Source organism: Siniperca chuatsi, linkage group LG8 (assembly GCF_020085105.1).
Source record: "Siniperca chuatsi isolate FFG_IHB_CAS linkage group LG8, ASM2008510v1, whole genome shotgun sequence".
NCBI classification, from domain to species: domain Eukaryota; kingdom Metazoa; phylum Chordata; class Actinopteri; order Centrarchiformes; family Sinipercidae; genus Siniperca; species Siniperca chuatsi.
The window spans coordinates 23,218,319-23,342,211 of NC_058049.1; the positions used below are offsets into that span (position 1 = coordinate 23,218,319).

The following is a 123,893-nucleotide window of genomic DNA, read 5'->3' on the forward strand; positions in this document are numbered from 1 at the left end:
TTGCTTTGAGGCTTCTTCTTGCATCGGTGCACTCAGGTTTTACATGAAGATCCGTGAGGTTTTGGAAAAGAAAAATTCAACCAACTTAAAAAAAACCCCTCTAATGCGAGTTATTATCACAACTTGTTTTTTTCTCTGCGAACTGAGCATTTTCACTAGAGTTCACAGTGACTTTGACCCAGACACCCCTCACGGTTTAGCTATTCTGACTTGTCATATTCTGTGAATTTTGTATAAATAAAAACTACTTTCACCTGACTATAGCTCATAGCCATTGCATGAAAGGTTTCACATTTGTTGGTCTAAATACTTCTTTCAAGAAGCAATTTTTTACCTTTCTGGTTTGTTGAGAATGGATAGACCAGGAACTATGAAAAATGCCCCTTATAGAATAACAGACTTCATCAACAGAAAACCCAAAGAAAAACAAATCACATTGCTGGCCGCTGGCAGGAAATCTGCTGCCAACACCGAGAAAAATGACCACTATAATGATATTATCAAACTCGGTGTACTTCAGGAGTTTCTCAAACTCCACAGAACTAAAGTGGTGTCACAGGTTCTCATTTTAGTGTAAGGTGGCTGATGAGATGCAGAGGGGCTGCTGCTCTATCAAACATAATTGATCTTCAGCACTATAAAACCCCACCGAGTACCATAACACCAACAACATTCATTTTTCTCTCAGAACAGAAAATCTATCGCTAACCGAGAAAATGGATTGCTGTTCATTTTAAATGATCCTAAGTCGCCTTCAAAAATTAGAGGAGAAAATTACATAATACAACAACATACGTTATATCATGTGTTTTGTATCATATATCATCATAGCCACATAGTGAGGCTACCATGACACCATTTTGTTGGTTAAAGATAAGCAAAGTGATGTGCAGCATGCTGAACACTGACAGAACAATCTGCATGAGTGATGTAGATTATTATCTGGTTCATAAACTATTTCCATCAGACCTTGTTTGAAGTCCGTGTAAGATTCCTTACTAAGCTGAAGAGAGAGAAAGGCACTTGACAACAGTATGCCGTCAGTTTAGAAAAGGGTCAATTCAGCTTTGAGCTCAGCCACCTCAAAGCTAAGTGTCCTGCTTCTGATGCAAACCAGCTAACCTGCAGTGATCCATATGCAGCGACTGTCTGTCAGTGACCCTGTGTATTCAAATGGAAATCCTCTTGCTTTGTTTGTCTCGACTTTTCAATGATGTTGAGGACATTTAAATCCCATTTTCTGTGGGTATAGTCTGCGTGGAGGTTGTCCCTGTCAAGGTGAGCCACAGCAACCACCACAATGGCAGCAAAACAAAGTGCGAAGCTCGCCTTGCATCAGAAAAAAAATAAAATCTATTCAAAAACACACTGAACAACAGCATCGCTTTTTTTCTTCTTCTTCTTTCTCGGTTTGGCATCTGCTTCTCCGACGCCTGTGGCAGCTCGGGGGATGTCAGTGATCTTAGCCTTGGGCGAGAAGCTGTTTCAAGGCAGACAGCTCATCAAGGTGAGTGACAAGTGTTGGGGCGGGAACTTACGATTTACTTTTCTGCCCCGAGGTGAAAAGTTGCACACTGTAGCTATAACACTAAATCTTTCAACTTGCTTTTTTTTTCGGGACAATTCTCAAAGGGTAATAATGTAAGAACTGCCAGGTTATAATCAGGAAGGAGCTTTGAAGTAGTCACAGCTGTTCAGTGACATCACAGACGGCCATAACTCAACAAAATAACCGCTCTTACTTTGTAATGTACCACTGCAATAAAGCACTGCAGTACTGCATACTGCAGGTGGGGACATTTTTTATGACACAAATTACACGAACAAACGTGAGTTCATGGCATACAGGAGGTTTGATTAGACTTATCAGTCTTACCTGTAATTATTTTCTGATCTGACTGAGAAACTATAAGAATACAGTGTGCTCCATAAGAACTAGCACAGCAACGCGTAGTTTGCTCTTATTGGTTTGGATGATAGCCAGTTTTACTTTGGTGGTATTCTCAGTGATACTAAAGGAACAGATTGAGTAAAAGGTGAAGAAGTTTATAAGTCTGCAGTGCACTGCCAGAAATGATATGACATTTGCATCCAAATTGTAATGTATATACAGGCGGATTCAGCTGGATAAGGGGAGGAAATAAAAAAGGGAATTATGTTCCTGCAGCAGAACGTTAAGGTCATCCAACTAGAATGATTTTTGCATTTTATTCCAAACTATCTCTCCTATTGAGCAATGTGTGAAAAATAAAGAAAACAGTGGGAATGTGTACTTAGTTGGTTCACATCTTCTCAAAGCTGTGTAGTGGATGAATGACTGTTTATAACACTGAGCTCAGTATTTGTATTTTTCACTAACTGCCTTTCATGTTCTGCCTCAGCAGGATTAAGTAGAAAATATAATATGCCATAAAATATATTTAATAGTAATTTAACACTGACCGGATAACTAACTGACTAACTTATTGTGTATTATATGCCAGTTTCATCCAGTGTTTCCCCACATGCAGCCTTATACTGATTCTGTGCCTAACATACAGCTAAATGGAGATAGACTGAAATAAAACAGGTTGAATGTAAAAAAAAAAAGAACAGTGTGTCTGGTGTTCTTGACGGGCTGCAGACCTCTAGTTGACATTACATGCAGTAGAAATGCTTTCCAAAACACTAAAATTGCTGCTGAATTAATAAAATCTTAGAGCTTGAAAAAGTAACCAAACATGATAATACATACTTTATTATGCACCTTGATCTTCCCTTTCTTTTCCTGGCTTACTTCAGTATGACCAGTTTAAGATTCTGGATGTCTGGACTGAATTGCGAACTCGCTGGCTGGTTGAAACTCTGGTTAGATGTCATAGGTTGCTGTAGCCACTCTTTAACACTTTTGTTCCAGCATGCATTTAAACAGACTCCTTGAAATGAAGACTAAGAACAAGAAGGCCCATCGTTCTAACTGCTCATCTGATCTGAAAATATCTAAAAGCCTTTAGTTTGCACTTAAAAGACGCACATAGACCAAAACCTGAATCTATAAACCCACTCGCCTTAATATCAGTAGAAACAGATTGTATGTTCGCATACACACACACAGCGAGATATCCAGTGCAGCTTTGTGTCAACCATGTTCAAAATGTCCTCAGTAAATGGAGGGTTAAATACTTTTAAAGGTGAAAAAAACAAAACAAAACAAAAAGATTACATAATATTTTACCAGCATATTGAAAATGTTCTGAAGAGAAACAAATGCAACGTCTTGAAAACTCCCATATTAAAACCCCTGCACCTCCATCTTACACCCACACAGGTGTTATGTTGCCTGATTAGACCTCTTCTCGGGACTGTGTGGGCAGGTCCAGCCTCTGCTTGACTGAGGTCTGCTGTACCCGTTAGGCCACGACAACCTAAACCTTTACAATTAGTCTAAAGGTCTTTTTCACAGCAGACAGTTTGACCTATCACAGAAGGAGAAGCACAGGTGTTACTAGTAACATTAACGACGGCTCTGTTCTATTCAAGTGTCCCAGTAAGCCGCGTCAGTGTGACAGTGAGCCAGCATGAACAATACGAGGACCCTGAAACTCAAACAGCTAAATGGAATTCAGCCATCATTCATTTTATTATCATCACCTGAGCTTTTCCTATTGTGACACGTCAAAATGTCTGCTGTGAAAAAGGCCTATTGAGTTTGGTGACCTTGTGTAATTCCCAGCATTGCTCGGCCCAACTTCAACCTGAGTTCTAATCAGCCAGAATAACTGAAATCACCTGTGAGGGTGCAGGTCTTTACTAAGCGGTTATCAAAAGAGTTCAGCTCTGCGAGCACCCACACATCCCGTGTTTACACCCCGTTCGACACGGCACATGATGTTCTCCTGTGTAACGTCATTCAATTATACATGTAGCCAAAACATAAAACTCTGCATTGTTGTTTAAGCAGCTCTGTAGCTTGCTGTACACCAGTCCCTGAGGTAATATACAGTATGTATATTTAAAAAAAGTTATTCTCTTTCAAAAAGCTTCTTTACGTCATTTTGCTTTTATTGATCCCCAAACATTTTCAGAATTAAATATTTGAATACACTGCTCAAAAATACATTAGAAGTGCATTCTCAAAGTTTTTCTTGCAAACCAAACATACAGAGTCCAGAGGAAGGCTGCTTTCTGAAGCGTCTATTCACAAATTGTGAACAGATCAGTATACTACAGAGTGAGGGTAAGCATATTGTAGTGTGTGTCTCAGTCTGAAAGTCTTACACACAGTATTAAGAGACTGTGCCCGACCCTTTAACTTAAGGGAGTCCCTTAAGGGAAGATGTGCGCCCTTGGCTCCCTAAGACTTACTGGAACTGTGGCTTTGCTCCATCGTGTTGAAGAAGAGACAGACTCCTGCAGTCAGCAGCAGGTGCATGGACTCATACAGCAATTTGGGTGAAAAGACGCTCCATATGAAGAGATGGTACCGCAAAACAGTTACCAGCACAATGTAGGCTGCAGCTGGCACAGACCTCAGCAGGGCCAAACAGTAGCAGCCATGGCCGACTGCAACCGGGCTCCTGCAGAGTGGAAAGGGATTAATCAGAGAGGAGGAAAGTACTGCATGAGAGGCAAACTTCCTGTAGAGCAACACAGAAAAGTTTACATGTGAACCAAGGTCATCCTAAGCTGCTTTATGTTTTCTAAATGATAATGTCAAATCAGTAAAGCTGCAGATCATAGTGAAGGCTACATTTTCAAATTTTTTGGGGAGTTTTTTACCTTACGCATGTACCCAGGAGTCTGATCCAATTATCTTCTCACAATAATACGGATTGCTGGCAAATTCTGATTAAGAAGTTAATGACTTTAAAACCTGCATGATGGGCAGTGAGGAGATTAGGGGATGATGATGTGAAGCCAAACACACACGGATACACAAAGAGTACACTAGACTTCATCTCTGACGCACTGAAACGCACGCGTAAATTAGTACAGGGATCTTGTTCATTTAAACAGGCAGAGTCCCAGCTGAGGGGGAGGAACTTCAAGCCTTTTCCCAAGACAAGAGAAGTAGGAGACATGGGATGTAGTCCAGTTTGGAGGTGGAAATTCAATCAAAGGGCTAGTTAAAACACACACACACACACACACTCACACAACAATGTTGATTTTTATGAAGATACACATGGGCACAAATGTGTCAAACACTGATCAATAATCAACAATGAGCTTTTTTGAATGCAACAATTCAATACTCTGGCACACAGGAAAAAGAAAAAGTTATGCATTTGTTGCTATGCTGTCCAGTTTTTAATAAACTTGGTTTTTGTAGTGTTGGACATCATTTTAGTCAGTTATGAATGATCACATTTTAGCTGCCAGTTACATTCTGGAGATGTGGGGCAGTTCATTAGGACGAGCAACACTACTGGTCCGATGATCAGACAGATTTAAAGGGACACGCAGTGATTACAGTGATTAATTATATCAATTCCATGACTCATAGGGGCCAGACTGGAAAACAGAACGATCGAAATTGATGCGGCAGAGGCCGAGATATCCTGACTTTTAGTCCCTAGTATGGGTCAGGCTCCAAAAACACTGGATCCTACACTTCCCATAATGCAACTGAATATGATCTTTGGTTAAATCCTCAGTGCCTGGTAAACGGCCAGGTCTTTCAAACGCCAAGGCCTCAGTCTGTATTGCAGGCTTTGTGTTCTGAATTTGTAGCCTGTAGTGTGTTCAAACTGGGCACTCGCTCGTGTTGCCCTCATGGACGTATTTGTAAATCTGTGACTAGCAAAGTTGCCATGTCCTCAGATGAAAAAAAAAAAAAAAAAATGAAGTTGGTGAGTATAATATCATGGTAACTTGGAGGAAAATGGCTCGAGCACATAAAATAACACCCAGTTTGTAAAAAAAAAAACACTGAATCCCACCGCGCTCTGTGAATCAGCACAAAGGTTAAGCTCTTCAACTAATGGTGAGTTCCACAGAGCGGCTGTTTTTAAAACAGCTTAAGTTTATTTCTGTATCCAACCTCAAAGAGCTACTAAAACATTGATGTGCGACCTCTCAGGTGGGTTACCTGGGTAAACAGTCTGTGTAAAATCCTGCCAGCGACTTAACTCTCTCAGTGGAGAAGATGTGCGACCTCTATGGCATCTTCTCTAATTCACAGTTTTATAAATGAATGAGGTGATAAAGCAGCTTAGCTCAACTTCAGCTTGATGTCATTTATGTGTTGTCGGAAAAGTGAAAACCATATATCAAAATGACCAAACTGAAGAAAGAAGGCCTTGAACACAGTGTAAAATGTGCAACATGAATGATAAATGAAGCACTGACTGAGGAAGATCCCACCACTGGAAATCCTACACCAAAACACTGAAATAAGAGTTTGATGGAAGGCCACGTTGTCCTTCAATACATTGTATTTCAGTAAACTATTTCACTTCTGAGCTCACAAAGTAGCAAGCTGCACAAAAGATCAACTGTCTGCCACCATCTCCACTTGTGCTTTTTCACACCTCTCAACAAAAGGTAATTTCAAAGAGCCAATGCAGCAGTACACAGTAAGTAAAGTCGTGTTGATGGGTCTCCTTTGATTGGCCTGTTTGGAAGGTTTACAGTGATTATGTGCGCTAAAACAATGACGACATTCTCTTCAAATTATGAATTTGCTTTAAATAGAGTTTGACTGTGTCAAGGGAGACCGGTTGAAAAGCTATTGATCAAAGTCCATTTCCAGTACTTGCCTTGTGGTCGAGCTGCTGATGGTGCAGAGTGAATTCTAAATGAGCTACTGTATATGAGTTTCAGAGTTTCATTTGTCACAGCGTCTCTGAGTGCATTTCAGAGGTGGGGTTTCTGTGGAAAGCACTACGCTAGGAATAACAACAACAAAGAAAGATGGTCATGTGTCCTGCACTGTCATGCAGTATGTAATGTTTACAAGCTTGATTTAATGTGGTGTTAGCTTGAGGGGCATCACAGAACAAGGCTAAAGTCTCTGCAGTGGCCTCTAGAGGCTGCAGTATTCATTGCAGCACACAACATGAGAGCGATGGGCAGACCAAATAACATATTAACATTTATTTGAGATCCTGTCATGCTTCTCACATGTGATTTGCTAGCTTGCTTAGCTTTGCCTACCTTGCCGTGTGTGTGTGGTGCTACGGGAAAGATGATGGAGATCACTATAATCACCTTGGAAGCATGAATGCTGAGTAAATTTGAATATTTCTGTGTTAAAGTGGAAATTTTGGGGTGATGATGGTGAAAATTTCATGGATATCTGTCTCAGGGACATTTTTACCTCAAGGTAGTGCTAAATGAAAGGTCGGGAGGTCACCAACATCTTAGAGTCATTCTCTGAGGACCTAATGTCCACATCAAATTTCACGGCAAGCCAGTGAGGAGCCGTTCTGGACCGAAGTATCGGATGGACGAATGGATCAACCTTGTCATCCTTACGCTCTGCCGCTAGCAGCACTAACATTTTAAGATGAGTAGAACTTTTTAATCAGAGACTGTCTGGACTACTGAAATGTTAAACACATGATATCCAAATGTGGGATCAAAGATTATTAAGAATATAAATCATGCATGGGTATATAGACCCTCTGCAGTGTCATTTCTATGGGACCTTTAAAATGAAAACATTTCTTTACCTAAAGTAAGGACTTTTTATCACAAGGCTGCAGCCTTAGATATGTCTTTGCATTTCTGTTACTGGCATTTAAACATCACACAGTGGGCAGGTTAAACAAACTCCTTTTATACAAATGCCATCCTCTGTCTACATTAAAAGAGCATTTCAGTTTTGGCTCCATCAACAGGGCAGCTGTTGCCCAGCCACAGACCTCATCACTCAGCACTGTGCAGGGGCCTCATGCTGAGGGGAAGCTGTAGTTATTGGCTGCACCCACACACACACACACACACACACACACACACACACACACACACACACACACACACACACACACACACACACACACACACACACACACACACACACACACACACACACACACACACACACACACACACACACACACACACACACACACACACACACACACACACACACACACACACACACACACACACACACACACACACACACAGCAACCCAGCTACTGGCCTGTCTCCAGTTAAGGTCTTATGCAGGTTAAGCTGTTTACATGCAGCTTTGATACCCCGAAAGCGAGTCTCCTTGTTGCCATGAGCAAACCAATTGGCTGAATATGTCTGCGCAACTGTACTGTCCCACCCACAGAGAGGATTCAGAACGAAAAAGTATAAAAAAAGAAACTCAAAAGTAACTGTAATAGTGATGATGCTGTGTGGCTGTGCTGGCACAGATGGTTAAAACCAAAGTAAAAGAGAGCAGAATGTTTCAATCAAATTAAACCATAGGGCAGTGGTTTCCACGAACCCCTATAGCCCCATCAGAGGAGCTGTCCTGTTCCAAACGTGTTCTTATGAATGGATTATAAACTGGATGTTATTTAAAACTAATAATTATATCAAAATGTTTATTGTTACAATACTGTTTTCATAAAATTGAATTGTCAGTGTTTGGGTTGCCTTGATCAAGTTGGAATTCATACTACTACCACTTGGAGTGACAGAAGCTGGATGTTCCAACCATTTTCATTACCTTTAGCTAAGTATTTGAACTGTTTATCCAGTTTATTCATCTCTTTTAGCTAGGTTATTAGCTAACTATTTCAACCTCTCTGCTCCCACGTACCCCCTGGAAACTGCAGTAAGTAACCCCGGCTTACAAACACCCCTGGTTGGATATCACTGCCTTTTCACTGCCTTTTAAACTGACACTTACCTGTGTCTCTCTGAGCTGAGGTAGCAGACGAGGTGACACGCCCAGAGCAGGGGCCCTGCGTAAGTGCTGAGGGCCGTTAAGAAGATGGCAGGTGCTTCTACGTAACTTTCCAGTCCAACGAAGCCGACTGAAATGTCGACAGTGGCAATGTTGTTGGAATTGCCCTGCAGGAGCACAAAGAAATCTTATTTTAGCATCTAGAAGGGCACAGGAATAACTTACTCTGTGTACAAAACAAAAACGAGTACACAAAGATCTGTGGGTGAAGCTTTGTAAGCATTTCAGAGCTCTAAAGAACTGGTCCTTTGCTTTATCATCATTACTCAAAGCTTCTGGCGACCTCCCAGCGGCCCAGTCGTTTGTGTTTTCCAGTCCCTGACCAGGGCAGCACACACAGCTTTCTGTCTGGAGCTGGACTCTTGTTAAAGCCACTCAGGCCACTGTGTGTGTGTGTGTGTGTGCATATGCGTATGTGCTAGCACACACATTTTGTTTTTTAAAAGCAAGTGTTATTTCTGGCTTATTTAACTTCGCAAGCAATTTCCAGTATCTCTGGAACAAACCAAAATTTGCCTGCAGTAAACTGAAAATATTACACTTTTCTAACCTTGTTTTATTTACTTTTTTCTTGTTCAGAAGTTTCATCATAAGCTTTAGAAGATGTTATCACCCCAATGCAATCAGGATTTATAGCCACAATATAAAGGGTATTTGGTTCTGTAAATGTAAGCTATATTCACATAAGGAAAATGTGCCTTTGTGCAAATGTAATAATACAGTGCAACTCAAAAAAGGTTGAAAAACTATGCTGATATGAAGAAGCATTTCATAGCCTTAAAATATATGTTGAGGATTGATTTTTTTTATGTAGTTGTTTCATCACAAGCTCAACCAGCATGTGAGACAATCATTATAGCTTTTTTTTCTAAATATATAAAGTGCTCTTTCGGATCATGACGTAAGCAGGTTAAAATCTTAAAAGGCTCCGTAACTTCAAATTGGCTCATTTACAGTTTTAATTTGGTAAGTGTTTTACATAAATTCAATTTCCTTAATAACAAGTGATAATTACATTTAAAATTCATTGCGATTGATAGGCTGTGGCACGTATGCTCCACCCTATACAAATGCACGCAAACACACACACACAAGGAAAAGAAAATCTCTGGGAATCAGCAGAGATCAAGGATGGCTTTCTTGTTAAATCTGAATGCAATGATGATCCATAAGAAGCAACACATCAAGTAACGGTTTAGCTCACTTCTGTGCGCACATCTCTGATCACAGAGGAAGAGAACATTAACAGCTGGCTCCATTTTGAACAAACACAGCGAATGAATATCTGTGAGCAGGTTGGAGGCTGCATATGGATATTTTCTGCTTGCTTTCTTGCTGAAAGAGATCTTTCAAATGTAAGGAGTGTCATTCTGCACCATCAACAAACATATTACTTGTGGAAAAACGGAAGCGCAAGAAATGTTTTGGTATGAATTTCAGATAAAAAGCGATTGTCGTAACAACTGTCAGAGAGTGGGGCTGGTCTAATACGGCTGTATACCGTGCAAGGAAAAAGTTATGAATCCCAGAGGACTCAAGACACACCTCTATTTTGGGGAAAGTCTGAATACTGATGTCTGCAATTTGTGTGATGAGGATAACTTAAAAGTGAAGTTGATCAACCTGAACAGAGTTATGTGCACCAAAATGCATCACCAAACAGAAATATTTACTTTAACTTGTTTGTTTACAGTAAGTCGCTTTTGTGAGTCCACCTTTCAGTTCTGAGCTCTAAAGACATCCTTGATGATTCATATTTTTATACAGAAGGTTGCATCTGAAATCACACCCGCGGGGTGACTCGTCCCTACTCATGTGGCAACGTTTGCACAAACTTGCTCATTCCTGGAGAATAAACACCTCCTTGCTGCTTTACTGACCATCTGGTTTTGGGACGGTAAACGATAAATCCACGGAAAATCCACTGCAAAGTCTGACTCGTCCATCACTCCAAATGATCAAGACAGCTAAATGCAGACGGCCAAAACTTCTCCTGTGAGACAGTTAATTCATCATGTGACATGATTTAACTTTTTTGTGACACTAGCAATGTCTGCATTGGAGGTTACCTGGAATATTTCCCATAATCCTCTTGTGTGTTTGTGTGTGTGTGGCTGCCAAAAAACAAGGACACTTTGAAAACAACAGCTTTCTGCCAATATTTATAATAAAGCTTCTGAAAACACAAGAGAAAATGCAACTATGTTTCTAGACCCTACACTAATATCTTACAACCTGATCAATTTGCAACCCAGAGCTAACTGATCAGCTGTAACTGTACTGATTAGATTTTAATTCAACATCATTTTGATTATTCTGCATGACACCAGTTTTTGTTCCAGAGCAGCAAATTTAAATCACATATGTCGCTGCTTTACAGATCCATTATGGTTACAGCTTCGTTGAGAACGTTATTACTCAAAGGTCTGTAATTACATGCCTGGGCGCCTACACTGAAAATTGTCTAGTGGCGGTCTATTCCCGAGCCCATCCAAGTATTAATGACCCAAGGGTGATGACGGTTATTAAATTGTTAGCGATGTGGAAGTTCAGTGTTGACAACAGTACACATCTGCTAACCAAATATCTGTCCTCGGTGGAGGGTAAATTTAAAAGGAAGGTATCATATCTGCCTTTGAGCAACATTCATAGTCCATAACACCATAACACATCCACAGGAAACAACTAGTCCAGTTGGCCTTCATGCTAGTGCTGGATGAAAGTAATATAATTTACACACAAACACTTCCTCTTCCCAAAGCTGCACCTATTACAAGTATCCAACACTGTATCAGTGGTGATAGCTTTCCTAAATGTTGCTACACTCTGTGTCAAAGCGTTAAATTAGATGTCTCTTACAATCAGACAAGAAAAACTTACTGTTTTGTTGTTCCCTGAACTTCAATTTGTAGATATGGGAGGTGGTGATTTTGACTCTGATACGCATCTTCACAACTCAGTCAGCACCAATAGGTATTCCAGTTTGTGAAATGGTTGTAATTTGTAAACTGGTAATGGTTTGATAATTGTTTTTTAACTGCGAGCCTTTTTAATAGATTTACTGCAGGGTGAATTTTACTGGCCTGGACTACAATCCAAGTTAATTTGGAGAGGTCTGTAGGGGGGTTTAAACAAGCTTGTCTAGTAACTCAAAATCAGTTTCAATAGAAAATCACTACTATCCACTGCTGCAATACAACTTTATTTATCAAAGGAAGTTTCACTGAGCAGCAGTGCTCTTTTTCAGGAAGGCCCTCATACACCTGGAGGCTGTCCAGTACAACCAGTCTCAGCTGTTATGCAGTTCCATTAGACTAGTCAGGGGTTTAAGGCTCTTCAAGACGACACAGTTAAGGCTCGGTCACACCAGAAAGTGGTAGAGAAAACTTAATCTGAGCATCTTCATGAAATATGTGTTTCCTCGAAGCTTGGTGACGTGATTTTTCACACAACTAGTTGGTGAACTACCCACTACAGTTTACCTACCGTCCCAACCGATCCTCCACACCACCCTATCTCACCTGGACAAGAAAGGGGAGCTATGTGAGATTGCTGTTCATTGACTACAGTTCAGCGTTTAACACCGTAGTTCCCTCCAGACTCTAAAACTCAAGGACCTGGGATTAAACACCTCAGTGTGCTTGTGGATCTTTGACTTCCTGACGAGCAGACCCCAGGTGGTGAGGGTGGGCGGACACACCACTTCCACCCTAATCCTTAACACTGGAGTACCCCAAGGCTGCGTTATAAGCCCCCTGCTGGACTCCCTGTACACACACGAGTACTATGTAGCCACTTTCGATTCCAACACCATCATCAAGTTTGCTGACGATACAGCTGTGGTGGGCCTGATCACAGATAACAATGAAAAGGCCTACCTGAAGGAAGTAGGACCTGACCCGCTGGCGTCAGGACAACAACATCCTCCTGAACGGCAGCAACACTAAGGGGCCAATAGTGGACTTTGGGAAGAAGCAGGTAAGGAACTACGCCACCAAATAGAATGATTTTGCCGCAAAATTTTGCCATTGTAATACCTAACATTTAGCTCCCCACTGCCCCATTCACTATTATTATTATTATTATTATTATTCTGAAGATATAAAATTGTTGGTAATATACAGTATAATAGTAACATTGTGGGGAAATATTACTTTGAGGTTTTGGTATCTGGCTACTCAAACATCAACAACCTTGACAAGAAAAATATGGGTTGCCAAAATAATGAGCAAGATTTTGATGTTAGTGCAATTCAAATACATACAGAGTCAACATTACTTAATACACCTTCCGCTGTGCAAAATACAGTAATACTTTAAAGGACAAAGTGGTTGTTAGACCTTGCTATCACTGACATCATTATTGTTGCTTACCTGAAAGTAAAAGAAGGCCTGACCAAACCAGTAATGCATGATGGTGGTTTGGGCAGCATCATAATGGAGTTTCTTCCAGATAAACTGAGCCATGAGCGTCTGGATCAACAGGCAGCAGCAGAGGACTGGCAGGTTGTGAGCACGGAACAACATCGAAACTAACAAAACCAAGCCACTGTAAATCTCCCATAATCCCCTGCTCTTCAATTTGGCATCTGCTGTGATGATCTGGGATCGCAACAGGTCTTTGGTGCCCGTGAAGAGGATGCCCAAAACGAAGACGTAAACAAAGCGCGCCTCCACTGTTCCCCTAAAAGAGAAAGATTACAGAGTGTGTAATTTTTGCATTTGCAGTAAGCCAGTATTGGTTTTTCTCTACAAAACTCCTCGTTCAGTATTCTAGTAATTGTGGTAAGTGACTCTGGGATGTGGATTCTGGTTATCTTGCTGTACCTGTCCATGATCCTAGCAATTAAATATCCAGAGATAGGTTTTGGGTCATGAGGAGAATGATTTAATTCAGACTTTATATACTGAATGATAAAAGAAAAATGCTTTTTATCAAATAAAGGTGACAACAATAGCTGTAAAACAATGGACAAAACCAAAATCAAACTACTTAACAGAACCAAAACAACAATCTTAAGAAATGAAATGCAGTAGAACATAAAGCTCCAAAAGAAGACAGAAAGTCTACACTTAAACAGATTCACATCATCTCTGTGATACTGACATTTTCTTGTGGATAGAGAACATTTTGATAAATGGGGTATCTTAAGATAAATGGGCAAATATGACAGCATCACTAACAGCAGATATGGAAAAGGTAGAGTAAAAGCTCAAAACAATAGTTCATATTTAGCTGAGTGACTCATCATCATATGTTTCAGAAAAAGTTTGCGACTACAAACATTTTCTAATACGACAACCAATGATCTACAGTCTAACATACCTGTGGTTCTTGTATTTCAGTCAGACCCTTTGTTATAATAGCTTTTCAAAGTTCACTACTTTAAATAATTTCATATCCCTGTCTCTTGTTAGACAGGATTCCTTGTATTTCTGTAACTCATAACCCTTCTTTCATTCAGTATGCAGTGTGTCAATGTAACATTAATAATTAAAGGTCTGAGACTGGAAGACTGAATGAATCGCCTGAGGAAAACAGACTTTCTCACACCCATCACTCTGTCTGTTGTGCTTTCTGCATCGCTATAATTTGAGAAACACGGTATTAACATATTTTTAGTGCATTTTAGGGTCATGTGACTTTTTTCAACTACCAGTACCACAGGTTATAAATTGTAAGGACAACAACAGTGGCAGTGAAACAACCCAGACTACAGACTACTCTTGAAGGTCATAGAGGAGTTTTATAACAGCTGACTTAGAATGCTAAAAACTTTCACAGGTATAATTTTAGTCTGTTTTGACATACTGCTGCACTTATAACACAGTGATACAACATGCTGACCAAAACATATAGCCTGTATTTTTACTTAATATAACACATCAGTGCTGTACAGTAGATCACACTGGACTATACGTCTGGGGGATGGATAGAATATGTTCCACTGCATTCTGGGTATTTCAGGGGCTAATCTGCCTTTTTTATACATTTTACTTACAATTCTGACCAGAAATGTACCGTATACTGATAAAAAGATCAGGTAACAAGCCAAGACAAACTGAGCATATCATGGGACATTATGGAGACATGTAAATGTTAGGAAGGCAGAAAAATACAAGTGTATGTATTTCAGTACTTACTTTTACTCATAATCCATAAGCCAAATGTAAACAACAGGGAAGCCCAGGGCCAAAAATCAAGTCACAGGATTTGAACCTGTTATCACTCTCAAAACATAAAAACATAAAACCTCTCAGTTTAACACAATACAGTTCAACAGCACCACAAACTACGGCCTACAAAAGGACCGTAGAGTTGAATCAACACCTCTCTAAAACAGTTTGAACAAAAACATTATAACCTTCATGATAGCAGGATTTATTGCAGTGTTGTTGTATTAAACTACATAGCTAGATGCACTTAATAAACTGACCGAGTGTATTTTCACTTTCTTTGGTACAAAAAATGACAGCGGCAAGGAAGAACTCCCTTTTAACAGTCAGAAACCTCGAGCAGAACCAGGCTCTGGGTGATCTGCCTTGACCGGTTGGGTTGTTTTATACTGGATTTTATCTATGTTGTGCTATTGCTAATATTACTGTTTTTGTGTATTGTCCAAACATTTGATCAATTTGTACTTTGATGCTTTAGCAAAATAGTTTTTGAAACTTTGATGCCAATAAAGTCTTTGAATTGAAAAACTGAACTGAATTGAGAGAGAGAGAGAGAGCAGGAGGAAAGAGAACATACCGTAGCACAAAGCAATGTTTCAAAGAGAGATCTGTAACTTTCTGCCTGTACATAAGAAAGCGTACTAGGGTTACTGTTTATTAGAGTTGTGAATGTTTCTGAGTTGTTAAATCAATACAATTTCCGAACTGATGCACGTTTGCCTTCTTTAGTAAAATAATTCAAAAAGGAATGACATAAATCAGACATTAGACTGTATTCAGAAGCATGGCTCACTCTTACTTTTGTTTACTTTAGCACAACAAGTACCAAGCCAATTTTCTCTTCGCTTTTGTCATTTATACTGTTTGTCTTTCTGTTTCGGTTGTCAGGCGACTGTCTCTGGTCATTTAGCTCTGGTTGGTTAGATCCAAAATTGTTTCTAGTGGACTTGACCTTTTCTTCTCCTAACAATTAACATAACAAGTTTAGAAAAAACAGGAGGTTCCACCCTTAATGGTTGGAAGGATGTAAGCTTTGAATTCATGTCAGCAAGATGTAATACAGATTTAAAGATGAGCAAGGCCTGTACCGTATGCTCGGTGGTGTGCGACAGTAAGTCTGGGTCTAAAGTACTAAGCTGAAGCTACTACAAGGTTAAAAAAAGTTTCCATATGGCTCTTCTCCTTCTAAAAGGCTTACTCCACAAAAATCCTTTTCTAACTATCAATAATTTATATGCTCAAAAAGTCCCAAATTGAAGCTTTAAAGGAAAAGTGCTTTCGATTATGAAGGCAATTACATTTAGTCTAATTTCCATTTCAGGTATTCAGCATATGCTCTTATCCTCAGAAACTTAAATGAAAAGATTTTTTTCTCAAATCTGCTCTTTAATTAATTTACATTAGTAATATTTGTCCAAAAAAGAGGAATGAGTAAATTAGCTTTAATAAAACAAAAAAACAGACAACAAAAGAGTGGTAAGATCTATGGCAATGATAAGTTGTTTTATTCTATTTCATAATGGATGGAGGAGAAATAAAGAGCATTAAGAGCTAATGAAGTTTACAGCCTGAGGAAACAGAGGCTTTTAATTGTATTCTCTGCAAACATGTAGAGATTAACCCAGTCATTAAGAATACAATGTTTTAGTGGCGACTCGGTAGCTCACCTGGTAGAGCGCGTACCATTAAGGCAGAGTCTTTAATGGATTCGATTCTCACCCGGGGCCCTTTGCTGCATGTCATCCCCTCTCTCTCTCCCGCCTGTCTCTATCTACAGCTGTCACTGCCCAATAAAGGCAAAATAAGGCAAAACCTATTGACCACCGTACCCCAGATTATATTCAGAATCATGTCTAACATTGATTTAAAGTAGCTTCTGGTAATATTTCCAAACTGCGACGGCTCAAAAGCTATTTACACAGTTAGCATGACATTAGAAACACACTTCCTGTCGGTCGAAGGCTATCACAGAGTGAAGGGACATTTCTCCTACAGCAGGATGCAGTCAAAGCTGTGAAAGCACTACAGGAGAACAGCTGACCCTGAAGGAGTTGAGCAAGTATTGGACATGTATTATTAATCAGTGTGTTTTATGGAAACCTGTTCCAACAGAGGAAAGAAGCAGAGTAATATGCTCCATACAGCACTATTCTTTATTATTCACAACTCCCCTAACAATGTGGCAGGGATTGTATTCATCATTATTTTATGCAAAGGAAGAATGGAAAATCCTGGCCTGGATTTGATTTGATGCGAGGACAGTGATGGGTTTGAGCTGCCGGGCTTACTTGTTAACTAGTGTGCGGGGTGGAAAAATTGAGAGAATTACAAACTAATCTTTCTGTCCTACATGTTTGTGTTTAACAGAAAGTATTGTACCGTGCACTTAATGTGGCTGTTATCTTACAACTATGCTTTACAAAAAGGAAGCATGATGGGAAACACATGAGATTAAAAGATGCCTTCCCTTCTGAAACCTGTATATTTAACTCTGAAAGACAGCAGTACTAATCCAGTCAGTCTGAAACAATAAACATTTTCGGCAACACTGAGGCATGCAAAATTCTGAATGCTGAAAAGGAATCTTGTTTGGCAGAAAGCACAAGCCCTCCTCCTTGTCTGAGCAATAAAGGCTATTTGCTGTTTATGTCATTTCCCCAAAAGTGGCTGCAGTTATTTTAAGTGTCTCCTGATTACAGAATATCACACAGCACAGCTTTGCACCCATCAGATTCCTCAACTTTTCCAGCCCTTACTTAAATTAGACTAGTCATTTAGCTCAGGGGGTATTACACAGATCTATGATTTCCATCCAACTCTACAGACTAGCAGCAGGAACTGCAACAACAAAGACACAAGACTCCTGCAACCCCTCATGTCCCTGCCCTCTCATCCCGTCCACTTGAAGTACAGTCGTTTGTAATAGACAGTAAAGTCATGGTTCTCCAATAGAGAGAAGTAAGCAAGCTAATAGCCAATTTAAGAAGCAGTATATAACCATGGCAGGTGCTGGGTTAATAATGCTGGATTTTTATTTGCTTCTGAAGTGTGTGCGCTTTGTGCTGGTATGCAAAGCATCTTGGAACTCCAGTCTAGATGGAGATTTTGTTCCAATGAGAATACAACCTGTGAATTGTTAAGTCATTAGTATCAAACAACAATCCTATCAACCCTCCTCAGATATATTATTGTCATTTTCTATTTAGGAGTTTGTAAAAGTCCTCCATTTGTCCTTTGGCATGCTGTCGTTCAGACCACCAAGCAAAGACCAAGGTCGCAGCAAGCTCAGACTTATTCCAGAACAATAACAAAGAAGAAGCCAAAGTCGTTGTGATAATGGTGTTCAGCTGTGTCTTCCAGCAGAGCACATTTATCATAAAGAACAATGCTAGGAGTGCATTTTGTTATTTTTGGCACCATTTGTTGAGATTACTTGAAACATAACAGAAATCTAAGTCTTTCCAGAGAGTGCCGCTATTAGATTAATAATACAAGGCAGGTCATTAAACATTCATTAAAGCAGATACAGTAATACTGTATCCCGAATGTATTCATTGATCAGTGGATCAAAGTACTGGATGTATAGTCAGTACTTACATAGAAAATGACTAAAATGTGTCCAAAACAATATTACTCACTGATTCCCTCTGGTATCGCTTTCATAAGGGATGATCAATATTTTTAAAGACCCTGAAAACAAATCTTCTCAATCAGCGTCTTACTATGAGGGATGGGGTCCTACATGAACACATCATTTTCTGCCAAAGTTGGAACAGTTTTGGTTATTTCACATGGGATATTTCTGTTTTGCCTACATGTGATCCTTTCACTGGTCTCGGGGGGCTCAGTTGGAAAAATGTGATGTCACTGGCTGTTTCCGAAACCACTCCCCCATTCACTATTCCCACTATAATAGACACTCAGTAGTTTACTCTATAGTCAGCAGTAAATTGAGATTTCTGCCATTTATGAATTATCGTCATTTTGCAGGACTGTCATTTTTGCATCTTTAAAATGCGACACATTGCATTGTGGGATTGTTAGCAGAAAGTAGTGTACCATGCCATGAACGCAGCCCCGTAATTAAAAAAATTAATAAATCAGCAATGTTTGAATCAAAAGAACTGAAGAGAGTTGTGGGATTTTTTGCTTATGTTGCCCAGCAACTGTCGATCAAATCTGATCAGACCACACCCACACAGTCCTGATGAACCATCTTATTGCTTATAGTTTTTTAAGTATTAAACTCTTCATAAATAATATCATAAGATGTTTTTTCAAACCTTGAACTCTGATTATTGCTATTTAGTCATGAATATTTAATATTTTTGAGGAAAATAAGTTTTCAGGGGCTTCAAAGCCTTAGGGAAAAACTCGACCAGCTGCATCAATCTATTTTCTGTCTAATGTTAATAGTAGTAACAATAGACAGAAAATAGTAGCTTGTCAAGCTGTGGTACAGGGGAGCTGCCTGGATTTCATGTTACCTTGGAAACAAGCGCTGGTGTTCCAGCAAGTAAATAAGAAAAGGTAAGACTACGTCCAATCCCCTCAACGTGTTTGGTATATCCCCTTCATCAATCACCTGCATCAGGCTAACACTTACAGTAAATCAGCCAAAACAAGTAATTCACTGCCAGAGGAAAACTTTGAAGCAGACGCCTGAGAATGAGGAGGGCCTGCCCACTTTGTCTGAGCCCCGGTCTTTCTGTGAGATAAATCTGGGCACATCGATGTCGCAACTATTGAAATGCCACTGGGACAAAGTGGCAGACTTAAAAACAATGGTTACAGACAAAACACCTAATTACACAACAAACCACTAGATCAATACCTGCTCTGCTGACAGCACATGCTGATGTCTTTCCCCCCCCAGTTTCATGTTAAATTAAAAAAGCATGTAGCATGATTTAGAAAGATAAAGTACACACAACGGCACTTTTATGAACTATGCTTTGAAGTCAGTGGAGGACAATGATTTGTTAAATGTGTTGTACCAACACAGAATTGCCTTTGAAACAGGGTTATAAAATGGTTTACCTCCTGGGTAATAAAACTGAAAACTGAATTCTGTCTGTGTGTGTGTGTGTGTGTCTGTCTGTCTAAGTGTGTGTGTGTGTGTGTGTATGTGTGTGGCAGCGGTTCACAGGTGTTTTGAGACGAGTTTGAATACATTTCCATTTTTAAGCGGGATCGGTATGCATGAATATTTTTAAATTGGGAACCTGCACAACAGCCCCTTTCTAGATAAAGCAGTACATTATAAAATGGGTCATGTTTTGTGCAGGTGTGAAGCACAAACACACACAGATGAAAACATATACATTGTAAATGCTTCTTGTGACTTCATGTTTGGCAGGAAATGTGCCATAAATGCTAAGAAGGAGGACAGAGACTGCAACAAAGTTTGGCTATGATGTGTACAGGCATAGACAGGCTTGGCCCTCAGCCGGCTGCTTTGATGTTGAGCTACTTCCTATTGGAACACTTGTTCAGAAAATTTGATTTGCTTCATCTTATCTTCTATCTATCTTATGTTACCCTGATTGTATCTTTCTTTAAAGATTTGTTGTTGTTGTTGTTAGTGCTCGGGTCGTAATCTCTCTCTCAGCATCCAGTTAAATAAAAATAATGCAAAGTACATGTTTGCCCTGTCAGTCGACTGGCTGTCTATTTTTAGGTTCATTTCTGACGATGCCATAAGGAAGGGTGTTGTGGTGCGAGAGAGCGAGAAACAGAAAGAGAGAGACAAACTGTATCCACAGCGACATCAGTCCAAGTAATTCTTTGAACCGTTTAAAGTGAGCAGCGTTGGCTGTTCTCAACCCCATTAGCCATTTTTGAAAGATGCAACAGTGCAATTAGGTGGTTGGCACAAAGGGAAGGCGAGGAGGGAACCGGGCAGTTGTCAGGGGGCTTTTCTCTGATAAAACACACAGAAAGAGTAACCCAGGAAGACCAGACTTTAAAAAGGGTTATTATACAAAGTCATTCCTTTTTACATTCACATTATGGTGTGAAAGAAAAAACACTGCAGTGAAAAATGTAACATTTATGGCTTTTTCATTTCAGAGAATGAGAAACTGCTCTGTTATTATATCTAAAATAACCATAAATTCAACTATATTGTTGTTCAAAAATACCAAACCAAAAAAAAATCTGACCCATGGGAAATTTTCCACATTATTTGATTCCAACAATTCAGCAGCTGGAAGGTATGCTACACTAAAATCAGAGCACTACTCTAGTATAATTACACAAATATTGCTTGTCCTTGCCCAGCAATCAAAATACAGCACCTGAGATGGATGCATGTTATCAGGCCCAAGACTCACGTTTGTCTTAGCGATATAAAGAGCTTTGCCAGATAATCCACAGTCCGTAATTATCAACTTGTTGAGGTCTGAAAAAAAAAATAAGTTGAAGGACTGGGTCAACCTTGTCAATCATACAGTTTGTCAAAAGGAGCCGGGGTCCCTGCATGGCTTTAGTCAGGTGTCTTTGTATGGGTAGGGGTGAGAGGTTGAGCTTTTAATTAGGTGAGCAAGTAGGTGAGACTGCCAAGGAGAACAGGAAAGGTTAGGGAAGGCCAGGTACTGGTGGTAGATGAAGGGAGGTCAGGAAAACTAGACAGGAGAACTGTGTGCAGCCCTGCACACTCATTATTTTCTGACGGGGGTTAGTAGCAGATAACTCTATGCCAAGCCACAGTCTGCACAATGAAAAATTACCACACTTAGGAGCAGCAAGATTGTCGATTTCCTCTCTTTTTGGACAATGCTAACAACAGCTATTACATATAGATTGTGCTAAAGGATTATATGTGTGCAGTGTAAAGAGGCATCAGTCTCCTTTAAGAATACTGATGTATTTTTTTTAAGGCACACATTAAATATAATTTTTTACATTATTCAGGTTGAGTTCAAGGACGAACAGATTGTCTAAAATGCACTGGACACTGAAGGTTTGTGTTTTATCATATACCGTGTAAAATGAACGTGATTATGAACCTAGTATGTTTGAGGGTCTAGAAGAGGAGACTCTTAACCCTCAGGAATATACCACAAGGGGTTCAGTGCATCTGCAGGTTTAAGAAATCCAAACTCTTCTTAAGATTTATCTTTCAGTGATAGCAGGAGGAACTCAAGTAATTAAACAATCGAGATAATCCTCCTTATCAGCAGTACAGTAGCTAGTAAAGTTTCTTAATGGTGAAGCTTTTGCATATTACAAGAACTGCTTGATTTGATATGAATATCCTATGATTATCCTGTTGTTACATAAACAAGACGAAAAGTCTACAGCCGTGCTAGCAGCTCTGTGAGGCTGTACTTAGGCACAGCGGTGCTGTGAGATAAATGCTAATGTCGGCATGCTAATATGACAATGGTAACATGCTGATGTTTAGCAGGTATAATATATATTTACCACAGTTATCGTCTTTGTTTAGCGTGTTAGCATGCTTATTGCTTACATATGTGTAATTAGTACTAAATACAAAGTATAGCTGAGGCTGATGGGAATGTCATTAGTTTTGCAGGTATTCATTCATACACCAAAGCATTGGACAAATTAACATTTTGACCACATGATGGCTCTAAATGAAAAGGGATCTCGTTTAGGGACCATGAATGTCTGTACAACATTTTGCGCCAACCCATCAAGTAGATGATGAGATATTTCAGTCTGGACCAAAATGGTGGACCGACCAACCGACAGACCGACATTGCCATCCCTAAAGCCTGCATGGCTAAAAATACACATAATCTCTGAAAGCCCTCTAACAATTATATCTAAAGGTGCAAAATGGTTGCTGTTCAGTTACAGGTGCTAAGATTTCTGATTTAGATAGATAGTTTAATTTGTCTTCAAGAAGGAAATTCTTTTCCACAGTCAGTGCACACATAGTACAAACAAGTGAGACATACAGAATTTATACAGAATTATACAAAATACGAGATTTACAGGGACACTTAATTACAGCGGACACACAGCAGAGACACAAAACTCCCTATCCGGCCTCACTGTATTTTTGCACAAATCTTGAGACTCCCACAGGAGTTCCTCCATACTTCCAAAACCTCCAATTACTGACATTTTCACTGCTCAACAATGGTGAGCAATGCATGGTTTTGTATTTCAGTCAAGGAAGCTTAAAAAAAAACAACACACTTCCAAGCTAAATGAAAAGCAAATTTACAAAACTATAATTCAATATTCCACATGGTGTTATATTACCTCTTCACTTTCCCTGTTCAATCTGTACTCTAATTAGCTGGCTTACCCCTCTGTGTTGAGAAAATGTGACTTTGTTTTCATCGGTTACAGAGGACAGGAGGAGTGGGTGGGGTTGTGCTTGTGCCAGAGACTCGTGTTGGAAGAGAAAAGAACTGTCGATACTACTGCAATTCTTACTGACTGCCAATTTATATCAACAGCCATAGATTGCGCGACGCCCCTTTAAATGTAATTAATTTAATTTAGGACTTGAGGGTACACGGATTTGGGGAGATTTACTGAAGGTAGACATAAAGAAAACAAAAATAGCAGTTCATCATCACAGTTTAAGAGATGTGTTTGTCCCAAATGACGTGCAACACTGCAAGCTGTACGCTCAGCTGCATCAGAGCAACCCAGCTTTAAATCAACTCACTAACAGGGGATTTGCCAACTGTTATGGTGAATGAAATCATGATCATGGGGTTCACAAAAACTTACTTGGACATAGTTCGACCAGAGTGTTGCCAGGGAAACAAGACATTGCCGACAGCTGCCCTGTAGCTGTAGACACCCAAAAGTCCGAGAGCGAGGGCAACCTTGGAGACCCATGAGCACCGTCTTTGAACCAGGAGGTAGATAAGAACCAAACAGAAAGCAGCCAGCAGAGAGAGTACGGTCCTGTGTTCGGAGCTAGAAAGACACAACAGACAGCCAAACAAACAGTCACAGGGTGCACTCTTAATTGAAGGAGTTCTTTGAATTTTGAAGCTAAAATTAATTTGAAACACATTTACAGTAAATATTGTTGGTATTTCAACATGTACCTTATTTTACCATACAATAGAATGACCAAATGTTAATTCAGTCATTTAAGCTTAAAACTTGAAGTGAAGACTTTTTACTGAGCAACAGAGAACATTTTGATGAGATGAAACACAGTCAGTCATATTCTTCAGCAGTAGTTTCCAATTGTTCACTGGAGACTTAAGACTACACAGTTTGAAATTACACAGATTGGTAATAAGACCTCAAAGGACATATCAAAGTTGAATAGAAGCCGTGTATTTAGCTGTTAGCTGGATCAGACAGCAGCGGAGGTTGGGTACTTTGAGACAAGATGAGGCGTAACGCTACCTAGATCTCATTATCCAAGCAACAGGCAGTGCAGGTACGAAGAAAGGGCAACGCTGGACAGGGAAAAGGTCAGAATTCACATCTCTATTCCACAATGTGATGCATGTTAAAGAACAAACCATAATCCCCTGCCCCGTGCTGTTGACAGAATATTAATGGCTCTGAAACAGTCACAGTTTTACTGAGAAATCACTGTTTCTCTACAGTCTAAGCAATCAAAGAAGGCTATTTCCCCATCTTGAATCTTCGGAGGGTCCTATCAGCTTCTCAGCCAGAAAAACACACTTAAAAACGTCTCTGTGTCAGAAGAAAATACTTGTATAGTGTTAAACACTCTATACCTTCCCTTAAATGTCTGTGATGACCAAATCATTTAGGGACTTATTTTGTTATCAAGTGTAATTTTCCGGTATATTTCACTCAACCAGCCATGTCTATTTCTACACCAGTAGGTGATTTCCCATAATGGCTTTCAATACACCCCAGAGAACAGGAATGAACCACACTGATCTGTTACTCTTATGTGTAGGTGGAGAGAGAAATGGAGAGTGAACATCTTGTCACAGCATTGCATTCTAGTCTACTGAGGCTACTGTCTTTGGACAGATTGGTATCTCTGCCTTTTTAGAATTAATTTATCCCTGTGTGACTGCTGAACGTCGGTACTTAAACTGTGAAAGAAGCCTATTCGCACTAAAACCTCAAGTTTAGAAGATTTTTTCCCCCCTTACACTCTCAGCTGCAGCTTTGTTGAAAATTACCTGTCACCTACATGTTCCCACATATCCACATAAAAAAGAAAAATATACTATACACTATAACACAAGCCTAATAGTCCTCAGCTCTGCTAGCAGCCCCATGTTCATTACAGTCCACAATCCAAAAGTGTTGGACAGAACAAACAACATACTGAAGGGTTTGCTGTTTTTAGAGCCTTAACAGTAGTGGAGTTAAAACTGTAAAGTTTGTCTTGAGTAACAAGAGAAGAAGGCATGGAGTCAGTACACTTAAAGGGATGTATGTATGCATTCAACAGCTTTTGTATCAAATGTACTTTCAGAAAAAACGTCTGAACTTCAATATAATCCCTTTATATGTCCAGCTCTTTTGTGTTGTTTGATAAGGAACTCCAAAGACTTCAGAGAAACTAAAGAGAAAGACAAACCACTCTATCGTTTTGCTATTCATAGACTGGTGCGTCTTTTCCCTGGGGAACCTCTGATGAATCATAATGCTGCCACGGTAATTCTGAATCAAACAGGTAGCTGTGGCTGTTAACACTCTCTCTCTTTGCTTTGCTGCCTTGTAAAAATATCCAGGTTTACAAGCCAGCGTAGCTGGCTAGCTCGGTAGCATCGCTAACCTTGTTGAGTTAAATAAGTACGGCTAATAGAAGCTAGCTGGCTGATCTCTGCACTCTCATCACATCTAAATCCAGTAATTACAATACCAGTTCACAAGACATTTGAACTTTATCCACACCACATGTTTAAACAGAACTTGGGAAAACTGGTTTTAAATACTGTGCTCCTCACAAACGGAATTAGTTACAAAAAGTTTTGAAATGAAAATCTCTCTCTTGCTTTTGAAGATTTTGAAAAAATGATACTCGAACATTTTGAATGTCACTTGTAAGGGTTTTTCTTAATGTGTAACGACTGTTCTGTGCATCTAAACTTTGTGTTAGTCTCTCTCAAAAGAGGCATTAAGTAAGACTGTCATGACAAGTGACATTATGAGTCACTGGCAAAAATACCGGTGTGAAATAAAAAACAGCCTTTTGAAAAATAGCTTTTCAAAATAAAAATTGCCATAATTAAACATATTTAATTCAATTTTATTTATATAGCACCAATTCATAACAGAAGTTATCTCATTGCACTTTTCCTATAGAGCAGGTCTAGACCGTACTCTTTATAATATTGAAATAATAATAATAAACCAACATTTTATAATAAAGAGTTTTAATAATTACAATTAATTGGTTCATTTTAATCTTTTCTGTATTTATTCATGTGATTATTTATTTAACATTGGTCAATTTGGAGTTCCATAGTTTAAGAACTTTTTACTGTATATGTGATTGATTTTGCCTTGTATAGCATTTCATATATTATTTACAATTTTAGAAGATAGTTAAACCCAACCTGTTGAGCCAATGTCCCACGTCAGGCAGATGAGCCCACTGCACCCCGGTCTGGTTGAGGGAGCGCAGCAGTCGGCAGCAGACCAGAGTAAAGGGAGGGGTGGCTAACGCTAGCCACTTCTCTGAGCAAATCTCTGCCTTGGGGTGAGCAGAGGGATGACAATCTTTGGAAGGGAGGGTATATTCTTCTTCATCTCCAGAGCCTTTGTGCTCTCTGAAGTACTTGCGGCAGACATCCTGGAAGACGGCGAGGCAGAGGGTGCTGAGCAGAAAGTACCAGATTTGGTGCTCTTCCTCTACGAAACTGCTAGCCGCCAAGCTGAGAGTGTGTCCGACCGTGCCGGCCAGCAGCAAAACATCCAGCTCTGACAGCGACCACTCACTGCCACTGATTCTCAATGGAGACTATAAAAGAGAACAAAAGTGCATTAAAACAGAACCTTTAGAGCAAGGATTAAAAAAAATTCTAAATAGTTTTGTGTGGTTACAGCTGTGCGCAAACAACATTTATATGTTTACTTCTGACAAAGAGGTCATTTCTTTTGCTCTTGTCTGTTAATCTGTTTCTCATCTTGGTATCCCATAACTCAAAGAACAGATTTCCATGAAATTTTGCCGACAGATAGGTCGTGGTCCTAGAAGCAGATTATACAGTTTTGGTAGGGATCCAGATCTGGGATCTCCACATGAGATGATTATAATGTTTGTAGCCAAAAGTACAAAAGTAAAAGATACGGACCGAATTCAAAATCTTAGGAGTAAGTTCTCTCTGTGAACAAATCTATTTAACTTCAGACTATTTTAACTTAAAAACCATTTACAAATGGTGCAAGAGATGCAACTACCACAACCACACAAGCCTGACTAGACACTCAACCGATTTTCACCTCGCCCACCTCTGTGCTGTGGACCCATTGGCTGTTATAATTGTTCAACTCAGTGGGATAATTATTTGGATGAAACTACTGCTTGGGTGATTCATACCAATCTACTTCAGTATTGAAAAACCTCATCTAGAACCTCATAAAAAGATGACCCATGTACTTCATAATAACAGTTAAATTTGCAACCACTTATACCTGCTCTATTATCTCAGCCAGAGAATTTCAAACAGGCTTCCAAAAGAGAAAATTGTGTCTATTAATAAATATATTGTTCACATCCAAATTTTATCAAAGACACTATCCAGATTACTGTTTGCTAATACATGAGATTCAGTCATCAGTCATCTCATTCCACGGTATGTATAGACACCATTTTCTTTCCCATTATACCAGCAGACAGTGACCGTGAGCTGTCAGTCATAAATTGTGGTCACTTAACATTTTTAAAATTGGTGTTTGTCCAATCGCATACTTGTATGCAAATTATTTTCTTTAGTGGTGACAGCACATTGCCATGCAAAGCAAGTTCAAATGAAGTTCAGCCAACCTCTTAGTTCAGCAGCAATATTTTAGCCCAACAGACAACTACCAAATACGGACATGCATCTTAGCCTGTGTCCATCTTGATGACAAAGAGAGGCTGAGCCTGTACTTACACTACCTGCAGGCTACAGTACCAGTTCACTGTAGGACTGGGCCGTTTCATACTTGTTTTTCACTTACAAAACTACAGGCTATTATTGTGGTCAGCTTTCACACATGTTCCTGTTTACTTGTTAACAACATGCTGTGACTTTAAATATTTAGTTCTGGTAGTTGTGGTCCAGAAGAAAAAAACACTAATCTCTGACAAATTTAGGATCTACTGTACAGCTTCTAGGTTGCACACATTTTCATACATTATCAGTATCGACGTTGATTTTTATTAAACTTTCTTTGAATCATAATTTTTGTTTCCAAGTTTTTATGAATGTCTCCCAGATTAAATACCCTGTATGTTACTAAATTCTCCCAAAATATAGTTCCCTATCCAATACACATTTCAGGGTTGATTCAGGTCTTTGGTTAAACAGGGTCTGCTCATTCATTCTGTACAGAAATCCGAGCTACCCTTGCATTACGGAGAAGACGATTGATGTCGTGTGTGCCAACAACTTCTTTGTTTTTGAGATAAAACCTGTCATGGCCCAAAGGGAGCTGTAATATGTTTTCCCAGCTCCACTGCTCCCCTTCGAATCTCTCTCTCCTCCAGTGGGTGGCAAATTGTGAAATCTCAAAAGCAACAATTCCTCATGTTTTCCTTCACTGAGTAAGTCTTTTGCATACTCATTTGTGTTCATGGCATTGTTTCTAAGTAGATGGAATACAAACATAATGGAAGTATTTATGAAAAAAAGTAGGAGGCATCAGCATTAATATAGAATTAATATTACCCTATTGATATGCTATTGATACAATTTCACTCTATTTTTCAATTTACAATTTGCATGCCTTAGCAATACATCACAAATATCTGATTCAAGTCAGCATTCATCAAATGTAAGGGAATAATGACAGCAGACTTAAGAGGGTCAAGAGACAGCTTAACTATTTTTATGTCATGAAGAAAAAGATGCAAAGAGAAAAGTATTATCACTTCTTTTAAGATCCTAAATTATATTGGAATCAACACTGTTCAGGCAAAATTTCTATTCTGGTATTGTCAGATCTCACTGCTGCTTTTGGCAGAGTTGATCAAACCCTATTGTTGGACAGGTCTGAAAACTGGGTTTGTCTCTCAGGTACTGTTCCGAACTGATCTTTGAACTGGCAATCTTACTTCCAAGCAGGTCAGCATGACCTGTGGAGTACCACAAGGATCAATACTTGTCCCCCTTCTGTTCAATCTATACATGCTGCTGTTAAGGCAGATTTTTCAAAGCATTAACAGTAATTACCATACTTATTCTGATGATGCTCAAATCTACATTTGAATTTCACCACATCACTATAAATAACTAAGTCTTTTTATGTAAAAACTATGAGTGAGGTAAAATCATAGCAGTCATATTAAATCAGTTACAGTGTCAGCCTTTAATTATCTAAAAGTTATTGCTAGACTAAGAGGAGATGTCTAAACAGGATCTCAAAAAATTTGTCCCTGCATTAAATTCAAGCAGGTTAGACTATTTTGAAAGTCTTTTCTCAGGTCTACCAAAGAAAGTTTTTGGGCAACTACAACCAGCCAAAATGCAGCCACAAGAATTCTAACCAAAACTAAAAAACTTATAACATATTACACCAAATTTCGTCTTTGCATTGGGTACCAGTAAGTCAGAGAATAAATTTCAAAACACTGCTGCTGGTCTACAGTAAGTAGGCAATTTGAGGGGGGATGCCATCCCCCTTGTTAGCAAAATTACCAAAATGAATCCCCCTTGCTTGGTGCTGAAGTAGCAGACGGATTTGTAATTGCGCCTTTTTCTCTTAGTCCCGCCCTTCTGTCAGTTTCGTCTTGGATCTATAATATTCTCCAAACTATATGCTATAAATACTCAATTCTATACAATATTGTAGCCTATATATTCTATAGAGTAGTGTTACTGTCATGATCAAAGTGACAGGTAGCAATGTGTAGTCGTGGGGTGCTCCCATTGGGCCATCCCCACTGTTAAAAATTAACAAATCACCGACTGTCTACAGTCACTTACTGGGCTAGGACCAAATTATATTTCTGACTTGCTTTCTCCATATGAACCTTCCACAACATTTAGGTCTTGTGACTCAAGTCTGTGGACTGTTCCAATTAGCAGGGACTCCAGGAATAATCACTCCTAAAATGGCAAATTGTCATTTTTACTCTTGTTTGTATGGATTAAACAAGCTAGATATAATGTATTAATTAGTGAGTCCTGGCAGGGGGAATTAGCTGTTTCCCCCTTGTTTCTAGTCTTTGTGCTAAGCTAAGATAACCGGCTTCTGGTTGTAGCCTTAAATTTAATGGACAGATATGAGTGGTATTGATCTTCTCATCTATCTCTCTGCCAGAAATTGAATGAATGTTGAACAATTCCTTTAATTATCAAAAAAGGCTGTTTTCCGATTGAAACAATGAAAGAGAGGTAGGATATGCTATGATGATATGTTATTTTAAAGACCATAATAGGGAGAAATATTTTCTAAGCAGCCTCAGAGCCAACATATACAATAGAACATCCATCAATCAAAACCAGAACTGAAGCCTAATGTGGTGAGGATGGATAAATGATATTACTCTTTTGCCCTGTCAATGCCCTTCTCTGCATCATGACAAAGCTCAGTGAAATGACAGGATGATGACCTTTTTGTCTAAAATGTAATATTTTGCCTTAAAATTATTGGAGGACCTCTGGTACCATATCTGCATCCATGCCAGTTAATAACTTTCTAAGGTTTCAGGCAAAAGTACTATGAAACTGACAAATTAGTTGCAATACTTCTGGAAATACTTCAACCTTTCTTGGGTCTAATATGTGTATATGATTTCTCACATTCTACTGGCAGGCCTTTGAACCCGACTTTCCATCATGGAGTTGTGAAACACCCTTTCTGACTCAACCCTCTGGACTTTCCAGCTTTCTTACAAGAAATATAGATATTTTCAAAAAAGAAAGCTTATTAAACTCTGAGAGTGAACTGAGAGACTCAATTAATACATTTGTTAGGGGTTTACTTCATTTTAAATATGTTTAAAAATGCTGGTATTTTACACTTGGCATTTCTGTTTTCTCCAATTTCTCTTTTCGAACATTCTCCCACTCACCTCCTTTATAGACACTACTTTTTTAAATGAAGTATACTCACCTTTAAGTTATTCAAATTCATTCAACTGGTATTCTAATCACATTTTAGTTGGAGTGGTGAGTTAGTGAGTGTGCTTAATCTGCCAGTTTTCCAACCTCACTCTCTCTGCCAGAGAAACTAATCAGGATACCTCTAATAAAGGTTTTGGATGCCACCCATAATGCAGTCATTTGTCAAGCCAAACTAGGCACCACTTTGCACTTACTGTAGATCCAAACTGATTTAAGTGATTATATAATATAACAAGACTTTACCTGACATACGATAATTTCTTTCATTTTGGAACTTTGTTGCACAATATTTTCCTACTTTTTTGTCCTTAATGGTAACTCAAGCTGTATTTTTGAAGCATCTAAGTAAGTTGAAAGGTTGCTGAAAACTGTCCAAAAAGATTTAATTCCATCAGAAAAGTTATTACCATTACTAATATAGTGTAACAATAAAACAGCTTCATTATCTAATCTCAATATCAAAATGAGTTTGTCAGTCGTGACTTAGAGAACACAGAGTCTACTAATTGTATTTCCTCACACAGGTTATTACAGAGATAAAGATTTTGGCCATGAAGATGGAACATGATTGTAAATATTTAATTACCATTTTTGGAACAAGATATATGTGCAATATATGGAACAAATCCATATATTGCTTTAAAAGCATTCAATAAGATTTTAAAATTGATTCCAACATCATCTACAAGTCAATGTAAGGAAGCTGAAATGCTACTGTAGTTTTACTGTCTACCCTCTAAGTCCCTCTATGACTAGTTCAAAGTTTTAGTTAAAAACATATCTGCAGCAGGATTCAAAACTAAATGAGCACAAGTAACAGCTTTTATAGTTGAGGACACATTACAGCTGGATTTTATTAAACATAAATATATGCTGTTATGAGCTTTTATAGCCTGTACCATCCAGAACTGAGTTTCTTCTGCATTACTTTCTTGACATAAATCATTCAATATAACACACAGTGTTGAAACACCACTATTTTGATAATCGATTATTCATACAAGTCATTTATCAAGCAAAACGCCCAACATTCTCTAGTTCCAGCATCTAAAATGTGAGGATTTGCTACTTGTCTCTGTTTTATATCAATGTAAATTGAATATCTTTGGGTTTTGGTGTGTGGACTTTTGGATTTTTCACTATTCTCTGACATTTGACTGAACGATTAGTCAATGAATCAAAAGAAAAAAGATTACAGTGTAAACAATAAAGAAATACATTTTTAGTTGCAGCTATAACAAACAGTAAATAATTTGTTCCCTTTCATTTTGTGGTGATTGTGTCATTCACAGAAACAAAATGGGATAGTCTAAATCTTTCTAAATACCTTAAGTTTATTTTTGTATGTTTTACCTTTCTAGCCAAAGTCTGGAGATTTCTCAAGAATCTGCTGCTGGATGAGGAAGCACACTTCTCTTTACAAGTCCAGTCATTACCTGCCAACTGAGCTAATCTATTTGTGTGACATTCAAACTCAAAGAAAATATTCCACAGTCTTTTTAAGGAAGCCCGAGTAACAGAAAAATCTACAGTATATTTTCTCCACATGCTTCAGTGTATAGATTTGGGAGTTTATTTCTTCACCCAACCTAATGGCCTGAGTGGATTTCTTCTGACTTTTTTGCAGCATCAGCACTTTCTCAAACTTCCCAGAAGGGAAATGAGATGTAACCTTTACAGATAAATTATAATGAGCAAAGAGGTGCAGCAGTAAAGAGGGCTCATCTTTTAGGCCAATTTAAACAAACACTAAAGACTGAATGCTTCCACCTTCTGAATAACTAGTCCCACTTCCTCTGATTGATTGCTCACATTTAGAAAAGCAATCTAAACATCGCTGGCAATTACTTTTATTTGTTGAAGTAAATTTCAACAAAGTCATTACGGGGGGAAGACAAAATAATATAACAACAAATTTGATCAAAAACCATCAAAAGCACTGCCACAACAGTGGGTCATTAGCTGTATTTCTAAGTCCCCTGTATGCTGTCCTTCATTTTCGACTGCTGAACCTTTGTCCATCAGCTCTGTAGGTGTAATGGTGTCATGTAGGTTTACTGACTGTTCCCCCTTGACATGTTAAATAATTGTTCTGGTTATTTGACAAGTGCACCAGCAGTTTGGCCACAGATTATGTGGCCTCTTTTCTCTCTGTTATTCCTCACATTAGTTTGACAACTTACATGTAAACATAGTGATTCCTTTACAGCTGACAAATGCTGAAAACTGGCATTCATCATAATATGACCAACCTTTGTTTGTAATTGTGATTAGATTACTACCAAGTTTAAGCCATTTTCTATGAAGTGTTTACATAATTTTGGCTTTCCCATTCAGTTAAAGGATAATGCTCATGTAAGTGCTCGTGTCCTGTTGCTGTCAGTACCTAATGGTGATTTATTTGTTATTCCAGACTGATGATAATACTGAGTGTTGAACTGCAACAATAAATACTGCTGAAACACAATACAGTTCAGAGAAGAAATTACGTCTCCTCATCTTCATTCCTGCGTCCTGACCGATACACCATCCTGATTACTGCCAAAACCTAAACGAGCTAGCCGTACTTAATTACCTCACAGACAGTGGGGTTATAAAGTCGTGTTAAAAAATAATACAATACATATGTTATTTAAAATGATGGATTATGTTCATCAATGCAGCAGTGGGTTTCAGAAACGTGAGCTGATTTGGGAGCGTGTGATTTCTGGGACACAGAGTAAACCTGCAGTGGAACAGACTTTAGCGGCTTCTGTAACAAATTCATGTTCCATTTGTTGTGCTGTTAAAAACTCTGTTTTTCGAAATACTGTCTGAGTTCCTTTTCTATGACTCTCACAGTCACTACATTGACTGATAAAAAGGTTCTCATACTTTGTGTGTCAACATTAAACAATATAGTTTTTTATGTGTCAGTAGATTTAAAGTTATATTACTGCATTAAATTAAATGTCAACATTAAAGCTACTCCCTGCTAATTACCTTAACATTTCTGTGCAATACTGTATGGTAATTAAAAGGGCTTTTTGCAATTATCGATGAAAAACACATGACAAGGTGTGCATACAGCCAAGCACTATTTGATTAATATAAATGGTGCCCGAAGTCTCAAATCGAATAAGAGGCACTGCTGAAACACTTCTTTTAGGCCACATTTCGGTGGAGTGATTTTTCAATTGTCACAGATCCAAGAAAATCTACTAAAACTTTTCTTTTGTTTCAAAGAACAGGAACATTCAAGTGATTTAAAGCTGCATTAGTAAAGACTTTGCTAACTTTGCTAAATCACAAAGTGAATAGACAAGAGCGTACCATCCCCCCTGAGGCTCAGTCGATTTAGTAATTTTTCTCTCAAATAAATTCTGATAGTCTCGTAGGTAATGTTTCTCTACCAGCAGGCAGTGACAAATTAAAACATAAGAGCAGAAATCTATGTTTTAAACAGCAGTCAGTCAGTTTTCCATCCAGAGACAGGACTGGAGTCACTTACATTAGATCTTTTGCTTCACTTGTCACTTTAATATTCTTTGTTCTGAAGCAATCACAGACCAGCCGAACTGGATAACAAGTCAGGCTGCACACTGTGGTTTTACATGCAGCTTACTGTACATAGGTAAAGCACACATGTGCAGACATATGAGGGCAAACATCTGTTACAATCTGGACCTGTAATATTTAGGTGCACAAACTCACCTTCCCGTGAATCTTCAATCCCAGTGGGAGTCGCCGTGTTGCCATGGAGACCAGAATACAAAACATTGCAGAGGAGAAGGCAACAGCAGCAAACACGAGACCCCAGGAGAGGCTGCAGAAGTAACAGGAGCTCTCAGCAGATGTGCACACCAAGACATGCACTGAGGCGAGCAGCAGGCACAAGAGGTAGAAAGGCAGGGAGAGCAGGGCTGAGAGGACTGGGAGGTCCACTGCTGCTTCACCACTGAGGGCTTCAGGCATAGCCAGCAGTAAGACCAACAGAAGCTTAAGGGCCAGGAGAGACAGAGAGAATGGAGAGAAAACGTATTTAAGAACTTTGATGAACTTTTTGTTCAACTGACACAATCACAGAAACCTACAGCAGCACGGCTATGCTCGCAGTTAAAGGCAATTCCATTTGAAATTGGACACACATGTAATGCACAGTGAAGGTCAGTACATGTACAAATTATGCTAGTCCATCTTATCAAAGCTTTTTCTTCTCAGTCTGTATGGCAATTACACTGTTAGAAACATCTCCTCAATCGAAAAAGAAAGCTTTCAAATGTGGACATGGTTCTTTATGAGAGTTTAGTTTTTATTTTGTTCCTACACACCTGTGATTTTCACACACTAACAAAACACTGACCTACCAGCTACACCAATTTAACTTCATCTGTTCTTACCTGAAACACAAACACCATGCCTGCGATCATCGAGTACATGTCGTACTTGCCCAGCTGTTTGCTGAGGGCTGAGCTCATGGCAGCCAGGGCCTCCAGATACTGCTTCAGGACCTTTTTGCCCATGTTGGTCAGCACCTCCGAGGTGTTGCCCTCCAGGTAGAGCTTCATCCAGCTCCCATGAGCCTTTTCTGCCACACGGAACTGCTCGAAACCTGCCTCTGGATCGGAGAGAAGTGGGGAGGGGGACCTCGGTATCAACAATTGGCATGTTTAAATAGTGTGGCTTTAGAGTGACCATTAATCGGGGATCACTTGATATTGATATTTGTTGTCAGGCACTTGGCATTACTGTGATATGGTGTAATTTCTTGTTGGAACTGTAGCAGCTATTGCATTCATATAGATTTGTCAAAATGAGGAGGACATTTTCAGCATCTCATTAATAACCTCTATGGGTTTCCTGATGTGCCGTCACATTAATTTTGCACAGTTTATTTACCACCAAAAGCCATTTGATGCATAAGGACAATTAAACTTATTTATGAAACCAAACAATCTGTGCTTTCCAATTATGCAACTTCAACCTCTGTTTTGTTGTTGTTAATTTTCCTTGTATATATCAACAATCTATCACCATATTGTGACATATTAAGGTACAACCATGTTTGGATGCAAAGCCACGATTGGATGGGGTAGGAATCACTGGCAGAAATGCTTCATGTTTTGCTATCAGCTTATTTAAAAACAAACTGAGCCATGCAAAAAGTGAAGAAAAGTTAAGGAGGTCTGGAGTGCTTTGTCTCACTTCAGAAAAGGCCTCTTCAAGACTGCTGCCTATCCTGCTATATTTCATCATAAAGAAAGTACAGGCATTTTCTAACTATTTGTTTCCTTATGAATGAACGTTCAGTTATCCTATTTATGCCTTAATCAATCATTCTGATGATGAATCATTAGGATGTTTTAAATGGGAAATCTATTAAATTTCAGTATTTTCTGTTTCCTGTGTCGATAATGTTCCTTAAATTGAAAAGATAATATGCCCGTGGTAAAAACCATTTAGTCCTGAAAAAAGCAATGTATAATTTGTCAGGTTCCTAATGATGACAAGGTATGACTCATTCATATGTTTACTCAAAGCAGATAAAATGATGCCTGTTTTCATTTTACTTCAGTTCTTTAGGAGCCTGTTCAAGGTCAAAGCGATGTGGAGGTTTGATTTGTGGTATACGTCAGTGAAACACACACACACAGATGTGCACACGCGCTCCTAAAAACAACATTTTGCAGTATAACACCTATCTCAGCCACATAGGCATAGGGGTGATAAATAGTGACTTTGGCGTAGCCAGACAGAGGGGTTGGTGGAAATATTAGAAGCTTAAGCCACAGGCATGAATCATACAATATCGATGGCTCAGGCCATGTTTCATCTGTCTAAAAGTGCAGGGATTGGTTAATGGCCCTCCAAGATGCCTGAGGTTAGAAGAACAAGAAAATACAACATGAAGATTGAAACAAGGCAGACGGTGATGGATTTAAAAATAAGTTTTAAGAGGAATTTCAAAATGTACTAGAACTTTTGCTGTGTAAAGTTTTTAATTGGGCTTTGGATAACAGACAATATGCAGACACTTAGGACTCTGCAACTGTCACATTAATTCATAAAGGTAAAGAAGAAGACTGTGCATCATATCGTCCAATATCTTTATTAAATGTAGATCATAAATTACTTAATAATAATAATAACTTAATAATAATAATAATAATAATAATAGAGAATTCTGTAAAGTGAATCTGGGCTCTGTCAAAAATATATAACCTTCCAAAATCACATTTTTATAATCATTTACAAATGAGAAGTTACCTGGCAAAAGAAATAGGGCTAAATAAAACCATAAAGGAGACACACCCATTAATAGCCTATATAATAAGAACATCCAATAGGGTGAATACAAAATCTATATTGGGTCAGATGTATCTGATTGTGGAAGACGAATCTAGGAGTCAGAAAGTCAAAACAATTACCTTTTGGGAAAGTGAGCTGAATTTAACTATGTCACCAGAAATTTGGAAGGATATACGTTGTAATACATGGAAAACATCAAATTCTTTAGTTTGGAGAGAGTCCTCTTGGAAAATTCAAATAAGAATGTGTGTAACACCTATTATTCATGTAAAGTACTCTAATGAGGTTACACCAAATTGGCGAAGATGTGGGGAGGAAGCCACCAATCACACACACGTATTTTTTTCCTGCCCACTTTTGCAGGAACACTGGACAGAAGTAAGTAAAATCATGGATACCGTATTTCATTGCACACTCCTCTTCTTTGTTATTATTATTATTATAGTATATCTCTTTAATTTTTCTTTTTTACTTCAGGGGTGCAAGGGTGGGGGTGGATATAGTTATTGCAATCTTATCTTGATTTCATTGTGATTATTGTAAGTGATTATTTTAAGGGATTAAAACCATCAGATAAACAGTATTAAAAAAATAAACAAGGCAGACAGACAGAGATTGTGGCAGAGATATGTGGAGGCAGAACAAGGTTGTTTAAACCTTGTATCACCAGAGTTGAACTTTAAAAATTTTACTTTCATGTTTTTCTGGTTATTCTTACTTTGGGCCAAAAATAAGTGATTGCAAAAACTTAACAGAGATTGCACAATAATGACAAAATCATAAAATATACAACTAGGGCGACACACTCAAGCTGAGAGTGGCTGGCCATTATAAATCTTTGCTAAATGACTTTTTCGATTGAAGTACTTTTTGTCTCTCTGATGAAACATTTTTGAATACTGAAATCAGCAACATTTCTTTTCAGACAGATTTCTTTTAAGCAACTTCTTGCACACCCAGTAAGATTTGACCCCAACAGGTGTCCAACAGGCATGCTACTTAAAATATCATTCCAGGCGAATTTCCCAGCAGTAACAACTATTACATTCTACTGCATAACAGCTTCTTGATTACCCAAGTGGACAGATTCAAAAAAATCAACACATCCAAATGTAGGTCTGCTGAAATAATTTCCATTTCAGCCCATCACTATGGAAACCAGGGACCAAAATAGAGTGGAAAATGTGCTGCCAGAGCCGTAAGTTTTTGAATGTGAAAGGAAGTAGTTTGTTTCAAATCAAGTTCTGAAAATGCAATATTCACTGCTTAACACACTCGTAGTTTTGTGTCAGTTCAACACATCCGTGTTTTGATTTTAAACAGCATAATGCACACTTGTCTTACAATTCAACATAACACACAAGACAGCATGCACTGTGTTATGTTGTACTGAAAATTGGGACAACATACAAATGTGTGTGGGCCCAAAGATGACACAAAAGTGTGTTACCAAAAGACAAAAACTTTTGAGAGAGCAGGTTTTTACAATATTTGAAATATTTGATGCTGAAATATAATTTGGTAAATAAAGACAAAATGAAAACTCGGAAAGTGTAGCTCCATTTTAATAAGAGTCTACGACCATGCTAGCAGCTCCGTGAGGCTGTACTGTGGAACAGTGGTGCTTTGAGCTAAATGCTACTGTCAGCATGTTAACATGCTCACAGTGACAATGCTGACATACTGATGCTAAGCAGGTAAAATGTTTACCATGGTCACCATCTTAGTTTAGTGTGTTAGCATGCTAACGTTTCCTAATTATCACTAAATGTCATTAGTTTTGCAGGTATCTAGTCATTAATCAAAATATTGAAATTTTGACCTGATGATAACGCCAGATGAAAAGGCAGGGGATCACCAAAGTGATTACAATTCATCCTGAGGTTGATATGAATGTCTGTGCCAAATTTCATTTTAATCCATCCAACTGTTGTTGAGACATTTCACTCAAAGCCACAAATGTCAACCTCAGTCAGAGGATCAACAAACTTATTAGGATTCATCATCTGGGAACAATGAATGTCTGTACAACATGTCATGGCAATCCATCCAACATTTGTTTAGATATTTCAGTCTGGACCAAAGCGGTGGACTTACCGACTGACAGGCCATCATTGCCACCCATAATGAGTATACATTCCTGTTGGGAAGAGGCTCCTTCATACTAACTATTATGTGGGCACCCATCTATTCATCTCCCATCCCAGTCATTAATTTACAGGAATCCAATTGAAATACAAATGTACAGTACAAGCTAATACTAGTTATGTAGTTATACTACAAGTTAATGTTCTTACAGATGCAGGGTAATGATTTTAAATCAGTTCTCTAACGCTTGCTATGGACTTCTAACATTAGGGGTGTCATTTCCTCATTTTCTGGACATCAGATTTGTTCTAAGTGTTTTTGTGCCTCTTTGTGTGTTCAGAAATGTCTCATTAGGTAGAGTGGCTGCGGGCTTGTAAGCAAACTTGGCACCACCTATTATCTATTTGGTCATCATGTCAAAAGTATTCCATGTTCACGGTTCAACTGATTCAGTAGAAAAAAGGGGGGGAAAAACAGCCTTTTTAGTGCTTTAAATGCCACATGTCCAATTATTTGCCAAACAAGCCAGTTATCAAAGAGTTTTCTCTCTGCCTCCTTCCCTCTGTCTCATATAAAACAATAAGATAAATTACTCCCAAACAATCAAACATTAGCAATGGTAATTTTTGCCATTGGTGTATCAAATGTTTGTGAAAATGAAGGACAGCCACTGAGAGACAGACGGAGAGGGAGACAGATAAGAGGCGTTGGGGAGAGACTGCAAGATGGATAACTCTGACAAACAATGTGACCCCGAGATAAAAGTAGGGAGCTAAACTCAGTGATGATATGTGCATGCATTTGCACAAAGAGTGGGCAGCATTAATGTTCAAGAACAAACCACAGACTATTAGTGACTCTCCCATGTGGAATTTTCACAGTTGTAAGGTCATTTATTCACAGATTTAAAGAAATTAGTACACAGATTTTCAACATAGGGTTTAACACTTACACCCTGACATGACAGGAACCACCATGTTCAGAACATGTTTCTCACTCAGATACAGGTTTCTGGTAGAGCTAGGTTCAGTCTTTCTTCTTCATAAACCTGCTCTTGTATCATATGGTCAGTATTTATGGCAGGTTTTAGTACCCTACTTATTTGATTCATCTGCGACAACAAAAAACTGCAAACATACCGAAAGACATTTGAAGGATTATGTAACTGCAAGATGAATGTTTTCAATCTGTTAACTACCATTAGAGACCATTAACCAAAATAAAACCATGTGTTTGAATTGATTTGTTTTCATCTAAGACATGTTGAAATCTAATTTTCCAAAATCTGTCTTTTTATAAAGCATTCCAGTGCTGATGAGCTTTGGTATGATGAATCTTTTGAACTTGTAAGATGATTCTACCCTCGTCTTAATCAGACTGCTTCAGGTTAAACACTCTGAGAAGCTGCTTTGATGCAGTCGACAACATGGTGTGAATAATGAGGAGATGGACTTCTACTTGCAGCAAAAAACGTTTCTGAGTCAACTTAAGTCTGTGCCATCTGTGTTTCTTCAGAGAAAACATTCCATGCACAAAACTGTGAGAGGAATGCAAATAAAACAATCAACCACGTAAGACAGTGATCGGACTTAGCATATGTTATCTCAATAACTTGTGTTTTTTGTATTTTTTACTAGCTAGACCTGTCAGAACATGTATACACCGACATTTTATTTCTTTATAACAGCATTAGCTCTTTTTCTCTATGGCCACTTGGCAGAAGCACCACATTGCCATATTATCATCTTACAGAGTCGTTATAGCTAACATGCTCGGAGCAACATAGGCATTCATTTTAAGTTGTCTTTTTGGCCACGTGATGAATGTAAGTCCAATATTCACTCTCCTTTAGCTCTGTTTTTGTTCTCCACCAATTCCTGAGAAAGAATATCTGGCTCTTTAGCTGCTAAATGCTCCACTGTGTTAGCTAATTGCTAACTGTGTGTGTCTGCTGTTTGGTGGTGGACATGTTGTGTACAGTGGGCTTATCAGAGCTGTTTCTTTGGAAACAGTTGCCTGCTGCTGGAAAAAAGGGTTGATGAGAGCAGTGAGAGTGAGCCAAAACGGTAAAGTTGCCGTAAGGGCCATGACACCAAAACAATGAGATGAAAGATGCTAAAACACTCCGTAGAGCTAAAGGGGAATGCAGAGTCAGGTGATCATTCTCTGTGGGTTTGTCACTACGAGCGACCCCACATATTCAGAAAAATATTAATTAGTGCAGCTTTAACTGTGATGAAGTTGAACATGAGTAGCCGGTGACAGAGCTCATGTTGCTCTGCATATTTCTGAATAACCCTCTGTCGCATATAAACCAAATTATTAGGTGTCAGTTACTGGAATTTTGAGGAAGTTGTGAGGAAAATGCATTTGCATTATGATACTGCATGTGCTGGACATTGTATGTTATTTTTTGGAGTTTGAATAAGATGGCCCCATTAACTTCAATAGGTTGGGAGAAGGCTGCGATGGAGTAATGGGGACTGACCTGCTGTGTGTTTGGTAGTTCTACCAAATTCAATAGAGTTTTGACTGACATAGGGGTAAGGAAAAAATGACTGCATTTTCACTGTGGAATGAACTATTCCTTAAATTGCACTATTTTTCTTACTATTGGCAAGTGTCACATTGCTGTGTGCATGGAAAAATGTAGCCACTGATACTATCACCAGCCTGGAAACAATACAGCATAATGATGAGACTCCCTGTCAGACAAGGTCCTGGCTTTCTGGGCTTTTAACGAGTCCAGAGGTTGGACACATTGAAATTGTAACCCACCTTTCTCATAGTCGGGCATGCTGTCTTTGAGCAGACAGCTGAGCTGGTGGCCATTGAGATGCAGGAAGCGCAGCTGGTCTCGGAGTGAGGTTTCTTCCAAGACACCCGGGATGACACGGCCCACGCTGTTTTGAGATATGGGCAGGCCGAGTCCCAGGGCCAGGGTCGGAGTCAGGTCAACCTGCTCCACCACTCCAGGCTTCTCCATTTCCACTGACATCACAGGGCAAAAACACACAAGCAAAACTTTGAGGATCTACTGCATCTGCAATGCATGATGGTGAAATAATGACACATGAAATAAGTGCATTTCTTTGCATTTTTCGTATTTTGGTGTTATCTTTGTTTCGCTGTGTTGTTTTCTAACATTCAATCAGTGTCTACTACTGAGATGTCTTTTCCACTGATAAATTTCAAGGAACCTGTTCAACCTGAATGTACTAACTAACAGATTCTTCTTCTATTTATTCCAAAAATACTTAAAAGTTAAAATGCACCACCTCCTGTGTGCCAGTGGAATGTTCCCTTGAAAACCTGCAGCGTCAGACAAAGAAAATGGAAGAGCTTTCAAAAACTAACCAAATGTTGAATCACAATTGTGTTACACCAATCAGTGATAGCGGGTGGCAAAATGGATATTTATTTATAAGAACAAAAGTCACATTTTATTACTTCAAACCTTAAAGCAATCCACAGACAAAAACTATTTACATGATGGACACAAGGAAATGGCTCAATTTTTATACTGCCTGCTGTGGAAGATTCCTCCGTTCACACAATAAGAGCTTGTCTGAAAGAATTTCACAACACTTATCAAGATAAATTTGAAAAAGGAGGTCCTTCTCCTCAAGTCATAAACCTGACACAAACACTAACAGTGAAAAATCCCACACCTCTCTGTTGTTTGGAAGTCAGTGATTATGTACAATATATTTTACTGGGACATATCGCTCTAATCACAGTAGCTACAGCATCTCATTGCCGGTGCTTTCTCTGTCCCCTCAGGACAGTCAAACTGCGATCATGGGAAAATGGCGAGTGTGGTGGAGTATCTACAACCTTATTAACTTAATTTGAAACATATAAAACCTGAATCTGAACACAAAAGCATCCCAAACAACCCTGATATTTACTCTTGTATTAATGCCTGTGGGTATGACCATGGGGAGGGTTGTTGCAACATGCAAAACAACCCAAACAGAAACAAAAAATGAATGAATGAATAACATCATTATCATATCAATGTGGTTTTCATTTTTCAAAGCTTGTCTCCTGTCAAAAGTGAACAGACATTTTTATGTTGACACTTGGCTTCCTGTAGAGAGCTTTCAAGAAAGAGAGTGGGAGTCATTTCCCAAATTGTCTGCATCTGATTGAAGTTTTCAGGTTGCAATAAATAACCATACTGGTGTATAATTTATCCTAAAATGAACAATACAGCTCACATGTGCGGGGAAGTGAGACAGCTGCGGACTAAAGACTGGGACAAACCCCAGAGCTATGAGCTAATTTGGTAATTGGACACAATGAAATAAGCCGGGGAATTATCCATTTTATATTAAAAGGAGACGGATTTGCAAAAAGACAAGGACTTTGCTGTATTAAGCCCATAGCTATTCAGGATAATGCCATAAATCAACAAGTATATGCGGCTTGTTTAAATCTGTTACTTAGCAATGAATGACTATGTATGAATGTTATGGTTTGAGTTGCAGCACTTAAACTAATGATAGAGCCTTCTATTTAAAGTTAAATATTTTTAAACCCCTCTGGAGATGTTTAATCGAACACTAATCCCATTTTAACTGCATGTAAAATCATACATTATTATTTTATGATGTTGCGATTTATTCTCTGAAAACAAGCCAAGAAGAAGTAACCTGCTTGCCAGACCACTGACCACATGCCTATACATTACCACCATCAGCGATATCCAGTCTGTTTGTACTGTACTGTTTGGCTTACACAGAACAGAGCGACTCACATTCTGGCGGAACAGATGTGTCATAACTCAGTAAAAGGTTACACACACAGAATGCTGATTCACAGATGAGAAAACTGCAGCTGATGATGAAGCCATTTGCATCAAAGTATCTAGCTTGCTAATATTATCTCTAAAACACCACCATTATAGCCATTTTTGAATTCTTAATACGACTGTACCGAACCATGCGTTTGCTCGGCTTGGAGATTACTTTGTACGAATGCTGGCACAATAACAAGGTTTTCTCAACAGATCATAGCACAGTTACCTCAACATGATTTGTTATGATTGGGTTTAAACAGATGCTGGCACACGTATGAAATGCGTATATGGGCACTATACCTCACTCCATTAATATCTCTATCACATCAGTAGGCTGAAATCAATGTATCAAAACATTCTTGCATCAGTTACTGATGTGGTTGCACCATTGTTGCTGCGAGTTTTGAGGCTGGGAAGTTATCACCTCATCCATTCTCTGTTATTGGCTTTTCTTGGTTTTGACTGTAATACAGTGTATCATGGCTAAGATACATAGATACTGAGGTAAACAATGACTGTATGGCTTCTTACACCTACACTGTCTTATTAAAGTGGCATTGCCTCTCAGGATCCTCCCAGCAATGTTGACTAAATGTTCTGTCAAGAGGGCAATTTTCTCAATGATGCATTCAGATTAAAAAATGAAGCTAAGGTACTGAGCCAGTAATGAACTCTGATCCACTGCAGCATGTTCTAATGAAAAACAACAGGCAGTTGAGCTTTCTACTAACGACCCGCCATTCTCACTATGTTAAAAATAACCAGTTATACTGATGAGTGCACTGATTGCACTAACTGATGCATTAAATAGAATACATTTCCATGTCAACATATGTAAACTTAAGGTGGTATTAATAGAAAGTATGTCCCTTATAGCATTGAGGTTACAAAGGACTCAAGGCACAGTAGATTCAAGTCTTAATTTTTCCTTTCTAATTATTAAATTAGGTGCTTCCGAATCAGAATATCTCCTCTATAGGAAGAACATGTGGCATAAGGACGAAGTTTCTGTCATGTATTGTTACATGTCTTGTTGTTCTTACGTTAAGGTGTCTCACACAAGTGTCTGCACACATAGACAGCTGGATATACACCACCACCACAACAAAACTGGACAAAATAACTCCCTGTGTTGCCCTGAAAACTCACTTTCTCATCCAGCTTCTCATTATGAGCCATGGGATCCTACATGAACACACTATTTTCGGCTAAAGTAAGAACAGTTAGTCACATTAGAGATTTCTGTATTTCTTCTCCTCTCATTGGTTTAAAGTGGGCGGCACTCAGTTAGAAAAAAAGGGATGTCATGTACTTACATACACCAATAAGGATTTAGCAACATTTGAATCAGAATCTGATGACAGACAGTGGCTTGTTTGGTCGCTGTCAATCAATATGATCAAATCACAGCACACAGTCCCCCTTTTCAGGAGCTATATTATGTTCGTATTCTATGTCTGTTTCCTTTTTTTTCTTGTGAAACACTTTGTAAAAGAGGTGCTACAAAATAAACTTTATAAAGAAACAGTGTTATCTTTTAACTTCTATGTTAATGAAACAGAGAAAACCACCTCATTAATGACTTATGGAATTAATTCAACTGCCTCTGGATGTATTTCAGTGAAGAGAACACAGAATTTGGCATTTACTTCTGATCCCTTCTGTGATTGGTAAAATTTTTGAATTTGAAAGTATAAAGTCCTACTGGTAGGCAAATCATTCAAGCTGTTGGCACCACAGGAGGCGCAGAGTGCTAGCAAAACCACGGATTATGTAGCAACAACTCATCTGAACTGTAAATGATTAAAGAATGAATGGTCTATAAATAAAAAAAATCTATGCAAGAAAATATCTCAAAAATAGACTTGGCTGAGAAAGAGGCAATTATCACGATCACGCTTTCACACTCAACCACATTTATCACTGCAAAATAAAGTTCTGCTCAGGAGTTTTCTATTTGCACTCTGTGGAGATGACACTGTCCCTCACACTAAAATTAATGGAAGTTATGTGTGAGCATGAACGAAAATATTTTCCCTACAAATCCTATTTAGAAGTTTAGCTTGACTTATTCATCATTTTCAGTGATGAACAAAACACATTCTTTCAAGCAGGATGGACCAGTGGACAGAGACACTGCCTTAACTAGACAGTCCAAAATCATGTCATGTCTACACACTTATCATAAGTCATGGGTCAGTATGTCGACAGGGTGTACCAATGGGATCACCAGCCCCTGCCAAACAGAATCCCTTCAATTCAATGACAAATCTGCTGCCCTCTGCCTCTTTAAGCAACACTAGACAGTTTACCTTTTCTTTTGAAGGTCGGACTTATGAGCACCAAGGGCGTATTGACTTCTGGCTCTGAGGAGCCCCCGTGGCTGCCGGTCTCCGACATGCCGTGGTCGCCACACAGCACCAGCAGGTAGGGCAAGGATCCCTCTGCCTCCTGAGAGAAGCAAACACCAAGGTTAATGGACTCCTACACAATCATGTGCTGATCTGGGAGGGCAAACCTCAAAGCTCGGAGATGTGAATAATTCAAACGTGGCACCAAATCAAAAACATCCAGTTTGGAAAACAGATCAATAGCATGAAATGACAGCTGCTTGGGTGATAGATTGTTTCACCAGATATTTTTGATGTTATTATGTTGCCGACATTTAATAGCAGCAGAAAAGGAAGGTATTAAATTATTACTTTTGAAAAAGGAAGTCATGACAAACACTTCCTGGCACAGTTTCACCGCATCTCCGGACTAAAAATGCAGTAAAGGCAGCAAACAAACACAGGATGAATCGTACCACACATTACAATACTCTCAAAAGCCCCCTTTGTTCCAGTGTTGTATCACACATAAAGGAAAAAAAATCATTTACTTCATTTATTATAAAAAATTGTATCCTATCAACCAGAGATTAATAGACAGTAACACCAATGATTACTGAAGGCTGAGATAAATTCTGCTTTGTGTTTGGAAGCCAAGTCAGATAAAATGTTTCATTTAGGATGACTTTATCCAAACAGACTCACAGAAAAGGCCAATGTCAGCGTAAGTGTTTATTTTTTAGCCGTAGCTATACAAATATATTGATCATACTTTTTTGATACTGTTAGGATGTGACATAAAAACGTGATGAATACATTGAGCGAACACTGCATGTTGGAACTGTGCCATTGTGCTCTCAGCTGACCCATTATATTTGTTACTCACTCAGCAAAAAAGAAGCAAAAGACTACCTTCTGTCCAAGATATGACCTCTTGGATGCTTGTTATAAATGGCACTGAACACAAGGGACCCAAAAAACACGTCAAGACGGGTACTAAACTCCACTGAGCCCCACACGGAGCGAGCCTCTTCTCTGTTTAGGATAAGTCAGTTTAGTCCTGTTCAATAAAAAGGACAATATTCAGGTCTTCTGTCAGGAGAGAATATTATAAGAAAGAAGAATAAAAATAAAATAGAGATACAACATTCTAAACATTTGCAACACTTCATTTATCTCGCTTATGAAATACATGGCTCAGATTATACAGTATGTTGCTCTGCAGGTTTAAGAAGTTTTGCACTTCAAACAGCAAAAGCAGCAGCCCAACCTTAAAATCTGAACTATCCAGAAGAGATGATTGAGGCCATGTGATCTCCATTAACACAAAGGTCTGATGAAGGTCGTAATGACCAGGAGGTCCTGCTTTCCAATCATGTTTTAATGGAGAGTGTTGCGTCTGTCCACTCTGCAGGTAGAGCATGTCGCTGCCCCTAATATGAGCTTGCTGAAATAGGCTACTCCCATCACATTACAACGAAAACTTTGAGGGCTGCCATTTGAATGCTACCCTGCTCCTTCACTGTGCTGCAGCAGGAACCATCATTCCTTTTAGTACCGAAGGATGCAGCAGAAAACAACAGCCAGCTCACATGTGCAGTCAAACAAATGTTGACCCCCAACATGTCAAAAGCATGCACGGAGAAAACGTAGTTGCTTTTGTAGAAGCTTCTAAGGTATTCTGCGGGACCCCACTGGGCTGTGTCTATATTTAGGTCACATTGCTGCTTTAGAAAAGAACAGCCAAAGCTTTCATTAATGTGACTGAAGCGAGACTTTCAAACACATTTCATTCAAAGAGCTCACTGGGAGCGCGAATGAGGCTGCCATTGCCCAAAACGCACAGATGTCGCCATGAGCCTGGAGAGACAGGATTTAACAAGACAGAATTAACAACTTTGGGGATGTGGCGAAATGTTGCATCAACATTTCCAGAAATATCCTTCACTGTATCTTTTCCAATGAGGAAAAGTTTAGGATGTGTGCTCTTGGCTTCTGTTCTCTCTCTGCCACTTCAGAGATGCAAAAGGATGACAAAGAAGAGGGAGATTGTAGGCTCATGTTGACATGACTTGACAATCTAAATACAAGCTACACAGCTGAATGACAGCGAGACAATGCCCATTAACAACACACACACGGCGCAAAGACAATATGCATGCACAGCTGTCAGACCGCACAGAGAAAATAAGTCCACGAGACCTGCACACTGATCAAAGACAAAATTAAAGATAACAGAAAAGCTTAACAGTTTATTAAATCTCTGGGGTTGCTGCAACAGATAACATAATAACTGCTGGAAACACTACAATTACCTGTGTAATTAAATGACCATCCAAAAACTGATAATGCTAAACATTCCCTGACAGCATCACAATGATATATTAACTATTGATCATTACTTCATATTTGCATATTTAATTTACTTATTATATAATGACATTGACTATTATAATAACCCTGAAAACCTTTAAACAATGATACAATTTCTAGTCAAAATTGTAAATGTAAAAGTGTAATGTTGAGTTTAATGAATTTTAATAGAGAGAAAGAGATGTTGACAAGCAACAATTAAATTAAGCAGCAGCCCAGCCAGAGCAGATCAGTCTAATTAACTTGAATTGAAAGTTAGAAGCCAAACCAGTATCTCCAAATACAGTGAGTAAATAATAGATATGTTAAAGTTGTAGCCCTTAAGATTTTCATGAAATTAAACCCCATTTTTGCAAAACCATTCTATGTATTTATATTCTGTAATTACCTCTCTATATAATAGTTTTAGTTATATAGTTAGTTAGTTATAATAGTTGGTGGCGGAGTCCGCCATTCCCGTGGCTGACTCAAATTGCCTATACCTCCACAAGAAGGATTCCATTTAGGACAACTCTGGAAATGTTTTTAGTAAGTTCCTTGTTTTGTTTGTCCACTTGGGCAGAACTCCACAACAAGCTGAACATTACACATACATTTAACATATTATGGCCTTATTAAGTTGATATGTAGTGCTGCATCTAACGATATTTTTTCATTAAAAATTAATTTGCCCATTATTTTCTTGACTAGTGGATTAACTGATTAACGGTCAATTCAATTTCAAAAAATAGTGTAAATGCCCATCACACCAACACTCCACAACACAAAGATATTTAGTTTACTATCCCATAAGACAAAGCAGCAAATGCTCACAACTGAAAAGCTGGACTAATCGATTAATCAACTAATCATTTCAGCTCTACTGATGCATATGGCAAACATGTTAGCAAACAGTTGCCTCTTTACACGTCGAGCAGACACGGCGCAATATAAGCATTAATTTGAAGTTGTGTTTCTGACCACCTGACAACCACCTGGCCAATATTCACTCTTCTTTTAGCTCTGTTTTAGTCTCCTCTTTAGGGGAGTAGTCTGGCTCTTTAGCTGCTAAATGCTCCACTATGTTCACCAGCTAGTCGCTAACTTTGTCTGTCTGCTGTGTTGGGCAGGCAGGGTACAGTGGGTTTATCAGAGCGTTTTTACTGAAAACAGCAGCCATGGTTAATGAGAGCAGTGAGACTGAATCAAAACAGTGAAGTGTCGGGGCATAAAACCAAAACAATGAGGTGAAAGAGGCTAAAACGCTCTGTAGAGCTGAGCGAAACTGCAGAGTCTGATAATAATTCTCTGTGGGTTCATCACTATGAGCGACCCCTTTCACATTACACAAAGACATTTGACTCATTGTTCATATTAAAGTATTGATTAGAGCAGCTTTAAAACTTCTGCAACTCTACAACAACAGAACATGCAGATGCAACGTGATGTAGAAACAGAGATTAGGACAAGAAATTACCTTTGAAATGAGGGCACTGTGAATCTTCTTCAGGATGTCATCCATCTCTAGCAGTTTGGGCTGAATGAGGGAACTGTGGGGTCCACTGATATGACCAATGTGGTCGAGGCCTAGGTAGTGGAGGATCAAAATGTCCCAGTCATCTCTCTTAAGGGTGCTATCCAAGTGACGGGTCACATTGTTGTCAACCTACATGGAGACATGATGCATAACAGATACACATTTACTGATCTACAGGATTTCAACTGATAACCAATTAAGGTTGATATTATTCAAAATCACCCCCTAGAGCAAATAAAAAATGAGCTGAAAGGCGCTTTACCCAAAGCCGTGGCAGACTCTGATGATTGTCTGATTATCATTGGGCAAATATATTCTGGCAGATATTTATCTTCATCCCACATTTCAGGTAAAGGGCTCAAAAATCAGCACCACCAATATTCTAGTATAAACAAGAACAGATTGCACACAGTCCCACAGTACATTTGTAGCTGTGGCATACGGAGCTAATTGATGAGCAGTTTTTTGTGTGATCTCATCTCTGTGCCTCCCTGGTTGATCAGCTGCCTTCTGCCATCTCTTTAATGCAGAGCACTTGTAGATAATACAGTGACTGAATCATTTCCAGACATTCACTACATGTACAGCACATTACACCGAAAAAGATACATAAGCCACTGCTTTATTAACCATTACTACATTATGTACAGCCTTTGCTGTATGTATTGGGTTATGGTAGGGTTTAATGTACTTAAAAGTATAGAACATATTTTAATCCTTTATTGATGTTAGCAAGAAAAATACATCACTCATATCTTTCAAACAGCCAAACCCTGGCTGGTTGACTCATACATACCTCAGTGTAGTCGGATACAAAGAAGGAGGTTGTGCCATCGTACTCCATGAAGTGTTTGGGAAAGAGGCGCACCCAGGTGTCATCTCCGTAGAAGACTATCCTCTTCCCTGCTGTTTTGGCCTGCCAAATGAGGTTGTCTTCCAGCAGTGCAGGAGAATTCAGGTTCATTACCACATCAATGAAGCCTGGGATACTGCCAGTGGTAAGAGCCTTGGGAGAGATATGTTTTTGTCATTGTCCTTTGAACAATAATTGTCTTTTAATGGTGTTATACAACCTTCCTGTACAGTTTCATCATATTAATCCAGTTAATTAAGATTTGTGCTGCAGTACAGTGTTCAGTAAAAAAATATTTTTATATATCAATCATCTTCACAAACAAACAAAATTAAATTGATCAATTTCCCCTTTTATCTGATTGGTTGGTCACTACACTGATCTAGCGTTGGAAAACAAACTAATTCCCACATCCCCAAACCAATCTTGCTGCCACAAATAGAAAGCTGAATCAGGTAGATTGATGATACTCATGAAGAATAGTTTCTACTGATTTCATCATGGAATCTGAAATAAAACAACACTGGCCTCCATTTGACTGACAAGGAAAACACAGCCTATTTTGGAAGTCAGGAGAGAGCTTGGTGCAGCGTCGAGGGGGAACTACAAAGGCCTTGTCTTTATGCACTGAAGTAGACACAAGATTGCAGATTCTGGCAGGAAACACTGTTTTTTAAACTCCCTATGAGTTGCCTGGAGCACAGCCTGAGATCCCCCGGGACGCTCAAAAATCCAGGCTAAAATCAGAGGTGACCGGCCTTTATTGTGTGAGGGGCTGAGTGTTAGAGGAATCTGCTGTGGGAGCTGGGCTGGCCAATTCAAAGTCATCTTTTAAACCCCTTCTTAAAACAGTATTTTATCCATTTTATTGTTGATGTATTTGTCCTTATATATATGTGTGTCCTTTGTTCATCTTATCAGTTTTTATATATTAAGGTATTTTTGTTTGCAAAACACTTTGCAGCTGCATGGTAACTGTGTGAGTACCACTTTAGCTGTTCTATAGCAGCTCTGAGGCTACATCGCAGACACAAGAGACAGATAGCAATAAACTAAAGATGTCACACCCCCACAAACAACCTCAAGTACTGTCACAAGCTTCAAACCTTTCTTTATTTGCAATCACATTTTCAATATACCAAGGACACAAATGTTTTATCAATTTGTGTCTCGATATATGGGAGAAAAGTTCTCCTCTGTCAATTTGAAAGGTTTTTGTCTTCTACTTAACAACGACAAACGAATAAACAGTACTTTGTGCCGGAATAGCATCAGAAGCCCATCAGTTTTGTCAACTGATTCGCAGGTATTGCTCTGACTGGAAACTGAAGCTGAAATTCTGAGCCTCATTTTGTGAGCTTTGTTCCTGAGCTCAATTATTTACCACTTCCTTCCTTGCGATTGTTTTGCTCCTGCCAGTGCAGATGCTTGTTTCAGGAAGAGATGGATGGTTCTGCTTCAAAAGAAGTCTTCTCTTCCTGCCTGTTCAGTTTCACTGAGGTCTATTAATAGAGATAGTCTGACCAATGAAACCAGTAGTTTGGATGAAAACAGGCCTTTTTGCCAAAATGATAGAACACTTTGCTGTTATGCAATAATAAACACAGGGGCATATGGAGATAATTCTACTGTGACATACAAGAGCTCTGTGGAAAAAGTTCAGTTTAAAAAGGCTAAATCTTAAAGTTTCTACAGATGCCAAAAAAACATTGAGATGCTGCCCAAACGAATCAGTGACTCATCAACATACTAATTACTGGCCCACAGTATGTGTCTAGGCTTGCAATGTGCCATTGCTTAAATGTCAAATACAATATCAGTGGGGTATACAGACACTCTCTGGCACAGTGATGAAAACGTGTAAAGGTGCCAAAAAACAGACGGAAGGGGCTGTGACTTCGAGTCTTCGAGGCTGGCAAAAGATTTTTCGGTTTCCTTTTCACTTACTTTTGGTTGACTACTGAAAGGAAGACTTTTCTACCATGAACTTGAACTCATCATCTTCTCATCTTATTACAGATATATCAGATAATATCTATGGAGCTAATACAGTGGACCAATTATGCACTTGGTCTGCTGTGTGTATACTAGTACCCAGGCAGATACTGGCCTTTCAAACACCCACAGTGCATTGCTGCTGCTACTGTTATGATTAACTGAACTTAATGTCCACTGACTGCTGTGCCAGTCTGAGAGTGCGGTTCAACTGGCCACATGTGAATACAGGACTGTGGAAGAAAACCAGCTTCTTCTCTCTTCCTGTCATGGCCATGAAAGACCATGTAAATTGGAACCATTACATTTAGTGGGAAGACTCTGGGGTAGAGTTTCCAGTATAACAACTGTTTGCAGCCTGGCCCTTAATAAAAAAAATAATACATAGACAAGAAACTAGAAAACCTAACTGTGTATCTGAATAATTAAAATCAGCTGTGCTGTATATGCGCATGAAGCTTGTAACTTCATTAGATACAGTGGAGGGAGTGTTAGGTCTAATGTGTGTGTAAATTAATCGCTGTGCCACTGAGAGATTATGATTTAGGTTAGTTGGCTGTGTCATACCAGTTAATTGGGTGCAATGCAGTGATAGTGGGCAGTAAATGGCAGTTGGTTTGTACTGCCACCTATTGGTGTATCACATCTCACATTCACAATCACAATGCTGTGATGGAACAATTTAACCTTAATACTTCTGATGTTCTAAACCACTTCAGTGTTAAACTGAGCTGTGTTTTTAGTACAGAAAAGTAATGTGTTGCCTTAAAGCGCTGATCTTATTATGCTTGTTTTTGTGATGCACCAGCTGTTAAAGTGGATATCATGGGATTTCATTTGTATTCCCTCAAAAATAAATCTCTACTTCAAAAACGAATTACCAATCATCCAGTATTTTATTTTGGAAAGGTTTGTCAATAGATGAGGAAGAATATAAAGCAGTATAGTCATTATATTAGGCTAAAAACGCAAGGTGTTGTGCCTCAAATCTACTGTAACTGCCTGGCCCCCTAAAATGTGATTAACTGGCCCTCCTGCGTGGGCTTATAGATGTACCTGTATGCTCTCACCAAGCTTGCAAATCAAACTTACACGTTTCTGGACAGCTGAGGAAGTGGCATTTTCAATTTCTCCTCTCCTCCTTGTCCATATACTGTACTGTACATCTCTGCTGCAACATAAAACCTTTATGGCTGTGCTTCTAAATCAGAAAGATTTCATTTTGAATTTCCTCGCTTATCGATTTCCCTCTACATACTCTTTTACCATCAACAAATCTTTTGAGAAGCTTCACATCCAGAGCTGTTTTTCCAAGCTGCCTTAAAGCCCCTTCCCTTGGTCATCACTGCATCCTTCTCTAAACCCTTGGATTATGGTGGAACATCTGTCTCCCTGCAAGTCCACCTCAATCACGCTCAGCTTTATCCCGTCATCCCTCCTCCACATCATCGTTGACCTGCTCCGTTTCATGACAACCAACTTCAACTCCTCCTTGAAACAAGCGTTAATTCTGTTCAAGAAAGCGTTCCTCCATCCACTTACAGACAGTTAACTGGTTTATTTTGAAATTCACTGCAGTCACCTACCTCTCAATATGTGTGAAAATAGTTAGGCCAACATAACATTCGTTTAAGGGACACTTACAACCAAAGTGCATTAAAACTCCACAGTTCTTGTCCTTGTTCAGTTTTTTGTAAAAACTTTTTTTTTTTTTTAGAAAGTAACTTAATTGGTGATAAACAGAATATCAATCATATTAGAAATTATTAGGTGAAAGTGCTGTCAATAAATCAATTGCTCAATCGAGAGAAAATTAATAGCAACTATAATGGGTTAATCGTTTTTTGCCATTTTTTAAGTAAAAATCCCACCTATTCACTGGTTACAACTCTCAAAAATGAGGATTTAATGTTCTTCTTGTCATATACGATAATAAACTTGAATATTTTGTGTTTTGGACAGTTGGTCAATTGAATACATCACCTTGGGCTCTGGGATATTATAAACAGGCATAATTATTTTCTTTTCTGATATTTTATGGACTAGAGCTGAAACAATTAGTTGAATAATGGATCAACAGAGAAAATAATCTGCAACTATTTTTCTGCCTCTCCGTCTCATGTGACAGAACACCGGACGTCTTTTTTAAGTGTTTGGAGTGCTTCTCAGTAGTGAGCATTTGCTGCTTTTCTTTGTTTTATGTGATAGTACACTAAATATCTTTATGTATTTGAGTGGTGGACAGACAAAACAAGATATTTGATGGCATAACCTTTGACTTGGTAAGAAAGTTGAAGCCCTAGTTGGAAACTGTCCCAAATTTTTATATTTGGCTAGCTTTTATTCATTTAGTATCAATTAAAGTTTGCAATTTTAATACATTGCTTTGTGTTCTGATAACCTTTACTGGGCATGTGTCATTAGTGTTGCCATTTTATAAGCTAAATGATTAATTCATTCATTTAAAAAAATCTATATTTTTATTGATAATGAAAATAATAGTAGGTTGCTCCCCCACAGCGTACTATGCTCTGTTGGATCGGGCTTCAGAAAGGCTTTTATGAGTGAGACTGTGCTCCAGGTTGTTACCGAGTACTGTTTTTCCTCCAAGGTTTCTTCTCCTTGTATTCACTGCTCATCCTGTCCACTGTCTTTGACACTGTCAACCAACACATGCTCTTTGCAGTCCTCGCTGACCTGAAGATTGCTGAGTCTGCACTCTCTCGGTTCTCATCCTACCTGCCTGACCACATTCATCATCTGTCACCGAGGAGGATTCTGTCCACACTGTGTATCTACAGCAGCAGGTTTCTCCATGGCTGAGTTTTGGTTCCAATCTCATGCTTAAGCATGAATGCTGTCTTTTAGTCTGCCCTCTGACACTCAAGCTGAATATTCTGTTTCACTTGACAACTTCAGTTAGATGCCTTCCCACCACCTCAGCACTGCCCAGCACCCATATGGACAAGACCGAGCTGCTCTTTTTCCTGGAAAATCATTCCCTTTGCAAAATCTCTCCAGCAGCATTGACAACAACACGCTGACTCTTTCCCAGTCTGCCCACAATCTTAGTGTGTTTTAGCACAACCAACTGCCATACAAGGCGCACATGACATGACTATAATCCCCTCCTGGCTCTGCTCCCAAAATACTCTCATCAGCATGACACATCATCCAAATGTGACAACACACCATGTTTTCACCCTTTCCAAATTCCGCCATGTAACCCTATTTGCAGTTGTAGGCTGAAAACTTAGCACCTATCTCAAAATGTTCCTCGCACTTTTCTTTTACATGATTATTCTGGGCTCACAGGAATGCTGTTAGGGCATTTTTGGCTCCAACACTTGCATCTCTTCCGATGGGCTGGATGAAATATTGGTGATTACAAGACTCATTGCAAGTCACGTTTTCCCAGAGCCCAAGGAGACAACTTCAAATGACTTCTTTTGTCCGACCAACCGTACAAAAACCCAAAGATATTCAATTTACAATGATATAAAACAGAGAAAAGCAGCAAATCCTCACATTTGAGAAGATGGAAGCAGAAAACGTGGCGTTTTTGCATAAAACTTTCAAGCGATTAATCGACTAATCGTTTCAGCACTACTTTCACATGTAGATAATTGATTAAAAAAGCATTTAATGAATCTTTTCACGTATTGTTGTAGATCAGACACTACTTCCGTTTAGTGATTAGGTAACATTGTTTAGCGACAACCTTTAAACTCACACATAACAAAGTTAATGTAGTGTTTTATAAAAAATCAGGTTGGGGTGCCCTGGTGGCCGAGTGTCTTAGGGGGCGACCATGAACCGCAACATCCCCTTTTTCTTTCTAGTCGGGGACCTTTGTTGCATGTCATTCTCCATCTCTCTCTCCCTTCATTTCCTGTCATTTCTCTGTCACTACCTAATAAAGGCATAAAATACCCAATAAATAATTTTGATTTTCCAAAATCTAAACTTTGCATTAACTTCAGCTTAAACTTTTGTATCCCTAAGGGGAAAATAGTCTCGCAGCCATGCACTGAATAGCACATAAGTGAATTGTTAATAATTTGGTTTGATCCCTCCAAGTGCCTTTTATTTAAGTACTAAATATCAGCAGTCAGTGTTGTCAGTGATTGACTAGAGGTTTCTCTCTTGGCAGCAGCAAAGTTTGAAATTGTTCATTTAAGGGTGTAATATATACCCTTGCTGATATAATTGGACTGGACAAAATGTTAGAAACACCTCTCAGTATAACACAATGCAGTTCAACAGCATGACAAACTGCAGCCTCCAAAATGATCATTCAGTTGAATCAGCACCTCTCTAAAACAACACCTGAATATTAGTATTTACTGCAGGGCTGTTGTGTTAGACTGCATCACCTTTAGCTAGGTGGATCTGATATACTGGAAACTGAGTATATCAAAGTTTACCTGACCACTAACATGTTTGGCATCTGGCATGCTCATTTTAGGAAATTAATTTTCTTTGTTAAAAGTCAAACTATATATTTGTGACCAGTTTTTAAAAATGTACGTCTTCAGTAGGAACAGACAGGCTAGGGAAGTCAGAAAGTATTCAGAGACGGACAAACACATTGTTGGCTTTGGTCTTTTTATGGGATGTGTTGACACTAAGAAAAATATAACACCAGCCTGATGCTTTAAATAACTTATAGGTTAAAGTCTACAGGCTGTTTTGGAGGTGTATCTAATATTTTGCATGAAAGTCAGATTTAAAGATATGTATTGAAACAGTTCGATAGTGTCTTAAAATATTTTTGTAAAGAACTGGTTAAATATTGATAATTTGGATCTGAACGGTTGACTCCCTACAGCAAATGTATTTGCAGCTTACCGTAACCTGCCAATCCAAAACAAGGAATTCTAACAGACTCATGCCCTGAGTAGGTGGACAGACTTGATGGGTGAGTTCTCATTTGAATCTCCACATCATGATACCTGAGTGACATAGGAAACATCTTACCTTGATCCTGGGCATGGTGACTGTCGGAGGTCTTGCCTTGGCCACAAAGCTGTGCGATGAGCCTCTTTCCACCAGATGTCTGGTGTAGGGCATATACATGCGACCATTGGGTCCAAATACAAAGTCCTCCCGGAGGGCATCCACTAACATTATAACCACCCTTTTAAAAAGGGGTTGAGGGAGGCGAGAGGAATTGGGGGAGCTTCCTGTAATTAAAACAAATATTTTATGAGATTACAGTCAACAGAGCAGGCAGATATTCGCATTTAAACGCAGTTAAATCCGAGAGCCAGACGATGCTGTGAACTCACCTGTCAGCGGCTCCGCTGGCAGATCTGACAGCTTGCTCTTGGATGAGAAAGAAGACTTGACAGGTACAGGGAAAAATCCCCGCAGGAAAAGGGCAATGCCAATCACTTCAAGTATTAAAATAAACGAGGCAAAAACAGATGACCGTACTTTCATTTTGCTGGTTGACGGACACTTTAAGGGACGAGTAAGTTACTAAGATAACTTGCTAGCTAGCAACCGACATGACGCTTTCTACACAGTTCACCCAAATATAACAGTTAGGAGAAGAAAGCTAAAGCATCCCATTTCAGATGGACGCACTGTCAAATAACATATTACAAAGCCACGTAACTTGGTATTTAATACACTGCCTCTATATTATATATTTGTAGCTGTAATTTAGTATAAAAACAATAATACCAGTTAGCGCCGTAGCGGCTTCCGCATTGACAGCATTGAACTACGGGTACTACGTAGAATCAAACAACACCAATACGCTTTTTTTCCACAATGATATGTTTGGCTCAGCTATTGTCAGTAAAACAATGGGTAGATAAATAATGTGGCTCGTTAATAACTGCAACGAACCATAACTGGTATGGAAAAAGACACAAGAATAATTGTTGCTTTTAATTAAAGGTAGGAGTCTGGACAATCGTATGATCACCTCTAGCAGGTGATCCAATGAGAATGGTTAACTCTTTTGTATTAGTGCAACGCGTAGACAGAACAATACAAACATAATAAAACATTGCATTTAAAAATAAAAATATGTTTTTTAAAAATGTGTTTATGGAATAAACTATATAGATTGTGAAAAAACAGCAACAGGATAAAAAAGGCATCAAAATCGTTAATAAATACCTGTAATTTAGATACAAGTGTATGGTGTAAAAGCCTAGTTAAACTTCTACAATCAAATCTAACTCACTGCAGGTACAGGTGTAATTGACCAGTTAAAGAAATCAGGTGATCTCATTTTAAATCTTGCTGCAGTTGATTTCATCTGAGTGGAGCAAATATGTATTTAGCTGGTATTTCATTGGTATCAGTCTTGAAATGTAGTGAACAGGTATGTTTTCCTCATGTAAGATATATAGGCTGTTTTCCCAAAAGGGCTTCATAAATATATAGCAAAGAGTGCAGATCAGGTTCTATGAAAGACAATTTATCATCAACTCGCAGTCCGAGGTCCAAGGATGACACCTGTACAATTTGAGAGCCACCCAAGGCATATGTACCTCCAGAAGTTACCTACTTATCTTTTGTTCTTTTCTTTTTGCGTTTGGTACCAGATCAAGAAGAGCCAGTTGTAGGGCCTGGAAATCTGCTTGTAGACTGAATATTGCCAAGAACTGAGAGGAAGTTACAAGGAGTTTTACAGATGAATAAATATTATTAATATATAGGGAGAATAAAAGTGTTCCTAAAACAGACCCCTGAGGGAACCCCTTTATGGATCCACACGAAACCAAATTGACATTAATACCAATTGTAATGGACCAAATTCATGAAATACTGTATGTGAAGGCGGCGCGTAAAGTAAATATCAAATGCGTCACTTAAATCTTTGGAAAGTGTAGCTAAACCTAGAATACTTTTTTTAACCCAAGGCTACATACTGGCTTGTGAAACCAAGTTGAGTCACATTTGAATGTTCGCGGATACACTGAAATGTCAAAACATCAAAAATAGCTGCAAAGAAGCTGGTAGGAAAATATCAAGTGCCTGCTGATTTTTACAGTTTGAGGACTTTAATTAGTCATTGCAAAAAGTGTTTGACTGTAAAATATTCGGGTTTGGTCAATACAATCTTAGTTTAACAGCACACATGGCTGTCACATGTCATTTGATAGAACCATGAATACAATATAAATACAGGCCATGTTCAGGCTTCATCTTGTCAGTTTGACTTCATCAATGTTATTAATTACACCTTTTCCTGCTATAACATGTCAAAATGTCTGCAATGAAAAAGTTCTAATCCTAAACCTTAACTGGCAGTCTACACAAGTGTTTTTACTTGAATTCACTGCACACTAGTAACGTACAACTTGCACTCTCATCTCTTTTACTGTAGCTAAATACCAATTAATCCCTTAAATCAGATTAATTTGCCAAGTACAAAGGGCAGCACATAGGGTCAGTAAGATATTTTCATCGAGCCACTACAGCTGCTGGGTAGAAGGTATGTGGACTGTCTTGAGTTTTATATGATTTACACCTGACATTTATGGGGCCTGAGGCTGATGAGGTCTGACTGGAAATTAGCTAAGGATGGAATTAGCTTCCGTTCAGCTCTTTTGTGTGTTTGAGCTGCTGCTGCCATCTACTGGGAACGCAGCTTAAAGGACAAGCTTTGAGATTTAGTTTTCCACAAACACAGCACATAATATAATAAGATTTCTATTTTCTATCACTCCCTTTGGAGGTCAGATGTCAGAGTCAGCAACCAATCAAGAGCTGGTAGGGATTAAGTGTTCAAGTGTTGTTCAAGAACACAGTCAAGTGCTTCAGTCTCACAACACCAGCCAAGACAATTTGAAAAGACACTAATGTTACGATGTTTTTCAGTGGAAAGCGGTTAAAATTTGGCTTTGTAATAGTAAAAAATAAATTCAGGATCATCTCACATGGAGACCAGAGATCATAAACAAGTTAAGACAAAGACCAGAACAAATGGGGTCTCATTAAACACTAAGACCAACATTTTCCATAATCAGTGCATGTACTTGCTTGCGCTGTTTATGGCAACGATGAGACGATGATGCAGAAGATTCACGTGACGGTCAAAGATGTATATACAATACATCTGTGTACAGCAGGATCAGGAAATGTTCAATAAGTCAAAGCAAAACACCAAAACAAGACTGTGAGGGGAAAAAACAACGTGAAGACCCGGGTCAGGAACTGCAGCCCAATACCTTTGTCCCTGTTCCCACAAGATGCAATCATGTTCTACTCTCCTTTCATTCACAGTCTACGATGTGCAGAACTTCCATGATGAAATAGGCATATTTAGTATTCAGTGATGTAAACAGGAAATGTTTCTTGAATACGCCAGGTTCTCACTTCACGAACGATAGCTTTTAAATTATCGGTTAATCTATCAATTCGTTTTAACTGCTGTCTGCAGTCTGTCTATAAAATGTTCAGTTATGACTGACACTTGCTTTTTTTGTCTGACCAAGAGCCAAAGAAGGAATGACCTAAATGATTAACCAATTATCACATTTATCAATTCATTTGTTGACTAACTGATTGATGAACTTCTCAGAATGCAATCAAACCAGTGTCCATACTAACTGTGCTGCATACAGTAACATATGGTGTGTATTGATAAAATAGTAACACATTGAATGATGAATGATGTATTATAAATGTAACTATTTTACTTTTCTGAACATTAAATGAGGCTCAACATTCTTCTGTTTAATTACTTGACTTCAGAACTGCATACTTAAAAGCCAGTTGTGTCATCACGATAGATGGAAAGAACCATCACAAACACAAATGTTAATAAAGCATTAGAGTAACTAGGGACAAGTGAAAGCAAGATTTCATCAAAAGACATTGGCGAATGATCTCTTAAATGTCAGAGAGAAAGGAAGCAATGAGGCCTATTGAGGAAATCAGCACAATAACAGCAGTTAGCAGCACCAATGACCCCTTTATTCAGAGAAAATCAAGCAGGGACTTTCAATAACAAAAGCCTGTTGCATATAATAATGATATTATTATTTAGTATTGCAGTCTATTTGTCTTTCCTCTTCAGAACATTAATGAAGGCGTCTTTGGGAACTTCCACGTTGCCGATAAGCCGCATCTTCTTTTTACCCTCTGCCTGTTTCTTCAGTAGCTTCATCTTCCGTGTTATGTCACCTCCGTACTACCAAGACAAACAATATATATGAGATTTATAGATTTATATATATATATATATATATATATATATATATATATATAAAATTCAGAGCGTTTGTCACACATTTGTATTGTAAATTCAACACCTTTTGAGAATTAAGAAAAACCTTTACTTACACATTTAGCGAGAACATTTTTTCTGTACGCCTTAATTCTGAAAGAGACAAATATTGTCATGTCACATTTTTAAGGCAAGTTAATCTATTTAGCATATTTCATACACAAATACAATTCATAGTGCGTTATATACATATGCATTGTTTTACATCTCATACCATTCTAACAAAGCCTTCAGCTTAGTGCTGATGTTGTACTTACGTTTCCCTTGCAATGACCTTACTTCCAATGGCTGCCTGTACAGCGATCTCAAACATTTGCCTTGGTATGGAATCTTGGAGTCGCTCACACATGGCTTTCCCTGTGCTGTACGCACGGTCTCTGTAATGAAAGCACACCTATCAGAACCAAAAACAACTGCAAAACGCTACTGCTCACCAAATCACCTCAGAATATAGTGGCTGACAATGACATGCACATGTGCCATCCCCAATAAATGCAGGGACCCTCTGGGCAGTCACTAACAAGATGCATCATCTCTCCAAGTTTAATCAAAATGGCCTTTCAAAGTTAAAAATTTGAACCTTTAATCACTGACGTAATCATCAAAATAATCAGTGTTGAATTTCAAACCACAGGAGAATGCAGGCACACAAAGATCGGACCAGGGTTCCCCATATTTCATCATGTTAGGGATAAAAATCCCTCAGGTGAAAAGTATGTGGTATAAGTATATATTTCAAGGCCATAAAATTACAACATTCTCCATTGAGGCAGTCCTGTGCAGGTTAAAAGAATAGTTTGACTTGACAAACATGAGAATACCCGGGCCTTCACATGAGAAGACACATTTAATATGAAGCTACAGCCAGGAGGAGGTTACCTTAGCTTGGCATAAAGACTGGAAACGGGGGGAAACAGCTAGCCTGGCTCTGTCCAAAGGTCAAAAATATGTTATAATTAACATATCTTGTTTAATCCAAACACAAACATACATGCAAAAAAAAACAACTATTTGTGGTTTATGGGAAGTTAAGTGCAGTTACTATTTCTTTCTGACCAGAGGCCAGGCCGAAGACATAACTCCCCGTAAAATCACATCTTTTCATTTTTACATTTTTGTTTCAGAATCAGAAATACTTTATTGATCCCCGAGGGGAAACTCTTGTTACAGCTGCTCACTATCACGTCAGTGCACATAGGAATAGAAGAAACCAAGCAAATCAAAATATAATACACTATAATACAGGCAAGATAAATTAAGTACAAAGTGGATATAAGTATAAAATTAAAATACTTATATCCACTTTGTACTTAATTTATCTTGTGCGCACACAGTGATAGTGCACACAGGAATAGAAGTACTAACCAAATCAAAATATAATTTGTGTTTGGATTAAACAAACAAGATATAATGTGTCAATTAGTGAGCTTTAGAGTAGATGGTAGGAGTATTTTTTTAGTTTCCTCCTGCTTACAGTCTTTATGTTAAGCTAAGCTAATCACCTCTTAGCTCAAGCTCCAACAGAGAACAAGCATATTTCCCAAATGTCAAACTATTCCTTTAATGGGTAAAGCAAGGCACTAAACACCATATACAACAGTGTGGCCTCTGTCATACTATAAGGTACTTTGGATAAAAGCCTCCATATCAAACATCTGTAAATGTCTTCTCTGCTTGACAGGACATCCTCGTCTCACTTGGGCCCAGTAACGTCCCATTTATTTCAGTCGCTCTGTAATGTGCCTCCTGTAAAAGATATTCTGCTCTGTGATTGGTGCATTGCCCTTAAAGAATAACAGACTGAAGCTCCACTCGGCTCCACTCCAAGGCTTACAGTATAAATGGTCAGAGAGTAGCCATCGTCGGTGAAGCGTAGCGCCCTTCAATTACCTCAGTGTAAGTCTGTACGGCCTTTGGTAGTAAGTACATTAAATACAGATCTGCTGCGCGTCATCACTTTTTGCCTATGAAGTTACTCTATTGTCCTTGTTACAAATGGAATGAAGTCCTTGTCCGGTGTGTAAAGTCATCGTAATAGATAATGTTAACACTGGCTGCCAAGAGGCCATTTTTTAATATTATCCTGGGTGTTGAATATATTTCATGCTACATAGGCTCAGAAGAATTACTTTAGTAATGAAGGACTATATAACCTTGAAATTATGTAAACTCGTAAAAATCTGCCAATTCTTTTCCGTGTGAGCAACGATAATAATGAAGCTATGGGGGACTGCTGTGACAAAGAAAATTAGAAGATCCTGTCAAGCGGATTCAGAGGTGCACCTCCTGAGACAAATTAGGAACATCTTACCCAAAATATTCAGTGAAAAATTAAACAAATTTAAGACACTTAATCCTGACAGCATCTGAATTCAGCTATGATTTGAAACACACAGTACCTGTGTACAATTGTGGTAAGTTCTTCCACAGGTCGCCCATTCAGCAGAATATCCATCTTTATCAAATCAGCAGCCTGGTAGCCTGCACTCTCATAGTCAAAGCTAAGGAAGATAAAATGCTTTCAGGCTCAGTCGAAAGTGATACAGTATTTCATTAAAGACCTTTATCCAGCTTTGTTGAATGTAACGGACTCAAGCAAAGGTGCACAGGAGAGGGGAAACTATGGGATTGAAGGGAAGATGTATTGGCTTGTGAATGTTTTCATTTACTGGACTCATTGACATTTTTCCTAAGAATTTGATCTATCCTTTGATACAAGTAAATACAAGTTTCGAATGGACTTTACAGCTATGAAGATATCATTTTTAGCATTTTCAGCTTAGTGTACGTAATTTCATTCAATACACTGGTATTTCAAGGGTGCGAATAGACCACCTATCATAAATGACACAGTGCATATTAAGTGTTTATGAATGACTGTGGGCTACATGTATTTATTTATGTAGGACTTGCCTGGTTTTACCTTGCATATCCGGAGGACAGCGATTTGAGGAGGTCATAGAAATCCACAACAATTTCATTTAAAGGGAAGAGATACTTCATCATCACACGCTGGTCGTCTATGTACACCATGTTCTTCTGGATGGCTCTGCGATTCTTTAAGAACACAACAATATGATATAAGTTTTGCCTCCACCAGTTACTCCATCAATTACTTTTGAAATTGAGGGAGACTGCTTAGAGACTCTTCTCTTATGTGGAAAAGCCCCAAACACAATAATATATAATTATAATTTTCTTGGCTTCCTTTTTTCAAGTATTGTTTTCTCTTTGGCTCCGGACCAATTTGGAAAGAGTAAAAAGCAAAGCATGCACTCTAGTATCTCCTGTCAAACTACATTTTCCAACAGGCTTGATAATCCGGCCGACTCGCATGTGGTTCAGACAGCATCCCTCTCTGACTTAAAAAAAAAAGGTCCACACTTTAAATAAGATGTTTACAAGACAGATTCATATGTTCGAGGTACACAAGCAAATGAAAATATCAACCCCATACGGCACAGAAAGAACACATTCAGGTTAAAAAGCATAGACAACAGTTTTCCCATTCATTTGCATTTTGAATTTTCCTCTTACCAAGCAGAGAGTCATAATCTTGCCAGTGTAAATGTCTGGAGCAAGAACAGTCCCCAGAACCATAGGCTCCAAATACTCCGACACAACTGATCTGTCTGGGAACTGAGCGGGGTTCACGATGGTTATCTCCTCACTGCCGTGTTCCTGTAGGGAGAACCCACAAGATTTGAACCTCCAAAAGGTCTTTCCAAAAGCTTTCATGTTTTTAAAAGTGGTACTCGACCCAACAGCTATGTTTTGAGATTGAAACACTCACCCCCTGCAGGCTTGAAATATGGCTGTAAAAAGTTACCTTTATGCAGTACCTTTGTCATAGTTAATTTATTCCATTAGTAGTCTTACAAGTCTGAGAAATAGTGTAAAAAATAGAGAAAAGAGAAATAGTGTTTCCAAGGAAACTCTACTTGAGAACATCATGCATTCAAATTGGCTGTGATTTTGCCCAACAGAACATTCTGATTGTCCTCTCAAGTATTTCCCATCAAGTATCTTCCATGTGTCATTTCACAGCAAAGCACGCCAGCAAGACCAGAGAGTCTCCAATTATCATTCATTTCCAAGTCTGTTCAAACTTTCTTTTTGCTGAAATTGCAGCGAGAGCCCGGCTCTACTGTAAGACCAGAAAATATACGAGCAGGGAATGGCTCTTACCTTGATGAGTTTGGCTGAAGAGAGGACAGCCTTGTAGGGCACGGTGGGCGCTGTTACTATAACAGAGGCATTGTATTCTTGCTCCAGCCTCTGATTGAACACCTCCATATGGAGAAGACCCAGGAAGCCAAGTCTGCAGGGGGACAGGACGGTTCACAGGTTCACTCAAGTTTTATAATTGATATTCATGCTTTTAATTACAAAGAGCCTGTTTGGAAAGAGTTCAACAGTGAGTAAGACTCATTGCTATTACAGTGCAGTTTCATACTTCTAAACCACTAATAGAATCAAATTTACACCATCTGGACTAATATGACCTGTGATGATAAATAAACTCTTACTTTGCTGTTATTTTGGCAACATACAGTATATGTCAGAAGGAAAGTTGTTAATTCCCCTATCAATCATATCATATGTTGTCCAAGTTAGTGCAGAAACCGATGAAAGAAGATACATCTTGCTACTTCCCCCTTTAGGAAAAAGAAGATAACTTTTTGGAAATTACTTGAAAAACGTCCAAACATCATGACTCCTGAAGCGGGTCTAAAAGCTTTGTGGTCGCGCTGCTCAGTGTCCACACTTTTGTTGTCATTTGCTGTCACAGTATATGCAACGAGCCACTCGTCTGTCGTGGTCTTAAAGCCATTTTCCATTCTAATTCAAAACAGTCGGCCTCACCTCCAGCCTGCTCCCAGGGCCAGACTGCTGTCTCTCTGCACTGTGACGCTTGAGTCGTTCAGGGTCAGTCTCTCAATGGCGCTGCGAAGGCCCGGGTACTCTGACTGGTCCATCGGATACAGGCCTGAGGGACGGAAAAACAAAAAAGAGAGAGAGTGCACATCATCAGCAAACAGGACTCGTTTCATTTATTTGCAAAGCACTGACTGCACTTACTGAACCAGCTAGTGGAACACAGCATGCACTGAAGGGGTTTTATGTTTGACTGCATGTCCAATGATACTGGAACATTTAAGGCTAGTGTTCTGTTATGTACTGAGTTAGTACGATAATGCACGTGGGGTTTGAAAGAATTCTATCCTCAATTCTAGTACAAATTTACACAGTGAGTTTGATCTGACAGCAGGAAGCGACTGCCGATGAGAACACTTCTTACCAGCAAAGACCATGGCTTTGGCGGGTTTAAACCCTGGAAGAGCTTCCACCGGCTGCTCCTGGAGGTAGAGTGTGTCACCAATCTGGGCCTCCTTCACATCCTTCATCCCTGCTATTATGTAGCCCACTTGGCCTGCAAACCTACACAACAGGCGAGGAGAGATTACCCTAATGCAATGTAAACAAGCATCGCAGTGGACAGTTGGACAAATGTTCCAGTGTTAATCAACTGTGTGGGCCAGTGCTTATTACACACAAAACTGTAGCCATACAGTACAGTAGGCTGGCTTATTATTCAAAAAGAGCTGCAGTGGCAATGTCAGGAATCAGATTTCACATGATGTATTAATTACAAATTTTAGGATATTTTACTATTGCAATAGACAGACGTTAGATAAACCTACACTGAATTTTACTGAGAATCTAGCACAGACACACAAACTCTTTGTAATCATGAACATATTTAAACTACATCTTTGCATAACTAAGTGTGTGCGTTAAGAGCACAGCAGAAAAACACTGACTCCATTGCTGCTGGTTTATTTCATACAGTGTGTTTTTGTGTAAACGACCTTCAACAGATATATGAACGAGCATCAAAGAGTTCCATTTAAACTACACAGATGCTAAAAAGATTATCCAATCAGAAGACCACTGAATCAGTTGGTGCATAAAACACCTTGAAAAAAAACAGAAAAGACCAGCGCAGTAATTAGGTCACGAAGCGTTATTTTTGCTCAAACATTGCTTAAATGACTAAACTCAACTATGAATATAGTTGCAGATTATATTTCTGTCCATCTACTAATCATTTCAGATCTAAAACCAATATGAGCTGTACTGGATGAGATAACAAGTGGGAGAAATGACACGAGATGAGGAAGAATGCCACGTACAGCTTCTGTGTTGGGTGTTCATCTGGCCGGAGGAGCCCCAGCTCGTTGACCTCGTAGGTTTTGCCGAGATGTGCCGACACGATCTTGTCCCCTTTTCTGACCCGACCTCCAAACACAGCGATGTTGGCCACCACTCCTCTATAGTGGTCGAAATTGGAGTCAAACACTAGGGCTTTAAATGGGTCATCAGTTTTTGCCACAGGCCTGAGAATACAAGGATAAAAAAAAAAAAAAAAGCGCTTCACTTCTATGTGTCAAACTAATTCATGTGAGATATGAAACCAAATGAACCTTCTTACGGTGGAATTCTGTTCACAACCTCTTGGAGAACCTTTTCAACATTTGTTCCAAGTTTAGCTGAGATCTGAAAAAAGATGAGATCACAAATGAAGAGAAATGTCTCAGATAAGTGATACTGAAAACTAAAAAGCAGCTTACATTATGCTTCAGCTCACCCTGATGCATTCTTCACGTGGAATATCAAACACCTTTTCAATCTGCGACTCCACTCTCTCTGGGTCTGCATTTTTCAAATCAATCTAAGGGAGAAATGTCAAATTAGAATGGCAGGCTGAATAGCAGTCAAGTAGAAATCTATGTGATTAAACCAAAAACAAGTAGATCTCAGTGTACCTTGTTGATGACAGGGATGATTGCCAGCTGAGCTTCAAAAGCCAGGTAGAAGTTGGCCACCGTCTGTGCTTGAACCCCCTTCACATGACAACAAAATATTAACAACTGCATCACATGCACATCAACAATAACTCACTAAGAAAACTGGGAGCTAGAAATCAGGGTTTGTACCTGATTGGCATCGACAATCAACAGCACACCTTGGCATGCAGAAATCGATCGAGACACTTCATAACTGAAGTCAACGTGACCCTGCAGAGAGGGAAAGTACCGGAGATTTATGAACGGGAGAGACATGGTGATGCAGCATGTAAACAAAGGATAATGACAAAAGAATTGTAGACCTATTTTAATATCTCCCATCGTAGACAACTCATCTGTTTCAATTCACTTCACTGCCTCAAAATGAAGAGTTGCAGGTTCAAATCAAATTGTCAAATGCATTTGCCATGACACACTTTTCCCCACTCAGTTATCCAGAAACACCAGGCAGAAGCACTTTCTTAATTCCTGTTTAAAATCTCACCTCCCTCTTCCTGACATCACACCCAACTGAGCACTTACCGGTGTGTCAATGAGGTTCAGGAGGTACTGCTGTCCCTGGTGGCTGTAAAACAGCGAGGCTGTCTGGGCCTTCACTGTTATCCCTCTCTCTCGCTCCACCTGAAGCTTGTCCAACACCTGTTTGTTCTTCTCAGTCTTTGCTATGGCACCTGTTTGTCAATGACATCCATTAGTAACACATCGTGTTAATTGTTATCATTTTATTAACAGCTTATTTAATATGGTTTCCTGAGTACTAAGTCTGAACCTCAGCAGTGACCCAATCATTGACATTGTGCGTGTGTGTGAGTGTGTGAGAGAGAGATGTAAGCTCTCATAGTCATGTCATTAACAGCCATTTGCAAAGTAACAGCCACGCACAGATCACAACGCCCCTGAATAATGCTGTCACAATCCAATTACTGTAGATCCTAATACATTACATTATCACATTATCATTATCAGTAAACCCAGCCATCGATTTCAAATGTACTCTTCAAGCCACCATCGTGGCATGACTCTTCCATGAACCTGTTCGAGATTATTAATTAATTAAATTCTTCAGAAAAAAAATGTAGATTTCAGAATAAATAAGGCAAAAAAAAGCTGATACGCAGCCTGATGAGCAAACACACCTGTCATCTCCAACAGCCTGTCAGCCAAAGTGCTTTTTCCATGGTCAATATGAGCAATGATGCAAAAATTCCTGATTTTGTCCACAGGGAACTTTGACAGGTCAATAGTATCCTAAAAGGAAAGAAGCCTGTTAATTAAAAACTCAACAACTGCTGAATTGTTACAATAACCCATCTTAAAGAAATAGCAATATTTGGGCAGACCAATTATTATGTCTATTCCTGAATGGGGCAAGTAGTAAGTTACAGAACTATAAATGGAGTGAAGAGCTTTAGTTTTTGTTACCTTGTCTGTTTGTGTGCTGACCATCTTGAAGCTGCTGGAGAACACGGGCAGCCGTTTCATCCAGCGATGTCTTAACAGTGTGTAGGTCATGTTATAGTTTTGTATTTTCCTTCTGTACATTTTGAACTGTAAAACACGTCTTAATAGGGGTGTTCCACACCACCGTTTCACTAGAGAAAACGACATGTTTTCGTTAAGCTACCAAGTAAGTTACCTAGCAGCATAGAAGGATGAATACATGTTAGCTGTCGTTAGCTAGCTAGCTAGCTGTGGAATACTTATATATTGTCATTAAGACAATCAAGGCTATTGCCACATTGGCGGACCATTGGTGGACAGGCTCGGCGATAAAAATACACGAACCTTTAAAGAAAACACTCCTACAGTTTAATAACCCCGGTGCATGAGTTCCTAGGGTGCTGACATTTTGGGTGACAGTTCACCGGCAAAGACTTGTGGGAAATGTTGTTGTTGTTCTTCTTCTGGTTGTTCTTCTTCTTGTTCTTCTTGTTCTTCTTCTTCTTCGTAAAGTTTTATGGCGGTTGGCAACCAACGTTATGGTGCATTACCGCCACTAACTGGAATGGAGTGTGGCTCGGGACTCAAACTAAACATTCACAAATGATTAAATAAAAGAAAATAAACGGAGAAAAACCAATAAATTTTTTTTAAATGAAATTAAATAAAAATTAAATGAACACACCGTAGTTATATTCTCTTTATCAAATGTATTCTCTCAAGATAATGAAACAACAATAGATAACACTTCTCTCTAGAACTTCTTTGTAAAAGATCTCGTAAATCAAACCTCATCTTTATTTCTTTAAGTTTCAGCGTCAGTTCTCTTCTCTCAGCGTCATATTTTGGACAGTAAATCATAGCATGTTCTACAGTTTCTTCTTCATCACAGAATGTACCTCTTCCTGTATGATGTTTTCCTATTTTACATAATGTACTGTTTAATCCTGTGTGACCAAAACGGAGCCTGGACATTACTGTTTCCTCTTTCCTGGTTCTCTCCGTTTTCCTCCTCACACCTACTTTTCTTTGACTGTTGTCTAACCACCTTCCTGTTCTCTCTTCTTCCCGCTGCTTTTGCCACCGTTCTTTCAACTTCTCCTTAATTGTGGTCTTCATTTCCGTTTTACTAAATGGTACTGTAATGTGATTCGTTTTTGTGGCTTCCTTTGCACACTTGTCAGCTATTTCATTTCCTTTGATTCCTATATGTGCTGGGATCCATACAAATGTCATATTTAGCCCCATCATTTGAATTCTATAGTGTTTGTTGTATCTCTATTAAGACATCTGGCCTGCTGTCTGAATGGCTGTGCTTCAAGCTGATTCATGACGAGCTGGAATCAGAGCATATTACTGCTCTCAGAGGTCTCACATCTTCCACCCGTTGCAATGCTAACAAAATTGCCAGCATCTCCCCTGTACACACCGACACTCCATCACTGATTCGTTTGCCAATTTTAATGTTGAAATCTGGAACTATGAATGAAATACCAGTGTTGTTAGCTGTGTTCTTTGAAGCATCTGTATAAATTTGAACATAGCTGTGGTAAATACTTTCTATATCTGTCTGTATTATCTGTGGATGTAAAATAAGCTCCTCATCTTTGTTCTTTTTGCCAAGCAATGTGAGATCTACAGTCGGGTCAGGGAGCATCCAAGGATGTATTACTGGGAGTGGGACTGTTGGACTAATGTTTATTTCAGTTATTCCTAGTTCTACTAGGAATAAAAAGTCCAAAAAGTCCTACTTTTGCTTTCTGCTCAATTGTCCATCCAAAACGTTTTGTTTCTCTCCTCTCCTTTTCCCAACAGGGTTTTAGTGCATCTAGCGTTGGATGATCTTCATTATGTCCTTTTAAATGAACCCAGTAGTTTAAAGATAGCTGTATTCTCCTTAATTCCAGTGGCATTTCTCCCATTTCCACTTGTAATGCTGATGTTGGGGTTGTTCTGATGGCACCTGAACATAGACTTAAAGCCTGGTATTGAATGTTGTCTAACTTTCTGAGAGATGTACTTGCTGCAGATCCAAATGCTACACACCCATAATCTAATACGGTTTTCAGCGCTGATCTCTCTGCCCCCCATTCACTTCCCACCAGACTTCTCATTACATTTAATACTTTTTTACACTTGTCAGTTACCTTCTGAATATGTACTGCCCATGTGATTCTTTCATCAAACCACAACCCTAGAAATGTCAATGGTTTCACTCTCTTTCTATAATTATTATATATTATATATCTCTATCTATATATCTTGATTATGTAATTTTAATTTTAAATTACTTTCTTTTTCTTGTAAAGAACACTGTCTTTGTTTTGTCTACTGAGAACTTAAATCCCCACTTAAATTACCATTTTTCTATTTTAACAATAGCCTCCTGTATTTTCTTCACACTAAATTCCAAATTCCTCCCTCTTTTCCAAATTGCCCCATCATCCGCAAAAAGAGAGAATCCCATCCCAAGCTCCAAATTCAGAAAAACATCATTTATCATAATAAATGATAAATAGTGTAAATAGAAATAGAAAATAACACAGGACTCAATATACACCCTTGAGGAGTTCCATGTTCAACAAAAAATATTCCTGAATAACACTTCCCTCTTTTTACCTGAATCGACCTTCCATACAAAAAGTCTTTGATCCACCTATACATTAGGCCTTTAACCCCTAATTTACTTAGTTTAATTAATAATCCTTCCTTCCACATCATATCATAAGCCTTCTCTATATCAAAAAAGATGGCCACTATGCTTTCCCTATTAATCTGCGCTTTCCTTATTACATGTTCTAAACATATAGCAGGTTCCATGGTCCTCGTTGCTCTTTAATGTATCGAGAGTGTATTGTAATGCTAACTGCACTGCTGCCCATTATTACTTTACAGTGATTTTTTTAAAATGCCACTACGTCTATACATTGCAGCAGCCTGTGTCTGCTTGTGCAGTGGGCTGTTTATTCAGTTGGGAGTCACTGGCCTAAATGACTACATTTGGAATAACAGCATAATATGCAAAAATGAACATTTGAAACAGCCTTTGAAAGCATCAAAGGAGGATGACTATCTTGGCATACTATTACCTTTGGAAATGCTTGGACAGTCGGAAGTCCCGCCTACTCAACCTGTCAGATGGAGGATAAAACTGGATATCAGTTGCTATGACAACGAAGCTGCCTCTGCACAAGAATAGATTACTGCTTCTCTTCTTTGTGCAACCATAGATAATAAGCCTCTATTAGCCCCAGTTTCTGCCTGTCATGTAATCATATTTTTTCTTTCACATGTGAGACTTTTTGTCCTGAGGATTGTGTTTGAGTCACAGAGCTAAGCATCTGTTTTTCTTAAAAGACAATACGAGCCTGCCTTTAAAAAAAACTCACAGGTCATTCCACAACACTACCAACACACCAGCCTCCTGTTCGGAAGACATTTCCAGATTCCTCAGTTACTCTTATATCTAGCTTCTTCTGCACAATCAAGAAGATTTTTAATTCATTTTCCCAGGTAGGACTCTGTTTCTTAAACCAAACAAAGATGGCAGCCAGGAAAGATGTATCTGCTTGCTTTATGATGCAATCAAATATGAGTGTGATGTCATGTGTTATAGCATGTGAAAATACAAAATAAATATTAGATAAATGAACCTGATAATAAAACTTTCAATTTGGGTGATTTGGTGTGTACACGACAAGCATGGAGATTTGTCACTTCTGGTTGGCATTTTTGTTTGGCTGAACAGAAGAGTTGGAAATGTGAAAACTTGGGAAACTGGAAAAGTCTTGAAAACAGCAGTAGTGTTGTCAAATGACCTGTGGGGTTGCTTAGCTCTGTTGCTTATAGCTCTGTGAATTGAATCAGTAAAAGTCTCAAATGTGAAAATAAAAATTAGTGAGAGGCACGAACTGGGGACGAGCCTCTATTATCTCAAATAGCTCTCAAAGTGGTTTTTACCCAAGAGTCACTTGTTCATACTGTATTTCAACCTTTTAATGTAAAGCTAAAAACTGTTTAGCAAGTCATTGCTTTTTTCTTTACTTAATTTTTTTACTCTAATTAACTTAATTTCCTGGTTCGACCACTCAGTTGCACCTGTGCTTTTCCTACCATGACATGTCAAACTATCTGCAATAGAAAGGTCTATTAGCTAGTTAGGTTTGAATGGCTGTACCATGTAGATAGGATTGAACAATCCATTGAACAATTATTACACTTTCGTTTGAATGCCTTTTTCATCCTTAAAAATGTACTATATTCTAAGTGAAAACAGAAAATCCATACAAAACCAACTGGGTTTGATTTTTTTTAAAAAGAAGACAATTTTTCCATTGGCCTTTTTCACAGCAGACATTTTGACTTGTCGCAGTAGGACAAGCACAGGTGTTACTGATAGCGTTAAGGATGCTGTTCTGGCTCAGTCATGTCTCACCACATTATGCCATGGCCAGTGTGTCCCCATGGCAACCTCAGCCATGTGGATTTGTTTGTGTATGACGTCTTGAGGTTGCGGCCTTCTTAAATGTTGTTGCATTTATGAGAAACTGCATCCAGACTTTTTGATTTCCTTCACAAAAGCTCAACATGGTCATTTGTAACGTCAAATGTTTTGCGCAGTGAACCAACGTTACCAAAAAACACCATTCTGGATCAAATTTCCTATATCTTGTAAGTTGCTGAGGTTTATGTATTATGAAAGAGACTATGGTCCAAATCATGTATATTGATCCCACACTGTTCCCAGGGTATTTTACAGCAGTGTACTGGCCTTTCTCCTGTTACTGCAATCAAAGAAATCTAATTTAGATGTCAGATCTTTAAGTCACTGTACAATTTAAACCAGTAGCTTGAAAAATTAGATTTCATTTTGATTCAAGAGTTGAACTGAACTGTCTAGACATCTAGAGAGAGTGAAGTTAGTATTAAGTTGGATATTTGATAGACATTCCCTCTGGATGTGTTGGCAGTAGGAGGACGGTTAGCTCACCTCCCAGCCCTTGCATTTAACAGCTAAGGGTTGACTTAGGGACCGTCAATAAATTACTGTTGAAATGACACAACACCAATGTTTTTTTTTTAATACCTTCCTGCTGACTTGCCCATATTACTGAAAAGTATAATTAAACAATCATGTAGCACACTGGGTCACATTACATTGAAGCTATTACGCTAGAAGGTGCACTACGATCCAATATGCAGATGTGTTCCTATGTGTAGTATTAATGTTTGGTATTGATTTGGAGTCACCAGGTCACATTACATGGAAGATATTTAAAAAAACCTGCCATTATTTTCTAACAAAATATTTATGTAAAATACAGGAACCAATTCAGTATAATTTCTTAATAACAATTTTCCAGAGTGAATGTCTGTCAAATATCCAACTTCAAACTAACTTCACCGTGGTGTTGAAAAATGCAGTCTATCACTCCTTTCTGAGTGCCACAATCTCACACTTTGAATGAATTGTAAATGATCGTCAATAAGATTTCTAGACCTGCATGTGAGTAGCTCTGCTATGCCGTCCTCCTAGACACCTCACATCCAACAGTATTGATTTCTGTCAGGCCACGGCCTCTGAGCGGATGAACGGGGTCAGCTGTGGATTGAGGAGATGGAGCTCAGAGAAGAGGAGCCCTCACACGCTTGAGTGGTGGAAAGATCAGGCCAGAAAATGAAACTTCAGCGAGCTTTGCATTACAGCTCAGTGCCACAGGGCTTTTTGTGGCTTTTACCAACACACTGGTAATGATAGTCCCTGGCAGCGTAGAAGTGTTGCTTGACAGCATCCTCTCCTGCTGAAGAAGGGCTGAGCTGCCTCACTCACGGTCCCATGATCTGACTGGGGCTGTTGTAAATGTATGGGGTTATTTGTATTTCAAGGGAGAAGCTGCATCTGATCTTGACATGGCTGATATTAACAAATATATTGATGTCGGCATATATATCAGCTAATAAGTAACTAAAATTTTTTGTTTAAATATAAAAAATAATGGCCAATATAATATATTTTTAAAACTCTCAAATATCGATATCGGTATCAGCTTTAAAAATCTACTATCAGTCAGGCTCTAATTCAAAAAACACAGCACAAACTAGATATAAAGAATTGAAATGTTACATGTTTTATTAGAAACTGTAAACTGAATCAAGCATCCACCTCGTGAACAATCATTTTATCTGGAATGTTTAATATTCTATCAGGACGTTGGAGAAAATTTGAATTGAAATTTTTTTATATCTGACAACATAATTTGTAAAAAAAAAAAAAAAATAATAATAATAAAAAATGTAAATGGTAGATTTCATCTTCATGCAAAGTTTGATTCAACAATCAAATTAAGTTAAATTAAGTTAAAATACGGATGTGAAGCAAAAGCATATCACATTATGAATAAAATAACACTGTAGAGTACCATATATGGCTACTGGTATGGGGCTGATTTGTCTTCTCGATACGCAGCATCTATGGCAGAGATTGTGTCAAAATAGGTTTATACAATACTTATTTGCTTTGCCTAATACAGTATGCTCATGAAGTACAATCATTGGTTGTCCCTGTTACTTTGTTGCTGATGCAACTGGATTACACGATGACTGTATATGGCTTTTGAGTTAGTCCAAAGTACAACTGTATACAACAATCAAACCTGCAGAAGAATATGAGATGAAACTACAAATCTATGACAATTTCACAATCAAAAATATTAATTTAGTCCCAAATCCTGGCTGTATCCTCTCACTTTAGGCATATTACACAAAAGATTTGCTGGCAGACGAATGTGACTATCATCCACACACAATTCATTGAAGTTCATATTGGCACAAAGCAGCCCTGTGTTTGCAGTCCTATCCATTTCATATCTGTAATTATTTCAAAATGTGGGATCATCAAATGTGTTGTAAATAGCCAGACACTGGATATGAATAATCACCTAAAATTGTAATGGCAGACATCCTGATTAGTACCGCCACAGTGCTCTAGTCTACACCAACATATCCACACTGTCCTCCAGAGTTATTACCACCACGGACAAGCCAATAAAAAGCTGTAATAAACCAATTTTAAACAAATTTAGACAGATTTTCCCACTAAACCATACAGTAGTAATTAGCATATGAAATTATTTGGGTTTTAACCTTGCAAAATTAAATAAAAATGATAAAATAAAAATGTACAAAATAATTGTGAAAGCTTAGCTTAGTGTGCTTGTGAAGCAATGTTCTTCGTGCTTTTCTTCTTCTAATTTTTCATCTCACAAATTCTTTGAACCTTTAGCAATAGATTCCATTTATGTTACTGTACTTTTATAAATGATACTGCATTGATGTTTCTAAGTTTCTTTTTAGCCTTTTGTAGCTCGTTGTTTTGGTTTTAAAGCAGCACACTTAGTGTCTGACAGACCAACTGTGCTCTACCTGCCCAGCACCAAATGGCAGACAGATAAAGTTAACAATTTAGCTGGCTGGTGAAGAAAGTCAAACATCTAAAAGGCAAAAGTTTCAGATAGTTTCCTCGGGAGTTGGTGGAGACCAAAACAGAGCTAAAAGAGGAGTAAATGCTAGACTTAAACGCAACAAATGTGATGATAATGTAGCTCCGTCTCTGTTGGATGCGTAAATAGGCATTTTGTTTGCTAAAACGTTAGCCAAAAACTTTATAAGACAATATTTCGTCAGGGCTGTGTGTCTTTCTTTTGTGTGGTGTCCTTCTGCCCTCTAGAGGTCGAAAATGATAAATGCATTTTCAAGCATGTTAAACTGCAGGTTATTTCTGTTAATGATGTTTCTATTGACTATCAACGCTAATACATAATGGATGAACTTCATAGACTTCCATTCTATCATCGAGTTAGATGCTTCTGATAGTATTCAGTTATTAAGTTATAGATTATAGTTTATTTTTTGTAAAGAAAAAAACAAAAAAAAAAACTTTTCAGTATTACAAGTAGATTTTTTTTCTTAAACCCTGCTAGCGCTAGCATAACTTGACAGCATACATGTATAAACATACCATTCAAAGCAATTCAGTAATTGCACTTTTTTGACTTAATATCTGCTTTTTCCATATGTCATGAATAAAAACAATATTGACTTCATGTAAATATACAAAGCATTCATGAACTGAACGTAGGCGCTTGAGTTTGAGCTTTTAACACCTCAAAACACACTGTGTGCATCTTTTGTAATTCTGTTGGTTTTAGCCCTTTTCTTTTTCTTTTTGTTTCTTTCCTTTCTCAATGTAATGTGTTCTCATTCATTTTTCAAATAGATATTTTCCTGTTACTCCAAATGATACCACTGCAAACTTAAGTTGGCAGCACTACACAGTATTAAACACACAAGCACACTAATTTTCTAGCTTCCTCTGTATTTTTTACAACCTTTTTTGGCTTGGAGTGTTTCAATAATTTTGGAGGTCAGCGTTGGATTGCAGCCCCATACCTGTAGTCACAGATAAAACAACTTTGACACTGTAACAATATTATACAAGTGTGTTTTTGCATTGGCTTGGACAGAAAAAAAGAGTCAGGTTACTCTTACAGTAGATGGCAAAGAAAGTACGAAAGTCTCTTTCACTCAACAGAAAAATATATACTGTAATATCAAGAGAGTGGGCATTACCAGCAAAATTCAACACATTTAGAAGTAATCTTAAATTAAATGTATGTGTTAATGTTTATGTGTTCATCTCTACTCTTTGACTTGTATGTACAGTGGCCACATACTGTAACTGGAAACATACTTTCAAGGAAATATGCACTCTAATCGAAGTAATCACACAATATGTCACCATGAAACCATGAATATAAATATACATACACATTTACAAAAGCCAGGCTTTTCAAAAGTGCTGCAGACGGTGTAGAAAACAGGCGGAGATAGAGGATCACACTGCAATCCAGGGCTTCACTCTGCAAAGGTATGTGTACACAGTTGCTGGAGGTATTTGGTTCATCTCTTAGTCCCCAGACCAGAACCCATTAAAACTGGCCTCTAATTAGAGGGGACCATATCCTTTATAACGGGTTCTCTGTTTAAGTAGGTGGCCCAGTAGACAAGGTTGAAGGAGCCAAAGAGAACCGGAAACAAAATCCTTGACATCCTGTCAATTTTGCTGACGCTGTTGAATGTCTTCTTGCTTTCTTGAGCTTTGCCATCTGCTTTGGCCTTGTTGGGATCCGAAGCTCCACCTTTGGCAATAGTTGGAAGTGTGCTGGAGTCCTTGGTGATATTAGGCGCGTAGTTGGCCACTGCTACAGCGTAGGCATTATTCTTCTTGACGACAGATGCCCGCTCTTTTTTCTGTTGAAAGACCACAAGGATTTGATGCAAAAGCTTAAAAAGACAGAGGCAACCCGTCAACTCGTCACCATATATCCATGAGTTTAAAATACATGTAAATGAAGGAGTGAGGTGGCAATGGATAGGTTCTGGTAATGGATCAGCATATCAGAATGAAGGCCAGCAAGGGCCAAATATGTCAACAATTTGACAAGGATGCACTGTAACTTTTCAGTTTTGTGTATTTATTCAGCCTTCAGACACTTCCAAGGATGTTTGAAACTTACAGCATATGTGGACTGATACTCATACACCTACAGTAAGCAGGAGGAGGAAATATATATTACACAGGATGTAATATTTGTATGAACATTTCATAAGACACCATATTGGTTTGTTTATGTTAAATATAACAGTTCTTTTGGAGGGGAGACACACTGTAAGATTTGGGCCACAGTTGCAGTGGGTCATCGTAAATAAGGATTACACAGGCCTTTAATAGAGTTCAGAGATGCAACGAATTAGAATAGAAGAGTTTGACCAACTACAGTACAGAGTAAAAACTTTCCTGAAGAGTTGTAGAAAATCACATCATGGCAATAATATTGCATCTTCAACTTGAGCAGTGAATGATCAATGATTTCTTTCACAACATTTTAATGACTTTTTCTTTGATCCAAGCCCCTTTTTTGCTCTATATTAATAAATCCATCTGAACCTGCTTGACGTGATATTTTCTACATGGATAAATGTTTATAGCTTATTTTTGCTTTCTGCTTGGCTACTATATTTTGCATCCATGTCTGTCCTGTCTATAGTAACTTACATTATCACAGTTAGACATTGAGTCACTCGCCTTCAGCAGTTCAAGGGTTAAGCGCCTGAGGGCACACCGCAGGTTAAAAGAGAAGCGTGCATTGACGGCACTTTGAGGTTTAAAACTGATTTCCTCTGGAATAGTGAAATACTAAATAGTGGTCTTGTTCTTTCAAAGTTACGGTCTACTCTATTGGGATTACATGTCATACATGGAGCCATGTTCTCATGGCCTATAATACAGAAACAGTGATGGACAGATTGCAGTTCAAGGTAGGAATATTTCCTGTAGGAGTAGTTGTTCAGTAGCCAGAAAACCTTCTATAGTCTGAAACAGAGTAAGCTAGTCAGACCCCTCTAACTAGTCATATTAGCTTATTTCTATCTAGGTAAACTAGATTTCTGCTGACTTATCAACGCCATGAATGTCATTGCATCCATATTCAACATTGATATTTTGCCCAGAGTTTGTCATTTAGATTTACCTGTAGACCTTTAGAGCTAATTAGCTCTCAAAAATAGTTGTTGCACTTTGGCTCCCCCTGTGGAGGGTTAGAGCAGCCATTATCGCTGTGTCCCTCTCCCTACAGCAAATGTTTTTAAGCATTGCCTTCTTCAACATACAGTTACAATTACAATGAATTTTCTTTGAAAATGGAACCTGTCAAAAAGACATGTCACATTACCTTGTCGGTCACAACACTCTTTCCATCCCAAGCCCAGCCGCGCTTTGTGAAGTAATTGACAGTGGCAAACTCAATCAAAGCGGAGAAGACGAAGGCGTAGCAGACAGCGATGAACCAGTCCATGGCAGTGGCGTAGGCAACCTTGGGAAGGGAGTTCCTCGCACTTATACTCAGCGTTGTCATAGTGAGAACAGTGGTTACACCTGGAAATACACGCAGAGAAATATTAATTCCTTGGATAGTTGGTTATTATGACGTTCATTAGGAAAGGATTGTTTTATATAATACACATTTATATGTAACACACAGTGCTGTAATGAAACAGGCAGGCCAAGTGAAGTATATAGGGATAATGAAATGAAATGAAAATAATGAATCACTTTCACTGACTTTACTTACTGCATGTTGCCTCTCTATTCTTCTCAAAGAATGGAATCTACTGTTTTACCCTTTTCAGAGTAAGTGTTAGTCATTACTGTCCTCTGTATCTTTACAGTGTAAGGTTACTATTAGCCTACTCTACCCTAATAATCACTGACCTTCAGTAATGCTTTAACTGCTCAGCAGGTTTGGTACACAGTTTATTCTTGACTTCTATACCTGTTTCTTTTTTCCTTTGAGCTAACCAGTATTAGGTCACTGTTATTAGTTCCACTCGGCTTACAAACAAGCCCAACAGTAGCTTGTCCAACTGGACTGAAAAATCACTGAAGCCTCTAAAAAATGTCTCCTCTTTCCTCTTCATCATGTTTTCTCCTGTATCCACCATTTGTCATCAACTTTCAGTCCTTCGTCGTGTTCAATCCCCTGTGCTGAAAAAGCTGATTTTGACAAAACTAGAGATTCATAACACTGGACCTAAATCTCATTAATGCCATTGAGAATTGGGATATTCCATTAAAATTCATATGAAAGAAGAAGAAGTAAAAGAGGGTGGTCATTGACAAAGGCAAACACTTACCAAACACAGTCCTAGCTGGCACTGATTCTCTGTTCAACCAAAAAGACACTTGGGAGAGAATGACTGTCATGATGCACGGGAGGTACGTCTGGATGACAAAGTAGCCAATCTTCCTCTTCAGATGGAAATGAGCCGTCATCACCGTGTATTCACCTGTGGAGACAAGATTCGGGGTCACTTCTACTGCCATTTATAATTTGACGTTTGAGTACCTTTTTTTTTTAACCAAATGCATTTAATGAATGCACTCACATATGCAGTAATCTCTACTTTGGAAATGGAACACGCCCCCCCTCAGTTAATAGTATCAGATGACTTAAATTCGTTTGCATGCTTGCAGTCTTCACCTGTGCATGAAGGTAACTGATGTTCATTGAGACTTTTAAGAAAGTCAAATAATTTATAACCAGCTGTTGGTCTGCATTACATCATGCAGAGGAAGCTTTTTGTTGTTCAACTTTTACATGAAATCTGGTTTATAACCCGTTCATAACACCTGAAGAGGAAATTTTCAAACCTTGTTACTGCAAATCTGCTTTTGTCTTTTTAACTTAAAAGGTTATGACTAGGGTTTAATTTGATTGAAAATTAGTGAAATTATTATGAAAATACTACTAAATATATATTATTTTTTTAATTTTCTGCTTTTTATTTCTCCCCACTTTAGTGAGGCCAATTCCCCTGCATTTTGGTTCTTGCCACTGCTAACTATACTACTAAATTATAAAGAATGCGCAGACAATACTTTTGCTTGGACAAGAAATAAAGCTACACACATATGTATGTACTGCTCCACTGCTGTCACAAAGAACATTTTATTACAAGAAGAGTAAAAATGTACTTTGTTGGGCTTGTAGTCATTAAATTAATGAGATGTTGCAAATCTCTTTTGAACCTAACTGTTGTTAAATCAGCCTGAACCACACTGATTTGTTCAAATTAAAGGCAAAATGTTATTAAAGAAAACTTCACTTTTCATACCAAAACATGGCAAAATGCTTGAATACTGAAATGTTCTTTTTTCTTTTTTTTTCTGTTTCACAATGTACACATGATTCATGATTCAGATAATTAAAAAATGATCAATCACAATGAATAAGAAAGTAAAGGACGTTCTCTCGTCAGGTTAGAAAAAAGAAGCCGGCTGTCAGTGAAGTCCATGATAGTTGAGTGCATGAGTAAAGTGATGGAAACTGACAATGCTGTGTCCTTTTGTCCACTCCCACTGCACAGGAAGTGGTGTTTTACGCATCACAACTATCAGAGATGATTTCTCTCTGCCAGTCAAATTTAACTATGCAACTGCAACCCCACACCTTCCTTTGTGCTTCACACTTGTGTAATATATATCAGTAGAACATTATATTTTTATGTGAAGATTGTTGAGAATGCAGCTTTAAGATGCCAAAGCAGTCTTAAACATAGATTAGGCAGCCTACTCCAGCTCTTAACAGTACATATTTGATCAAATAATCCATCCATACATAGAAAAGTAGGCCGTATGATTTCCTAGCCATCGAGCAAAGCCTAATAGCTGACAGGGCCGTGAAACAGTGCCAATGCTGCAGTAGCAGGCAGGCCTTCCAAATGGAAGATATCTCAAAGAGAAGCCAAGATTAGACATGAGAAGAAAAAGATGTGTTACCCATGGCAACAGAACAGAGAAATATAGCTCATTTGCTGCGATTCTGAAACGAAGGCCTTGATACACACCGCCACTTGGCAAGAGGAAAGTCCTTTTCAGCAGTGGGAAGGGGGGAGGAGGTGTCGTTTCCAAGGACTAATCCCAATAGATGTTTTATTCCCTCTTTTTTTGTAGCACTGTAGTTGTATTGCCTGCGTTTCTAGCAGTTATGTGAAGACGGATTCTCTCTCTTTCACCACACACTCAAACACACACGCACACACACACACACACACTCAGGCACTGGAATTTTGAGGAATTGAGTGAATTCTCAGTACCCTGTGGAGCTCTGTATCTTCTGTAATTTCATTTTCATGCCAGCCCCGATGCCTGTGTTGTGGATGGGGGGAGGAGGATGTACAAGCAAGGAGCCCACTGGTTGTGGCAGAATTTTCTCTAGGGAAGCCTGAGATCGCTTCACTGAGAGGGAAGATAGTAATCACAGCATGAAGATGATAATCACGTCATGTTTCCTACAGATGTAGGAAACAAGGCTCCTGCTGACACCACGGGAATACCTCACTCATTCAGGTGACTGTCCGGCAGAGGGCACTGACTCTCACACAGGAGACAACAAGCTTTGCAAATGGAGATTTCATGGGGATTTATCATTAAGAGATACCTGTAAATGTTTTAAAGACGCTTTTGTAAATACAGGCCTTTTCTGAAAGGCTAGATTAAAGGGACACTCCAGCGATTTAGTATTGCACTTGGGGACTTACAAGATACAGATATTCTTTTTTTTTAAATGGTCAAAATCTGTGCAGCAGAGGCTGAGATGTATGAGTCAAGCTAAAGTGAGATCTTACACTTCCCATAATGCAACTCCATTGCGTCTTACGATAGACCCTCCCTGGCTAGTAAAAATACATGTTTTCCACACCCAACAGTTTTTAACTTTCTGTTAAAAATGTGTAGTCTCCAAAGCCATGCCAAGATTACCTTGATGACATCATCAGGGTAATTTTCTCAGAATTTAAAAAGCTCCTCCAGAGCCACAGAAGACATTATATAACTGTTTTCACAGGCTGGGTAGGACTCCCCATGACAAGTAAACTTATCTTAATGCGTAAAATTGGTTTAAAAAAAGTGGAGTGCCCCTTTTACAGAGCAATAGTTAAAGCTGCATTGATCAATTTTTGGCCACTAGAGGGCAAATAAAACACCAAAACAAGCTGACAGACTCGCAGCCACCATATAGCAGGCTTATAAAGTTGTTATGGCAGACACATCCAGCAGACACAGAGAAACATTATCATCCAAAGGTCAGTAGAGCTGCAAGGTCAGGTAATAATTTTGTGTCATTTCGGCACTTTGAATGACCCTTTTCACATTAAATTCATTTGATTCAAAGTTAATATAAAAAATATTGGTTAAGGCTGGCTTAATTGGTAAAGTAGAACTTTATGAGATATTCACCAAAAAACAATTTCTTTACAGTAGCTATAATCAATATTTTATATTAACAATGGATCACGGCCACTTGTATGTGGAAGAGGTCACTTGTAGTGACAAACTCACATAGAATTATCAACCAACTTCGCAGTTCCCCTTAGCTTTAAAGATCTTTTAACATCTTTCAGCTCACTGTTTACGTTACTGTTTTGGTTCACTCTCACTACTTACATCAAAATTGTATTTGACTGCAGCAGGCAGCGAAACATTTTCAAAAACCCACTGTACAGTACCTGCCAAGCACAAAATCACAAGCAGACAAAGTTAACGACTAGCTGGTGAACGGAGCATTTAGCCTCTAAAGAGACAGATATTTCCCTCACGAGTTGGTGGAGAGCAACAACGGAGCTAAAAGGAGAGTGAATACTGGACTTAACATTTGCTGAGTGGCGAGTGGCCCCGTGTCTGCTGCCTGAGTAAATAGGTAATTGTTTGCTAAAAAGGTCACCATATCAACTTAAAGATGCTAATATGTCATTGTTGTGTTTGCAGCTTTTTTCTACTGCCTCCACGTGGCCAGAAAATCAGTTAATGCAGGTTTTGAAAACAGATTTAGCTAATGTTTACTCAGTATATAAATACTACAGCTACTGTTGAAACATTATATATTATACACTGTGTGTGAAGTAAAACATTACTACATTCAGTTCTGTTCAGACATGGGCTGTTATGTGTAATGCAAGTGCTATGTATAGCTGAACAGTGGGATTTGGGACAGTGTGTGTGGTTTGTTCAGGATGTTGCTTGTGCAAGATGTCCATCCCTGTGAAGCCTGAGAGAACAGTCATTCGTGCCAAATGACCTAGTTTGCAAGTACGCTACACCAAACACTGACACACTAGTAATGAATGATTAATTTAAAGTCAGCCAATCAGATAATGTGGAGTGACTAGTTAAACAAGAGAAACTGTCACTGGCAGGCATTCTGCCTTCTACCGAGGTATCACACACCACTTAACCTAGATAGGAGCATTTAGTGCATGAAAGGATGTTCTTACTCAGTGAAATTGAAGCAGGGATTCCCTTGATAGTGGAATGCAGTCACTGGAGAAATGCTCCATACTGGTAATTGATACCTATAGGGAGTAGTGGTGGGGCACAGGGACGTAGTTATAAAGTCTGTTTTTCTGTGGTATATGCATTTTCTACATGCAATCTAAAACTAAAACACAAAATTGTAGCCGGTTTACATTGCCTGCATTTGAATTCAGAGATGATTTTATATCTAATGGTAACATTTGGTAAACCTCTTTTATTACTCTATTATCAGGATAAAGAATCTATTAATGCTACAGGGAGATCACACGTCATTTCAATAAATATGGTCTTTGATTGTGAGATAAGAAAGCAGGTCTAGATTTGACACTTTTTCGATGCTTTCACCCACACTACCCTGAAATACCTAGAAACTTCAGCATTAGAAAGGTCAAAGAATCAAAATTGGAGCAGCTTGTGAGAAGCAGAGGACTCAATATACATGCTCAGGCACATAAAGAAGACATCTAACTCCATGGCGATGCTTTGCAAACCACCCACTCCTCCCTCGACTTTACCGTTAAAGTCTGGAGGCGATAACCCCAAGGTCAATATCCTCCACAAACTTCTCAAACTCTTACACGATCATCAAATGTAACTCATCCTTTGCATTCTCCTAAACCACAATACTCATAATTCACATTTCCACCACAGAAGCGACTCCCTCCACTCTTCTTAAAGGTCCATACCTATGGTTTTGCATGTTGTAGCCTATTTACTACAAATTACATATTCTTTGCATTAGTGCTGAGTCTGCTGACCATTTTCCAAAGCAAATTTCCAGTTTCTGCAAGCTGATTTTAACACAGCACTGAAACTGACAAAACTGAGTGTATTCAAAGTATTAAAAAACACATTTGTCGATCTAAAAAGATAGTTAGATTTGGAAGATGGTTTGCAGTAATGTTATCAGATCAGAAATATGTACATGCCATTTAGACAAAATGGGCTAAAAAATGCAAAAAACACTGGTCTTATTGTAGCACGCTTACACATTTCTGACCATTATTATGATCACTGCTATCATCATCCTGCAAGAACTGTATTTTAAAAGCTTCTTCCATCACGTTTTCCTCAACTAATAAGTAGTATTGCTAAAATTAGATCAGTGCTGTCGCTCAGTGAAACAGAATTGTACATGCTTTCATATCTTCTCATCTACCACAACACCTTTTTTTGTAACTTACTTTTACTTAAATTGTGGCATTGTTCCAGGCTGTATGAAATGCTGCAACAAGGGTTTTTACCAGTAATGTTATTATTTTTTGGGTATAATTACCCAGGCATCCTTAGCCTGGCTATCAGTTTTAGAAATTATTTCTTGATTCAACTGGTTTAAGGATCATCAAGGCCATTCTCCTTGCTACAACCCAGACCTTTTTACTCATTATTACCACGACTGCAGACTGTACAGAACTCAGCTGCTAGGCTTTTAACCAGGACCAAGAAGTACGACCACATCACACCTGTTTTAGCCTCTTTACATTGGCTCCCTGTTGGTTTTAGGATTGATTTTAAGATCTTGTTGATTACTTTTAAGGCTCTTCATGGCCTGGTTCCAGACTATATTTTAGACCTTTTAATCCCTTATGAACCTTCACATAGCATCCTGAGTCCAGGATGAAAACTAAGGGGGACAGAGCTTTTGCTATCAGGGCCCCGAGGCTCTGGAACAACTTGCCTGAAGAAATTAGGCTGTCTGAGTCAGTGTCTTCGTTTGAGTCTCTTCTCAAAACACATTTTTATCTGAAAGCAGATCCTGATTTTACCTGAACTGGCTGTTTATTTTATTGCTTTTGTGTATTTTATGCATTTTATTTCTTTATATTTCATCATTCACTGTGGTATTATATTTCTCCTGTTGTGAAGCACTTTGTACTTTGTTTTGATAAGTGCTCTATAAATAAGGTTTTATTATTATTATTGTTATTATCATTACCAAGGCCGTGTCAAACAGGACTTTTAACTCTACAGAAGTGGTGACCTGGGTTTTTCTGCCATTACCCCAGTGAGGACCTGCCATGTTAGACCCCCTAAAATTAATGTTGCGTTCCAGACAATGTCGGAGGTAGTAATTTCCCAGTTGAAATTTCCAACTTATGACCTCAAAGCATTCCAGGTGCACCACGTCAAACGTAAACAAAAAACATGGCTGACCGTGACAAACTGATGTGTCTTTGGCAACTGTACAGACACTTTGCATATACAAACGAAAGAGAGGAGGAAACAACGACGCATGAACAGACGCCATTATACATATTATTTTACAGCACTTTTATACTCGGAAACGTAGCTTCTTATTCCATTCACTAGCCTAATACAATACTGTGGTCTACAAATACATCCCACCCCCCTCCCCTATTCTATTGATTGAAATGTAGCCTAAGGTGCACTTCCATGGGTGTTGCCATTGTTATGTGACGTCCGACAACTGCTTTTTCATAAAGTTGGGGTAGATGGATTTGCCACGAGTACACAAGTAGGAACTCTGACTTTAAGTGGCGTTCCATTATACTTTTTCTAGTAGGAGGTCGGCAATTTTTGAGTTTCGAGTTGTCTGGAACGCAGCGCTAGCATTGTCTTCCAATGACCCCTTGTCACAGGTTGCATTTACGCATGATAGTGATGTGTCGGTCGTGAACGACTCGGTCGCTCCTTTAACTGAACGATGGGGGCCGGCTCCCGTCTCACTATTTCATTAGTAGTGTGTTATTTTATGTTATTCAACTAGGATTGTTGTTCTTGACATATCCCACTTTTTAACCATCAGTATGACAGAATATTTCAATGTTTTGCAGACGAAGAATCTTGCATATTTATTTCTTGCAATAAATAAGATTGTAACTAAGGCAGTGACCAGCAGAGAAGTGGTACTAAATGAAAAAAATAATAAAAAAATAAATAAGGCTCTTATTGCTGAGCTGAGCCAATGTCTAAATTGGATCTCGAATCTGATCCAAATCTTACCCTATAATTGTCCTATTATTATTTCACAGATAAGCTTAGTAAACCCCGCCCCCTAAGAAAAAGAAAAAAAAGAACGATGAGCCGTTCTGTTAAACGTAACGGAGCCATAAGATCCGGCTCCCTTCAAAGAGCCGTGATTCCCATCACTAGTATATGAGTTGTGAGCAGAGGTCTGAAGAGGTACAACTATCCAGTATTTCTCAGGAAAAAAGCAAAGATTAGAGAAACATCACAAAAAAAGAACAGAAATACTGTATGTGTAACAGAACAATGTTTTTTCTTCTTTCCCATCCTTTAAATAGACCACTCCGATTTATCTTGTGACCCCTCCACTGCTTTCACTTCTGAAGCCCCTGTATTTCACATGTTTCTTTTCAAAGCTTGCTTGGTGACTTGTTTTGAAAAGTGCTGTACAAGTGCTTTATGATTCGTTTATGCTTATGTTACCATGGCAACGTGCATTGTTACCATGGCAATATACACTGTGATAAATTGTGTGTCTGTTGAATTTGGCTCATCTGTCAGATGTATTTTGAGGTCCTTCGGGGTTCAGTAACAAGTCTTCAGTTATTCTTACTCCTTACACTCACGTTATTATTATTATTATTATTATTATCCATAATAATGACTTAACATTTCTTTTGCTTTGACTTTGGTGATAAACAGTTATGTAGCAGATTAACTACTTATAACATGACATTGTCAGGCATCATCCTCTGCTGCGTCATCAACTGACAGTTAACCAACCACAACCACAGAAATCCCATCTCACTGCACTGATCTGGCGGCCTATTTAAAGACATTCACATTCACTCTGTACGCTGACATGTGCTTTCTGCTGTTACTGCTGCTCCACTCCACCCAGCCTCCACCTGCTTTGGTTCTGCTCTGTTTGTGCGCTCCCTGGAGGGCGTTTATTTCTAAGTTAATAACCATTGGGGGATTATTTACAATGGTCCCTGCATGTTATTTATCACTGTACTAAGTATTTCTTCTATGATATATTGCCACAGCAGGGAGCCTTACAGAGGGGAGAACCATATTGCAATTTGAGTCAGTTTGTATTCCCATTTTTATTTGCTATGTGACATGACAGTTCCCAACAGAATTAAATTGAAAACATGGGAAATGAATGGTAAACAAAATAAGGTGGCAGCTGTCTTATTTCAAATCCTGTAGAGTCACCTCAAAGAATCATGTCATAATTATCCCCAGGTTTAAGCAGTCCCTTTTCTTTACTTACATACAGAAAACCAAACCAGAAAACAAGTACACACATTTATAATATATTCCATAGTGCTCACTGCCATCATATAATCTCCAGTCACTGAGTGTCAGATTCCTTGTCACTCCCAGCAAGCAAAGGAAAACAGCTGCCAACCTTTTCTCATCTCTCAAGAAGAAGCCTGCTAGCCTCACAGTGCTTCAGTATTTAAATCCAGACTCAAGACCCCATTTATTTACCACAACTTACAGCCAATCTTTCAAGCTATTTCTCCATACTGATTCTTGGCTTCTGTGTTTGTGTGTTTGCATGAAATGTGTTAGTTCTATTTTTAGTCCTCATTATCTCTTTGTTTTATACTATAGCCTACTCTTCTATGTATCTGTGCGCTTTGTTTTCTGTAGTCACTTGAACAATATGCTTGTTAGAAGTGTTTTATGAATAAATTGAACGTGACAACTGATTGTCTTGGATAGAGCATATTTCTATTTCTGTTCAGGTCCCTGACAGAGCCAGCAAGGCTTCAGGAAAAGATGCTTGTGGATTTGGTTACTGCAACATTTTTCACTGCATTAAAAACTAGTGCAAACATTCCTTTTTCTACAATTCATAAGAATTAACAAGAAGACTTAAAAGAGGAAGAATTGATCAATCACTAAGCCCTTCCTCTTAGTCACAATTGCCATGCCTGACCAGCTTGCACATATGTAGTTTGCAATGATAATGTGGGCAGATTTATTTAATCAGTTGTAGCTAGCTGGCTAATTAAGTTGGTTGAAAACATCATCTCCAGTTTTTAATGTTTCCAGCTGACTCGTTTTAAAACTAGAACCCTGAAAAAAGGTCTCAAATATGCTCCTGATGGCTACATAGCCTACGTGATATAATGCTAAAAGACTGAGGCTTAAGCTACAAGTCAGCTTTCTCACCATGATTATCCATGTAGAAGACATAAAAATAAAGAAACATTCTTGTTTTGCAGCGTAGAGATAGTTAGTCGTAGCATTATAACTATGATAAGGAAAAACATAAGATCAGACTATTACTTTGTCCCAACGTAACCCTGTTTAGCTGCTTAGCTTACATACTTGGACAAGCAAAACAGAGGTTAGCTTTATGCTTTACTGTCAGTATGATTTACTTTAAATGTAGCAAGAGAAAAGGTTTTTAGCAGTTTGTTTAGCGAAAGTAACGCTATCTCAGATAAGAAGTTTGGCTGGGTTTGTTAGAGTGTAAACCCAAATCGAATAGAGTACGACAAAGCTGCTAACGTTAGCCTAAACTCTGATACAGTAGCATCCAGGACCAGCTTCCACACAATGGGGAAATACAACACTGACGGTGCTATCATAAACAAGGCTTTAAAATATATTTTTTTAACCTTTAACCCCACAAAAATGTAGTATGAAATCCTCCTTGGCCTTGGAAGTAATGCTGGGTTAGGTTACTACTGTAAGTAGTCAAATTAAGCTAGTTCGCCGGGTATGCTAGCATTTGCTGCTCACCTTCAGAGGTGAGAAACACACTGTTTAATCGATTCCTTACACTTTTGCTCTTGCATTTTTGGAAAGGCTAAGGCCGTGTATCTCTTTTACTAGCTCCCACTGCACACCGCTACAGCATGTTGTAAAATCCAAAGCTTGACAGGTCTGCTGCTGCTAAGCCATGACTAGACAATCGCTTTTTGGGGGAGGGGTTTAGCGAATGGTCAATAAAAAAATAAAAACAACAAAGTATAGTATAAAACATTTTTCACTTGCTTCACCTTCCATACAAACTTTTTATCCCCAGCTTTAAGCTTCAAGTCCATGTTTTAAAACTCTACACTTAACCAGAGTTAATTATCCTGTCCACTAATGAGCTTGTCACTGTTGGATTCACTTGCTAATGTTTCCTGCAGGTCCATTTGAGTGAAACGCCACATTTTCAATGCACACCGAGTTATTCACTTTCTGGGCCCAGAACATTTTCTTTGTCATTTCACACATCACTGCACTTTTGTGAGACATTCCTGTGTCTTTGGGCTCCAACATAAGACACTTAAATCACTGAAGAACACAGCAGCTATTCTTTTCTCCTGCAGCTCCTCTGTTAATGTCTCTGACAGCTTCAACAGACAGATGTGCTCCCTTGTATCTAGTTCTGCATCAGCATCTCTCATCTGTTTTTATTAACATCCATTTAAAATCCATCTAAAGAAACTGCATTGAATTTAAATGTTTGCCCATATTTGTTCTCAAAAGGTGGGGGTATAAAGTGGAAAAGCTTGTCGCAGCAGCAGCTCACCTGTCATGCTGCTTTTGGGTCTCCAGGCCATGCTAAATGCAGATTAACAAATTACAGAACAAAGTAGGGAATACAAGATGCATGACTGCCAAATCCCTGTTTTGTCGAATCTTTATCACGCAGAGGAAGCCAGAACAAATGTTTCTCTGCACTTTTCAAGCCAAATAAAGTGAGTAACAAAAAGACAAAACTTAGCAAGCATTTCGCAGCAAGCTACGGCCGCCTCCTGCAACATGTAGGAGGTGGACAAGTTCAACATCCACCCAAACAAGCACAAAATCCTCAGTTTGATTTTCACACTGAAATAGTTTGGAACTGAGATAATAAATATATTTAGGCTCCTGATTCCACAAAATTAAGCAGGTCGAAGCTATAGATGTCATCACAGTTTTCATGATACTGCTGTGTTTGCACGGGATGTATTATAAACAGCAATTAAACATCTACATTTTGTTGCATGCCAGCTGGCAACTATCTAGCAAAACCCAGACTATTTTAGTAGTGTGGCGTCGTGATTTCTTAAGTATTTGAAAATTCCAAATCCAGGATTTCTTTCCTATTTCTGAGACATTTTCTAAGCTGGAAGAACATTTACTGCAGAAGATGGAGGTCAGTAGGTGGTGGAGGAGTCATGAGGTGGATTTAATTCCCTCTAGACTTCTACTCGACCTCCACAAAAGCTTACCTGTACTCGATTTGATAGTTTCTTGTCCGACCGTTTGTCCAAGCAGGTCATACTGGTTCAGGCGGGAGCTTTCTCCTTCCACCACCACAGAGTCGGAGGCATTTCGAGTCCAAGCATAAGTCACTTCTGAGATTGTGTAGGCATCTAAAAAAAGAGAAGAGGATAAACCCATAGGGAATAAATCTGGGGTAGCCGCAGCCATTGAAGATGTTTCGAGAAATTATTTCAGTGAGCCAAATGAAAAGCCCCCCACTACATTGTGTTTGATGCTGGGTTTCTAGAAAATAGAATACTGTAGAGAAAAAAAATCTCTCAGTGGCTGAAGATAAATTTCATAAAAGTCCAACAAGAAATTGATGATTGCCCCTTTCAATCAGTCACAGCATACACTGAATATGAAATTGGAAAGCTTGTCTGCTAACCTAAGAATGTCTGATGAAACAGAACAAAAATGTTTTCCCTGCCAATCATGTGCTACAGATCGTTGTATTTTTGCAACAGGTTAACAAATGAGCAAAGAGATTAATGTGAAATACTGTAGGTCACCACATAAATGCATTCAAAGTAAAATGGACATTTCATTAATGTGACAAAGTCAAGGCATTTCAGACATGACCCACCATGTGCTGATGCTCTGATACTTAATAATCCCTTGTTTTTAAACCAATATCTTAAAAGCAGCTTAAAGCAAAAATTCTTCATCCAAATATAAAGAAGCCATGGCAATAAAATACTGATTAAAAGAGATTTTAATTCACAAAATAAAATATTTGGATGAGTTCAGAGTCCTTTTCCCCATATTTGCCAGTGCCATTTCCACTCAGTCATTTATTCTATATCTGTTTAATTGCTGCATATTTTATTAAAATTTGTAGGGCTAACTGAGGCATGCAATCCAGCTTCACTCGGTTCTTAGGCTGCTCACTTGCCAAAGAACCAGTGAGGAGAAAAAACAAAAAACAAAATAGCATTTTACTTAAAAGTCCCTCAGGTGCTATCATCATCAGAGTTACTCACAGCTGCCAAATTTTAGTGGACAGGAATGAAAGTCCATGGGGAAATCCTCCAGATGCATTGGGCACTCTGCATGCACAGTTAACCTGCATCCAATTCACAGAAAATTAAGGAGACTTTGCAAATGCATGAAAAGTAAACAGCAGATTAGGCACGGTCTCAAAAAAAACAACAAAAAAACCCAAAAAACAAAAAAAGACTCACAAGCCTCATGCACTATTCAAGACACTTCCCATCTGTAATACCTTGAAACAAAAACAATTCATTTCAACTGTAATCAGCAGAGCAAAGTAAACAAGGTACTGCAGAGACCAGCAGAAATCAGTGTGTGTCTATGGTGAGATTATAGGTTAGTTCTTGATAAGAAACTGCATTGTATGCAACTGTACTAATACAATATGAAACATTATTCAACCACCGTGAAAATAACGTTTAATAGTTTAGCATTCAAATGGATTTTCTTGAAATGCATGTTGACAAAAGGATGCTAAGTTGCATAAAATAGGATGAATGAAGAATACATTTGAACTGTATGGCTACTGGACGTAATTCTATAAGGCTATCGCATGCTTTAGCAAGGTAAGTGTTCTGTCCAAGTCATTCCTCCAAGTAATAGTTCAACATTTTAGGATATAAGTTATTCGCTTTCTTACAGAGAGTTAGCTGAGACAATACCACTCTTATGTCTGTACACTAAATAAGAAGCTACAGCAGCCTGTTAGCTTACCTTAGCACAAAAACAGGGTGAAACAATTAGCCTGGTTCTGTCCGAAGGTAACAAAATCTGCCTACCAGCACCTCTAAGCTCACTAATTAAGACGTCTTGTTTGTTTAATCCATGCAAAAAACAAAAAAAGTGTAAAAACACCGAGTTGTGGTTTTATGGGGGTAATCTCTCTGCCAGGCTATTAAGCTAACGGTTGTTGGCAGTAGCTTCATATTTAGTGTACAGACCATAGACTAAAAAGTAAATAATGATATATGTGTATATACATACACATATATATATATAATATGCAGTCGATAGTACAGATATGAGGCTGATGTCATTCTTCTCATCTAACTCTCGGCAAGAAAGCAAATAAGTGTATCACCTACAATGTTGAACAATTCCTTTAAATCCATCTCAGCACATTATTTAAACATAAATACAACGTGGTGACTTTTTCTTCAGACATGCATCTGGGACTTGAATTACCTCATGGTGTACAGCAGTGTCCCATCATCTTTGATCCTCAACAGTTTATTAGGCATGGTCATGTTATGAGCCACAGACTTTTTCCCATTGTGGAAGAAGGTGTCTGGAGTCCAGATTTTACTTGCCATCAGGTTGTTGAGGGGCAAAATATTCATCGGTCCATGAAATTTCAACCTCTCATCCTTCCAGCTTTGCCGGAAGAAAACGTCTATGGTGTACTCCTGTGGGCAGAGGGGAGTGATTTTTATTCTATTTTTATGTGTCAACTTTCCACTATATAAAAGTGAGTCTCATTTCTGGTGAAAAAACGTTAAATAAAACACAGGGTACTTTCCACTGCCCTGTTTTATCAAAGCTTACAAGCAGCAGTTCTTCACGACTGACTTCCCCTGCCACTTTAAAACCTGGCCACTGTATGGCTTTTTCTATTTGTCAAAGCTCCATCAAGGTGAGGCCGGCACTCTCCGTTTTCCTCTCAGCTCTCTGAGCCGATGTGTTTTCCTAAGATGGCTCTGAGGCCAAGACAACCCCTTGACCTACAATCCTCTGTTGTCAAAAGAAACCACACACAAAGAAGGATTTAGGGCAAAAAGCACTGCACTGTGAAATGTGTGTACTTGTGAGAGTGTGTGTGCATGTTTGTGTGATTCACACACAGCAAGTGAGAGGGAGAGCGAGATAAATTCCTCCAGAGTTTTTTTCTTGTCACAGTTGAAAGGCCTCTGACATTTAGACCTTAGGACACTGAAACTGTTCACTGAAACCAAACCTAATGACTTTCACTTAGAGAATAGCATCTCTTACAGTAAAATGATAATTCTGGTTTATTACAATTTGGGTTTTATTTTTGTAGTTTTGGCCAGTTTTAGCTATTGGTTATGATAACATTTTACCCACTAAAGTATTTTGTGAGATCTGGGAACATGGCAACAAATCTAACAATCCAGGAAATATAAGCAGTCAGATGATCAGATAAATTGTAAACAAGCCAACTGCAGGGTTAATTAATCTAAAACATTTTATTTGAAATAAAAATGAATGCACCTAAAATAGTAATAACAGCAATAATCCCTCAAGTAAACACGGTATGATAGGTCAAAGTTGATGCAGGAAGTTGGTCTATAAACTGTGATAGATGTTTAAATCAGATATAGTTTGGATATAATCTTACCATTGCCTTTGGCTAACCTGAGGGTTAGTTTAAAGGATACCTTTAATGGTATTTTATATTTTTTTCATTGTCAGCAAATCCCACGAAAAGAGCAAAAGCAACAATGAATTTATTCTACTAACAAATATTGTCTGTGTAGCTAAATCCTGATATTGCTTATTACTCTGTGCCAAAGAAATGGTTAAAAACACATTAATTAGCCACCATGTTGCACTGGGTAAACACTGGGTATGGTGAACATGGGCACTGTTGTTTATTTTGACTCAATCCCACGTGTAATATCCTGCTGCCATAAATACTCACTGGAGCACCAAATGTGTATTAATCCATGACTGAAAATAGTCCCCCAACAAATACACCATTTCCTTCTGTTTGAGTAACGTTTGCTAGAAACTACAGTGCCGAGTTGTTTTAGGAAATTACTGAGCCTTTTAAAATAATTCAACTATATATTTGTGACCTGTTCAGTATTAACAAATGGGCTTAGGGCTTAGAGTGCCACAGACAGGGTAGGGAAGTAGTGAGAGAGATTTATTCATGTGCTTTGTTGACAATAAGAAAATACAGAACATCTCCAGACTTACTGTAGCCTATACTCTTTGTGATTCTCACCCCGTCTGAGTTCTTTTTAGTGACGTTGCAGCGTCCCAAGATCTCAGCAACTGACTATACAATATACTGAGTATACTATAATGATTGTGAGTATTGTGTTATTATTACCAGTAGGAATGGTGGCTAAAACTGTGAAACTAAGACCCAAGTTGTAATAAAATGGAATTATCCTTTAAGGCATGGTGTTACCACACACAGTCCACACCTAGTATGTTCCAATGTATAAAACTGCAGCTAGAGACAATAAAGCGTTTCTGCCTCTAATTTTAAAGATACCTTTGACCTCTTTGTTTGGCTAATGCTCTTTTGAAGCTACAATACAGTTTTTTCTTCTTTTATTATTTTTCTTTCATTTTCCAGCTTTGGCTGTCAGTAGAGCTCCTATAAATCCTATACATCCTATAAAGCAGCCACCTCAGCAATCAGCTGAATTGCACTACAGTGTCACGGCAGAATATTTCATGCTGTGCAAAACTAGAACCTGAAATAAATCATATATTTTATGCCTTGTGTCCTATTTTGCTATACCTTATAAATAAATAAATAATATTATAATTTTTCAAACTTGAATATACATTGAGTTGAGATTTTACCCCATGGATTTTTTCATTCTGACATATTAGCAGCTTACTTCTCAGGTTTTAAGCACTAATGGCTACAGTAATAGCTACAGTACTCAGTGATGACCTCTGCCAGTGAAATTGAAAGAGATGATGTTTTCAGCCCTGTCAGCTGTTTGTCTGCCTGTCCATCTGTTTGTTTGCAAAAAAAAATTAAAAATTAAAAAGAGACATCAGGAATGATTTGGCTGAAATTTAGCAGACAGGTCAGGTGTGGGTGGTGATCTGGATCTGGGATTTCCCCCATGAGATCATTTTTATTTTTTGGTCTTAACGTTTTATTATTCTGTGTCTGAGACCTGTTCCACACGAGTGGTGGTTTATATTAAACTGAGTGCTTTCTAGTTTACATATCTTTCAGAAGCCACTGCATTGAACTCCAACATCACAACTGTTAAATCAGTAGATCAATCACTTGGAAAATGGGTCTCCAACAATAGAAGGGACGCTGATTATATGATGTGAAGGTGGGCGCATGTTTCAGAATGATAAACAGGAAAGCACAGGATAAACAAAGGAGTGACTTGAATAACAAGAGGACTTTCAATAATTTATAAGATGAAAATTGTCAGATGAATAGACATCGTGCTGCAGCGTGGAAAACTCGTCCCACTTCAGCATTGTGGTGAGTGTGGAGAGAGAGAGGGAGATGATGCAATTATGAAAGGAAGGAAAGTCATAATGAAACTAAAAATAAAATCCTTAAAGTATGTTATGAACAGGGAGTACAATGCCGTCCTCTGGAGTGGTGTTGTTCTCTAAGTGTTTATACAACAGCAAAGATGTGGATGAATAATTAAACACAATAAATAAATGTCCAGTATGTGCTCTCACCATGTCTGTGTCTGAAACTGGTCCAAAGCTGGTGACGTAGATGTTTGTCTTCACTTCAGTTATCCTGTCTGGATAAGAGACAACAATTAGAGGCATCAAAACACCCAAAGGGGTAAAAACAAAGAGTTAAAAGGCATTGAAGTGGGGAATATGGGATTTTTTTTTTTTCACTGACCTTTCAGAACATTTACTTTTACAGATTTTTAGTACAGGCAAGGAAATCTGACTGGATATTCTATTGAAAGGCTTTGTTTTAAGGAGAAAACAAATTGAGATGTCTTTCTATGGGTTTTAATGGGCTTAAAAAAGCAAGGAGTTTAAAGTTACACTTTACTTAACACATACAATGATAACTTATAATACTGCATGGACTATTATAGCATACTACGAGTCCTTACTACAGTTGATTGTTGAGGTGTGTATAGGTGAGTATAGGTAGTCATAATTATAATCCCCATCAGTCAACCTCTAGTTTATAACTAGTCAAGACCATCCATCCATCCTTGAACTTATAATTCATTATAAGTCACATCTATGAGTGTAGTGATAAAACATTATGAATGCATTATAATTCACTAAGAATGTCCCCATAACGCACTATAGATGTGGTCTTCATAGAAAGTGTTACCAAATTTATAAATGTGAGTAAATACATCATCTTCTGAATATGCACCAGCAGTTAAGCACGTTTAAAGATGCAATTTTTCCTCAAAGTAAAACACGATACATTAAGAACATCAAATTAAACTGTTGCTGATCTTCTTCATAAATCCATTTTATTTCTTTCCAGCGTCATTTGTTTGCCGAACGGATGGAACAATATTGTGTACAAACTCGGTTCACCTATACGTGACCTGGGCAACTGTCGCCACAGCGACATGTGAGCTATGATTTTAAGTGTATAAAATGTGCCCTAAATGTTCACACTGATGTGACAGATAGGAAGAGCAAAGCCACATGCGCTTCCTATTCAACTGATAATGCACTACTGCATCAGCGCTGCTGCATCAGGTCCATTTGCTTTCTCTTCACTCTGTCTCCTTTAATAATTACTGAAGCTCGATCTCTCATGCTCGGTCAATTCAAAAAGCTTTCACGTTTTACTCTACACTCTGTACTAAAAAGCAAACAGCATCCCACGTACAATCTAAAGAAAGTAAAGTAAAGTACTCTCATGCATGGCAAGGCAAGCCGCCATTCACGTCCCACTAACAAGACACACAATACGTTCTTATATATAAGGTAATGTAAATCAAGAGGAAGCGGCAGGTTGTCAGGCAATCCATTTAGCGAGATGTACGGTGGGGTGCATTTATTTATATAAGCCAGGCCCTTGTATGTTAATCAGGCTGATTTAAAATGATCAGATTTTTACTGTGGCTCACAGAGGCCTCCATTAGTTTGATTTATTTAAAGAGAAATGGTCTTTGTGGAGGCACACATGAAACACCATTTCAGTAAAAACTGTGTTTGACACTAAACGCAGTCGTACTGCACTGCGTCTTCTTGTAAAAAGATACAATGCGGCGCATTTTATCACTGGGGTGTGCTTTACCTTAATACGGTGAACTTTTCAATGGCTGTGTCTGAGATTGTTCACTATTTTAGTCCATTATATTGTGTTTTTGCCATTTTGTTGTCTGAATGTCACACCTTATACACTTGACTCAAATTATCCCACAGTGCAATGTAAAAAGTAGTATAAAATCACTATCCAAGAGCTAACTACCATCATGCATTGTCAAAATAGAAAAACGGTACAGTTAGACCACTACCAGATAAGAGTAGTATCTGATTTTTGTTTTTATTTTGACGTCTGCCACACTATTAGGTCCTCTATATAGAATTCTGTGTAAAGTACAGTGAGTAATGACTAAGTGAACGATTTCAGGCACAGCCAATGCTTAATGCCATGAATGTGAATGAAAAGATCAGTTATTGTTTTAGGGCAATTTCTCTCTTGGTCGCTGATAAAGCTATCTTTGCATGCCTGTATTCAGACAACTGTATAGGAGAATAAGTAGCCTGTCTCTCTCTCTTTATCCTGTGTCAGTATTTGATAGGAGTCTGGTTATCAAGCTTTTTGTATGAAGGTTTTTCTAAAGGTCCTGTGGTTTGTTTTTGGTCATGTTATCAAGTTTTTTTCTTATTGTATTGTGGATTTTCACTAAATTATCAACTGTGTCATTATGAGAAGTAATGTTTTCTTTAGATATTTTGTGGGTTCCAGAGCATTGCTTTACTGTTTTGTATTGTTGATGTAATTATTGTATATTTATGCTGTTTTCTAATTATTCTCCATATTCAAATGCGAATTGATCTCTTTTACTTTTATGAAGCATCTTTTGCTCTTTTTAGATATTTACTGTTAATGTTGTTGATCATATTTTGTTCTGGTTTGGGGTTTGTCGACATGACATTACCCGGAAAATTATCTTTACATTTTTATTGGGTGTGTTATAGGGAATTCACCTAAGTAGCCCTTAGAAGGTTGATTGACCAACAGATAACTATCCAATCAATGTACCCTAAGTGTCGAGAGTGTGCGGGAAATTATTTTTGTTACATCACGGCATAAAAAAATCCCAACGCTGTATCAGAAAATCCCACCAGAATAAACAATAAACAGAATTCTGTAGAAAACCAAATCCACCGCCAAATGACAGCTCCAGTCCATTTGCATTGCATGAGTGGAGCAAATTCACAAGCAAAACTAACCATATTTGCACAAATGATGCATCCTCGCAGTAGCAAACCTAGAAAAGCACAGCCCTCTGGGAAAATGTGTGTTTATTATTTATAAATATCCAGAGTGCATTTAATGCCCAAGGACGTTAGGACACTTATTTACAGGAACAAGGACAATACCTAAAGTTCATTTATTCAGCAAGAACAGTCATAAATATGTGCCTTTCATAAAATCTCAATCAGATGGTACAGATGGGCCTGCTGAACCATGTTTAATCGGTCAGACGAAACCTGCCCGTGTTAGGGGACTGTGCATCCCTCTGTGCAACTGTCCAAATGTCAACTTAACTCTTGCCAGTTTGGACAAAGATTAAGAGCATCAGCAAAAACCCAATATTGGACCGCGGGATGTGTCAGGGGGAGTAAATGACATCAGTCCAGAGAGATGGAATCTTTATAAGAAAAGCCTGATATGACTATGTTGATCAAACTGTCATACGTTTTAGTAGTAGCACTTAAATTAACAATCTGTAAAACTGCCGCCTTCCTCTCCCTACTGCCAATTACTCCCCGTGCAACAGTGATTAAAGAAAGTTCATTACACCTTTCGATTAAATGTCTTTAACATCTGATGTCTTGTACTGTAGGTGACGTGTTGTGTTTAATGTTTCTGTGTAGTTAGCATTGCTAGCCTTTTAAGCTGATTTAGCAGACATCGTGGTTCTTCTAGTTGCATGAGCAGCAATAGTCACCTTGGCACCAAGATCATCACTTACAGAATCAACCAATCCAACCAAAAGACGTCACAATACCACCCACAGTGCAAACAACACAAATGTTCAACAATATCCATTCAAACAAGGGAAATATGTCTTTTTAGCCAGAAAACAGATCAGAGCACCACAGTGAATATTAGAGGTGTGTAACAATTATATCAAAATGACAAAAATCTGCATATCAGTTTTAAGCTACGGTGTTGTGATTTTGCTTTTAACACTCCCAGGAAAACAGTGTAGTTTTAAAGCTGCATTAATCGGTTAGCAGTAAAGTGTTAGCAAACTATTGCCTCTTTACTCATCCAGGAGACACGAAGCAACATTAGCATTCATTTGAACTTGTGTTTCTGGTCACTTGACAAATTTAAGTCCAATATTCACTCTCCTTTCAGCTCTGTTTTGCGGGAAAATGGGGTTGATGAGAGCAGTGAGACGGAACCAAAACAGCAAAGTTGCGGGCTGTAATACCAAAACAATGACCTGAAAGATGCTAAAACGCCCCGTGGAACCACAGAGTTGGATGATAATTATCTGTGGGTTTTGTTACAACAAGTGATACCGTTCACATTGTCATACATTGTCACGTTTGACCCAGTGTTCATATAAAAATATTGATTAGTGCAGCTTTAAAGATTCCTTGTTATGGCTGAATACAACTTTTACCTCTTCTTTAACAGATGCATGGATGGATGTTTACTAACCAAGATAGTCTGGGATGCTTTATACTGAAGACATGTAAGAAGCTTACTTGTGTTTGAGAGTTTGTATTTTCCTTTTAACCTTCGATTTGTCACCTCCTGTTGGAGAAGTAACCTTAACCTACAACAAAATGTCTTTTTTACAAATCAACAGCATCAGTTGGGTTTTTGACATAAAGATCTTGTTTGGTGCAGCTTTAAAGATGGAACATAATGTATAGCTCTAAGGATGAAGTCGTAGTTAGACAAATTCTTGGGGTGGAAAACAAATTAGTAGCAGTGTGAATATGAACAGAAGTGAGCTGCCTCGCAGTCACACTTATCATGATGTGGGAGCTACTGTGCTTTCTGCATTCACTCTCTGCAGCCTGGCTTGATTTCAGTGAAAGTGACAGAAACCAATTGCTGCATTTTAAAAGAGCTCGGTATTGCTCCAACACTTGAAACAGACAACAAGTATGAAAAATAAATGCTGGATTAAACCAGTTAAGGTTACAATTTAGTCCACAGTAGTTACATTATAGGCTCTATAGGCTCTCTTTTTGCTTTTTGAAGCAATAGACCCGTTTGACCATCAAATGGCTGTGATTGTATTGCATTTGCTATAAATACATCTAAGAGAAATGTGCAGCCTAAACCCACACGGTTATTCATTCATTGTTGAAATGATTACAGTTGTTTTGTTTGATTCTCTCCCCTAAGACCTTCTAGTAGCCCCAAGGGGACACGGCATGTGGGTTCATCTTGAAAACCTCTGCCCTAGATTCATCTTTTCCATCTTAATCATTTGATTATTAGTGGAATCTGCAAAATGGTTCAACTCCCATCTCTTGTTCACTACAATAAGACACAGCAGAGTGCTCACCGGGACAGATTTAAATGTCGCACAGCTTAGGAAAAAATATCTAAACACTAACTAAATGTTCAACCTTGAAATACTGTAGGATCATGCCGTTTCATGGACAATCTAATGCAATCTATGGTAACAGCCCTGTAACTGATTCTACCTTTATGAAACTTTTAATGTTTCATTTAGGCTGAAACTGTGTCTGAGAGGTGTTGAGTTATTTTTTTAGGCTGTAGTTTGTGGTCTTGTTATAGTGGATTCATTGCAATACATTACACAGGTGTTCCTGTAATTTTCCACGCCCCATAGCTGTCCTGAACTGCTGTTTTCTATGGAGGGAATTGAAAGATATTTTTGAATTATCATGTAGAAGGGCAAAATACAGAGACGTGGGACGAGAAAGCAACTAAATGACTATGGGGTGAAATAAATGCTGTAATACACACTATGTATGTAGGTAATGTGTAAATGGGATGTTATAAATAAATGATTACATACAGTATATACTGCATATTAGATACATTGGGATTCAGAATCTTTTTTTATTTTATTTTTTTTGAACCATGAAAACTGTCAAAGGGACTGACTCTGTATCCCTGAATATGGGAGTGAACACAGCCGTGCAGCTGTGATGAGGCTCTTTTTCAGCCATTATAAATGTGGTCTAAATGGTGACGCTTTAACATGTTTTTCCCACAGATGTGACATACAAATCTAATGTGTCTACAATGTGGAAAATTCCATCGGATGTCCTTTGTCTAATTCGTCTAATTTATGTTTGAATGGTTTATTTAAATGTTTTATTTCAGATCGCTGATCTCCCAAAAGTCTGTCTTTAACACGATCACTTCTTCAGAGCGGTCTGTTAGTGGAAAATCATTAGTTAATGTCATTTGTCAGTCAAAATCAATATAGCTATATTGATTCAATCCTATAAATCTCCAGTGGACTACAAAAATCTTGTGCCAGGGCAAAATCAAAAATGTCATGAAATACATTCTATGTTTATATTATCTAGCAATGCATTAAGTATACATTTTGCTGCATAAACCATATTTGATGGAAACTTGCCATGAAATATGATCATTAAGGTTCTTAAAGTAAGATATGCACACTAAGCTACAGTGTAGTAATAGGCCAAACATTTATGTTTTTCTAACACAGTAAATAAGCTAGCAGCACTATTACTATAGGTCCAGTTGTACAGGCTGAGCGCTGGCGAGCTAGAGGAGGTCTGTTCCCCATATGGCAGCTCCTGGGCTGGGATGATGGCCCCAGGAATTTGAATTTTAAATGGAACCAAATCCTGAGGGAGGAGCTCAGCTCTGGGGTGAGGGGCCAGCTGGAAATGCGATGCCAAACATGGAGCATGATGGGAGAGGTGAGGATGGAGAGGGAAGCACTGTAGCGCGCGTTTATATTATACCGAGTATGATTATATTTTATTATGAATTTTTTTTTGTCGAACTTTTCAAACATGTAGATTTACTGATGATACTGATAATGACATAAATCACAACACCACAACTTCCATAAAGCAATTATAGCCAATGCACAAATACTCAAGCAAATTTATATATAAACACACACACAGCTGCCAGATACACTCAGGGTTTGGGGTGGGAAAGGAATGTAATGTAATGTAATGCAAATTTTCATTCAAAGTAGGAGATGAAATGCTTTCTGACTTTCTGAAAAATTTCCTAGTTGACCTCTTGAGGAGTATTTCAGTTTTTCAAGCTTGGGATATGCCATAACGTTCTCTTACCATTTACAGTGTAGTGGTGGCTTGGCAGATTTCCATTGAATCAACACTAACCATCCTGCCAGTGATGACAGAAAGGCTAAGGCTTTCAGGCTGTGCACCCGAAAGTGCAAACTCTCCAGGACCGACTTCAAATATTGCAATTTCTGAGTCTTGCAAAATTAACAAAATTAGCCTTCAATGCTACATTTCACTCCAATTGCTTCTTTTAAAAATATATAATGCAAGAAGGAAAGGGCCGATGGTTGAAATAAAGAACCAGTGAATAAAATATAAAAAAGTATTACTTTGACATCACCTACAACCATACAGCACAACCAAACTCACACTGAAACAACATAAGTCATAACTGCAGTGTAGTTCTGCACTCACAGTTTATTTCCTCCAATATCCAACAGATTCAGCAGGCATTTTCCAGAAAAACTCAAGCAAGAATATAGCCCCTCTGCGGGGTTAAATGTGGCCAGTTTGGCTGCTTTTTCTTTCCAGGAAATGGAGTGAGTGTTATATAACCTAAATGTTTGGTGCACAGAGTGTGTTTGTCAGTTTATTCTTGAGGGGTTTGCTGCCAAAGGTTATCTGTACTACAAAAGCTGATGTTAAATGAAGTGTTCTCACTCCAAATGAGCCATCAACCGTTTAAAAAAAGAGACACGTGCTGTTCATAATAAATGGGAGCACAAAACATTCAAACGAGTAATCTAGATAGTATCATCTTAAAAGCACAGATATTAAATGATAAAGTTCTGTACATCCAATGATAGAATGGTAGATTATTTCCTTACCCCCAAGACCAGGCCGTAGACGGTTGTCATATCCATCCAGCAGGCTGTCCAGGATCCGTGTGAACAGGGTGATATTGGTTTTAAAGGCATCAGATGTGGCATCGGCATTCACTGGCCTAGTCGACGGACACACAATAACAACATGACCAGCTATGGGTCACCTCTGTTTTCCTCAGAGGCCTGATTAATATTACATGGCAGACTTCATACATGCCCACACAAACACATACACATTGTTTCTCATCCACATGGATGACCCAGTTCAAGGCAGAAAATTTGTGAGCCATCTGATCTTGGAGCCAAAACACAACTGAATATGCAAATGTAATCAGAGCTAGAGATTCATGCTAAATAAATTCAGATAAGGTCCTACATTAAAGCTCGCCATAATCACCACTGTCAATCTCGGCTCTGGTGTAACAACCTCAGGTTATGGGCATATTTTACTTTAAGCAGGGAAAGGGAATGTATATACAATATTAATCATTTTTCACATCTGGGTATTTTTTGTTTGGACCATATTCCTCTAATTACCATCAGTGAAAGTGTTTATTAATGTAGCCTACTTATTGGTGTTATAACCTAATAGACTAGAAGAATAGAATAGTACAAAAGTTTATTGTATTTCTTATTTTCAAGTATGTTCTCAAGTAGCCTATAGCAACAGTACTTTGTCACTTTTTAAATCACACCCACATGACAACAGCTAACACATTTTTAAGCTCTGTTAGCATTGTATCAGAGCATAAATTAAAACATCATCAAATCTGCGTTAGCATGTGTAGGAAATCTTGGGTGGAGGAAATGATAACTTAAAGTTTCACATTTATCAATAAACCTAGATTAATTCACATCTGTTTAGAAAATTTTATTGTTTCGTGTTAACATTAGCCTGCTAGTTTTCAAGGTTTGCTTGGCAGTTAGCTAGTAGCCAGCTAGTAACATTAGCTAAAAAATAAATAGCGTTTGGCACTATGATTTTCTGAAGACATTTTTCTAACTATATCAGCTCATAATCAATTATAAATATGCATTTTTGTAAGTGTTAATTATGCTGTGTTCATGTCTTGGTGTACAGACCTCCAGCCTTCTGGTTGGAAATATTAGGAATTTCGGATGCAGTATCTCACACTTTGTGAAAAGAACTACAGAAGTGTCAACAAACTACTGGCAAAATGGCTGCAAAGCAACAATTGCTGGCAGTTACATCTAAAATTGAATTTTAACCAATACAATCAATTCAGCTAATTCTAGAAACTGTGTAGCGGGTTACACTGATATGTGTAACCCGCTACACATATCAGTGTGGCTAGGCTAACGGGAGGTTTTCCTGTTCTTCCCATTCTTTCACAGCAGACATTTTGACTCATCATAGTAAGTGTTACTAATAACATTAATAATGTCTCTGTCCTATTCGAGTCTTCCAGTTTGTGACAGTGAGCCAGCATTTAGGCCTTTAATACCAGGACCCAGAAACCAAAGCAGCTAAGCAGAGTTCTGCTGTAATTAATTGTATTATTTACACCTGTGCTTTTACTACTGTGACATGTCAAAATGTCTTCCGTGAAAAAGGCCTTTAGCCAAGCACTAGATGATGGACGGTTTGGCCTCGAAGACAAGTTATCAGAATCTATATGTTGGTGGGGACATAATGGGGCCTCAAGAGGGATTCAGTGGCCTTATTTAAATTGCCTCTCATGCTTCCTACATTGGCTGTTACTTCCCTCTAGAGTGAGCACTCAAATGACCTAAACTGTCACTCCTAATATTAAAAGACACCTTTACACCTGATGTGATAATGTGAGATGTCCTCTGATAAAACAGCGTCTAGTGGCTGCCTGGCCTCAGGCCCTCAGAGATTTCAAAAAAGACCATTAATTGATAGTTGTATTCTCCTCAAAATAGAAATAGGCTATAAATAGGCTAACAATTAGGCTACTGTAGTATGCTGCTATAGGGTAATGTTAATGGGGTTTTTTTCATTGTGTCTTCTTTTATAGATGGAATAATAAAACTCAAGCTGGCCTATGGAATTTGTAATATCAAATAACCTTTGACACCAGTATGAATGGTTTAAGTCTATAGAAATTGTACTTCAACTGCAATGGGCTACATTGCATCTCAGCAAGGCACTACTTCCTAGCTCGATAATTACCCACATGCCCCCGGGTTATTTTTACGGTCAGACCGAGGATAGGCTACTGAAGGCGGTGAACTGCCTCTCCTCCTGCGCATTGTGTGTCCGCTGATAATGAGTCCAGCATGACAAAAAAAAAAAAACAAAAAAAAAAACTTGATAAATAGAGACTGGAGGTCCGTCCCCAGAGACGCGGTGAGTGATCCTCGGCCTACAGCTCGTATCATCGCTTCGAAGGCGTCTCCCATTCAAAAGACTCACCTGGTTTTCCAGAGGGCTGTGAGCGCCAGCAGGCAGAAGAGGAGTAGAGAAGCGCTCTCTCTGCTCCACATGGCTGCTTCAACACCTACACACCGCAGGACAGCCGCTGGAATGAATGGAGGCTCAGTTTAACCGGACTGACGTGCTATTGGATTTATATGTGACCTATACAGTCCTTATATCAATCACCTATTTCTGGGGATTCCCTTTAGCACGCGGGGGGGGCAGAAACACAGCAACTGACAGCAATTAGTATTCACTGACACGTCCCACGCCTCCACTCACTGAACATTACTGTTACCAAAAATATTGGTAAATATATATAAATATAAGTCAGTACATCGATTTGAAGCTGTATCACCAATTTAGACGATAAAAAAACAAAAAAAACCTTCAATGCAGAAAATAGCCAGTAATATCAGAGAAAACGTGGAAGAAGAGAGATCACGCTCCTCTCCCACGATTTCCAGCATCTACTCAGATAATAAATGATGATTAAAATAAAGGTTTCCTTTGTGTCTGGAAGGGGGGGGGGCGACCAAAAAAATATAAACAGACTCACCTCAAGTGCAGAAAGTACCTGCTGCAGCTGGAATCGTCGAAGATGCAAGAAAGTTAAAGAGAAATCACCGCTCTCTCCTGTTTTGATGAGACTGAATGAGTGCAAGGCTGTCATGAGAACAAAGCTGATAAATCATAGTCCCAGCCAGCAGCAGGAATGCACCCGAAATGCATTGGCTTTCATAGTGTCCCAAAATTAAAAAATAAAATAAAAAATTCTAACAATGAGATGGAAAGAAATGTAATGTAAGCTAAAAAAAAAAAAAAAAAAAAAAAAAAAAAACAAAAAACGTGAAAATAAAAACAAGCAGTTGTGGGAGCTGATCCTGGCTTCAAATTGCCCTGTGCAGCACCCCCCCCTCAGCTGCTAAAAAGCTCGATGTGAATCGTGATAAGCAAGAAGCACATCTCAGTCTCCCTCATCTCCACACAAAAACTACAAAGGCTGAGGAGGAGACACGCTGGGTCCTAAAGATAGTTTGGTATGCACTGAGCCTCCTTCCTGCAGCCTGCAGACCTTGGTATGTGAGGATGTTAATGGATGTTGTTTCCACTCACAGTCAATATACAGAGGCTTACTGATTATGCAGGCAGGCTTCGTTGCATTGTTGTGATGGAAGTGGCATGTCTGGAAATGGATTATATGGGTTCACTAATTTTGGCTAAGACAGATATGCTTTGATATGTGTGTCAATACTCACCACAGCCTTGATTTTCTTTTAATTTTCAGGTTTATACACTAAAAAACTGAAGTATTTAATCTGGGCCTGTATATTTGCTGGAATGGAAGAGCCTTTAACCTAGCAAGTAGACCATAGGGCACTAACAGTCTCCACTGACGACTTCTTTTCCTTTCGGCTGTTCCCTATCAGGGGTCGCCACAGCGAATCATGTGCCTCCATCTAACCCTGTCCTCTGCGTCCTCTTCACTCACACCAATTAACTTCATGTCCTCTCTCACTACATCTATAAATCTCCTCTTTGATCTTCCTCTAGACCTCCTGCCTGGCAGCTCCAACCTCAGCATCCTTCTACCAATATATTCACAGTCTCTCCTCTGAACATGTCCAAACCACCTCGATCTGGCCTCTCTGACTTTATCTCCGAAACATCTAACACGAGCTGTCCCTCTGATGTACTCATTCCTGATCCTGTCCGTCCTCATCACTCCCAAAGAGAACCTCAACATTTTAAGCTCTGCTACCTCCAGCTAACAGTCTCCACTGAAATATTGATAAATGACTTTGTTTAATGGATATGCAGCATCTTAAAGCAGGGTGACCAACATCTCTTTAATGTTAAAAAACGCTGGAATACACTGACTTCAAATTAAGGATTAATGAGGTGATTAACTTGTTTCTTATATCTATGGTCACTCTGGACCCTGCTGTACCAATAACTGAAATGTAAAGAAATAGCCAATATTGATGTACAGTATCACAAAAGGTAAATATCGGTCTAAACATAAATTGGATTTTGTAAAAGGTGTTTTTCCTTGTTGTGTGTGTGTGTGTGTGTGTGTGTGTGTGTGTGTGTGTGTGTGTGTGTGTGTGTGTGGGAGACAGAGAGAAAGGATGGCCCTCTTGACACTTTGCTGTTGCTAGCTCTGTGTATTGTGGTAGAAATAGCAAACCTTTATTGTAGTTAGTGATTACAGCATGTAGGCCTCAAATCAGAAGCTCACGAAAAAGATTAATCAAATTTTTTTTAAAAACATCATTATATTTCACAATGGTTTCCATAGTACTGCTTTGCTTTTGAATTGTGCCACATCTTCTATCTATATCGACCTTTGGGAGCTGTTCTTTCAGCACCACAAACTGTCGACAGATGGGCATGTCTTTGTGTTGGAGAAATGTCCATCTAACATATAACTACTTTTAACAATGCTTCTAAATGCAAATACTTGCAAGAAACCAGGGCGCAAAACAACCACAAGTGGGCCTGAAATAATGTGTATATTTATTTTTATTTTCAATAAATTTAACCAATATACAGCAAAGCATTGAAGAAGAAAAAAAAAACAAAAACAGGCACAAAAATTAGATAGATACTGTGTTTATTATCCATAAATTCCATAATAACACATGTTCATTGCATGCCACTAAGTTTTGGGTAATTTGTTGGGTTTTTGTAATTTGTAGAGGGGTCCTGTGTGAAAATATGGTTTGAAGACTGTTATTACCATTAATTCAGTTTACATTGTGCTCCGATGGTGCATATTTCTAAATAATTGGTGTCAGGGGGGATTAGTGGGGCCCAACAGCAAATTTCTGACCCAGAGACTTTTAATAGGTTCATCCGGCCATGAAAAAAAAATAGAATAGACATGTCAGGTTGTGTTTGAAGTCAAATTAAGCAACCTATTAATGATATAGAAATTTAAAGGTTATGTTTGTGCTGCATCAACATACAGTCTGTGTATATCAGGTAACTGTGGCGGATGGTCAGACAGGTTGAAAAAAGGACAAAAGAGCATTAAGGAGACCTGGTTACTGATAACTCAGCACATATCCTGATTTAGGAAGCAGCAAGGAAAGAGAGTACTTACACACACACACACACACACACGTATAGCTCAAAACAGACCACTGGACCTCAGGGGTCAGGCCATTATCATGCAGTCGCTGCCTCCCTTTGCTATACTTCAGGCTTGAAGGCTGTCCCATTGATCTCTGCTCTGATCCATACATGTGACAGGTGATCGATGAACTTGGGTTCTACTTCCGCTGCCGGCCTCTGTGTTACACGCTCTTACAGCACATTGTTTATTGCAAGATGTTGCATCATACGCTCGCCTCTCGCCAGGCCCGAGTGTGTCCCAGTTGGGCACAATGAGTGACAATGCATATTCATCAGGTCCATGTAGAAGAAGGTAAGCAAATCATGACAGGTTGAAAGGTGGCTGTAAATATTTCATTAAAACAAAAAATGTAACCCTTTTACATCACTGTCACCCTCGGTTATTTGTGTTTCAGCAGCGTCATAAAATGATGATGTGGAAGGCAAAGATCTTAAAATCCTCCTGGGTTAACATGGTAAGCAGGATGTTAAAACACACATTTGTCCTGACGATACTTTGATCAAAGTCATATACTAAATATGAATAGTGCAACCCAAATATGCAAAGTAATACATTATTAGTATGATTAATGGAGGGCTGAGTAAGTCCAATTTGTCCTTTCGTTGGTTACAGACTCGTTAACCCTTTGTTTGTTTTTACAGCCACTACCTTCCAATAGACAGATTACCTGTAAACAGCAAGAATACCAAGGGAGCAATACAAATGCAGATTCAGACAGGCAGGATTTGACTGATGTGCTTTTAATCAGTGGTGGAGCAGCTCAATAATGACCTGAACAGAAAAGTGTGCTGCTGTGGCTGCTGCTGTGGCGCATTTAAACAAGCTGAGTTATTTTCCTTGTCAGAATAACTACGGCATGAATAGGTGCATCTAAATATAGTCAATAACTCATAGCTGCAGTCTGAGCAAAAATATTCGCTTGCCATAGAACAGAATCAAATACAATAGAATAAAATGCATAACAGTCAATGTGGGGTGATATGAGTCACACGCATGCACAAATATCCATGCAAACGCACACATTTACACACACACATGCACACACACACACACACACTGTCCTCTGCTGGAGAAACACAGTAACTCACTCCACATAGATTTGAAAACAGAAGTGACAAAGTGACTGCATCAGGACATTTCCATCAGCAGGTTTGATTTTCTGCTTTATAACTCAGCAGTGTCGTCACATACGGCTCAGTTTGTCTGCCATCACGCGAAGCAGCTATACACAATATATCAAGTATGGTGCCTTTGATATTATCCTGATGTTAGAGTGTAGCACCAGGTGGTCATTGACTCAGCTGACATTTTGGGGAGGAAATACCTGAACCAGTCATGCAGCGTGTTGTTGTCAGCTGTATGTCAGCATGAGTCGATTCACCAGGCAATGCTGGAAATGCTAAACCATTCTCAGGCCTGTTACCTCGGCAACAAGCCATGCATGGCAGAAGAAAGATGTTGTGAGAGAAAAAAGATGAGGAGCCCATCAAGGGGCTCTGACACTCTTAAAGTGATAGGTCGCCATCAAAAAAATCCTTTGTCAAATTGCAACAACGGCTCTATCCACAGCACACTCAGAGTTACATGGTAATATTACACACAGCTCACCTCATTTATCATTCTTCATACTAAAGGCTCAGTTGGCTTGCAGTACTGTCCCCTAAGGTGCTGTTGTACTTCTTCTGAGTGGACCTCAATTCAACAAGTCAGGTATAATATTCATATTTTGAGCAAATGTTACTGTATCTGCTTCTGAAAATGTTTAGCAAGTCAATTAATACATATGGAGAGAAGCAAACGAAAAGGCAAAAGGTCCTGCCTCAGCAGGAAAGCACAGGTGGCGCTAACAACACGAACAATGGCTCTGTTACATCTAAGTGTGCAAATGAGTCAACATGCACAGCACCGATGGATGTATTAAGACAACTGGATAACACGTTTCAAGATGGCGCATCATTTGTGGAGCCTTCTGGCTGAGCTGACTGACTTCCTGTTGGCTCTTCGAACACATGAATGGCATTAGATCAATTATAAATCCTGCTCTTCGAGATTTTTCATTGGACTGAATGTATTTCAAATTCTGCATGGGTGTGTTGGTGACAAATGTATTCATTGTTTTACAGCCACCTCTTTTGTAACGATTGTATTTGGGGGGAAAAGTCTTTTTGGGCTAGTGTGCGTCATGTGATCCTGCAATTGTGGCCACTGTGCCATAATCTTGACTTCACCGAGGCAATTGCACAACTAAACAACAACAACTAAAAGCAATGCAGACATTAAAGGATAGGCAAAAAATCCCTTTTTTCCCCATTTGGGATTAGACAAAGGATTTCTTGAATAACATGTTGAGGTACAGGAGAAAAATATCACAATCAACCAAAAACAAAAAGAGAGCTGGGGTGTGTATTTTGAAGAATATATTGAGGAATCTGCAAGAATAATGCTGTGTTGATGTATCCGTTTATGGAGAAGCTACAGAGAATCCTCTGTGTAAGTAATAAAACAAATCAATAAATAATAAAAATAAAAATCATTTTGAAGGTTAGATAAACATCTAATGAAAACTTCTCAAATTTTTGGCACAAAACCTTCATCAGAGCATGTACAACAGCACTGAGCAGTCTTTTCAAAGGACACATCATTGAGTCAACAAGAAAACAATTGCACCTGTACACCTGCGAGAAGATCCACAAGATGGGAAAGAAAGAAAGGGAAAGAAGAAATAAAATACAAATAAAAAGGAATTTTAAAATTAACTTTTGGTAGACTTTTGAAATCCACCCCCAACAAACTGTTATCCTCTTTCATTGCTATTTCAGAAATTACACCTGACATTTGAACAAATACTGCATCCTAAACGTTAAATGTCCTGTGTGAACACAGTCCCAATATGTTAACAAACGGGGCATATTTTTGTGGTGTATTATTGACTAAATAAAAAGAAGGACCGGGTCTTTAGCATTCAGAGTCACAGGCTCAGCTACTGTGAATAAACAGACCACAAAGGAATCGAAAGGCTTGAACACACTTGAGTGTTTGATTGACAGGCGCAGTGCAGAAACACCTCGGCTGAGCCCTGAGCACCACAGATGGAGACCACAGAAGTTCATGCAGAGTTCATGTTATCAGTTGCCAGGTGATCTCACTACAAAACGCTAAAGCTATCCCTGCATCCTATTTTTTGCCTCTTCTTGGATCTTATATAACTCAATAGATGAATCACAGGCACATTTAGCTCATAAAAATTAAAAGGTCACTTTCATGACCTTCCCAATGCTATTTCTGTAGCAGGAGTTTTCTGCACTCACTGTTGCTGATTTCCCTCAGGTTACCAAGGAAACTAAACCGAGTGCAATTCGACAGCGCTCCGTGTTTTGCTGGTCATATTGCATCTGCCATCTTCAGCTCCAGAGTTTCCATAATAATTCCCTTTTTATCCACGGCTAAATTTAACCGCCTGCTGAGCCAGTGTACAAACAGCAGAGAGCTACACCGTGGGCTCTCACACCTGGTTTCTACAGCACGCTGTCACGTGCTGGAAAACATCTCAGTATCACAATACAGAAGAGGACGAGAAACTGATTTTTTTATTTTTTTATTTTGTGGATTTGGGACCTGGTGGGCAGTTTTATATCGTATCATTAAAATAGCTGAACAAAACAGTATTGTTTGGTGTGACTAACCAAACCTATTTACAAGAATATGTGTGTACTGTACTTTCCTTTATGAGCAGTGTGAAATAATGTGATAAGGGCCAGCACATCTTTCAGCGGCCCAAAGTGATTATGGACATAGAAGTATTTTCATGTTGTGGGCTGTACGGCAGTGCACATTGATTCATTGTTCATGACTGGCATGATACCAACTAAAATATACTGAGGGAAAAGCCTGAAATTGTGGCATTTGTGACAGAATACATTTTTAAAGACTCTCTATCTCTTCCTTCAGGAGTTTACACTAGAAAAACTGGTGTCAACTTTTGAATTTTACTTCTACTAATTAAAATTAGTTACTACTAATTACTACTGTTACTAATCTAACAGGATGAACAGGACCGTAGCTAACACTGAAAACACTGAGGTCATGTCTTCTGTATTATTTCTGGGAATTCCTATTTAGTCACCTGGGGGGTTTACATCCTACAATTAAAAACTGACAGGCTTGTTCCAATTTATTTACATAGATATAATTAATACACTTACATTTGACAAACAAAGTCAATAAAGAATTAGGCTTGGGCGACAATATTATTACCCATATGATACCCTACTTTTGGGCATAAAAACATGTTTTGACCTTTTTTTATTTGACTGAATATATCAAACTGTTCAATGCATCAGTGTTAAATAAAATGATTCGCCCAGGTAAAACATAATCTAAAGTTAGAAAAGTTTCATGATTTTAATCAGGAAATATCTGATCAAAGAATAAGTCAACTTTTGATACTTGACACATAACAGTTATTGAATAAATAAAATATAAAATATCCAAATAATAATTTGGATAACTTGGACTCATGACCTCAGTATTTCTACAGCACTGACTACGACCCTGAATTCTTCAACATTTACTGTTTGTACATCATCTAAACACTTCTATAAGGCAATAATGATAAATGATGATGATGAATAGTAGTAGTAGTATACCGCAGGTGAAGTAACACATGACAGCATCTCATATTTCTGCTGCTCTGTTCAGTCCATCAGTACAGAGGTGCGCTGTATATGAACAGTCCAAACAGCCACTAGATGGCACAGAAAGTTTAACACATTCATGATGTGCTGTGCTTATAAATCAGTGAGCACAGTGAATCCCCTGCATAAATGTACTTTTGATCAAGAACATCTTAAATGTTTTGTTTTTTTACTCTGTGGTGTTCATCATCCATCTCTGATTCCAATAGTCATCAGGATTCTTGCTGAGAGAGAGCAGTTCTTCATTATGTGCCACCAACATAAAGCATGAATTTCACAGTCAATTAAACCAATCCTTAAATGTTTTAAAATTATACTTGGTGCTATTTGTCAGAGAGTGATATTTCCATTATTAAAGAATTGCACCTTATGGGGCTTGATTATTATCTATCACATCTTAATTACTGCTTTTGTGGCGCCGCCTCAATTTCTCTCAACTACAAAACACATTTGTAATTGCATAAAGACCTTCTGGTGTTGTTTAATTAACAGTATGAAAGTCAATCAGTCACACAAGGTCAGTTTAGTTCCTACCTGTTTAGTTTCTACACCTGTGCTGGAAGAGAAACCATCTCATTATGTATATGAGCTCCTGTGAGAATCCCTTGACTTTATTATTTTAAAATACAAACGTCTAACTTGTGATTCATAATCAATAGCAACTACAAACAAGAACATCTAAGACACATTTATCCAAACTCACTAACCTACTGGCATTTGATTTGGACAAATTAGGACATTGAAGGTGCGATGAGTAACATTTTCGCATGTTTTTGGCAGGTTCTTACTCATCTATGTTGTGAAAAGGTCACTTAAAGCAGCAAGAATAGATTTTTTGGCCTCTTGGGGGCAGCAGAACAAGTTGTAAACACAAAGTTGACTAATGTGTTGGTGTGGCTAATGTGTTAGCAAATAGTTCAGCACTAGATTATTATAGTTTTTCATTTTTCATTAGTTTTTATTTCGTTTTGGCTTTTTGTTTTCAATTTCAATTTAGTTTTAAATAGTTTTAAAGAGGGTTTACCAGTTTAGTTTTTATTTTTTGAAAATGCTTGGTTCTAATTTAGTTTTTATTAGTTTTAGTGTTAGTTTTTATTTGCAATATGGGGTATTTGTCAGAGGCGAGATTCAAAAAGGTCAGAAAAAGTATTGCGTAATAAAAACATCCTACTACAGTACAGTACATTCGCACTGCCTGGCCTGGATCTAACGTTAGCTTCTCTTTCGGGGGAGGGGGGCTGGGTGCTCTCCCTTACCTTGTTAAGGGAAGCTAGGTTAGCATCCTTGTGCGATTTTTTCAAAAGGACTTTCAAATTCGTGGGATTTTTCCCCTTGAGAAATGTTTCACATATTTTATCACCTTCCACTACTACAAGGCACTTGCTTTTATCTGTGACACGGTCGCATTCAAAGTAATAAAAACTAAGGACATTTTCTCTATAATTTTAGTTTGTAGTAGTTAGTTTTGTAAACACACAATACATTTTAAGTATTATTAAATTAAAAAATTTTATAATTTTTTTGTAAAGCCTCGTTTTAATTTTTATTTCAGTTAACAAAAAGGTTTTTTGTGAAAGGTGTTGCTGTTCCCCTCATACTGTATATGGACCATTTTAGCGTCTTTCACTCTTTGTTTTAGTTTAACTGTTTTGGTTCACTCTTACAACTCTAATCAGCCTTGTTTCCAGATGAAGCAGGCAGCTGTTTTCAGCTCTGAAAGCTCTGATAAACCAACAGTACACTACTTTGATAATCAGACTGAATTGTCATTTTGTTTAACTTCATTAATTATTCACATTTAATCACTGAATAAACCGGGGATGTTAGCAGTGATATAGAGGTCCAGAAGCTAACTGCACGCTAGCTGACCTGCACTAAACAGTAGGCAGACAATGTTAGCAACTAGCTGGTGAACACAGTGGAACATTTAGCAGCTAAACAGCCAGATATTTCTCTCTGTAATTGGTAGAAACCAAACCAGAGAAAAAGGGAGAATGAACACTGGATTCACATTCGCCAGTTCGACAGACACACGACTCCAAATCATTGCTGATGTTGCTCCGTGTCTGCTGTATGTTATACACAACTGTTTGCTAACACGTTAGCCATGTCAACTTGGTGATAACAAGTGTGCCAATATTGTGTTTACAGGTTGTTATGCTGCCCCCAAGTGGCCAAAAAATAAATGAACACTGCTTTAAAAGCAAATGAGCTTGTCATACACCTGGTAAATGTCCGCCAGTATAACTGTGCTCTCAGCTAATCACCTGACACAAGAGTAGGACTTTGACATGCACACATATGGTCTGTGTCTCCTGCTTGTGTCATATAGTATTTAGCGCAGTACATTTGTTGCCAGTTTACCGAATTAAGTTACGACATGAAGCAGGAATTTGTCTAACATGTTTAATTGTGTTTCTTCAAAACAGTGCATTGGATAAGGACTAAGACATGAAACAGTAGTTCCAAAAATATTTTTATCAGCATATCGACTGTAACAACTTCAAGTTGAAATAATGTGTACAGTTAGTATCATAGGTTGTTGTCACCTTTTAGATAAATTCAACGTGGCATTACTGCTAAGTACACAATACACAATTTTCAGTCCATTTCATTCAGGAAATGTGGCAGAAAATCAGAAGTTCTGCACTTTTGTTAAAATATTAGTACATCTCAAGGGTCTGTTAGTGTTTGATTATGTGTTAAATTAATTAAAGTGTTTATCTTAAATTCTTACATAATGGAAAAGCATTGCAATTAGTCCTTTGGTGCACCTTTAGTTTATGTAAGGAAGCAATTTAAGGTTGTGTACATACTGTATGTCATGTTCTATGCTTTTGTTTACATTATTGCTGTCTTTGTGTGGCTTATCTAATGCTCTAAATATTGCTTTAATTGGTGCTCCTACTATTGAGTATTAATCATTGAGGATTTCATCAAGATCATGGCTCCAGAAATCATTGTTCCACATCACTGGTGAGAACAAGAATGCACCAGCAGAAAAGAGGAGAAATTTTAGGCTCTTCAGTTTAGGTGTGTAAATGTTGTGACAAAGTTGTCTTCCTCGTTCACCTTAAAGATTAATAACCCCCAAAGTGACTTGCACCTGTGCTAGAGAGTATAATACAAATTAGAATATATTATCCTATTAACTACCAAGGGCCTACACATTAATTATCTTGGCCTATGGCATTCAAAAAGTGGGTTAAGTGAGGTCTTATTGCACATGAAACCATTCAGATACACACGCTGCATGAAAAGTGTGCCGAAAAGGATATTAAATTGAAAAATGCCTCAGAATCGTTTTACATGTGACACATACGGTATCAGACAAAAGTGTAACAATTGTGAAAATATGATAAAACAATGAGATGAAGCATTCATTGCACAATCTGTAAGCAAAATGTATAATCAAAATATACCCCAGCATGTCTCTTAAAGCTGGAATGGAGATCAGGGTTAAGTGTCTTCCAGCTCTTCCAAAACACAATAATACAGTATGAATTTATGACCAAATTTGGGAAGAAAGCTGAGGCCCATTACCGTCTGTATTTACATCAAGAAATCCCATATACACTGTAAATCAGTGCTGCTTATCTGGCAAGATATATCCTGAAGGATTCTCATCTATGAAGACAGACGAGTGATGGGAACAATAACATGGAGGGTAGACCTACATTGTTACTGTGCTAATCTCTCGGGAGTGGCTCATGAACTGGAAAGAATGATTAGGCTCACGAAATGAAACTATTCCTCATTTTGCTGGAGACCCTGAATCCCCCACTCTCAGAGCACGAGTACTCTTGAACACAATAAAAAGTTACCCATAAATCTCTCACTCCCTCGAAGTGTTAGCCATGAAATGCTTTCTGTACAGTGTGATGCCATGACCAGGATATAACAACCAACGTACAGGTAAGTCCGTTCACACCATGCCACCAGGCGTCAGACGTGTTTAAGTGTAATCACACAATGCCTCAGCCCCTTACTTCTCACTTTGTTTTCAAGACTGAATTGAGTTATTTATTTAGACGTTTCAGGAATTTGACACCATATAGTAAATTTCTTGCCGTTGAGTGTGTGAACAGACAATGATTTAAAAGACCAAATACTTGAATGACCCATTCAGTTTGACTCTACACATACTCTTTCAGGTTGACACATTCTTCTGTGGTCATGCTTGACTATGATGGAGATTTAAAAAGAAAAAATTTAGTGCAAAACTACAGAAAATGTGGTAAAACATAACACCATGCAGTTAATTAAGTTAAATTTTGACATGATTGGTTAAGTACTCTCTTAACTGGGAAGTGTACAGTGTAGCCTTAATAGCCAGTATAGTAAGTCTTAATATCACTTACAGTACTGGATTTCAAGGGAAATGCTCTCTTGCCAGCCACTGTACATACAAATACACAGGTTTTATGAATATGAGGAGTTACTATATATTTCCTAAACACAAGGTGAGTCAGATCACCCTTACATCCAGTACATTTTGTGTCCTTAAATCCCGTGTGGCTTTGCTTTGTCAGCAAAGAATTTAAACAATTATAAAAGTGAAACAAACTTTTGAACCTCTAGTAAAAAAAAAAAAAAAAAAGGAAAAAAATGTAAATGTCATCTCAAAGGTCTGTTTTGTGTCACTGTTAGAATTCGGTGGCTTCTCAGTAGACCCAATCATGTGCAATGCAATGCAAAATGGATCAACAGTTCTGGTCAGCCATACAAGAAAAGCAGATGCTGAATTAAACTCTCATCATCATGTTAATACCTGAATGGCAGGATAACTTTGTCTACTGTGGCATCCAACTCCTCCTTCAAAATGAATAGAGGAAGCACGTCCTTAAACTGGTTAGTGTTCAAAATATAAAGGGGTCAGTTGAGCCACTAGAGGGAGCGTTATGCCATGATTTACTTCAATATGGCCTTAAAACTACAATGAATGCCCCATTTTATCCAGCCATCTGCACTTTTTAGTTTTTGAAAAGGCTATTTTGATGCTGTTGAACTATTTAAAGAGCTGAGATGACAATGATTAGGTCAATAGAGAGATGAGAATGGGGTTGAACTTTCCACAAAGCTGCACCGTTGTCAGCTTTCAAAATGGCAGAGTGAGCACGTGGAGCACCTTGGAGCATGTTTGCCCCCCCCTCCAGAAAACCCACAACCATGCGTTGGCAGCTCCATCAATCGCACACACATTTAGAGCAGCAGAATCACGCCACATGAACACTGAACATCAATCTGTTGTTGACAAGGTCCTCATTAGTACACGGATGTTCTGTGTTTTTATGATGAAATATATTGTGTACACTGTTGTGAGAGACAGAGAGACAGAGAGAGAGAGAGAGAGAGAGAGAGAGAGACAGAGAGAGAGAGGGAGAGCGAGGCCAACAGGGAGGGAACAACGGCAAAATCAATTTCACACATGATTGCGTTCAGGCGAGGTGAGTGGCGGCGGGCATCTTGATCTGTCCATCAGCCTGCGTGTTTCTCGTCACCGTGGCAGCATCATAACTCCTGTTAGACTAACCGATCGATGAGGGCCAACAACCACGACTGCATGGATGATATGGCTATTAGAGCAAGAATCAAGGCACCTACTACATCACGCGCACCTTATCCATATGACATCTCTGTCTGCAGAGGTGTACAGGGAACCTGAAATCATCCACCGAATGTTTAACCTTCAACTTCTACAAATGGTCTCCACTGAATAATGGAGAACCAAATAAGGCCAACCTGGAAATATATTCTATTTGTCGAGCATCATTTTTGTTTACTAAGGATAATATCTTGTAAATTATCTTGTAAAAAGACCTCTGTTCCTGATTGATGAGGGAAGACTTTCATCTGTCCTGAAGCTCACACTACAGAAGACTTATATGTGAAATACATCTGTTGAGATGCCACAGACTCCAATTATTTACCAAAACTATAATTTTGTGATGGTTTCTAGTCAGAAGACTTCTTTGCACTTATATACAGCAAGTAATCAGTGAAAATGTCACTTTGTCAGAGAAAGGACTCAATGACAATAAACCCCCTACTTCAACTCTACCGGTCAGTAACAGAACAGTAACAGGAGACAGCAGACAGGACAACTTTCTGACGTCACTGTTGAGTGATATTTAGGTAATGACGTCCTTCACACATTCAAAGATTCGATTATCAGCAGTATCTTTCATTACTTCTGAGGGTCACCTGAGTGTGAAAACGCACAAGGGCCTGTTTTTTCTATATGGTCGATGATTTTCTGGGCTATTTTCACATTACTAGAACAGTGCTTAATGCATCGGGTAGTTGAAAAGTTTGATTCACAAAAGAAATGTATCTGACTGTATGTCAGGTCTTTTGTGTCCCCACAGATCAACAGGTTTATTTGCTTTCTTGCCGAGAGTGAGAAGATCGATACCACTCTGATGTCTGCGCGCTAAATATGAAGCTACAGCCAGCAGCCTG

The 123,893-nt window shown here is 38.6% G+C and overlaps 3 protein-coding genes across 6 annotated transcripts; all 3 read right to left on the minus strand.

The window, feature by feature from the left end:
* Positions 1–4,020: 4,020 nt before the first annotated feature.
* pigg (phosphatidylinositol glycan anchor biosynthesis class G) lies at positions 4,021–59,283 on the minus strand. Of its 2 annotated transcripts, none has more exons than XM_044204310.1 (13): positions 58,822–59,283; positions 58,511–58,716; positions 51,479–51,688; positions 50,623–50,811; positions 46,776–46,911; positions 42,438–42,650; positions 35,663–35,880; positions 34,977–35,261; positions 26,568–26,971; positions 23,785–23,976; positions 13,264–13,573; positions 8,834–8,997; positions 4,021–4,556 (listed from the first exon to the last, which is right to left on the minus strand). In XM_044204310.1, exons 1-13 carry the CDS (start codon positions 58,973–58,975, stop codon positions 4,334–4,336), a joined length of 2,904 nt encoding a protein of 967 aa, XP_044060245.1. In that variant the 5' UTR covers positions 58,976–59,283; the 3' UTR covers positions 4,021–4,333. The 2 variants fall into 2 exon arrangements, with proteins under 2 accessions (XP_044060245.1, XP_044060244.1); XM_044204309.1 differs by having other exon boundaries at positions 46,776–46,914.
* A 3,168-nt stretch (positions 59,284–62,451) lies between these two features.
* Positions 62,452–71,563, minus strand: guf1 (GTP binding elongation factor GUF1). Of its 3 annotated transcripts, none has more exons than XM_044204312.1 (17): positions 71,081–71,563; positions 70,795–70,906; positions 70,181–70,329; positions 69,788–69,868; positions 69,617–69,694; positions 69,439–69,522; positions 69,283–69,347; positions 68,984–69,187; positions 68,089–68,228; positions 67,653–67,776; positions 66,975–67,107; positions 66,324–66,467; positions 65,710–65,843; positions 65,186–65,287; positions 63,044–63,163; positions 62,843–62,879; positions 62,452–62,690 (listed from the first exon to the last, which is right to left on the minus strand). In XM_044204312.1, the coding sequence occupies exons 1-17, from the start codon at positions 71,264–71,266 to the stop codon at positions 62,556–62,558; spliced, it is 2,028 nt and encodes a 675-aa protein (XP_044060247.1). In that variant the 5' UTR covers positions 71,267–71,563; the 3' UTR covers positions 62,452–62,555. The 3 variants fall into 3 exon arrangements, with proteins under 3 accessions (XP_044060247.1, XP_044060248.1, XP_044060249.1); XM_044204313.1 differs by having other exon boundaries at positions 68,984–69,121; positions 71,081–71,558; XM_044204314.1 differs by lacking the exons at positions 62,452–62,690; positions 62,843–62,879; positions 63,044–63,163 and having other exon boundaries at positions 65,700–65,843; positions 71,081–71,561.
* A 5,640-nt stretch (positions 71,564–77,203) lies between these two features.
* Positions 77,204–110,651, minus strand: LOC122879840 (gamma-aminobutyric acid receptor subunit alpha-2-like). The gene is made up of 10 exons (XM_044204315.1): positions 110,155–110,651; positions 109,593–109,698; positions 107,195–107,310; positions 99,636–99,703; positions 96,399–96,619; positions 95,204–95,286; positions 94,187–94,330; positions 82,850–83,002; positions 81,889–82,091; positions 77,204–80,407 (listed from the first exon to the last, which is right to left on the minus strand). The coding sequence occupies exons 2-10, from the start codon at positions 109,661–109,663 to the stop codon at positions 80,099–80,101; spliced, it is 1,368 nt and encodes a 455-aa protein (XP_044060250.1). The 5' UTR covers positions 109,664–109,698; positions 110,155–110,651; the 3' UTR covers positions 77,204–80,098.
* Positions 110,652–123,893: the final 13,242 nt, after the last annotated feature.

What these genes read in the sequence shown, in the direction of transcription:
- pigg (XM_044204309.1), bottom strand. Translation starts at nt 58,975, where the DNA reads ATGAAAGTACGGTCATCTGTTTTTGCCTCGTTTATTTTAATACTTGAA. An exon ending in GTGGGACATTGGCTCAACAG is followed by an intron (nt 23,977 to 26,567) that starts GTTGGGTTTAAC and finishes GTGTCTTTCTAG; the next exon opens with CTCCGAACACAGGACCGTAC. An exon ending in CTCAGCTCAGAGAGACACAG is followed by an intron (nt 4,557 to 8,833) that starts GTAAGTGTCAGT and finishes TCCACTCTGCAG; the next exon opens with GAGCCCGGTTGCAGTCGGCC.
- guf1 (XM_044204312.1), bottom strand. Translation starts at nt 71,266, where the DNA reads ATGTCGTTTTCTCTAGTGAAACGGTGGTGTGGAACACCCCTATTAAGA. An exon ending in CACGTGAAGAATGCATCAGG is followed by an intron (nt 69,348 to 69,438) that starts GTGAGCTGAAGC and finishes ATCTTTTTTCAG; the next exon opens with ATCTCAGCTAAACTTGGAAC. An exon ending in CTTACCACAATTGTACACAG is followed by an intron (nt 63,164 to 65,185) that starts GTACTGTGTGTT and finishes CTTTCATTACAG; the next exon opens with AGACCGTGCGTACAGCACAG.
- LOC122879840 (XM_044204315.1), bottom strand. Translation starts at nt 109,663, where the DNA reads ATGTGGAGCAGAGAGAGCGCTTCTCTACTCCTCTTCTGCCTGCTGGCG. An exon ending in AACTATCAAATCGAGTACAG is followed by an intron (nt 83,003 to 94,186) that starts GTAAGCTTTTGT and finishes TTGTCTCCACAG; the next exon opens with GTGAATACACGGTGATGACG. An exon ending in AGAGTGTTGTGACCGACAAG is followed by an intron (nt 80,408 to 81,888) that starts GTAATGTGACAT and finishes GTCTTTCAACAG; the next exon opens with AAAAAAGAGCGGGCATCTGT.